Raw genomic sequence first — 144,179 nt, 5'->3', positions numbered from 1 at the left:
CACAAAAATTTTAGAAATATATATGAAGTTCAGTTTAAAAATCGGGCTTCTCATCTTTTTTTTTTTTGTAAGGTTATAGTGTAATGAAAATGAAATTTAAGGAGTAGTAGAGGAGTAATAGAGGACTTTAAAAGGAAATAAGAGAAAAAGAAAAATAGAAAATAGAAGAGAAAAAGAAAAAAAATTTTTTTCCTAATTAAAAAAATCATAAAAATCTATGAAAATGAAAGTTAAGGAGTAATGGGGGAGTAATAGGGAATTTTAAAGGAAAATAAAAGAGAAAAAAGAGGGAATAAAACCTTTTTTTTCTTACTTAAAAAAAAAGGAAAAAAAAGTAAAAATATATCTAGGAATCTCTCTGGAGCTGTTGCGCTCAGTGTGAGTTCGGTTCAGTTTCAGATAGCTCCTCATTCCAGCTTACACTTCTCGACATCTACAGGGCGCTTCCTGTGTAGTCGGTGTTACCTACAGGGATTTTAATCTGTTGCACCGGTCCCTTATGAAGCGGTTCCCTTTGTTTATTTGGCTTCTGTCTGCCGGTCTCTTCAGTGCCTAATTTCCGCCCTGGCACAGGCGGGCAGAGGTGGACTCTTATTCAGGTTGCTAGTTCCGTCGCGCTGCAGGGAGGGGCTGGCGCTGCTTTCCCGTCTACACTGCTCAGGCTCCCGGCTGCTCTATATGGAGCGTGCCCTGCGCTGCGTGCGGTTCCAGCCCTTGGGTGATCCACAAAAGCGCGGGCTCGGCTGCGCCTGCTTTTTGTGCCTTCCCCGTCAGAGCGGCTCAGACCGCCAGGAGCTTGACGGGCGCTCTCTCCCTGGGTGCGGCGGGTCTTCTGCCCTGAACGATCCCAGCCCCAGTCCCCGCCCGCGCAGGTCGGGTGCCTGCGCCCTGTGTCTCGCCGGGACCCTCCCGGCGGATGTCGACCATCCAGAACATCGGGAGGTCTTTTATTAGAAGGTGGAGGCCTGTTTGCAGTGTGGTAGGGGATGTGGTCCTTGGGGCCGAGCCTGCCCTTTCCCCTCCCCTCTGCCTCCTGCCTGCGGCGGGGCTGGGCCGGTCAGCAGCCTGCGAGCTCTTCTCTGAACTTGCTTGGTCCCTTTGTTCTGTGAACGGCCGGCGGTGTGTTCCGGCCGGTTAATTTTCTCTCTCTCTTTTGCTCTCCCACAGTTTAAGTTGGTAACTCACAAAAGCTCCCTCCGATTGTCCTCAGGGCACTCAGGCCTGGTCCTTACCCTAAGCAATGCCGCCCGCTCCTCTCCGTTCTGCCCCCACTTGCTGGTGGCGGATGCGGGCGTCTGGGGTACTTTTCCGCTGGGAGTAGCTTTTAGGCATGTAATGTGTGGGTTTTATTTATTATTTCCCTCCCAGTCAGGTTGCCCTCCAAGATTCAAACACTTCCCCTAGACCCGCCAGTGCGAGGGTTTCCAGGTGTCTGGAAACGTCCTCTATTAAGACTCCCTTCCCGGGACGGATCTCCGTCCTTAGCTCTTTTATCTCTCTTTTTATCTTTTATATTTTGTCCTACCTCCTTTCGAAGACAATGTTGCTTTTCTGGGCGCCTGATGACCTCAGCTAGAGATCAGAAGTTGTTTTGTGAAGTTTGCTCTGCATTCAGTTATTCCTTTGAAGAATTTCTAGGAGAGAAAGTGGTCTCCCCGTCCTACTCCTCCGCCATCTTGGCTCCTCCCTCATTAGACCACAAATGAATTCTAATATATATCCTGGGACAGGCAGGTAGCTTTTGAAGTTCTCTTATCAGAATTAACACCCCAAAGATGGCTACATGACACTTCAAATATCCTTATCAAAAATTTCACTTGGTTTTTTAATTCCTATAAGGAATGTTAGCAATATTTCTGAACAGGTAAATTGAGTGATGGAACAAGACTTTTGGTTAACTAGGAAGTAGAAGCACCATTAGTTTTGCATGACTGAGAGTACAACTCTAGCAAGCTGTGGGGTCAGACTCCAATGTAGTGCCTGTTACTTGTGGAAAATGGATCCCTAAAGCCTCAAGAGTCAATTGCAGGACTCTTCTTGTACCTGCTGGCTAGTCAACATTTGTAGCTCTGGTAGAATTAGGTCTGAGTCCTCACCTGGTGTGGAAGTTGTAAAAGATATATGCCACTACCCTCTTGTGTGCACTAGAACTACTGATAGTCATCCCAAGAGCCTGGCAGTTGCTGAGTGTCCAGATTAGTGGGTCAGTTCAAAACATCTTGATTTCTCCTAAAATAGCTCCTGCAGCCCTATATTTCCAAAATAAATAAAAGACAGGGATATATGTAGTTACATAGACAATGAAATAATCAACAAGGACATAAAAGAAATATGCAGTTACAGGAGGTACCAAATGCAGAGAAATGGACACGTTGTTTTAGGTTCCAGAAAATAGCCTTCCATTCAAGGGAAGACACTAGTCCCTTTGTATACAACTTGCCTGGCCTCTATTCCTCCCAGACGGTCCTTGGCTGCTTTTTTCTAAGTCCTGTGAGTCATCTTTTCCCCTACCTCATAAGAGATGCTGATTCATCACTCAAACTGCTCTCCATTCCACTGAGAGTATCAGAGATCCATTCTGTGCCAGAAACATATTCTGGGCACTGTGGTGACTCAGTGGGATGAACTGGACAGGCTCCTTGCCCAGGGGATGTTTTGCTGTAACTAAGCTCTCTGCTCTACTCCCATTCACTCTTCTGGTTTGGGACCTGAGGTACAACAAGCTTTACCCGCAGTAAAGTGGCAGAACTGTGAGACTGGCGAGTAATGAGGTGGAGAAAATGTATGTCACCAGAATTCTCTTGGGGAGAGCTCTCCGTCTGATTAGAAGAAATACTTTGTAATGACATTTGGGGTGGAAGGTGGAGTCCCAAAGGCCTTATCCATCAAGGAAAGATGTCTGCTAAACTGCTTTGCATGAGACAAGGAGAGGGATTGTTTTGCTCCTAAGAGAGGCAGAGAACAGGCGGGCAGACCAGGGGGAGGGCAGGGAGGTGGAGGGTAGGGTGTGCAACCGCAGTGCAATAGCAGAGAGATGTCTGCCACACGATGGAACCCTTTGTGGGATGAGCAGATCTTTGGTAAATACACTAAATGAACAGGATGTTTAGCATGTGTAGTTATCTTATTGAGTTTGGTATCTATACTGATGCTGAACACTGCCTCTGGGGATTTTAGTTTCAGAAACCCAGACATTCCTTTTTTGCTTCAGGCAGTCTGGTTCTGTCTGTCTCTGTCTAGCTCTCTCTCACAAGACAGACAGACAGACAGACAGACACAAACACACACATGGTTTTACCTTTCCCCGAAGTGATACCCTTCTCTACAGGTGGGTAAAAGGAAGATTATTCTATCACACGACAGTCTGAATATACCAGCGGGCGTGGAGACATGGGCATGGTACCCAGGGCTTGGGCAGCCACAAGTCAGAGGATGATTAGACAGTAGAAATCAATGACTTATAAAGACTGGAGGACAAGGCCACAGGGATTTTTCAAAATCCAGGCAAACAATCACCACTCGGGTGTCTGTGGGATTTGAGTGTGAGGAGCAAAAACGGTTAAACATTTCCTCAGATTGAGATGTGCCATGCCCAGTGTTAGAGATTTCATAGAGGTTGAGACACTCCCCACCTCTCTCCTCCTCCTTTAGGTCCAGTAGCAAAACTATAGTGTTAGGAAGCTCAGAAGAATCTGGCAGGGTAGGGAAGGCTTCCACAGGAGGTGGTTCTTGCTGTCAGCTTTGGGGGATAGGCAAGAGGAAAGGCCTTCCAGGTGGAGGGGTTGGCTAGTGCGAAGGGCTGAGACCTGAGAGTCAGGGGGACTGAGGCAGGAGATGCGGTTCTCTGAGATTAAAGATTTTGCCTGGAAAGGACAGAAGCCTGAAACAGACCCTCACCTCACGGCCCTTGGAAAGAATCAACACTGCTGACACCTTGCTTTCAGGCTTCTAGCTTCCAGAACTGTGAGAAAATTAATTTCTGGGTTTTTTTTTGTTTTTTTTTAGTTTACAAGATTTTAATTTACAAATTAAAAAGCTACATGTTTTATAAAAATATGGAACGCTTCACGAATTTGCGTGTCATCCTTGCGCAGGGGCCATGCTAATCTTCTCTGTATTGTTCCAATTTTAGTATATGTACTGCCGAAGCGAGCACTAATTTCTGTTTTTTAAGTCACTCTGGCTGTGACACTTCGCTATGGCAGCCTTAGCAAACTAATATAGTGGGTTTGAATTCCAGCTCAGCTACATCTCAGCTATGCAACCTTGAGTGAGTTATATAATCTCTCTCAATCTTATCTGTGAAACAAAGATGTAATCAAAGCTATGCTGTGAAAAATGATCCATACAACCTGTTCAGTTTAGTACCTAGCCTGAAATCACTTCTCAATAAATGCTAGCTCCCATTATTATTTTGGTAATTATTATATGTTTCTAGGTAGTATTTTAGCTTCATGATATAGTGTTAGTGTAATGAAACTTTTTATTGCTGTCTAGTTGCTAAATTGTATCCAATTCTTTTGTGATCCCATGGACTGTAGCCTGCTAGGTTTCTCTGTCCTTGGGATTTCCCAGGCAAGAATACTGGAGTGGATTGCCATCCCTCCTCCAGGGGATCTTCCTGACCCAGGGATCAGACCCGAGTCTCCTTCCTTGGCAGGCAGATTCTTTACCACTGAGCCACCAGGGAAGCCTGTAATGAAACTTAAATGGCTCTAATTTTTCTTTTTTTTAAATGATTTCCTCTTCACCTCAGTCATAATCAAGAATGTAGTCAGGTACAACATAGTCCAATAAAAATTTTTAAAAAAGAACATAGGCGGCTTCCCTGGTGGCCTAGTAGTGGTTAGGGTCCTGGACTTTCACTACTGTGGCCCAGGTTCAGTCCTTGGCCAGGGAACTGGGATTCCTGCAAGCCGCAGCTGGATTTCCTAAGATCACATGTCAGGTTGCGTCCTCCTTCACTTTGGACCTCACCCTGATTCTTTTTCAAGCTGAAAAACTAAAGCTTCCTTACAAGCAGAACACATGCCCAGATCCAAAATGTACTTCCTGCTCAAACAGATTTCATGCGCCTCCTGGTCGTGCCCTGAAGGAACCCTACTTCTCTGTTGGGTTTTGTTGCTGTTTTGTTTTATATTTTTACCATTTTATTGTGTATACTCAAAAAGGAGACAAAGTAGCTTGAAACCCTCAGGTGTCCATCATGAACTCATGACCAAGCCCGCCCATCCACTCTTAACCCCTGTGTTCTTTTCAGAGAATATTCCAAACATTATATAATTTTACCATTAATGTTTTGATTATGTATCTTTAAAAGATATGAACTTTAAAAATATATATTTTTATTTATTTATTTGGTTCTGCCAAGTCTTCCTTGGGGCATGTAGGATCTAGTTCCTGATCAGAGATCAAACCCAGGTCCCCTGCATTGAGAGTGTGGTGTCTTATCCACTGGACCACCAGGGAAGTTCCAAAAGATATGAACTTTTGAGGGACTTTCCTGGAGGTCTAGTGGTTAAGACTTTGCTTCCATTGCAGGTGACTCAGGTTCACTCCCTGATCAGGGAATTAAGATTCCACATGCCTTGTGTCATGGCCAAAAAACCAAAAAAGACATGAACTTTAAAAAATTTAAAGTAATACCATTATTACATAACTTAAATAATTAACAATGTAATGTCATTCAAACGTCATAATTTTCAGTTAGCATTCAAATTTCCTTCCTTATAAGTTCATCATTTAAAAAATTGTTTGAATGAAGATGAATATCAATCATCCTTATTGTTTAAATAAAAACCACACATTGCAATTAATTAATACAGCTGACCTATGAAAAGATGTGTTTGAACTAAGCAGGCCCATGGTCAAGCAGATATTTCAATAATAAGTACTGCAATACAACATAATCTGAGGTTGGTTGAATTTGCAGATGCAGAGCAGCAGATACAGAGGAACCACAGATAAGGAGGGCTGACTGTGTGGGTTTTTGACTCTGCAACTGTTGGCGCCCCTAACCCCTAATGCTCACTTTGGTCAAGGGTCAACTGCATACCTTTTAAATTTCTCTTAGTCTATAGGGTTCTCTTTATTTGTTGAAACATGGTTGTTTGTTCTGTGGATTTCCTGCAGTCTGGATCTTGCAATCTCTACTGTGGTGGCATTTACCATATTGCGCCATCCTCTGCATTTCTCATAAACTGGTAGTTAAAACTAGAGTCTTGATCAAACCCAGGTTCAATTTTTTTAGCCAACCTATTTCATAAATTTGCTTCCCTGATAGCTCAGTTAGTAAAGAATCCATCTGCAATGTGGGAGACCCTGGTTTGATACCTGGGTTAGGAAGATTCTCTGGAGAAGGGATAGGCTACCTACTTCAGTATTCCTGGGCTTCCCTGTTGGCTCAGCTGGTAAAGAATCCGCCTGCAGTGTGGCAGACCTGGGTTTGATCCCTGGGTTGGGAAGATCCCCTGAAGAAGGGAAAGGCTACTACCCACTTCTGGCCTGGAGAATTCCATGAACTGTACAGTCCATGGGTCACAAAGAGTCCGACACAACTGAGCGACTTTCACTTTCTTTCATAAACTGGGTTGTGTTCTTCCACCAGGAGGCATATAATGTCTGATTGTCTCCCCTCCTGCTGTTTTCCATCCCTTCTTGACTTCTTTTCTTTTTTCTTTTCCATATCTCATCTTTCTGCTTTCTGACAGAGAACCTGGAGATTGGGAGTCCAGGCGAGGGGTTTGCCAGCCTTTTTGCCCCCATCTGGAGGCATTGCCCTGCCTTATACCCTTGCTTCCTGTCAATTCTGTCAGTACAGCTTTCCATTTCTGCAGGACGTCATGGTGCTGCTAAAGATATTCTCAGGGCTATTTGGGGAAAAAACATGCTAGGGAAACTTCAGAGGATGATACTGAGCTTCTTTTGTTCTTCCACATGAGGGAGGGCCAAGTTTGAGCCCTGCTTAACTTGCTAGTGATCCAGATGGCAAACTGCTGTCAGGCAGGGGATGGACTGTTAGAGGTGGGGAAGTAGTTGAAGTACTTTCTCCCTGACCCATGCAGAGTAGGAATCTAATTTCCAAATACACTCGATGCCCAAAGTTCAAATTTAATGTTTGAAGCCTGAAGTCCAACCACAGTTGAACCTGATAGGAATGTTCCAGATTCCCAGATCTTGGTCAACAAAGGACTGCCATATAGAAGGATTTGCTCGATCATTTATTGCCCACATGAATATGCAATGCTTGCCCCAGTTCCAGGCTATTTTGTGTCTAGAGAAAAGTTTTATCAGTTATCACAGCCAGCCTTTCTACAAAATAATCTTTCATTAGATTCAGCGACACTTACAGAGTACCTGTTTTTATTTGACCTCAATTTCTTCATCAGTTAATCTTACCTTCTGTTGATAACCTATCTCATTGGTCCACCTCTGAGTTCATATGTGGTTGGAACGGGATAGTTTGAGAAACTGGCTAGTTCCTATCTCACATGCCTGTAGCTCCCTGCTTCTCTTCTGAAGGTTTTCTCCTATTTCTCCAGCAATTACCAGACTGTGCAGGGCACTGTGGAAATGCTAGTTATTTAAGGCTTCCAGAAGCAACCCTCAACACTGAGAGATGAGAATCAATGGATAAATACCTCAGCATCCCCCTCACCTTCAGAGGGAGAATTCTGAGATGTATTCTATGTGATTCTTCAGAGTGTTCCCAGCAATATTGGTCCACAGTGGGCTTTCCTGCTCCTCGGGGCACCTTTTATTAACTTCTCTCCCTCTCCAGTCTACTTTCTTCACTGTTTCACGTGAACTTCCTGGGATTACTTCCCCAGTGAGCCATCCCTTCCCAATGTCTAGTGTCAAGGGCTGCTTTGAGGGGAACAGAAACTAAGACAGGGAATCCATGTGTAAACTACCTTGAAATCCTTTGGAACATGCAAGTATGAATAACTAAATACATAAAACATGGAGAATTATGTGCTGAGTAGTTTTCAGTTATTGATAGCCTCATTTTTCAGATAGTAAAACTGAGAATAAATCATTAAAAGAATTGCCCAAGAGAATTCTCTGGCAGTCCAGTGGTTGGGAATCAGTGCTTTTACTGTGGGGGCTCCAGGTTTGATCCCTGGTCAGGGAACTAATATCCCACAAACTGCGGCATGGGGCAAAAAAAAAAAAAAAAGAAGAAAGAAAGAAAAGAATTGCCCAAGATCATATAACTGGTATGAACTGAGATGCAAATTAATCACTGCCATCAGTATTGTCTTGCCTCTTGTTCTCCATTTTGTTTTGGGTGAAATCTTTTCTCTGACAGTTAGTAGGTTTCTGTTTTTTTTCTAATTGTTCTGTTTGCTTATCTATATTTTGAATGGGAGAATTTCCTGCCAGTTGAACTTTAAGTTGTAAGTGAAAAGGCCCATCTTGATGCGGTCTCCTAGCAACAATTTATGAAACACTTCAAAGCAATTATTCTTCTCAAACACGTTTCCAAACGTTGAAGCATGTTCATTCACTTCGATCATTAAACTCCCCAAGAACATTCACTGTGCAGCACACAGTTCTGGTAATTATAAGCTCGTCAACAGGTTGCTTAGTGAGCTGAGAGCGAATGGACCTGTTTCCCGCAGGAGCTGAGCACTCTGCTTCCAGCCAGGCAGGGCAGGGCAGATCCACTTTTCTCCAAAGAAATCTTATTTGACTTGTGGGGCGGGGGTAGGAGGAAGAATATTTAAACCCCAAATAGCCATCTGTAAAACATTGGGCCCCTGACGATACACACAGGTTTAGAGAGGATTTGAATACCTAAGGCCCACGTCTGCTAAACTAGCAGCTTTCGGCTCCTCCTCCTCTGACCCTCCCATTTGCCCAGCTTTGATTTGAACAATCAAAGTCAGGCAGAAGACCCATTTCCTCCCCTGGTGCCTCAAAAATGCAGTCCTGCCCTAAATTAGCTGCAGGCCCTTCAGGTTGTGCTTCTTTCTTCTTTTTTGAAGAATTCTTTTTTTGTTGTTTTTATCTTTTAAATGTTTTAGTATACTTGTCTGGGAGGGAATCTCGATTGTTAGTGATCACTCTGAGGAATAGCAAACAGGAGTGCCAACTTGGCAATTTAGAAAGTTGTGAGTCTGGCTGTGGTTGTGCAGGCATTAGGCCTGACTCCACGCCCCTGGTGAGGATGTCACAACTAGGTCAGTGCCTTGGGTAAAATAAGTGCCCCTGGGAAATTTTAGACCTGAGGAAGAGGGGAGGATTACATTTCCTGCTAATCTGTGCAATAGCTTCTAAACATTTTAGATTTACAGGAGTGCTCCTGTGTACCCTGCTTACCTTTTATTTTTTTCCTGAAAGTCTTTTATTACTTTTTCCCTGCTTACCTTTTATCTAGCTTCACCTAATGCTAACATCTTACACAACTGTGGTACACTTGTCAAAAGTAAGCATCTGTTGTATTTTAGGTGTCCTTGTGGAGGGAAATTGTGTGAACCCCAAGCTGGTGAAGCTGAATGTGAGCACAAGCACACACACATGCACATATATACACATCTACACCTATCATACATACATGCACACAACAGAGATATACTCACAAAATATACATGTACACTTGTTATACATACAAACACAATTTATGCACACAAAGCCCACATACAGATACACATAGCACATGTAGACACACAAAACACACGTGTACACATACATACAACATACAGAGAGATATACAGGTACATGTACCATACATCCAGATACACACACATGCTGTGTAGAATTTGGGGCTCATACTATAATGTGGGGCTTCTGAGATTGTTTTCTGATGGAACTTGAGTTTGTGGGTGGAGCAGAAAGGTGCTGAGAGACAATTAAGGAACATTGGTGATGAATCAGGGCAAGTGGGCAAGACTGAGCCTCTTGACCTGGATATAGTTATTTCTCTGTGGAGATGAGGCTGGCGTCTCTCCTAGCAGTATTTGGGGTTGAAAAATCTGACCCACCCAGCAGTTTGAGGGAGCCTCATTCAGACAAGCTTCCGACATGCGCTGTTCAAGCCCCTTCTCCAGGCAGGGCTGGTCACATGTGGCCGGCCTTCTTGTGTTGTGTTAGTCGCTCAGTTGTGTCCGACTCTTTGTGACCCCATGGACGGTGGCCCTCTAGGCTCCTCTGTCCCTGGAATTCTCCAGGCAAGAGTATTGCCTAGAGAGTCTAAGTCCCGAGGTGAGGATGGGAGTGAAAAATGTGAAATGTCTCCATCCCCAGACTTTAGGGTGAAGGTCTGGATGGAGAATAACTGAATTATGGGAGAAGGTAGAGGTTGAAATCTTCCCCAAGCTTACTGTAAGAGGCTAACAGTCCTGAGGTGAGAATCATTCACTGAGATGTAGAGACAGGTGGGCTTTGGGGACGTAGGGAGGTAGGAAAAGCAAGGAAGAGTGGGCCACAAGTGTATAACGGTACATTGGACAAATCCCAGGGACAGCGGTCTAACTTTGCCTGGATTTGTGCTGGTTTATGTGGGTGGAGGGGTAACTTAAAGGCAGTAGAGCCATAAAAGATCCTAAGAGGTTAGTGAGTATATTAATTATCTATTACAGTGTAACAAACTACCCCCAACATTTAATGGATTAAATAGCAATAAGGATTTTTTGTTTTATTCCTCAAAGTATCCAAGGGTCAGGGATTTAGGAGAGGCTGGCTTAGCTGGGTAGTTCTGGCACCAGGTGATTCATGAAATCACAGTCACGATGTCGGCCAGGGGAATTCCCTGGCGGTCCAGTGGTTTAGACTTGGCACTTTCACTGCAGTGGGTTTGGGTTCAGTCCCTGGCCGGGGAACTAAGATCCCACAAGCTTTGTGTGGTATGGCCAAAAATGAGAGAAAGGAAAATATAATGGCCATGACCGCAGTCTTATGAGAGCTTGACTAGGTAGCTTCCAAGGTAGCTTATACACACAAAAGGCATGTTGATGCTGGCTGTTGGCAGGAGGTGTCAGATCCTCACCATGTGGGTCTCCCCGTTTGGTTCCTTGAGAGTCCTCATGGCCTGGTGGCTAGCTTCCCCCAGAGCAAGTGATCCAAGAAAGCAAGACAGAAGTCTCAGGGTCTGTTGTGCCTAGGCTTGGAAGCCGCCCTCTCATGTCTGCTTGTGCAGACGATCACACACATCAGCCCTGTGCTGAGGGGACTTTCCAAAGGCGTGACTATCAGGAGGCCATCTTGGGATAGCTGACTTTCACAGTGGTTGTTTTATCTCTATGATAAATTTATTCAAGTTTCATAAAGCATAGTTTGATTAGACCTTGAAAGCAAGTGCGTGGAGTTGGTGAGGCCAAAGTTAGGTGTTCCTGGTAAGATGGAGTTTGAGAGGAAACCTGAAGGAAATGTAAGAATGACAGAGAGAGCGGGGGATGAGATCAGAGGAGTGTGTGGGGGGAAGAGCTGTTATGGGGAGATGGATCACAGCAGGGCTTGGGTATTTCATCCTTTCCACAGTGTCAGGAGCCTTGCCTGAGTCCTTCTTCTCCTTTCTCTCTCACCTGTGGAGTTCAGGTGACATTCAAGATTTGGAGGAGTTGTGTGGGAAGGAGGTCAGGAAGTGTGAAACAGAAGTGGAGGACCTCGGACTTCCCTGGTGGTGCATGGTTAAGACTCAGTGCTTCCACTGCTGGGGGCAGGGATTCACTCCCATGTATGTGCAATATGGTGGGGCCAAAAAATAAATTAGCTAATGAAATAGAAATAAGTAAATAAGCAAAAGGACTTGCTATTTGAAAAAACAAAAGGAATGATTTATTGTAAAAAAAATAAATAAATAAAATATGGAGGACCAGGTAGAGTTAAATAATAGAAGTCATTATGTAGGAATTGCTGTGTGCACCACTTGTGGTGTTTGTGCATGTGTGTGTGTGAGAGAGACAGAGACACAAAAAAGTTTCAAAAGTCTAATGATACGAATCGGTAACAGCTGCAATGTTATTCTTTTCCTTTAAAAAGTTATTTTAACAAATTCTCACTTTACAATTTTTTCCAGATTATCCAAGTAATATGTGTTCATTGCAAAAAGATCAGGGAAAGAGAGATAAGTATAAAAAGATAAGGCAAGAATCACCACAATACCATCACCCAGAAGCAACACTATTTTTGACATTTTCTTGGTACATTTTATTTTTGTGTACATTTTATTCCTGAACTTGAGATCATATTTTCTCTGTAATTTTGTATACAGTTTCTCATAACATTTAACTAAGGTAATTTAAAAACCCCTAATAAGTATTATTTTTAAAGATGGATATATATACATATTTAATTTCCTCTTTTGTTATATGTACTCTAAATGCTCTAGAATTGTATTAAGAAGAAAGAAAAAAATTCTCCAATGTGTCACTTCCTAAGTCACACTTGATGGTATAATTTATGTTTTTCAGACATTTTTTCTATATATTTTTAAGTGTACATAGATAAGGTTTATAGATATTTAAAATGTTCTGTAATTTATTTTACTTCACTATCACTATCATTAACATTTTCCATAGGCAGTGAATACCACCTCATCTTTTAAAAATATTTCATTATTTTTTCTGATTATGAAATAATAATAAATGCTTTTAAATGTATTTTTATGAGTGTGTAATATTTGATTACATAGACTTCATCATTTATTTAAAAGGTACTTTGTCATTTCCATTATTTTGTTATTATGAACAATCTTGTGAGACTTATCTTGGTAATTTCCTCTGTATTTCTGATTATTTTCTTTGGCTCAACTCCAGGGGTTAGAATTTTCATGTTAGACTTTAATAATATGTGATATGCATTCTTATTTGCTTCCCAATTACAATTTAATGAATTATAAAAGCAGTAATGTCTCATTCATTTTTTCTTAAAAATATTTATTTAAAAAAATATTTATTAAAAAATATTTAGTGAACAAACCACATTGTAACAAAAATTTTAAATTATTAAATATGACTAAAAATCACAATAATACCTCTACCACAAAAAAATCAACTTTATTTTTCTATATTCACATTTCTCATATAGTAACGTATATACTTTTAGACCTGGGAAAAGTCTAAAAAGGACTTGGCAAATTTCTTTGAGAAGCATAAGATAGCGGAATTTTAGGCTTTGTATGCCACACAGTTTCTGTTAAAATGACTCAACTTTGCCATTGCATCATGAAAGCAGCTGCAGACAATACATAAATGAATAAACACTGCTTTTTTTCAATAAAACTTTTATTTACAAGACAGGTGGCCAGCTTGTGTTTATTGACCCCTGTTTTATATATGGCTGCTTTTATAATTTAGATGAAACTATTTATTCAGTCATTCATGAACCAGCCTTCTAACTTTCTGAAGCTGTTTTGTATGTTTAATTATTTATTTTTCCCTTATGGTTAGTTTCCTCCAATCTTTTTAACCATGCTAGAATTAGTGGAGCTGAAGCTCCCACAATGATTTGTTTTTAGTAATGCAGTCAACTCAATGCATTTCCAATTTTGAAAATAGAGTATACCTTTACAAAGGGCTTCAGTATGATTCTTAAAAGAAAAATACTCATCTGTAACCCCACACCATAGCAAATAGCTGTGATATTTTTCTATCTTGGTCTGTGGGCTTACTTTTGGGTGATTACACTAATAGATAAGGTGACATAGCAAGAGTTCAGTTCAGTTCAGTTCAGTCACTCAGTCATGTCCGACTCTTTGTGACCCCATGAACTGCGGCACACCAGGCCTCCCTGTCCATCACCAACTCCCAGAGTCTACCCAAACTCATGTCCATTGAGTCGGTGATACCATCTAACCATCTCATCCTCTGTCGTCCCCTTCTCCTCCTGCCTTCAATCTTTCCCAACATCACAGTCTTTTCAAATGAGTCAACTCTTCACATCAGGTGGTCAAAATATTGGAGTTTCAGCTTCAACATCAGTCCTTCCAATGAACACCCAGGACTGACTTCCTTTAGGATGGACTGGTTGGACCTCCTTGCAGTCCAAGGGACTCTAAAGAGTCTTCTCCAACACTACATTTCAAAAGCATCAACTCTTTGGCACTCAGCTTTCTTTATAGTCCAACTCTCACATCCATACATGACCACTGGAAAAACCATAGCCTTGACTAGATGAACTTTTGTTGACAAAGTAATGTCTCTGCTTTTTAATATGCTGTCTAGGTTGGTCATAACTTTCCTTCCAAGGAGTAAGCGTCTTTTAATTTCATGGCTGCAATCACCATCTGCAGCAAGAGTAATTTTGAAAAAAAAGATCACCTCTAGTTCCATTAGTTCAACAGATATATTTCCAATTATGCAGTACAAATGTACTGCAATTATGCACTTATCTTTTAAAAATATTCTTTACATTTACTATAATGAACACACACACACACACACACACACACACACACACACACACATATATATACATTTTTTTTTTTTTTGACCACACAGGATGTGGGACCTTAGTTCCCTGACCAGAGATTGAACCTGTGCCCCTTGCAGTGGAAGCAGAGAGTTTTAACCACTGGACAGCTAGGAAGTCCCATGAACACATATCCTAAGTCATGTAAGTTTGTCCACAGTTTTGATCTTCTAAAGGAATTTCAAGCTGCTATTACTCTTTTCAGAGCAGCTCCCTCTCCATTATTCTGAGGCAGCTTAATCCAACCTCATTTTAAAAATTTATATATTGTCACTTTATACTTTAAAAAAGCTTAAATGTACAGCAAAGTTGAAAGAATAGTGTAATAAATAAGTACATACTCACTAGCTAGATTCAGCAACTGACAATATCTTACACATACACACACAAGACTTCCCTGGTGGCTCAGATGGTAAAGCGTCTGCCTACAAAGTGGGAGACCTGGGTTCAATCCTTGGGTTGGTAAGATTTCCTAGAGAAGGAAATGGCGCCCCACTCCAGTATTCTTGCCTGGAAAATCCCATGGACAGAGGATCCTGGCAGGCTACAGTCCACGGGGTCGCAAACAGTATGAGTGACTGAATGACTTCACTTTAACTTTTTTTTTTCTTTTTTTTTAATTTAACTTTCTTTGTTAACGTGCCTTTTGGTCTCTCTTAGTCTGGAAGAGAGTACCCTTACCTTTTGCACCATGGTATTGATTTTTTAAAATTTAATTTAAAAAATAATTGTATTTGGCTTTGACTGTGCTGGATCTTCATTGCAGTGTGCAGGTCTTAGCTGCGGCATGTGACCTCTAGTTCCCTGACCAGGGATTGAGCCCAGCCCCCTGTACTAGGAGTGTGGAGTCCTAACCACTGGACTACCAGGGAAGTCCTGACATTGACTTTTTAAAGTGATAAGCATAATTGTCTTTATTCCACAGTCTGATTGTTGGTCAGATTGTTTTTTTTATGATGTCCTCTAAATTGTTTATCACCTGGACTTCCCATACACTGTACACTAATTCTAAAAGTGAAATAGATGGAGGTTAAACCTAAAATGATAAAAAATATTTCACCATTTACACCTATCAAGTTTGATTCATTAGACATCCTCTTATATATGTTATATAATATATATCCTCTTATATATGAATATATGTTCTGTGTGTCATGGTGGACAATATCTTCTTTGGAATCAGAGAGGTTTTACAGCTAGAGACCTTGGGAAAGTTATTTCATTTATTTGAGCCTCAGTCTCCCCATTTGTGAAAACAGGAGTGACAGAAACTTCACAAATGTTTGCTTCCTTCCCCCAGCCTACAGGTTCTTCAGGATCTCATAAAGCACCACCAAAATAGATATCTAAAGGCACATTTGAAGAGCTCACGTTTCCTAAGTAAGACAGCAGCGGCAAGACAGCAATCATTTCTGTGGAGACAGTATCATCATAATGCAATATTAGCTACTGTGATCTTCTATCATTTCCCTCCTGGAGAGTTATGACTGTGGCATTGAGGATTTAAGACTTACAGCCCGAACACTACTTACTACAAATCTCTCACAAAGCTGCTGCAATAAATCTCATAGAGGAAAGTCATTGCATAAAAAATCCCCAACTCCAGGGAGCTGGCCATTTATTTTCCTAGAAAAGAAGGGCTTGACGAGAGACACTCCATGCTCCTTTAACTCCATGGAACAGAACCCAACAAAGCATTCATCATGGGAAGCTGAGTGATGGGCCCAGTGAGACCAGCTGGGGAAGGAAGATGGAAAGAGAAGTGCCCCCACCCAAGGCCTGCTCAGGGATTTCTTCTTAGCCTGGCACCTGACTCTGTGTAGAATCATCACGACTCAAAGTGTAGTTCCTGAAGACAAATTGCCTTCAAAGGTGTTGCTACTAAGTAAGTGGTCTTAACCTGTGATCTACTCCACAGATTCATTTAGTCTTCACAGTGTTTAAACATGTTTCTTATTTAGTTCACTAATATTTAGAAATGGGAAATTTCACAGAAAAAGATAAAACCTAGATTTCTGGCTCCTCTAAAGAAATAGAAATATCTGACAACTGTGGGTCACAGTCTTGCCTCCTTTGGACAGTGTGTGCATTCTCCCATTTTCCACACTGCTTTTGGTTCTACCTTTTACCTGTCATGTAGGTTATGGAGTTTGCAATGCTCATAATAATCCATCGCCTGGGAGTCCATTTGCTCACCCTCTACTCCCACCTTTGTCTTTGTATTAGAAGTGTGAAACGGATTTCCCTGGTGGCTCAGTGGTAAAGACTCTGTCTACCAATGCAAGGAGATATGCAAGGTTTATGCAAGATATCCAAGAATGCAAGGTTTGATCCCTGATCCGGGAGGGTCCCACAGGCCATGGAGCAATTAAGCCTGTGTGCCACACTATTGAGCCTGTGTTCTAGAGCCTGTGCTCCCCAAGAAGAGAAGCCACTGAAATGAAAAGTCCACGAACTACTACTAGAGAGTAGCCCCTGGCAACTAGAAAGTAGCCCTCGCTTGGCACAACCAGGAAAAGCCCTTGCAGCAATGAAGATCCAGCACAGCTAAGGAAAAAAAAAGGTATAAACCTAATGCACACAGTGCGATTATAGAGTGATAGTGACAAATAGATTCAAAGGATTAGATCTGAAAGACAGAGTGTCTGAAGAACTATGGGTGGAGGTTCATGATGTTGTACAGGAGGCAGTGATCAAGATCATCTCCAAGAAAAAGAAATGCAAAAAAGGCAAAATGGAGTCTGAGGAGGCCTTACAAATAGCCTTGAAAAGAAGAGAAGGGAAAGGCAAAGGAGGATAGGAAAGATATTTCCATTTGAATGCAGAGCTCCAAAGAATAGCAAGGAGAGATAAGAAAGCCTTTCTCAGTGATCAACACAAAGAAATAGAGGAAAACAATGGAATAGGAAAGGCTAGAAATCTCTTCAAGAAAATTAGAGGTACCAAGGGAACATGGGCACAATAAAGGACAGGAATGGTATGGACCTAACAGAAGCTGAAGATATTAAGAAGAGGTGGCAAGAATACACAGAAGAGCTCTACAAAAAAGATCTTCATGACCCAGATAACCACAATGGTGTGATCAATCACCCAGAGCCAGACATCCTGGAATGCTAAGTCAAGTGGGACTTAGGAAGGATCACTATGAACAAAGCTAGTAGAAGTGAGGGAAATCCAGCTGAGCTATTTCAAATCCTAAAAGATGATGCTGTGAAAGTGCTGCACTCAATATGCCAGAAAATTTGGAAAATTCAGCAATGGCCCAGGACTGGAAAAGGTCAGTTTTCATTCCAATCCCAAAGAAAGGCAATGCCAAAGAATGTTCAAATTACCGCACAATTGCACTCATCTCACAAGATAGCAAAGTAATGCTCAAAATCCTCCAAACCAGGCATCAGCAATACGTGAACTCACAAAGCTGGATTTAGAGAAGGCAGAGGAACCAGAGATCAAATTGCCAACATCCATAGGGTCACCGAAAAAAGCAAGAGAGTTCCAGAAAAACATCTACTTTTGCTTTACTGACTACGCCAAAGCCTTTGACTGTGTAGATCACAACAAACTGTGAAAAATCCCTCAAGAGATGTGAATACCAGACCACCATACCTGCCTCTTGAGAAATCTGTATGCAGGTCAAGAAGCAACAGTTACAACTGGACATGGAACAATAGACTAGTTCCAAATTGGGAAAGGAATATGTCAAGGCAGTATATTGTCACCCTGTTTATTTAACTTATATGCAGAGTACATCATGCGAAATGCCAGGCTGGATGAAGCACAAACTGGAATCAAGATTGCCAGGAGAAATATCAATAGCCTCAGATATGCGGATGATACCACCCTTCTGGCAGAAAGTGAAGAAGAGTTAGAGTTTCTTGATGAAAGTGAAAGAGGAGAGTGAAAAAGCTGGCTTAAAAACTCAACATTCAGAAAACAAAGATCATGGCATCTGGTCCCATCATTTCATGGCAAATAGATGGGGAAATAATGGAAACAGTGACAGACTTCATTTTTTTGGGCCCCAAAATCACTGCAGATGGTGACTGCAGCCATGAAATTAAAAGATGCTTTCTCCTTGGAAGAAAAGCTGTGACCAACCTAGACAGCATACTGAAGAGCAGAGACGTTATTTTGCTGACAAAGGTCCATCTAGTCAAGACTATGGTTTTTCCAGTAGTCTTGTATGGATGTGAAAGTTGGGTTATAAAGAAAGTTGAGCACCAAAGAGTTGATGCTTTTGAAATGTGGTGTTGGAGAAGACTCTTGAGAGTCCCTTGGACTGCAATATCAAACCACTCAATCCTAAAGAAAATCAGTCCTGAATATTCATTGTAAGGACTGATGCTAAAGCTGAAACTCCAATACTTTGGCCACCTAATGCGAAGAACTAACTCCTTGGAAAAAGACCCTGATGCTGGGAAAGATTGAAGGCAGGAGGAGAAGGGGATGACAGAGAATGAGATGGTTGGATGGCATCACCGACTCGATGGACATGAATTTGAGCAAGCTCTGGGAGTTGATGTGGACAGGGAAGCCTGGTGTGCTGTAGTCTATGGGGTCACAAAGAGTCGGACACGACTGAGCAACTGAACTGAACTGAACTGAATGCACACACATTAAAAAATACAACTGACTGATCCCTCTCAAACAATGACTTCATATACATTCAGGAGATATTTCTAGCAGGACAGGGAGGTGATTTGGTGTAAAGCAGAAAGTACTTGGCTTTGCGTAAGGAGAGATGTCAGCTCAAACCCCATCTCTCCCTTCAGTTCAGTTCAGTCGCTCAGTCGTGTCCAACTCTTTGCAACCCCATAAATCGCAGAACGCCAGGCCTCCCTGTTCATCACCAACTCCCAGAGTTTACTCAAACCCATGTCCATCGAGTTGGTGATGCCATCCAACCATTTCATCCTCTGTCATCCCCTTCTCCTCCTGCCCCCAATCCCTCCCAGCATCAGTGTCTTTTCCAATGAGTCAACTCTGCGCATGAGGGGATATTTCCCAACTTGCTAAGTTCCTCTTGAAACTTTGCTCAAAATATGCTCATAGTCAAAGGGCTGTAATAGGATCTTTCACTTCGGGTGAGGACTAAGTATAGTAATGGATATAAAATGCTGACACCTTGGACATGCCACCCTCTCCCAGCTTCTGTGACTCAGGCTGTCTTGTTTCACTCTTTTTATGACTTCTTTGATTCATTTCTTTCTGTCTCCTTTGAAGGCATCCCTTCCCTGAACACTCCATAGATGGCAGGGTTCTTCAAGGTTCTATCGTTGACCCCTTCCTCCCTGCAAGATCCTGAAACAGAACACGACCTTGTGTGGACTCATGAATGCAAATCCTTTCCATGTCCCCCATTTTCTTGTTTGCAGAAAATAGACTTCATTCAGCCCCCTGAACCTTTCCTGGATTTCAAAGGGCAGATTCAAACAGTTGCTAATCAGGGAAGGGAGGGAATACAGACACAAGGGAGGAGCAGTCAAGAAACATTAGTGTAGCTGTGGGCAGGGTTCTGGTCCCTCCTCATGGAATATATATGACAATGTCTATGAGCTCTTCTGCAGAACTAAGGCCCCCACTCAGGTGGAGGTTGGCAATTTCAGGCTGAGCACAAGATTCTTGGAACATTGCCCTGTTACGTCACCATCAACCAATCAGAAGAAAGTCATACTCCTTGCAGCCCTCATCCTAAGTTTTGTCTATGAAAACTTTTACCCCCAAACTATTGGGGAGTTTGGGGTTTTTAAGCATACGTCACCCATTCCTTTTGCTTGACCGTACAATAAACCTTTCTCTACCCCAAACTCCCATGGTTTGCTTTGTTTGGCCTCACTGTGCATTGGGTACGTAAACTTTGCCCTTCCTTCAGTTTAGTTTCTCTTGGCTCAGATGGTAAAGAATACGCCAGCAAAGCAGGAGGCCTGGTTTGATCCCTGGGTTGGGAAGAGGGCATGGCAATCCACTCTAGTATTCCTGCCTGGAGAAGCCCCATGAACAGAGGAGCCTGGCAGGCTACAGTCCATGTGGTTGTAAAGAGTCAGACAAGACTGAACGACTAAGAACATAGACACACAAACTGTTAAGTAGATCATAGCACAATATGACTTTCTGTTTTGCTTTATTTCACTTATCATTATGGGACTACCCATAAGCAATGTAGGAGTCCCACCCAGGTACAATCCCTGGGTTGGGAAAATCCCCTGGAGAAGGGACTGGGTTGGATGACATCACTGACTCAATGGACGTGAGTTTGAGCAAATTGTGGGAAATCGTGAAGGACAGGGAAGTCTGGCATGCTGCAGTTCACAGGGTCGCAAAGAGTTGGACACGACTTAGTGACTGAACAACAACAACATCATTACATAAACTTTTCTTTGTTGCAATACAGTCTTCAAGATAAACATTTAAGTGGAAGCACAGTATTCTATTGCATGAATCATTCCTTTAGTAATGAATATTTAGGTTGTTCTAATTTTGAAAGTCAAATCCTGAAAGATGATGCTGTGAAAGTGCTGCACTCAATATGCCAGCAAATTTGGAAAACTCAGCAGTGGCCACAGGACTGGAAAAGGTCAGTTTTCATTCCAATCCCTAAGAAAGGCAATCCCAAAGAATGCTCAAACTACTGCACAATTGCACTCATCTCACACGCTAGTAAAGTAATGCTCAAAATTCTCCAAGCCAGGCTTCAGCAATACATGAACCGTGAACTTCCAGATGTTCAAGCTGGTTTTAGAGAAGGCAGAGGAACCAGAGATCAAACTGCCAACATCCGCTGGATCATCGAAAAGGCAAGGAAGTTCCAGAAAAACATCTATTTCTGCTTTATTGACTATGCCAAAATCTTTGACTGTGTTGATCACAATAAACTGTGGAAAATTCTGAAGGAGATGGCAATACCAGACCACCTGACCTGCCTCTTGAGAAACCTGTATGCAGGTCAGGAAGCAACAGTTAGAACTGGACATGGAACAACAGACTGGTTCTCAATAGGAAAAGGAGTACATCAAGGGTATATTGCTACCCTGCTTATTTAACGTACATGCAGAGTGCATCGTGAGAAACGCTGGGCTGGAAGAAGCACAAGCTGGAATCAAGACTGCCGGGAGAAATATTAAGAACCTCAGATATGCAGACGACACCACCCTTATGGCAGAAAATGAAGATGAACTAAAAAGCCTCTTGATGAAAGTGAAAGAGGAGAGTGAAAAAGTTGGCTTAAAGCTTAACATTCAGAAAACTAAGATCATGGCATCTGGTCCCATTTCTTCATGGGAAATAGATGGGGAGACAGTGGAAACAGTGTCAGACTTTAATTTTTTGGGCTCCAAAATCACTGCAGATGGTGATTGTAGCCATGAAATTAAAAGACGCTTACCCTTGGAAGGAAAGTTATGACCATCCTAGATAGCATATTAAAAAGCAGAGACATTACTTTGCCAACAAAGGCCCGTCTAGTCAAGGCTATGGTTTTTCCAGTGGTCATGTATGGATGTGAAATTTGGACTGTGAAGAAAGCTGAGCACTGAAGAATTGATGCTTTTGAACTGTGGTGTTGGAGAAGACTCTTGAGAGTCCCTTGGACTGCAAGGAGGTCCAACCAGTCCATCCTAAAGGAAGTCAGTCCTGAGTGTTCATTGGAAGGACTGATGCTGAAGCTGAAACTCCAGTACTTTGGCCACCTCATGCGAAGAGCTGACTCATTGGAAAAGACCCTGATGCTGGGAGGGTTTGGGGGCAGGAGGAGAAGGGGATGACAAAGGATGAGATGGCTGGATGGCATCACCGACTCAATGGACATGGGTTTGAGTAAATTCCGGGAGTTGGTGATGGACAGGGAGGCCTGGCGTGCAGTGATTCATGGGGTCACAAAGAGTCGGATACGACTGAGCGACTGAACTGAACTGAATTTTGAAAGGCAAGAATACCAAGGATGCTTTCTTTTACCTGGCATTTTCCTGTTTTGGGATTATTTCTCAGCTTGGAAAAAAGAATCACTAAGGAGTAGTCTCAAGTGGGGTTAGACCACAGAAGAAAAGTCCTACAATCAGGAGGGTTTTTTTTGTTTTTGTTTTTTCTTCTTTTTGAGACTTACGAACAATTTAGTGTGCAATTGAACACAGTCTCAACTATCTGGCCATAGGAAGTGAAACTTTGATCTAAAGTCAGATTCCAGGAACACACAGGAGAGTTTGTAAACCTAGTAAAATCCTAGTTCAGCTATTCTCTTAGTCTTTTCACAAACATCATGAATCCTGTTCTTTTCTTTTCCTTGATCGAAGTGGCTGCAACATGAGAGAGTTCACTAGCCAAGTTTATGACTCCAGTGGAAATGGCCTGGCTTCCTGGGTTAAGCCTTCTAGCCAGTCATTCCCACTGTCACCTCTGATCCATAATTGTGAAATCAATAAACTTCTGACCTACAGAACTGTGAGCTAACAAGTGGGTGTTGCTTTAAGCTATTGAGTTTGAGTTAATTTGTTACACAGCAATAGAAAATGTATACACCTACTTTCCTCTTTCATTACTCAGGAAAATACTTTGTTATTGTTCAGTCACTATCCCATGGACTGCAGCACACCAGGCTCCTCTGTCCTCCACTGTTTCCCAGAGTTTGCTCAAACTCATGTCCATTGAGTAGATGATGCTATCTAAACATCTCATCTTCGGCTGCCCCCTTCTCCTTTTGCCTTCAATCTTTCCCAGCATCAGGGTCTGTTCCAAGAGTTGGCTCTTTGCATCAGGTGACCTAAGTATTGGAGCTTCAGTTTCAGCAGCAGTCTTTCCAGTGAATATTCAGGATTGATCTGCTTTAGGATTGACTGGTTTGATCTCCTTGCTGTCCAAGGACTCTCAAGAGTCTTCTCTAACACCACAGTTCAAAAGCATCAGTTCTTCAGCACTCAGTCTTCTTTATGGCCCAGCTCTCACATCTGTACATGACTACTGGAAAAGCTACAGCTTTGACTATTTGGACCTTTGTCGGCAAAGTGATGTCTCTACTTTTTAATACACTGTCTAGGTTTGTCATAGCTTTCTTTCCAAGAAGCAAGCATCTTTTAATTTCATGGCTGCTGTTACCATCTGCAGTGATTTTGGAGCCCAAGAAAATAAAATCTGTAACTGCTTCCATTTTCCCCCCTTCTATTTGCTGTGAAGTAACAGGACCAGGTGCCATGATCTTCGTTATTTGAATGTTGAGTTTTAAGCCAGCTTTTTCACTCTTCTCTTCCACTCTCATCAAGAGATTCTTTAGTTCCTCTTCACTTTCTGTCATTAGACAGAAGAGCCATACAAAAAAGGGACCCAAATAACCATGATGATGTGGTCAAGTCACCTAGAGCTGGACCTTCAGGAGTGTGCAATCAAGTGGGCCTTAGGAAGCATTCTATGAACAAAGCTAGTGGAGGTGACAGAATTCTAGCTGAGCTATTTAAAATCCTAAAAGATGGATGCTGTTAAAGTGTTGCACTCAATATATCAGAAAAATTAGAAGACTCAGCAGTGGCCACAGGGCTGAAAAAGGTCAGTTTTCTTTCCAATCCCAAAGAAGCGCAAATGCCAAAGAATGTTCAAACTACTGCACAACTGCGCTCATTTCATAGGCTAGCAAGGTTATGCTCAAAATCCTTCAAGTTAGGCTTCAGCAGGACATGATCCGAGAACGTCAGGTGTACAAGCTGTGTTTCAAAGAGGCAGAGGAGCCAGTGATCAAATTGCCAAAACATTTGTAGGATCATTGAGAAGGCAAGGGAATTCCAGAAAAACATCTCTTTCTGCTTCATTGACTATGCTAAAGCTTTTGATTGTGTGGATCACAAAAAACAGTGGAAAATTCTTAGAGTTGGGAGTACCAGACCACCTTACCTATCTCCCAAGAAACCTGTACACGCGTCAAGAAGCAACAGTTAGAATTAGACATGGAACAACTGACTGATTCAAAATTGGGAAAGGAATATGACAAGGCTGTATATTGTCACCCTGCTTATTTAACTTCTATGCATCATGTGAAATGCTGGGCTGGATGAGTCACAAGCTGGAATCAATATTGCCAGGAGAAATATCAACAACCTCAGATATGCAGATGCTGAAACTACTATAAGACCCACTACTTAGCAGGGCTTTCTCCTGGGGGGAAAAAAAAAAAAACAAACTTCTCCAGAACAGAGCACCCATACTGCCCTCTGGTGTAGATCTCAGATAAAACAGGCATATATAAGTACAACTTCTCTCTGAGAAAGAATGTTTTCCTGATTATGATTAATAAAGCCGTGGAAACACTGGGGCCAACCTAGCATAGGAACGTTCACTTTATAGAGTAAAGCAGATCCAACTGAATAGCTCCGCCACATCCAAAGTTCCATAATGAAAAACCCAGTGCACACAATAACATATTAACAGGATAACGGAAAGGGGCAGCTTATCAAAGGCTCACATCTTCCCCCTGCCCAGTCTGTGGTCCAGAGAGGCATGCCTGGGCGCACTCCAACTCTACCCAGCAGTCTGCTCCCTGGAACTCCAGACCCAAGGATGCTGTTTGATACCTCCCTCCTTCCCCCCATCCAAATAAAAGCTCTTGAAGAAAAAGGCTGGCTTTCTCCCTGGTTAATCACCTTCCAAATCCTCTCAGGCTTATTCTAAGTGAGGACAGCTCCCTTCCCCCACACTCCACTCAGACTGGGCTCTTCTCTGTAATCCAGGCAAGTTCAAGCATATTTGACCTTAGTAGACCAAGAATCTCAGGGACCAGGAGGGCACTACAGCTGTATCTCGGGAACTGCTGAGGTTTCATTTATTCAGCTTTGTGCTGGGTGGTCATATGAAAAACCCAGTCTCTATGCACCAGTGCCGAATCGAATGTCAGAGACAGAGTTTTGGGTGAAGTAGAAAAGAATAGCTTTATTGCTTTGCCAGGCAAAGGGGGATACAGTTGGCTCCTGCCCTTGAAACTGTGTGGTAGGTTTGGTTGAGGAGTTTTATACTAATAGTTCAAGGGCAGAGCTGCTAATAGGGATCAGGGTGTGTGCAAGGCCTGCACTGCTTTAATCCAGCCTCAGGTGGTCTCCTAAATGAGCTTCTCTGGTTCCTTTAATCTGGCCTCAGGTAGTCTCCTGATGAGCTTCTTAAGGTTATCAAGCTGTGACCTTCTCTGGAATGAAGTTCGGAGTTTCCATTTGTTGTGGGTCTCAGTCCTGTAAAGAAGCTCGGAGATACTATGTATATCCCTTGAGGTGGAACCAGAATACTGCCCCAGGTCCGCATTGTTGTCTCTTGGCTGCTCCTCCCAAATCTCTGCATCCCCTCCCTTCCCTGATTAGCAACTGGCTGAAAGGTTTCCGTGCCCAGGAGCCCCACAGTATCCTGCTCCGTTTCTGCGAGCCCTGCACCTAGCATTGTTAACGAGGATTTCAAGAAGGTGCAAAGGCGATATGCTTCTGGGCCAATGAAAGTGCACTTCTGCTCCAGATTCACTGAAGTGCATTTTAATAGACTCTAAAGTCAAGGTAGAGGAAACCAGGTTCTTTTGTATTTCAACCTCATAACCATTTTGGGAGGTAGATACTGTTATCTTTTTATAGATGAGGCTTGAAATGTTAAGTGACTTATCGAAGGTCACAGTCGGATAAGCTGTGGAATTGAGATTCAATCTGATTTTTAAAAAAAAAATCTGTATGTGGTGTTATGATTTATTTTAAAATAAACTTTTAATTTTAGCATAACTTTAGATTTACAGAAAGACTGTGAAGATAATACAGAGTTCCCATATACCCCACATCCAATTTCTCCTGTAATTAATATCATACATTAGTATGATGTAAGGTACAGTTCGGGCGAGGCAGAAAAGGAAAGACAACAGAAGTAGGTTACCTTTATTCAGGCAAGGAGGGGTGACAGTCGGCCTAACACCAGGCTGAGTGCTGAGAGGGATCAGGGAGGCTTCATACTTATAGGGAGATTTGTGGAAGCGATAAGGGAAGTGTTAATCAGGCAGGATATTTTGAGTATTCTTTTGTTGAGATGACATTTGTAGTTGGGCAGGGGGTGATAAGTCTTCTGGACAGGTGTAGGGGGTGGAAGGTTTCTGGACAGGGGTTGATAAGTCCCAGATAGATGCAACCAGCCTGGAGCATCAGGGTGGAACTAAAGTTCTGTTCTGTTTCCTCCGAAGTTAGATGATTCAGCAAGGGGCCTTTGAGACTGTTGTTCTCTTTTCTAGGCCCAAAAGACTCCTTCATATGATACATTTGTCACTATTAATAAACCAGTAATGGTACATTGTTAAGAACTAGAGTCTATGGTTCGTCCAGATTTCCTCAGTCTTTCCCTGATGACTTTTCACCTTTTTCAGGGTCCCATCCAGGATACTACAGTACTTTTAATTTTGTTGTTCAGTTGCTCACTCATGTCGACTCTTTGTGACCCCATGAACTGCAGCGCACCAAGCTTCTCTGTCCTTCACCACCTCCCAGAGCTTGCTCAAACTCATGTCTATGGAGTCAGTGATGCCATCCAACCATCTCATCCTCTGTCATCCCCTTTCCCTCCTGCCTTCAATTTTAATAGGTCTACTTAAGATTGTCTTGATTGTGGCAGTTTGTCAGACTTTATCACTTATAAGTGGAACCAAAAAATTAAACAAATAAATAAATATAACAAAACATAAGCAGACTCAGATACAGAGAACAAACTAGTAGTTGCCAATGGGGAATGGTGGGGAGAGACAAGACAAATGTAGAGAGACAAGACAAGGGGTACGAACTATTATGTATAAAATAAATAAACTACGAGGATATGTTGTACAGCACAGGGAATATAACCAATATTTTGTAACTTTAAATGGAGTATAATCTGTAAAAATTTTGAGTCACTATGTTGTATACCTGAAACTAATATAATATTGTAACTCAATTATATATTAATTAAAGAATTGAAAACATGACTCTTAAAAATATGGAATAAATATATGTCAAAGATTTTATTTAACTTGTTCATTAGTGAGGGAGCCAGTAAGATCGTAAAACTGGTTTTAAAGAGTAATTTCCCTGGTGGTACAGTGGCTAAGACTCTGTGTTCCCCATGCAGGGGGCCCAGGCCAGGGAACTTGATTTCACATGCTGCAACTAAGAGTTCACATGCTGAAACGAAAAGATCTCGAATGGCGCAACTAAGCCCCGATGCAGACAAATAAACGAATATTGAGAAAAAAAAGAGTATTTGAGGAACGAGATAATTGTAGACAATTGTAAAAAGGAACATCAAAATAAGATCACTGGATTAGATACAAAACTGATTTAGTGCCCTATAGGGCAGCAAAAACTATAACAGTTGAGGTTATCATATCTACCAGTCAGAAATCATTTGCATCTCTGCTAGCCACAAATCTACAAGTCAACTGCAAAGTTGCCAAGTCTGAGCCTTAATTAATAGTAAATAGAAAAGTTATAGAATGATGCCTTCTCATGAGAAATTAAATAATTGTTGGATGGGTCTGCTAAACAGTATTCAGTATGACATTGAAAGGACAGGTGCACTTAAACTTACTCATTAACTTATGCTTTGGTTAATTTTTTTTAACAATTATCCATTGTCGTCTCCTGTGGAACTGTAGGAAACTGCAGGAAAGTATCTTTGCCAGCCTAGGTGGGCCTAGTGACCTCCCCACAGAATCCACTCTGGTTTCGCTCAGGAAACAGAAGGTCCTCCCTGGTGGAGAATTAGCCTCCAGTCTAGGGAGAAGAAGATTGCAAAGGGAGGCCAGAAACAGCCATGGGGGCTTAACACTTATTTTCTTCTCACAGCACCATTTCCTGGCACTGTTGGCCACAAACTATTAAATCTGACCAATTCATAGCAACACACCTTTCTTGATTATGGGGAGACAATGAGGCTTGGCAAAGTGGACAGCAGTGGATTTCACTCCAGAAAGTAAAACACCCTACACAGCTTCCAAATTTTAACACCACATAATAGTACTAATTTTTCTTTAATGCCTTTTAGATTGAGTGCTGAGGGCAGGACTTTACTTTCTTCACAGCCTCTGGCTTTGAGCCACGATAGTGCAGGTGCTCTGTAAAAGGCAGCTGTGTGAAGGAGAAGATACTACAATTTGGGGGTTTTGTAAAAAAGTGGGATCACACAGGAGAAAGTGTTTTGAGACGCCTGCACCAAAGGCTTGTTATTTACGAGGCCTAGCTGTGAGGGGGTGTCTTGAGGACACAATAATCCCAAAGAAGTACTTTCTAAAAACACAAGAATGCTTTTTTTTTTTTTTTTTTAATGCAACCCAGATGGCAATACCAAATAATAATAATTATGATTTTTTTTTAGAGATCCTAGGCCTGACTTTAGATTATAAATTGGCTTGTTATCAGGAAAAAAATACTTATTGAAACACAGCCATGATCAATGGCTCCACATAAGCCTGTTGCAAAAATCAGGCAGCTATTTGTACATGTGGGATTTGGTACATAGCTTCTCAACAGAGATAATTTTGTTCCAGGATGAGCACCAGGGACAGGAAATTGGACAGGGGTCCTGGTCTGATCATCTGGAAAATAGGGCTAATTGGGATGCCTCCCTCGGAGGTTTGCTTTATTAAGGTTTGATTGGGAGCTCAGAAAGCATTGAATCAAAGACTCTTCAGCACTGTGCCCAGCCTTATTATTTAAATATAAAACCTCTGTTTTTCAAGTCTCTGTTTTTCTGTGACATTAAGGCTTTCCTAGGAACTTATCTGCATTCAACTCACTGCGCCTCTACTTCATTCTTCAGAAGCATCTTAAATATTATTTAGCATATACTTATTATAGTATATACTTATTATAGCATATACTTATTTAGCATATACTTTAGGATATACTTAAATATTATTTACCATGTTATTTAGAATATACTGCCTTTGTCCAACACTCCTTTCCCTGAGACTCAACTCATTCTAGTAGGTTTGTTTTGTCTGTCATTAAAATACTGACTTCCTCCAGCTGCTAGTACCTCTTTCTTGGTCCTTTAATTGTGCTCCTCAACCAAGAGTCAGCAGCTGGACTTGATGGTCAGAGCTCTCATGGAGAAAAGAAGTTTTCTCTGGGTTCCAGCCTTATGTGATGTGCGCATTCCTGGCTCAGAGGGGCTCCGTGTTGGTCTGCACTCCAGGTGAGAGCGAGGTTTTCATTAGAAGGACAAAAGCCACCACCTCAGGCTCCCACCTGTGAAGCATGGTGGAGTGGCAGAAGGTAGGGATGCTGTTGCAACTGGGGGGCAGGGGACAATCCTAGAGTCTGACAATGATAATAAGAGCTGTCAACAGCTACTGGATTTAGAAAATGGTTATCAATTGTTATTATTAGTACATTGGCTCCATTCTGCATTAATTTGTCTCCAGGAACATAACCAGCACAAGCATTCAGGGCTTCTTATGGTCCACCAGGGGATTTCGGGTCAGTCTCAGTAAAAGGTGCCTTTTGGGGAGATGTCTCCCGAAGGACTTGGACAATGAGTCTCTTCTCTGGTCCTCTCCAGGGTCAGTCTCCATACTGATTGCCTGCTCTATCCTTGACTATCAATATCTGACTATCTATCATCGCCTAATTTTATTGCTGAGTCAGACAATCTGTTTTAATTGCCCATTTCCACCTCCAACTCTGCCTCTGTCTCGCAGGAGGGAAAAATCTCTCTCTTCGGGCTTGGTGCCTGCTCATCTCCCTGGATCAGATGCCCAGGGTGGCAATGCAGGCCACCCAGAGCAGCTGTCCCCGGCCTTTTTTGGCACCAGCGACCAATTGCATGGAAGACGATTTTTCCACGGACCTGGGGTTGGACCGATGGTTTCGGAATGATTTACATGCATTACATTTATTGTGTGCACTTTATTTCTCATCTAATGCTGCCAATGATCTGACAGGAGTTTGGGGACTCCTGACCTAGAGGATCTCTTACAACTCCTGAGCCCCCAGGTTCTCCATTTTCCGGGGCTGTACTGGGGAAGATGCAGGTCTTGTTCATATGCTGAGCCTCTCCCCCTAGCTTCCTGTCCACCTTCAAAGGGTTCTCTTCTAGATGCTGGCCAGTGCTGGGCCCAACTCCCTTTTTTTTTCTGTCCCTCCAGACTCATTCTTCCTTATGGTCCTCCCTGTCCTGGGAGGTGGGCCTGTTTGGACCCCATCAAATGGTTCCTTTGATTCCTGGCTTCCAGCTGGTCCAGCGGTGAGATGTCTGGGCAGGAGACCTGGGCAGGTCAGAACATTTATTCCCCTGGTGCTCTCCTTGTGGGATTCCTCAGGTTCTCTCTGATGGAAGGTCAGAGCACCTCCCAAGGGCGCCCTCTCCTCATGGCTCTGAGTTCTGCTAAGCATTCCCTCCCTCAACACTAGGTATGTGATAGATTAAATTATTGGCCTGAATTCTTTGTCCTTCTTGGTAGCCACACTTTTTGCCCAGATGTGACTTTGCAGCTACTCTCATAAAGGAGAGGTGGGGGGGGGGGGGGGCGGGGGCGGGGTATATATTTCTCCTTGCCCTTGGGCTTGGGTCTGTGACTCACTCTGGTCAATGGAATGTGAATGAAAGCAATTGTTTACAGCAGTTTCAAGCCCAGGCCTTTAGAAGCATCATGTGTCTCTGTAATGCCTTTTTGTGCCTCTGCCAGCTCCGTGAGAAGAGCTTCCCCTGGGCGCTGCTGCCTTCCTCAGCCTGGGCCCTAGAACGAACCTGTGTGGAGCAGCCCAGACCTTTGTCTGCAGAGGAGTCAAGCCCAGCTGGACACCAGCTTGAGGCAGAGCTCCCAGCTGAGCCAGCTGACCTCCAGTAGACCCACAGCCTGGGAGAAGCGCATGCTTCTTGCTGCATTCCACCGAGATTGTGTGATAAAGGGTAGCAACACCCTACTGCTACCAGCACCAGGGTTCTGTTCTTACACCACAAACACTCCCTGTATTAAGCCCTTGGGGAGCCACCCTAATTTGAGTGTCATCTGCTTCCTGTAGTGACACCCAGTGAATGACATAGGCACCAGCCCAGCTCTTCCCTAACATTATATCACATTGCCAGCAAAGCTCAAAATACGACATTTGATACCAGCTGCCCTTCTTCTGTTTCCCATTTGCTACTCAATATTCAACTGAAAGCCTGTTCTTAGAAGCTAATAGTGACATTTTATTCTTTTTTATGTATTGTTAAAATTTTCAGTTTTTTATCTGGAAAAATGTTGGAACATATAGACAAGTAGAGATATTATTAAGAACCTCCAGGTACTCATGACCCACCTTTAACAATGATTGACCTCTTGTCAATCTTATTTAATCTCTTGTTTAATAAGTCTCCTGTTTATTTTCTAAACCTAATGACCCTTCAATTTCAAGAGGGAATCGTAGCTCTAATCTTTTTTTTAAAAAATTAATCTTTATTGGCATATAGTTGCCCTACAATGTTGGTCAGTTCCTACTGTTCAGCAAAGTGAATCAGTTATACACAGACATATAACCACTGTTTTTCGGATTTCCTTCCCATTTAGATCACCACAGAGCCCTGAGTAGCGTTCTCTGAGCTCTACAGTAGGTTCTCACTCATTTTCTATTTTATGCACAGCATCCCACCCACACCGCGCTCCCTGCCCCCCACCTCCTTAGCGCTAATCTTCTGTGATTTCTGTGCAACAGTCGCTACTGTGGCTCACCCTTCTTTTCTCTGCCCTTGCTATCTGTCTCCTGAGTTTCCTTTAATCTTCTGTGTCTGTTCTCAGTTTCCTCTTTTTGATTTCTGACTTGGCTCAAAAATGTTGGGATTCCCAAGTGACTTGTCCTATTCCCTCACCTAGTTTCCCTCTCTCTCTGTGCTCTCTTCCTGGGGGAGGGTCTCCTGCACACTCATGGCTTAATCTGTGAGCCTGTTCTGTGTTTCTGGGCTCTACTTTCTGTCGGTCCACTAAGTGTCTTCACTTGGATGTTGTATGTACTTCTTCACAAACCAAACTCAGCAACATCTCAAACCTTCTTCTCCACCTCTTCTGGGTTTCCCATCCCTGTTTGGGCCTTCTGTAGCGCCCTGTCACATAACTAGATTTGTGACTCCTTTCTTGGACACAGACCTGACCAACGTGTTCCTCTGAGCGCTAGCATCATTATTCTAAATCACATCATGCTAACACCATCCCAACTTGGAAATCTTCTATGGAAGATACTGTATCTGTATCTTCTGATACTGATTCAGATACTGTATCTGATACTGTATCTTCTATGGAAGATACTCAGAATAGACTGTAAACATTTTGGTGTGATATTGAAGCCTCTCCACCCTCTCCTTCTGATCTCAGTTTCCATAACCTGTCCTCCAAACATATGGGCCTGCTTGTTTTCCCACAATGCACCACAGACTTTCATGTGGCCTGGGTTCATGCTCATCACTCTCTTATTTTTTAAGGTTAAAAAACAATGTGGCTCTGTTTCTCAAATGCTAATTTCAAAGTGACCCCTTTCCGTCATTCTTGAATCACCCTTGCTCTTCTGAGATTCTTGCTGACATTTGAATTTGCTCTTCCTGCCAAAGGAAACAGTCAACACAATATTTTGTTTTTTCAGCAGACTCATTACGGACTGATTTACCAAAGGGACCGATTTTCTTTTCAAAATGGACCGATTTACCATGGCAGTGAGATACTGTCTCCATAGAAATACTGGCCGTGTAAAGTTTCTGACTCTCCATAGGACTTTGATTCCTGCCCCCCAAAGGAGGAATGGTGTGCTACTCATCTCTTTAAGTATCCCCAGTGCCTGGCATACAGGAAATGGTAAGTGTTTGAATTGCAGCTAAGTTAGCATTGGGATGAGGAAGTAAGATCTGGAGAGGGCACACATGTTGACAGCCAATTGCAGAGAAAGCTGCCAAACACATAATCTATGAGCTGAGAGGCTGGGGTCACGCCATTCCCTGCAGTGAGGGCCTCTAGGCCTGTCAGATGTCAATTGCATTTGCAAAGCTAGGAGTTCAGGTGGGAGGTTGGATTTTTCTTCATTAAACTTGTCATTCCCCAAGGTGGGGCTCTGACAGGCACCCAGTGAGATATCAAGCTGAGACAGCTGTTGCCAAACCTGGCGGAGGCATTTCAGACAGCTGCCTCAGACTTCATGGGCAACATCCTTTTCTTCTTAAAGGACATCAAAACACTTAACAAATAAATAGGGTTGCAAAGAGTCAGACACAACTGAAGTGACTTAGCAGACACACATGCATGATGGAGACAGAATTGTATCTGAGTCAGATCACATGGATTTGAGTCTTAACTCTGATGTCAGTTTTGTAACTAAAGAAATTATATCACCCCTCGGAGCCTCATTCTCCTTACTCATAACACTGGTTGCTGTGAAGACTGAATGAGATAGTGTATATGTACATGTTTTATAAGTTGTTGGTCACTGTTCAAATATGAGATAAAATTAGAATTAAAATTATGTTTAGTCTTCATATCATGCACACACAATAAATATAGAATGGTTAAATTGATACATATTTGCTCACTGTGTATTATATGTCCAGCTCACTGCTTGGAACTGTGATAAACACAGTTTATATAAGTCAATTTTCTGACTTTAAGAAATTTTTAATCTAGTTGGGAGAAGAGACCAGTTTATTTCTCCCCTTGTTTCTACACAGGGGAAGGCATTTCTACTCTACAACCAAGGGAGACCATTTCTATTTCTTTTCTCATTCTTCCTAAGAGAGGGAGAGTAACCTACAATGTTGGTAAGCTTGGGCAAAGGTACTAAGTGTGGTGGTTCAGCAATTTTTCCCCTTCTCCCTTCTTAACTAGTAGATTACTGGGAATTCATATTGTCTTTACTCTTTGCCATCGTGTAATGTTTTAGGTGGTATAGACTGGGTGAGAGCAGGGCTTGTCCAGATTTCTTTGTCATTGAATGGGTAGGTTAAGTTCTGGGGGAGAGTGTTAGAAAGTACATTGTACCTTGGCATGTAATACCAGTTCTTAGCCTTGATTCCATCCTAAAGTATGTTTCTTTATTTAAAACCTTGACATTTAACTCTCCTTCCAATTGTAGGGAAGCACCAGCCACTCCCACTTAGGGTTTGAACCTATCCCAGGATCTAACTACCTCTCCAGGTTTAGATTATTTATTTACTTGCTTTATTATTTTGGGTTGTGATGAGTCTTTGTTGCTGTGCGTGAGCTTTCTCTGGTTGCAGACAGCAGGGGCTACTCTCTAGTTGTGGTGTGCGTGCTTCTCATTGCAGTGGCTTTTCTTATTGTGAGCACGGGCTCTAGGACACGTGGACTCAGTAGTTGTGGGACACGGGCTTAGTTGCTCCATGGCATGTGAAATCTTCTCAGATCAAGGATTGAACCCGTGTCCCCTGCACTGGCAGGCTGATTCCTATCCACTGTACCACCAGGTAAGTTCCTAGATTTTTTAAATTAGTCCAAATGCCTTAGGAAATCTGGACATCTTTCCAGGTGGGCTTGCCACTCCAAGTCCTGCAGAACAGTTCAGAATATCCTCTAAATCTGATTCTTTTCTGCATGACTCAGCAACGTGAATTGATAGGGTGCTTCTCTATCTTGGGCTTCAAACACTGTTAGGTGTGGTTTTCTTTCTGTTTACCCTACTTGGGGTTTATTGAGAGTCTTGGATCTGTCACTTAATGTTTTTCACCAAATTTGGGAAGTTTATGGTCATCATCTTTCAGTATTTTTCTCTGTCCTGTATCAGTATCAGTCACGGTTCCAGCAGAGAAACAGACAGTAGGATCTATAGTAAGATATGTGGTCAAAAGGATATGAGTGTGTAAAACATTTTTATTGCAAGGAATATTGCCTTCCACGACTGTGGGAGCTAATGAGGCAAGTCTGAGAATTAGAGGACAGGCTGTCAGGAAGGGCAGACTGGGGCTTCTGGGGCAGGAACTGATGCTGAAGTCCACAGACAAAATCTCTCTCCCCCCCACCAGGGGATCCTCAGCTCTGTTCTTAAAACTTTTTAACTGATTGGCTAAGACTCACCAAGATGACTCAGGAAAATGTCCTTTATGTAAAGTCAACTGATTATAGATGGTAATCACATCTAAAAATACCTTCACAGCAATGCTAGATTAGTGTTTCATTGAATATAGTGCTTCATTTCATGGGTATAGTTTTTAATAGTCCAATATTATTAATATTAATACCAAGTTTCTTTAAAATATTTAAAAGTATCATAAGGAGATCCAACCAGTCGATCATAAAGGAAATCAGTCCTGAATATTCTTTGGAAGGACTGATGCTGAAGCTGAAACTCCAATACTTTGGCCACCTGATCCGAAGAACTGACTCATTGGAAAAGACCCTGATGCTGGGAAAGATTGAAGGCTGGAGGAGAAGGGGATGACAGAGGATGAGATGGTTGGATGGCATCACCAACTCAATGGACATGAGTTTGGGTAAACTCTGGGAGTTGGTGATGGACAGGGAAGCCTGGTATGCTGCAGTCCATGGGGTGGCAAAGGGTCAGATACTACTGAGTGACTGAACTGAGCTGAACTGAATATATACAATTCGAAATATAAATACAGTTTAAAGAATGACAAGGAAATAAACACAGTCACTATCTGGTTTGAAATAGAAGATTAGTCATTTGAAGCACTATGAGTCTTTTTTTTCAGGTGCATCCTTTTCCTACCATATGGAAAGTTTAAAATATGCAGAACAATACTATATGTTTTTATGTAAAAGTATAAAAACATATATATAATGATAAATACCAACTGAAGATAGCAGTTATCTCTGGAAGGAAAGAGAATGGGATTGGATAGGGATATGAGGATTTCTAACCTATCTGTAATGTTTCATTTTTAAAAAATGATGTCAAGCAAATGGGGCAAAATGTAAAGATCTGGCTGTGTTTGCTACATTATTCTCAGAGAGCATAAAGGCAAAATCGCACAAGGAGTTGAGTGCACAAGTTCTAGAACCAAACAGGTTTAGATTAATTTGTGCCTGCTTAAGTTATTAACTGTAGAAGTTGTGTAAATGACTTAGCCTCCTTGCAACTCAGTTTTTCTTATCAATAAAATGGAGATTATAATAATACTTATATTTACTTTATAGTATTGTTGTGAGCATGACATTAACTAGTTTACGGAAAACACTGAAACAGTGTCTGGCATATAATGAGCAGGCAATAAATGTTAATTAGCAGCAGTAGGAAATTTTACAAGTTTCATAAACTTCTCTTAAAAAACTGCAAACACACACACACACACACACACACACACACACACACACACACAGACCCAAATTCCTAAGCTACAGAATCACAGTCATTTATTTGAAACTCTTGGGGAAGACATTTCATATTTTAGAACTTTTTGTTATTTATTGTGTCACAGCACTAGTAGGGTCTGGGACAACATGTCCTCATCAAACATTATTTCTGCAATAAAAGTTATGAATATTCATTAAGTCAGATACATAAAGACTGAAAAGCTTCATGTTGGTTCAGGTCAGGTTTTACCACCAAAGGATTTTGCTGCCAACTTTCCAAAAACTTTCAGCTTTCAGAGTGTTTTGGAATCTAGACCTGCATTTAAAAGGATCATGGACCTTTACTGTACTTCATCCACCTTATGAGTACCAGTTTGTTCTTAAAAAGAATGAGGCAGCTGGGCATATTGAAATGATGAGGTAAGGTATATGTTAAGTAACAATACCATATATGTTTGAGTATTTGGCAGTTGGCCAAATAATATATATTATATAATTCCTGTTACATTTATAGAAAGAGACTTCCACATTTTCTTTTTACATATATAGGATAAGTGCATTGAAAGGAGACAAAGTCAGGTCAGCTGCTTGCCTCTGAAAAGCCAACATTTGAGAGGCAAGATTGTTTGAAAGAAAAGTTTGCTTTATTTTGGAGGCCAGCAACCGGGGGAGAGGGTGAACTCATGTCTGAAGGCTGACTCCCCACTGACAATCAGCGGGACAGAGTTTTAAAGGCGAGTTTCAGGGGCGCAGAGGTGGAGGGAGCAGTCTGCGTGCAGAATAGCATAGTCAGTTCTGACAGTCACCTTGAAATTAGTCATGCGGTGGTCTGATCAGCATCATCTTGATTATTTTAAGCATAGCTAATCTTTAGTTTCAAAGTCAGTTTGTTCTCATTTCTTTGAGATCAGTTCTCAGAGTTGTGCAAGATGGAGCAACTTATGTCATGGCTACAGTCTGGTCATCATGCATTGGGTTGACCAAAATGTTTGTTTGGATTTTCCCATAACACCTTATGAGGAAACTCAAGCAAACTTTTTGGCCTACTTAATTTCCAATTTTGGTATCTACAAAACAGCTCAAAGGACATGGGTTAGAATATCATCTATAGCCGTTGAGAAGGAATAAAAGGTCCTTGACTTTGCTTAATGACTAAACTATTATTATTTTGTCCCATTTGATTTCTTTCCCTTCGTTTCTGCATTTTATCATTTCTCGGATTAAATTTATTCTTTAAAGTTTTTCTACAGACAAAAGGCAGGTGGAGGACATGGGGGCTGGGGGGAGGGGAAGGACCATATTGTCCTGGTCAGTTTCACTGCCAAATTTGTCACCTCTGGAGAGGAAAGTGGAGGAGGTGAGAGGGGGGCTACCACATTTCCCTCTGCACACATCTGAATTTTTTGGGGTCTTTTGTGAAAAGGTACTAACCTACATTTGAGTAGTAAAAATGAGAGAAAAAACTGTGGAAAAGTAAACTAAAGGAGTATTGTGGTCAACTTGAGAAGTTTTTATTTAAATAAATGAATGTAAAAGCAGTGGCTGTTTTTGAGCAGATTAGTAACAGCAAGCTCAGTAGAGAAGTAACTATAAGGTTAGGATCTAAGTATGGAAAAGAGAAATACCCAGGATCAGTTTGTGAAACTTTTCCACTTGGGTTCCACACCAGGCTCAGAATAATAATACTCTGGATTACTGCCCCCAATGTTTGTAGTTCATGAAGAACCCAAGAGGTGATCTGTGATAACAAAAGAAATGGTCTTTTTAGCCTCTTTTTAGCCTCTATCAGAGACCTATAAGGCTTCTTGTCACAGAAAGTGAGCGAAGAGAGAATTTCATTAAACAGTTGGCCAGCAAGGTCATGTGGTGCTTCCACTTTTGCTTCTATCCAACAAATTCTCCAAACAGCAGCCAGAGCAATCTCTGAAAATTCACAAACTTTGCTGTAGTGCAGCTTCAGTGGTTTTCCTAGGATCTTTCAAAGTAGAGCTGGTGAGGAAGAGTCCTAGGTTCCTTTCTGGTTGTAAGCCTACTACAGCTCCCTAGGGTCGTATTTCCCTTCCATCCCCTTGCTTGGAGAAGTCAGCTTGAGATATTCTGATAAAGGAAGAGTACCAGGGATGAAAGACAGAGAGAAGGAAGACTAACAGTATTGAAGCCCTGAAATCCAGTCTCACTTTGAAACCTGGTATGCCATAGCTCTTTTTGAATTTGGTTATGTTTTTGCCCATGCTAGTTTGAATTGGATTTCTGTCTCTTGAAGCCCCAAAGATCCTGAGTAATAACCTCCCATTCAGTGTTGAGTTTCATAGAGCATCTAACTGGGGCTCAATGTTTTTTTACTGTTTTCTTTTTTTTTTTTGCTTGTTCAGTAAGTTTATTATTGTCTTTATCTGAAAAATCTTGATAGAAGATTGTGGTCTGGTTTATTAACTCTTGGTGGCCCATTTGAGCACTAAGGAAGCTTGCCTTCTTCTGAGCTACCTGATCTTTCTTCTGGGCAAGCGACATTTTGGGCTGATTCCACCTCTTCTTTTTAGCTTCTTTCCTAGGCTTCTCATACACTGGATTCTCTTGTATTGCAGCATGAGCTTTTTTTTTTTAAAAAAAAAAAAAAAACTCCATCATGTATGGAGTTATGTTGTTCTTTAAGAATGGAGAGAATTGTTTCTTATAAGCATCCTCATCTTCTTCAGTCGGGTAACACATGTAATCTGCAGCATTCTGCCCCATGATGTGCTTTGGGTGTACCTCAGCACTGAATTCTTTGCTTTCTGAATCATAGCTAGGGAACCGTTTGGTACTGTGAGGGATAGACAAACCTTCATTGACAGCTCCCTTCAGGGCCCCAGAAACTTTATTCCCAGTAGTAGTCCTGGCAAGTCCTGCATCAAAGTAACAGGTGAAGGCACCAGGTTGACCATCAATGCTTTCCACATTGTATTCATCTCCAGTCACCTTGACTTGGTCTTCATAGATTTTGTCCATTCCAAACCTATTCAGAAGCCTGCATGCCAGTACAACGTGCCACAGCATAATCTGTGAGGCCAACCGTCACCCATACTTTGGGAGTTCGTGAGCATAAGCTACACAAATGATCACGTCTCCTTCTATACGGGCATAAGCAGTCTGACAATTGATACCTCTGTTCATTACACGAACGATCATTCTATATTTGGTGTGCTGTACTTATTTTTATCTTGGATTACCAGTTGTTTCCGAGCATAGTAGTCAGTTTTGCCCTCTTGCTGTCTTCTGAACTTCACGTGGTATGTCTTGAAGTAAGTCTTGTTCTCAAGAACTTTAACAAACCCCATCCTGCAGAACAGAGTTCGGACACTGCGGCTTGCCACAGATTTGCAGGGCCAGTACCGTTCTGGCTGGGGGTGGGGTGGGGTGGGGTGGGGCGGGAAGCTCAATTTGAATTGTTCTTCGGGTGAGGTTTATGAGAATTTATGGAATATAAAGTCCTTATGTCTGCCTTATACAAACACAGAATTCTACATAGTTGAAGGGGGAAGTAGTCAGAGGTGACTCAAAGAGTCATGACATTTATATCCTAAAATACATCTTGTTACTGTGGTAGTCATTAGGGCAGATTACCATTATCCCAGTTCCTCTTTGAGTCATCACCCCCCATGACATTGGGTGTAGCAATAAGATTTGCTTTGACAAATGCAGCACAAATGGGAGTGACATGGGACAGTTCTAGACGGAATCTTCAAGAGGTTACATGAAGTTTACATGTTCCCATCTCACTACTCTGGAGATGATGGAAGCACATGTTGAGATGAAACTTCTATCAACTGAGTGAATGATTATGGTGGGCTGAGACCTCCTGCCAGCCCACTTGTGATCACGTGGATGAGAAATAAATATTTGTTAAGTCACTGAAATTTGGGGGTTGTTATCGCCATAAAACCTATCCTATCCTGACTGATACAGTCATTCAAAAAGTTGAGTAATATAATTCTGGAAGACTTTGACTTTGGACTTGAGAATCTATAATGAACATAATTATGGGGAGAGTGGAAGTAAAGATCTCAACTGATATCTAGAAGACATCACAGCTTACATGAGATTTTGTAGACCTTGTGTTACATTTTTGATAGTCTGCTAATGATTCCTCTCAAATCTATTTTAAAGCTCTAGATAAAGGTTTTATTTTGCTGTTTTTCCAAAATCTGTTATTGTTGGTGACCTCTGATCCTTATTAAACATTTTTAATTAATTCCTCAAGTACAATTCAATCTAGGTACACTCAAAACAGAAGCCATTTGATTTTTATAAACAGAAACCTTCTAGCCCCCAAAATTCCATTTTTATTCATGTGGTTTGCTATATTTTTGTTCAGTTTTTGTTCTAATCTCATGTTTAGGAAAATTCTTGTTTGGGTCTCCAGGATAGAATTTTATATGCGGAGCAAATGGGCTTTAGGGATATCTACAACATCATTTGTTGGAGGTAATGTATACAAAGGATATTGCCAATGGATTTGAGGTGACTTATCCTTACTGAGATTAAGGGGAAGATTTGCAATCATAACCTACAGTGCATTTATAGCTCTTACATCTTATATATGTAAAATCACTACATAAGGTCACGTATGAAAATTAGATTTCTCTATTTTTTGCAGTTGTACTAATTCAAACTGAGATTCTTCTTTTTCCCCAAATTTCATATATGGATTTTGGTATTTATCTCATTTATCATTGCTTGTATAGGAGAAGATATGAATACTTAAGTACTATCTTGATGCCAAGATGTTGGGAGCACCTAGATCCACCTGGATACTTTTTGATACTTGGGAGCAGATGTTAACAATTGTCACAAGATACCAAGAGCCCACAAGAAGGTGAAATGATCAGATGAGACCCTCGAAAAGTAGTGTCTCCAGCCTGAAGATGAAGTTCAAATTTGTAGATGATTCAATGTGTGTAGTGTACATGTATATGTACATCTTTAATTTAGAGATGGGTTTAATCAGTCACACTGTCAACCACATGATACTAAGGGCTATGACAAAGTTGACAAAATTCTTATGACTCTGTGAGTCAGATTGCTTTTGGTCTCTTTAATCATCTAGGGAACCCAGGGAGGCCACAGCTAGGAAGAGGAAAGGAAATTGCAGGGGGGTAGCCCACTGATCATTGTGCAGAATGCTTTTGTGCAGAAATCTGGCAAGAATAATGTTATTGACCTTCCATTGGTCTGTCACTCTAAGTATCATGAGTTTAATACAGACACTACATTATTGCTGATTCTACAAAACCTGCATGCTAATATCCCTAAAGAATTCAGAATTGATAGAAATAGCCCTACATCCTAATGAATCTCAAACTGTAGATAAATATGGATGCCTGCCCTCCCAGAAGAGGAGGGTAAGTGTTCTCCTGGGTGCTGATGATATGGCATTAATGTCATGGCAATAAAAAACGCCTCAGTAATTGGCTCTGAATAATAAACCATTGTCAGTACTTTTGATGTAGAGTATTTCAAGTTAATGTTACTCTCATTAGTAGATATTTCCCCAAATTTCTTTAAATAAATAACAAAACAAAAACAATAATTATAATAAAACTGGACCCATGTTCATATAAACAGTTCAGTCATTTAATTTTCTTGGGGCTAGTTCATTCAGTCAAATCCACTGGGAAGTCACATGATTCAGGGATATATTATTGAGAGTTTTTAATAAGCCTTGGGGTGACTGTTAACATCTGCTTTGGATATTTTCTATTTCAAAACAATCTCAACCATGCTTTGTGGGACATAATTTTGTGTGGCAGGATCCAGGCCACTTCCTGAAGAAAAAATAATTTTGCTAGTAGATTCATTTCTGTGGGAAAGGGGTAACTTTTGAATCCGATGGAAATCCTGCCTAGATACCTCGATTTTTTAAAATAAGGCAAGGACATTACTACCTGTACCAAGTATTGTCTCACACAGTGCTATGCTGGAGATGGTTCTCTCTGGTTTGTGAGACTGTACACATCTCTTCCCACAGCCATGGTCGGTGGTGTGAAGTCGGTAGCTTGAAATTGGTCAGAGCAAGAGTATTAACACCAGTGGTTCTTTGAGTGATTTTGCCCCTTGGGGACACCTGGCAATCTCTAGACATTGTTGTCACAACTTGGGGATTGCTACTGACATCTAGTGGGTAGAAGCCAGGGATGCTGTTCAATATCCTAAAATGCTAAAGACAGCCCCTACCCTTACCCTCTCTTGCAGCCAACAAAGTATCTGTGTGTTCAGTCGGTAGGTCATGTCCGACTCTTTGCGCCCCCATGGACTGTAGCCCACCAGGCTCCTCTGTTTATGGAGTTTTCCAGGCAAGAATACTGGTGCCTGTGCTAAGTCACTTCAGTCGTGTTTGACTCTTTGTGACCCTATGGTCTGTAGCCTGCCAGGCTCCACTGTCAATGGGATTTTCCAGTGTTTCAAGAATACTGGAGTGGGTTGTTATTCCCTCCTCCAGGAGATCTTCCCAACCCAGGGATCGAACCTGAGCCTCTTGTGTTTCCTGCACTGGCAGATGGATTCTTTACCATTGTGTCACCTGGGAATTATCTAGCACAAAATGTCAACAGTGCTGAAGCTGAGGAACTGTAATTTATACCATGGGAATTAGAAAACTTTACAAGTGTGGGTTTTTTTTTTTTTTTGAATGTCAGTTTATCAGCCACCAACCCCTCAAATTAATTCTTATGCCCTCATTACTGTACAATTTCTAATTCCTATCAGAAGTTGGCTACGAGAAGTGATATTCTTGGGAAGACTGAAAGCTGTGTTCTCCCCAGGGTAATCATATAGAGCACAAGTTGGCAATCTTTTTTTCTGTAAATGGCAGATAGTAAATATTTTAGGCTTTGTAGACCATATGGTCTCTGTTGCAAATACTTACCTCAACCATTATAGTGTAAAAGCATTTATCAGTTCAGTTTGTCCAACTCTTTGCGAACCCATGAATCGCAGCACGCCAGGCCTCCCTGTCGATCACCAACTCCTGGAGTTTACCCAAACTCATGTTCATTGAGTTGGTGATGACATCCAACCATCTCATCCTCTGTCCTCCCCTTCTCCTCCTGCCCTCCATCTTTCCCAACATCAGTGTCTTTTCAAATGGAAATTGAATGAGGATGGTTGTGCTCTAATAAAAATATTTACAAGTCTGGTCACAAAGTTTGCTGACCTCTGACTTAGATTATTAGTTTAGCCCCACTTTAGAACTGCCTTCACTGAGGCTTTGGTACCTTCAGCTTTTACTATTAATAACTTATAAGATACAACCACATTCTGTTTGCTGCAACATTTGACACCAAAGGAAAAAAAAAGACATTGAGAACACTTTCCACTGGGTCATTATATACTTGATTCTTAAGGTTCCAAAGGATAAATTTCTTAAAATGCTTGGCTTCCCATTGAGCAACTAATTATGCTTACCTTTTTTCCTGATTTACTTTGTATACTCAGTTCAGTTGCTCAGTCATGTCCGACTCTTTGCGACCCCATGGATCGCAGCACTCCAGGCCTCCCTGTCCATCACCAGCTCCCGGAGTTTACTCAAACTTATGCCCAACGAGTCGGTGATGCCATCCAGCCATCCCATCCTCTGTCGGCCCTTCTCCCCCTGCCCCCAATCCCTCCCAGCATCAGGGTCTTTTCCAATAAGTCAACTCTTTGCACGAGGTGGACAAAGTACTGGAGTTTCAGCTTCAGCATCAGTCCTTCCAATGCACACCCAGGACTGATCTCCTTTAGGATGGACTGGTAGGATCTCCTTGCAGTCCAAGGGACTCTCAAGAGTCTTCTCCAACACCATAATTCAAGAGCATCAATTTTTCGGCGCTCAGCTTTCTTCACAGTCCAACTGTCACATCCATACATGACCACCGGAAAAACCATAGCCTTGGCCAGATGGACCTTTGCTGGCAAAGTAATGTCCCTGCTTTTTAATATGCTATCTAGGTTGGTCATAACTTTCCTTCCAAGGAGTAAGCGACTTTTAATTTCTTGGCTGCAATCACCATCTGCAGTGATTTTGGAGCCCCCCAAAATAAAGTCTGACACTGTTTCCACTGTCTCCCCATCTATTTCCCAAGAGGTGATGGGACCAGATGCCGTGATCTTAGTTTTCTGAATGTTAAGCTTTAAGTCAATTTTTTCACTCTCCTCTTTCACTTTCATCAAGAGACTTTTTAGTTCATGTTCACTTCCTGCCATAAGGGTGGTGTCATCTGCATATCTGAGGTTATTGATATTTCTCCCGGCAATCTTGATTCCAGCTTGTGCTTCTTTCAGCCCAGCATTTCTCATGATGTACTCTGCATATAAGTTAAATAAGCAGGGTGAAAATATACAGCCTTGACGTACTCCTTTTCCTATTTGGAACTAGCCTGTTTTCCATGTCCGGTTCTAACTGTTGCTTCCTGACCTGCATACAGGTTTCTCAAGAAGCAGGTCAGGTGGTCTGGTATTCCCATCTCCTTCAGAATTTTCCACAGTTTATTGTGATCTACACAGTCGAAGGCTTTGCCGTAGTCAATAAAGCAGAAATAGATGCTTTTCTGGAACTCTCTTGCTTTTTCGATGATCCAGAGTGCGGGGAGCGGCTTGAAAGAGCTGACTCTGGGAGCTGCCTTGATTATCAAGGGTTCCTTCAAGGACATAGCTCTCTGTCCCGCCACCCCTCTGAATTTACTATCCAAAGTTAAACAGAACACTAATAAGCCTTGAATGCACACAAGATGCAGACAGATAGCCTTTTTACGATTACCCCTAATATAAATCAGGATGCCATTCCTGTGCTCTGGCGCCTAGTGAGAGTTCTAATTATTGTTATCTTAAGATGATGTACATGGGGAAGAATTTTCTTTGGGATGCCTCCTTCTTGGTTTAAGTATAAATGAAGCTTAGAGAAATAAAGGAGCATCGTTGACTGCAGCGATCCTCTCGACCCCACCTGTCCTGTGTCTTTATTTCTTAGCCTAAAGGAACGCGTCGTGTTGCTCGCTGAAATCTCCCAGCTGGTCAGGCACCAGCTGATATTGGCAATTTGATCTCTGGTTCTTCTGCCTTTTCTAAAACCAGCTTGAACATCTGGAAGTTCACAGTTCATGTATTGCTGAAGCCTGGCTTGGAGAATTTTGAGCATTACTTTGCTAGCGTGTGAGATGAGTGCAATTGTGCAGTAGTTTGAGCATTCCTTCGGATTGCCTATACTAGGATGCTCAAAAGTATCTGTCTTCATGGGGGAAATCTAGATCAGTGCTCCAAAAATTTCATGTACATGCAAGTCATCTGGGAATCCTGTTGGAAGATTCTGATCCAGCAGGTCTGGGGTAGGGCCTGAGAGTCTGCATTTCTGAAGAGTTTCCGGGAGATATTGACACTGTTGGTCTTGGGACCACAATGTTAGCAGTAAGGTCGTGGAATATCATAGTATTTTGGTAACAAATTCTTCCCAGAAGATTCTTACCATGGAATTTATCTCAACTACATTTCTCCTTTTGCGTTTTGGCTGCTTTAATTTATAATTTGAAATTTTATTTTTGGAAGTGGTGAGATGGGGCATAGAAATAAATCTAATACGAATAACTTTGGATGCACATTTTTGTTTTTACAAGTTTAGCCTGATACTACTCAGTTGTACAATGAATCCATACATAACAAACAAGAAGATTAATTTTACGTTACTTCTTCAGGACAGGGATTTTTTTTTAAAGTTTTCAAATTTGGGATCTTCAGTTTTGCAGCTGGGCAACATATTCCTGTCTACTTCACTTGAAACATGTGAAAGCTCAGAAAAGTCCCTCCCTAGCTTTTGCTGATCCTCTGGGCCAAGACGGTTCTTAAAAGCTGATTGTTTTGCCCACGAAAAGTTTCTGTACAGGATCGAGTTCCTTATTAAATGCTACTGCTATAAGATCGATGGCCTTCCGCAAAAGGACCTAGACAGACAACCAAATGGCAGGAGAACCTGAGGCCCTCTGAAGAATCATTGAGATTCTGTTACCTGGTCGGAAACTCTATGGTCCAGAGCGCGGGCCAGAGCGGCCACATTGCTACTGGCTCCGCCCCCAGCTCCCGGGCGACCCGCCTCGCAGTGACGAACCCGGCGCCTCTTCAGTGGGCGAAGCTCAGCTGCGGGAAAGCTTCTCAGAGAAAGCGTTTACACTCGTGTACTGAATGCCCCTTTAAAACATACGTCCCTTCAGTTCTCACTTGGGAATGAATAGGAGTTTTCGTGTCAGCGTCTTGTATGAGCAGGAAGATTTGTAAGTGAAAGTTATCCCATTTCATGAGGAGATTATAGACTAATATTTCCACGTCTCCTTCCTAATGTGGAACCTCAGGATGAAAATGGCCGATTTCAGCCTGTCTTTTTCAGCCTTCTGCTGTTGCCCCTCGAAGCCCTAGGCAACTGGCAGGAGGTAGCAAAGGGACCAGTGGACCCTGTTGACTGTCAGAGGCTGGGCCTTTGGACTCCGCGTGATGTCTGTCAGCCCCAGACTGAACAGCTTCCTTGGCTGTGAGGTATTTGCTATGTCTCCTGAAGTTTGGGCGAAGCAGAGAAGACGACGGTGCACCAAAAGCTGTGGGACACCATGCTCTGGCCTCCAGGTGGTGGAGGGCTGCTCTCTGTTCTCAAGAGACTGGCTAAGCAAGTATGTTAAATTTCCTTTGTCACTAGGTGGCAGAATATAATTAAGATGTCTTTTTTTTTTTTTTTTTTTTCCCTTTCTCATAGCGTTGAAAGGTGTTTTTAGTTCCTTCTTAATGACCTGTTTCATTACTTTGCAGTATTTGCTAATGCCAGTTAGGGTTGAAGGAATGAAATAAAATTTCTTCTGCAAACATTTCCTGTACTTAGGAAGGAATTTAGTATTTCATTTAATTGGTTTGTGTCTTAAAGGGAAGTATCCTTATAAAGTGCATTCCCTTCCTAAAGTCTATCATTTGGACAATCCAGGCTTCTTGTTTTACAAATAATTATTATTTTTTTTTAATTTAATTTTACTTAAAGAATGATTTTATTTATTTATTTGCTTTTGTGCTAGGGTCTTCATTGCTGCACGGGCTTTTCTTTGGTTTCGGAGCACCAACTCTAGGCATGTGGGCTTTAATAGTTGCGGCAGGTGGATTCAGTAGTTGCGGCTCCCAGGCTCTAGAACACAGGCTCAATAGTTGTGGTTCAGAGGCTTAGTTGCTCCACGTCATGTGGAATCTTCCTGGACCAGGAATGGAACCTGCCTCTCCTGCACTGGCAGGTGGATTCTTCACCACTGAGTCACCAGGGAAGCCCTTGTTATTTTTGTGAAACTGCAGACATTGTTTCACGTCACTTCCACCTATTCCAAGTGCCTGCATCTAAAATAAGGACTAGTGGGAATTCTTTTTGTGGTCCAGTGGTTAGGACTTTGTATTTTCCTTGCCAGGACCCAGGTTCAGTCTCTGGTGGGGGTACTAAGATCCTGCAAGCCAAGTGGCTTGGAGGAAAAAAAAAAAGTGCAGTTTCGATGATTAACACAATCAAGTAATTAAATATTCCTGTGGAGCATAGTTTCAGGATACGCACAGTTATCCACAGAAGCCCAGTTTTGCAGGGGTGGGAGTGGTCTGACTGCTGTCTGTGAAATTTGGGATTTATTCTGCTGGGGAGAATACATCCTTGACTCAATTCCTGAATCTTCATTCAACCCTCAGATGAATGTATACAAAGAGGTTTTTTTGTTTTTGTTTGTTTTGTTTTATCAGAGTATATAATTGCTTTACACTGCTTTGTCAGTTTCTGCTGTAGAGCAAATGAATCAGCCACACGTATACAGTTGTCCTCTCTTTTTTGGATTTCCTTTCCATTTAGGTCACCACAGAGCACCGAGTTCCCTGTACTGTATGCAAAGAGTTTAAATGAACAGAAAGCAACAGACCAAATGTGTGGTCGGCATATACAAATTGAGAATCTTTCACATGTCCTCTGCCCTCTTTTCAGTTATCGTCAGGCCAGAGAGTCTTCAGCTGAATCTCTTGTGGCTGAAAGTACTCGCTTCTAGGCCTCAGTCTTGTGCTCCGTTCTCTGCTCTTCCAGGGTTGGTTTCTCCCTTCGTCTCTTTCTCAGTTGGAAGTTCACCTTCTGCATTTACCCTTGATTAGCACTGGCCCAAAGTATCCCTTTTACCCCTTTGCCTTAGTTGGGTTGGCTATACCTTTTCTGCAAGGGTTGCTGTATTTTCCTCTCGCCTCACTTCCTCTTCAGATTTTCCATTTTTACATGGAGGCCCCCGTTGATTCTCCTTTCCAGAGTGCTAATACCACAAAGTTGACTGGTCGGCCTGTCCTCTTTCTTCTCTTTTTCTTACTTTCACTTCCCCATGAGCTGGATATATGCCACACATCAGGGACTGCACTATGTATTGGGGCTATCAGAATGGAAGAAATAGAGTCTTGCCTTAGAAGATCTCAGAGCTTGGCGGGGTCCAGGTGACCAGGGTAATGGAGCATAGATGAGGGCAGTGCAACATGGTATGTATCAGAAAAAATGTAGGCACAGGTGATACAGGAGCATGGAAGAGGGGTGGGCTTACTGTGTTTGGAACAAGGTCTGAAAAGGTTTGCTCAGGTGAGCATTTTCTTTCTGTTTTTGTATTTTAATTTTGGTTCAGGTTATACATTCATATAGTTCAAATATATATGCATGTATTTTAAAATAAATCAGTATATATACATGTATGTATATGTATATATATCTCCTCTAACCCCTGTTACTCTTCTGTCCAGTCCCATGCTATCCAAAAGTAACTATGGCTATTAGTTTCTTGTGTGTCCTTTCAGAATTTTGAATGTATATACAAGCAAGCATAGTTTTTTTCTTTCTCCCTTTTTTTACACCAAAGGTAGAATATTATACTTACTTGTCTGAACTTTGGCTTTTAAAATTAATATTCTTGTTTAGTGGTTAATAAAGTGAACTCTGGAATCAGAATGCCAACATTCAAATCCCCATTGTATAATTTACTAGCTGTGTGAACTTGGCAAATTTCTTAATGTTTCATTGCTTTAGTTTATACATCTATATCTGAGGTTTTCAAAATCTGGCAAATTTATCATATACTAAACTTTATCATAAACTTTAAGCACATACATATGCAACTTTATCATATACTACATCTCATATGGCCATTTTGTTTTGTTCTATTGGTCTATTCATGTACCAGTGACATAGTGTTTTAACTTTTGAAGTTTTACATTATGTTTATGATTTAGTGGAGCTAGTCTCTACTTGACAATTGAAGGATGACTGGAATCCCCCAGGCAGAGATAATGACAGCAGCAATGATGACTAACAGGACAAACTCTTACCACTACCACCAATGTTTTTACTTTATGCCTACTGTGTGCAAGTAGGCACATTCCTAATTTTACTCTGCTTTTTTTTTTACTATACTGTTTTCCCTTTGCTCTGAATTTTTTTACTTATTTTAAACTAATTTAGTTGATCATAGGTTACTTTTTAAAAACCACTTTCAATCCTTTTGGAAACAAGGAGAGACCATAGTAGAAAAAGATCCAGGAGCTGTATTAGGTGCTTTGTATAAGTCCCTAATTCTCAAAACAACCCTACAAGGTAGATATTATTATCCTCTTTTTACAGTTGAAGACACTGACACGTGGAGAGGTCAAGTAATTTTCTCAAGTTTATATAGCAAATAAATGTAGATTCAGAATTCATACCAGGATTTGTTGGTGTTATAGTCTGTGGTTCTTGGTGCTTCTTAAGCCATGCTGTATGGGGTGCTTTATTAGGGTCCTTAAGAGAATAGCAGAAAGAATAGCCGAGAAAGAAACTAGACCCATAATAGGGAACAGTTTTATACATTTTCCTAAGGGCTAATATACATATATAACTACAGACTATGTAGTACTACAGACTATGTAAAATGATCACTACCATGTGATTTTGGTGTTAACCCATTAATTCACCAAACATAAATAGAGTCTACCATGTCGGGCCCTGTACTAGGTACTGGGGGTACAGTGGCAAGTGGGATCTGGTTTCTGGCCCTTACCTCTTCCTGTGGGAGTTAGCTAACAGGTCTTCCTGGTCTGGACCCTTGACATCCATTGCACTCTGAGGAGTATCTAATCTGTCTCTTCATCCTATGCTGGTTTATGCCTGACTTTTTTGCTTCAAAGCTGATAATTCGTTTATGATTAACTAGTTTCAGCTTCTTGGAGTGTTGTTTTAAAGATTATGGGGCTGTATCTGTAATCAGTGGCAGAGTGCAGTGACTAATTAGTTCTGTTTGCGATGGGGGCAGGAGGGAGAACGAAGGCTAACAAGCCATGTATTTTTCTTACCTGAACTAGTCCAGAACGATTCATTTTTCTCTGCAGTTGTTATAAATGACACCAACTGTATTTTATTGCTTGAATTCACCATTTCTCAAACTGCTGCATAATCTCTTTTCCTCCTGGGAAGTCCTGGAGTAAAGAAATTCATTTAACTTGATTGAGACATAGTTTCTCAAACATATTTTTTTGTAAAGGAATATTGTATCTTCTTCATTGCTAATCGCACAATCCATACCAGTGCTGGGTGTATCACTTTGTCCTTGTCCACTATCACTGCCAGTGAGTACCTTTGATTTCCTGATGTTATTGTAGTGACTTCTGTTGGGAAGGAAAAGTCCTGGATTGAATGTTACTGCATTCTATGGAAACCCTTTATTCAATATTTTCTTCTTCTATCTTGCTATCTAAAATTCCTCTTGCTGCCATACTGGAAATGGTCACTGGTTGTTTGTCTGCAGTTTTATTGTTTAACTTTTTCAACACCACACACAAATGAGTCCTCACATTTCTGAGGTAGTTCTATTCATTCTGGTGTTGGTTGAGTGTGTTAGTCACTCAGTCATGTCCGACTCTTTGCCACCCCATGGATTGTAGCTGGTCAGGCTTCTCTGTCCGTGGAATTCTCCACACAAGACTACTAGAGTGGGTGCAATTTCCTTCTCCAGGAGATCTTCCTGACCCAGAGATCGAACCCAGTCTCCCACGTTACAGGCAGATTCTTTACCATCTGAGCCACTAGGGACACCCATGTTTGTTGGTTGAAAGTCACACTAATTAATGGAAAACTTCCTCTAAGAAGTTAACCCTCAAATGGATGTTGCCTTATGAGAAATGCATTTGAATTGCTGAACAGGTTTCTCTCTATCCACTTGTGGTTACCTCTCTGGCCAGGAAGGGTAAGGAGATGGTGGCAGTTGTGCTATAGAATGGTATTGTTGTGCAAAGAGTATTGCTTTTGGAGTCACTCACTATGTAAAGTTCTGGTAACATTGCTTCGTTGCTATGTAAACGTAAGCCAATCACTTAAACGCTGAATGTCAGTTGACTTAATTATAAATGATGATTATAATAATAATTCTGATCTTCCTTCTTTAGGGAGTTGTTGAGAGGACTAAATGGGATGATATATAGAAAGTAATTTTGCAAAAATAAGTTGTTATTATTAGATGTCTGGGTTTACATTTTCCCTGCTGGTTTTCCTACTGCTCTTGTGTTAACCAGATGCATTATGTGAAATATAGTCTTTCTTGTGGTGTTTCCAGGTGTGCTTTACATGAAAAACTCATGGATGAAACTCCTGATGTAAATACAACTTAGTTTTGGTGGTAGAGTTCGTTTTGTTTTTTCTTCACCACTTCCTTTGTTCATCATTATTTATAAATTTTAAACATAGTGTTGACCCTAATTCATAAATTATGCCACAGCATTAATGACTTTTAGCAAGTCTGTGGAAAGAAAGAATAAAGAGATGTGCTTCTGTCCTACAAAACTTTAAAAAACTTTTAGTTGAATAAATGCTTCAAAAAGCTGAGTTTCTGGAAGAAATGAGAATATAAGAACAGAAAGGTAGAGTGTTAGAATGGAATTATTTGTTTGGCAAAAGGTTAAGGTTCTATACTCTGTGCCTTAACATAGGTGAAAATATGAAGAGTTATGAGGAGGAATACCATTGCACACTTGGAGAAGGAAATGGCAACCCACTCCAGTATTCTTGTCTGGAGAATTCCGTGGACAGAGGAGCCTGGTGGGCTACAGTCCATGGGGCGGTAAAGAATCGGACATGTCTGGGTGACTAACACAGACACACAGACACACACACACGCACACCCCATTGCACATTATAGGGCTTTTTGCCATCTCACTGGCTGTGTGTCACTCACTCCTTTTTTTCCCCCCTGTCATTTTCTCTTTCCTTTCTGGAACAAGTATCACATTCTTTCACTAGTGACCTGCAGAATGTTTACACTCAGACCCCCTCCTAAGAAGGTCTTGTTGCTCAACTCCAGCGAGTGGGTCAGCAGACAGCTGCCCACTGTCGGCAGGGTCTGCTCCAGCAGCAGGACGACACCTTACCTGAGGCCACATCCTTCCCAGGGTGACCCACATCCAGTGACTGAGTGGGGTATAAGGCTGTGCTGTTTCGGCCTCATGTGAGACACTAATGGCCAGCATTCACTCCAGAGCGCCCGGTCTGGTTAGCTGGGGCTTTGCTGGGCCTGCATCACAGTTCAGGTTCTTCCTCCGCCAAGTTCAGCTTCTTCCTCCTTCCTTTCACAGATATTGATCCCTAACAGTTACCTTAAAAATTGTTTAGTTTTGTTGATGTATAATTTATGTATTGTAATAGTCACTCTTTAAAAGTGTCCTACTCAGTGGTTTTTAATATATTTACAAAGTTGTGCAACTATTGTTACTATCTAATTACAGAACATTTTCATGATCCTCAAAAGAAACTCCATACATGTTAGCAGTCATTCCATATTACCTCCTTTCCCAGCCTCTGGCAACTCTTTGTACTTTCTGCCTATATAGATTTATCTGTTATAGATTTTTTTCATATAAATGGAATCATATAATATATGGCCTTTTGTGACTGGCTTCTTTTCACTTAGCATAATGGTTTCAAGGTTATCTGTGTTATACCATATATCAGTACTTTATTCCTTTTTATGGGTGAATAATATTCCACAATGTAGTTTGTAGATCTACTATGATTTATTCATCAATTGATCTACATTGGTTTGTCCTAATAAATATCTTGGGTCTCAAACTCTGTATCAGCATCTATTTCTGAAGAGCATAACCCACAAACTACCCTCAGTTGGGACCCCTAGAACCTCAACTTCTGCACCAGTGAGGGTCATCAAGAAATTCTTCCAGTAAAGGTGCATGCATGCCAAGTCATTTCAGTCATGTCTGACTCTTTGTGATCCTATCTACTATAGCCCGCCAGGCTCCTCTGTCCATGGGATCTCCAGGCAAGAATACTGAAGTGGGTTGCCATGCCCTCCTCCATGGTATCTTCCCAACCCAGGGATCAAACCTGCATCTCTTATGTCTCCTGCATTGGCAAATGGGTTCTTTACTACTAACGCCACCTGGAAAGCCATCCCAATAAGGGTGGTTCTTCCCAAAGAAAAATTTTAGCACGAGATACCAAGATAGTTAAAAGTTCTCCATCTTATTATAATAAGTACTGTAGGCCAAGTTGTTGGCTACTTAACCTTAGAGTAGGTGTTTTTGGAGAAGAGGTTAAATGTAGTTGCAATCTGGTGAAAAAAGGAAAAGATAGAAGGGTCAGGTGAGAAGTGGGGCCAGCAGAACCAGTAGGGGCCACATTGTGAATGGCATTTATGCCATGATCAGATATTTGGACCCTGCCTATAGTAGTGGACTCTCATGGGAGGCAAGAGAGGTGAGGTCAGGTATGCCCTCCCTTCATTTGTGGATTATGAATGGTAGGCAGCTCATCTATCTTAAAAGGCATTGTGAGTTGGCCAAAATCTGAGCAGGGGAAGTTGCTGGAGTTTAAGAGATGAATTGTAGGTTGAAGAAGGAGTTAGAAGGACTGTCGCATTCTGGGGAAGATGCACATGAGACTCCAGGAAAAGTGGAAAAGGAGCGTGGAAAGAGAGACAGTGTGGCATATTGGAAAGAATATGGACTTGAAGTCTGATACACCTGGATTTTTATTCCTCTTTCATCCTTTATTAGCTCTGTGGGTTTTGACAGGTTACCTAACTTCATCTTTTAGAGGAGGCTAATAATCCCTACCTCTGAGCATTTTGTTGTGAATTTGAAGTGATGTAGCCTATATAAGATAACCAGCTCTTCTAAACTCACTTGCCCTGTCCTCATAACCCGGCAAGGTGTGAGAGGCAGGACTCAGGATGGAGGTGAAAAGTCCAGTCACCATGTAACCAGGGGCAGAAGATAGTGATGGTTAAGAGACCTGAGGACCAAGGAGTAGGAAGTAGAAATGAGAGGAGACCCAGACCCCAGGGAATTGTAGGGCTGGATCCAGGCAGAGGCACATCTGCAAGGACAACATTTCTCTGGAGCTTTGTCCCTTTTAAAGGTTCAGAACAACCTCTCCCTGACCCACCAGCTCAGACCTCTCTGCAACTTCAAATGGTGGCTGCTGGGGCCCATTTGGATGGGGGATCTTGCCACAACCTCACAATTTTAGACCTCTTATAGCTGGGTGAAGTGAGGTCAAAGGCTGCATTTGGCAGGTGCAACTGCCTGGTGCTAAAGAGTTTCTATCAGCTATCTCCTTCCTTTCTTGCTTTCCTTTTCTCAAACTCTCTTTTACTGATACATCTCTTGATTTTTAAAATAGTTATTTTGCATCTGCTAATTTTCACTTCCAAGTGATATATGGTTGGGATCTGTGACCTCTGAAGCTCCTTGCTATCCCGTGATGCTGGGACTGAAAATCAGGCAGAGTTCAGCAGCTGCTTACTGAGCTGTCTTGGACACTTGCCATCTCAGAAGTTAATCTCATCCATCTCAGAGTCTGTCACTTAGCTGCATGGAGATACTGCCAGCCTCTGAAAACACTACAATGGTACAGAAAACTGTGTATTTGACCCCTTGGGGAATCACTCATCTTCTGTGTGGAGACAGTGCCAAGCTCTAGAAACCCGAAAGTGCTTCAAAACTTGTGTATTTGATGTGTTAGAGTTTACTCACTGGCACTTCAGATTCAAGGGTATAGAGATAATTGAGTATGTAATAAGGAGCTGGCGTCTCTTTCCATCAAGTACTTTCTTTCATTGATGCTTAACCAGAAATTATGAGTATGTGGTTGCCTTGTGTTCACTTACTTGGTTAACATTTGCCGGGTGCCTCTGAATACCCTGAAATTTATGAAATTCTGATTTTTTTTTTTGGTGGACTGAAGATGGTATAATATTAGTGATTTTGCATGATTTGACCTAACACATGACAGGAACTATGCCAGAAGCTGGAGATAAAAAGAGGTGAAGCACAAATTTTGGCCAGATGGAGCTTACAGAGTCCAGGAAGGAGGTGGACACAATAGTTGCAGCACAAGTGACACAGGTTCTATTACAGAGGTATACAAAGGGCAGTGTGTGTTATACCCCAAAGGGAAAGAGTAAAGGAAATCCTTTGAATAGGCTCCTGGGCTTCGGTATAGGGACTAAGTTTTTTTGGTGAAATTTCAAAATTGACCAGCCTTGCTAGGAATGCACAGTGTGGTGGCTTTGTACTATTTAACTTAAGGTCTAACCACTATAATAAATCCTATTCTGTATCACTCATCCTCACACTGCTTCTCTGATCATCCCCTGACTAATGTACCGCGTAAGTCTCAGTTCACCATGTATTTGATTGATTACTGTTCTTTATTTGGTGTTCATTTAAGTAGCAAAGAATAATGTGTTTGCAAATGTCTGCATCTATGAAGATGAAGACCTATGAAGATTCCCCTTGGGTTGAATCAGGCTAACTGCCACATCCTAGCTCCCTACTCAGCAAGTCATGTCTTCAGCTCCTGCATTATGTTAAATTCAAAGCAGTGCCATCTACAGATCTCCTCATAGGATCTAGGTACTGTTTTAAGAGCTTTGCTTACATTAATTCACGAGCTCAATCTGAGGTAGGTTCAAGGGTTATCCCACTGTATGGCTTAAGAAACTGAGGCACAAAGTAATTAAGTAACCAGTACTCCATATGGTTTCTGAATGAAAGAGAAACTGCTTACAACATCTCATTTTTCCAGCTTTTCATTTGGAAATAGAGATCCTGATCTGCATTCCTTTAACTGCTGGCTCTCTCCTCTGCTTTCCCCCATCAGAGACTGAGTTCCCTAAACCAGACACAGGACTCTGAGTGTTCAAAGGTTCCCAGATAGAAAAGCTTAAACCTGAATGCATCCCTTGGGGAGGGTCTTCCTGGACCTGCTGTCTTAGCTAGCACTTTAGGAGTCCAGCTGCTGCCAGAAGAGGTCAGGGGGAGGGAGCGGTTCTAGCTTTTAGAAAATAAAACATAATTTAGTAGCTGAGCCTTGAGAAGAGAGAGAACAGGGAAGATACAGGGCTAAGCAATCTTATGTTCAAGGGCTTCCATGGTCTCTCTCCAGTTTGCCTTCCAGATTATGTCCACCCCTGGCCCCCAGAAACAACAAGTGACTCCTGGTGAATGAATGAACATGTTGCTGTCTTCTGTGCCTCTGTTTGCTGTGCTCTCTGCTGACTCACTCCTACTGACTTCAAGACTGAGCTAAAAGTCCCACTCTGAGATACCTTCCTTTAGGCTAGTTCGTCCCAGTTAAGATGCCCCTGAGACAAGGTTTCACTTGGAGACTTTGCTGAATTGCATATCTTAATTCAGTAGGTTTGAGGTGGGACCTAGACTGCATTTCTAGTAAGTTCTGGGAAATAGAGATCTGTGGACCACATATTGGTCTGTGGACCACATTTTGAGTAGCAAAGCTCTAGATCTCGTTGTTGTTGTTGTTGTTGTTGTTGTTGTTTTGGTGGGGGGACTTAAGTCTGTAAAGGTTATAAGGGAAACAAGATGTTTTGCAATGACTCAAGCTAATTTGGCATTGGTAAATTGTTCTGGTAGATATGTAGGCTGGCCGATGTCCTGGTTTGCCTAGCATTCTGGGGTTTCCTGGGACATGGGACTTTCAATGTCCTGGACAAAATAGATTTTCATACCTCTAATAGTTTCAGGTGGGTGGGACTATAAATCATCTTCCTTACAACCTCTACACCAGCTGAGGTCTTTGATAAAATTCTGCTAAAGTTACAAATGTTTATTAGCCAGACAGTAAAAGAACAGTCCTGTAACTCACTCTTGAGGCTTTGGGGGGCCATTCTCTGCCTTTGACACTGTAAACAGCACTAGCCTGATCTGTTCCCTTTAAGGTGAACTTAAGTATTTTATAGTGATGGAGCTGGCCAACTTTGGAGTAGGGTTCAAGTGACTGTCCTCTATGGAAAGACACACAGGACAAAAGGAACACTAGACCTCAGGCACAAAACCCAAAAAGACTGCTTGGTTGAATTTGTATATTTTATTCAAGCACAAGCAATATGCTTAATTCTGCACCCAGTGAGGAGCCCCGAGGGTTTTAGAGCTTCTTCAAGGGTGTTAGGTTCAGCCAGGGAATCAACTCTGTGCCTCTCTCAGACTTAATTAGATAAAGGTTTTGTTGGTCTCTTTTTGATATTTTGCCTGGAAGGTGAGTGAAAGTTCATCTCAAGAAAGGACTACCATTCAAAGCTATTTTATTCCACATTGCAGTATAGCCCAGATAAATCCCCCTTGAGATTCCTGTATTCTTGTTCAACATCAGGAAGAAAGAGGGGCAAAAATTGGTTTCTCTGGGCTCTGAGGAGCACACAAAATAGCAAGACCCCTCCCAGGGTTCAGAGAAGCCAAATCGCGTGGGGTCCAAGGGCTGCTTTGAAGCTGCTTCAAGCTTTTTTTCCTGAAGATCTCTTTCTGATTGAGCCTTAGTCTCTTAAAAACATTTAGAAGAATCACTTCTATTTGTATTCCTGGAAAAAAGGATAGCGAGGGAGAAAAACTATATCTTTGCCTCTAGGCCTTTCAGAAGAAACCAGCTGGGGGGACAGGAGGCTGGGCTGCTGAGATGGAAGTTCTGTGAACAGAGTTTTCAGAGCAAGTACTAGCGTTAGTGAAGCTTTCATCCTCCCTGTGGATTTGTATGCCAACCTCTAATACCCATTCAGCAAAGCAACTTCACCTTTCACCTACTTTCTTTGTTTTTCAGCTGTTTGGTGTATGGTCTGTGTGCACATATGAGCAATTCTTGATGATATTGTTTACTTATACCGTTTTTTCCTCAACAGAGAAAGAAAAGACATCCTCAGTGAGGATGTAAAAGTTAGGATACTAAGGGGGTATGAGTATGTTATTGTAGGAAGTGACCCCAAGGGGATCCAGATTATGGCCCGCAATTGGATGGCAGCCTTGACTTCACACAAAGATCCTTCATTTTGTAGATGATGAAACTGAAACTTGCAGAGGGGAAATAGCTTACGTTGAGGCTGGCAAATAAGTGGATCTGAAAGGTTTTTTTAATGCTCAGAATTCATGGAGTCTCAGGGTTGAAAGGAATCTTAATTTCATCAGCAACCTCAAGTAGATGCCTGAATTCTGGTGTCTAAGTCCTTGTAAAGTAGCCCTGTGGCCAGGGCTGGCCTCACTGAGTAATGGGGTGATCACTACTGTTACAAAAGTGGGCTTTCTTTTGATAACTTCTTTGGGTTATAGGATATTTTAACTAGGACCATGTTTTGAACTCTCTTTCTGAATACATTAATTTCAGTTAGAATTATATCAGTATTGATGAATTTTCATTGAGAAGGTATTTCTTGGAGCAAACTTCATTTAACTTTGATCAGCTCATTGTAGGACACCTAAAAACCTTTCATTTTCACAAGGGATGAAGCCTCTCCTAAATATAACTCTATTATTTGGGACAGAATATCTTATAACTAAGTGTTCTATAGAACAAATTTAGGAAAATGTTGATCTGAGCTGTGGAATGAAATTCTAAAAAAGATACATGTAAATCTCAGGTTTTTGAATCAAATAATATTTTAAATATAATAGAGGAATTTACCACTGAAAAGCAACCAGTGGAAAACATATTGATAAGTGAGAAGAACCGTATTTGTATAGCATATATCAATTTTAATTAATACATACTATAAATAATTTGGAAGCATGTATATAAATGTCTTAATGCTTATTTTGTACATGAAGTTTTGGGAGACTTTCGTTTTTTATTTTGCTTGTCTATATTTTCTAAATTTCTATATTGAATAGAACCCTAACAACAAAAAGTCTCAAAATATCCATTGATAAATTCTTTAGAAAAACGAAGGATGCTTTTTGTAGGGAGAATAAGCATTATCCCCTCTTTTATCTTCTTTGTAGTTCAGGGAGAGTCTCATCTTCTGTGAGAGATACATAGCTAAACTATTGTTTTCCTTCTTTTTAAAAAATTTATTTATTTGTTTAATTTTAATTTTTTTTTTTTTTATGTGCTGGGACTTTGCTATTGCACAAACTTTCTTTAGTGGTGGAGAGTGGGAGCTACTCTCTAGTTGTGGTGTGAGGGCTTCTCTTGTGGCAGGGCACATGCTCTAGGGTGCATGGGCTTCAGTAGTTGCAGCCTGTGGGCTCTAGGGCTCCAGTTTAGTAGTTGTGGTGCATAGGCTTAGTTGCGCTGTGGCATGTAGGATCTTCCTGGACCAGGGATCAAACTGGTGTCCCTTGCATTGCAAGGCAGATTCTTAACCACTGGACCACCAGGAAAGCCCCTTCCTTCTTTTTCTGTCAAACACCTACCATGATCCCTGCCTGCATACCAAGTCTAATCTCCTCTGCCTTATTGTTAAGACCTTGTATAATCTCTTAAGTTCACCTAGTTTGGTCCCATTTTTTAAATTTAAATTTTTATTTTATATTGCAGTATAGTTGACTTACAATGTTGCATTAGTTTCAGGTATACAACTGATTCAGTTATACACATACAGATATCCATTCTTTTTTCAGATTCTTTTCCCATGTGGGTATTAATAGAATACTGAGGAGAGTTTCCTATGCTATACTGTAGGTCCTTGTTGATGATCTATTTTATATGTAGGAATGTATATATGTTATTCTCAAACTTCTACTTTATCCCTCCCATCAACATTTCCCTTTTATTAACCATAAATTTGCTTTCAAAGTCTGTAAGTCTGTCTCTATTTTGCAGATACATTCATTTTTTTTTTTTTTTTAGATTCTACATATAAGTGATACCATATGATATTTGTCTTTGTCTGATTTACTTAGTATGATAATCTCTAGGTCCATCCATGTTGTTGCAGATGGCATTATGGTCCCATTCTTTTCTTTTTTTTTTTTTTTGCTTGTTTGATAAGTTTATTATTGTCTTTACCTGAAAAATCCTGATAGAAGATTGTGGCTTGGTTTATTAATTCGTGGGCTTCTCTTGTGGTTCAACTGGTAAAGAATCCGCCTGCAATGCGGGAGACCTGGGTTCGATCCCTGGGTTGGGAAGATCCCCTGGAGAAGGGAAAGGCTACCCACTTCAGTATTCTGGCCTGGAGAATTCCATGGACTATACAATCCATGGGGTCACAAAGAGTTGGACATGACTGAGCGACTTTCACTTTCACTTTATTAACTCCCAGCAGCCCATTACTGAGTTCTAAGGAAGCTTGCCTTCTTCTGAGCTACCTGATCTTTCTTCTGGGCAAGTGACATTTTGGGCTGATTCCACCTCTTCTTTTTAACTTCTTTCTTAGGCTTCTTCTCATACACTGGATTCTCTCATATTGCAGCATGCACTTTTTTATACATATCCTCCATCATGTATGGAATTATGTTATTCTTTATGAATGGAGAGAATTGTTTCCTGTAAACATCCTCATCTTCTTCAATCAGGTAACACATGTAATCTGCAGCATTCTGCCCCATTATGTGCTTTGGGTATACCTCAGCACTGAATTCTTTGTTTTCTGAATCATAACTAGGGAACCGTTTGGTATTATGAGGGATAGACAAACCTTCATTGACAGCTCCCTTCAGGGCCCCAGAAACTATTCTCGGTAGTAGTCCTGCCAAGTCCTGCATCAAAGTAACAGGTGAAGGCACCAGGTTGACCATCAACACTTTTCACATTGTATTCATCTCCAGTCACCTCGACTTGGCCTTTGTAAATTTTGTCCATACCAAACCTATTCAGAAGCCTGCAGGCCAGTGGCAGGCCAGTACAATGTACTACAGCATAATTTGTCAGGCCAACCTTCACACCATACTTCGGGAGTTCATGAGCATAAACTGCACAAACTGTTATATGTCCTTCTCTATGGGCATAAGCAGTCTGACAAATGATATCTCTGTTTGTTACATGAACGATCATTCTCTATTTGGATGTGTGGTGCTTATTTTTGTCTTGGATTACCAATCGTTTCTGAGCGTAGTAGTCAGTTTTGCCCTCCTGCTGTCTTCTGAATTTTACTTGGTATCTCTTGAAGTTGGCCGTGTTCTGGACAACTTAACAAACCCCATCCTGTGGAACAGAACCCCGACTCTGCAGCTTGCCACAGAGCTCTATGGTCCCATTCTTATAAGACTCACCCCTGTCGAGTTCATTTCTTGTCTACGGGCCTCTGGACCTAAGCTCTTTTCTGCTTTATTGTCATTATTTTTTCCAGATTGGAATGTCCTTTCTATCTCTCTAAATTCTAGCCATTTGTTCTATAAGACCCCACACTGACTTTTCCCTTTTCTGACTTCCGGTGGCAACGTTCACAGATTCATTATGCTTTTCTGGGCTCAGCCCTTGATGCTGGGTGGCAGTGGCTAATTATCTTGCTGGTTGGAGGGTCTGAATACTTTGAAGACATACCGATAGTGAAGCAACAGCCAAGAATGATGCAGTGAGTTGGAATCCAGAGAAACAGACCAAAGTAGACCTCAGTTGGAGTGGCTGAGAAACACTAGAGCAAGTAGAGGGGCATGCAGTGTGGATGAGCATAGACTGACTCTCTTATTCCAGTTGAGAGAATCCCAAAGAAGGGCTCTGGTTATCTCTCCTGGGGTCAAGTGCTTCATCCCTAACTAACCAAATGTGTTGGGGAAGACAAGGCCAAGTAGGAATTTGCCATGTGGATAGGGGTGGGGTGAATAGTTCCTATGAGGAGGGGTTTTGGCCAAACATGGATGGCCTATGGATGGCTAATATATTAAAATCACAGCAGTGACAGTGTCCACTGGTAATGTTCAGTATAGGCGTGTGGGTCGGTATGCTGGAAATCAGGAAGGAAGGACTATGGTGTAGCATACCACCCTTCCTATTCTTAGAACAGAGTCAACAAGTCTTTATTGAGACTTACTCCCTGGGGACTTGATAATTGTTGGACTAGCCTTTAACTCTGTACACTGTCATTTTTTTTCTTTTCTGTTCCATTAACCCTAGGACCTGCAGCTCCATTTAGACACCCAATAGCCTTGACATTTCTCTGCTCTGCAAGGAACCACTGACAACTTGCGCTGTTATCTTGGTCTTAATGACTGCTAAGTCACTTCAGTTCCCAGAGGGATATTGTGAAATCATCAACAGTGTCAGGCCACTGGCAGCCTTAAGCTCTGGATGGAATGTTTCCAGGAAGAAATGTGAGTGAGAAAAGGAGCTGGACACTTCCTTTTAGAGGAAGAGGATTAGCTCATCCTGGGAAGGTCAGCCGGATGGTGGCAGAGAGTATAGAAGTATTAGCATTAAATGCTTAACTCTGGACCGGTCTTCCCCAGCACTAGGGGGCACCAAAGTCAGCAACTTCCTGATTCTGAAGGCTGGTAGCATGTCAGCTGTTAGGAAATAAGGTGAGGGACAAATCTGTGAGGTAGGGAAGGTGGCATGGAATGAAGACCCTGACATGTCCAGGTCCCCTTGGTCCATCTCTGCTTGCTCTGTTCTGGATTCTGTTGGTTGATCTGGGCTCTCCAACTGCCTACCTGCCACCATACCCCTATTTCTTATAGCTGCTGGGTTTTTGACCCACTACTTCTTTCAGAATTTATGCCTTTGCTTCACTGGTCTGGCATGTGGATATTTGTTGAACTCTGCAGTGCTCCTTTGAACCTTGTCTTTTTGTGGCATATTATGGTTTATCCAGGGAACCCAAGGCGGCCAAAAAAAGCTCCACATCCCACATCCTGGCACCTGGCTCTGAGCTTACCAGTACAGCTTCCAGATTTACTGGGTGGAGTTTCTTTCTTTGCTGGGCTCCACAGTGCAAAGGACTTAATCCAGACTGTATTAGCATTGCCTGTCAACTCATGGCTGCGTCCCCTCTAGCCCAAGTCAGACGCATCTCTGTACCCTCGGCTTCTGTCACAGAGCCTGGCACAGAGTGGCATTAACCATGACTGTGAAGTGATTGGAAAATGCTCACTGCCACCTCTGAGTGTGGCCTGGACTTTTCTCTGAAAATATGACTCTGAGTGCTTTTCCCTGTCTGTCTGTCCTTAGGTTCAGATGCAACTAATCACCACACTCTTTCCTCTTCTCCTTTTTCACCTACTCTCTTTGCTTTTCCTACCAGTCTATCTGAGAGAGAGTGCAGTGTAGTGGTTAAGAACATAGATCCTAAATAGGATTTTCCGGTTTTAAATCCTGGTTTTATTACTTATAAGCTGTGCAACCACTGGCAAGTTACTTTGCCTGTCTGTACCTCAGTTTCTTCCACTGTCAAGTGGGAATAATAGAAATAATAAGAATAGGACCAACCTCACAGGGCTCTTGGGAATATTAAATGTGTTACTATGAACAACGTACTTGGAATAGGATTTGGTACCCAGCAGGCATTCTAGATGTGTCAGCTATTGTTACTGTTCTCTACCTTCACTGCTTAACTGAGTAGAGGTCATCTGACTTTGTTCCCTCTTGACTTCTTTGTACTCAGTCTCATTCTCTGGTCCACTTAGCTGAATATTTACAAATATTTACCGATTTCTAATAAGCTAACACTGAGCTGTAGCCCAGGAGATATCTAGACTCATTCCTTTTAAGTAGCTTCACCTCCTCTACTCATGGTTCTTTCCTCAGGTCAAGTCCTGATTCAGACCTTGGTCTTTTAATGGTTGATTGTGGGGGCTGTGAAAAAGTAAGGTTTATCTCTGCTGCTAGACCAAAATTTGACAAAGTTTTTTTGTAATGGGCTGGACAGTAAATTTTTTTTTTTTTTATGGAAGTATAGTTGATTTACAGTGTTGTGTTATTAATAGTTTCTGGTATATGGCAAAGTGATTCAGAAACATTTATGTGTATGTATATATGTATTTTTCATATTCTTTTCCATTATAATTTGTTATAAGATATTGAATATAATTTTCTGTGCTATGCTTATTGTTTATTTTATGTACAGTGGTGTGTATCTGTTAATTTCAGTCTCCTAATTTATCCCTTCCTCCCTTTCCCCTTTGGTAACCATAAACTTGTCTGTGAGTCTGTTTCTGGTTTGTAAATAAGTATCACTTTTTTAAAGATTCCATATATAAGTGGTATCATTTGATATTTGCCTTTCTTTGTCTGACAATTCACTTAGTATGATAATCTCTAATTCCATTTATTAATATGTTTATGTGTGTGTGTGTATCACATCTTCTTTATCCATTCATCTGTTGATGGACATTTAGGTTTCTTCCATGTCTTGGCTGTAGTGCTACAGTGATTGTTGGGGTGCATGGATCTTTTTGAATTAGGGAATTAGAGTTTTCTCTGGATACGTGCCCAGGAGTGGAATTTCTAGGTCATATGGTAATTCTAAATTTTTAAAGCAACCTCCATACTGTTTTCCATAGCAGCTGCACGAATTTACATTCCTACCAACAGTGTGGGAGGGTTTCCTTTTCTCTGTACCCTTTCTAACATTTATTATGGTCATCCTTCTGACTGGTGTGAGGTGCCTCATTGCAGTTTTGATGTGCATTTCTCTAATAATTAGCAATGATGAGTGTCTTTTTATGTTCCTGTTGGCTGTCTCTATGTCTTCTTTGGAGAATTGTCTGTGTAGGTCTTCTGCCCAGTTTTTGATTGCGTTGTTTGTTTTTTTTGGTATTGAAGTGTATGAGCAGTTTGTATGTTTTAGAAATTAAGCCCTTGTTGCTTGCATTTTTGCAAATGTTTTCTCCAGTTTCTCCTGTTTGCAAATAAATTCTCCAGTCTTTAGGTTGTCTTTTCATTTTGTTTATGGTTTCCTTTGGTGTGAAAAAGTTTATAAGTTTGGTTAGACCCCATTTGTTTATTTTTGCTTTTATTTCTATTATTTTGGGAGACTGACCTAAGAAAGCATAAATGCGGTTCATGCCAGAGAATGTTTCGTCTATCTTCTTTTCTAGGAGTTTTATGGTATCATGTCTTATATTTAAGTGTTTAAACTATTTTGAGTTTATTTTTGTGTATTGTGTGAGGGTGTGTTCTAACTTCAATGATTTACATGAAACTGTCCAGCTTTTCCAACACCACTTGCTGAAGACTGTTTTTTCTGCATTTTATATTCTTGCCTCCTTTGTTGAAGATTAATTGACCATAGGTGGGTGGGCTTATTTCTGGGCTCTTTATTCTGTTCCATTGATCCATATGCCTGTTTTTGTGCTAATACCACAATGTTTTGATTAGCTTTTTAGTATTGTCTGGAGTGTTATGCCTCCAGCTTTGTAAACATTTTAGGCTTTGCAGGCCACACAGGGTCTCTGTCCTGTCTCCTCCTCTTCATCTTCCTTCTTCTTTACAACCCTTTAAAACTGCAAAAACCACCCCTAACTTGAAGGCTGTATTAAATGAGTTTACATTTGATCATCAGTAAGTCCCGTGAGGGCAGGAACAATCTGTCTCATTACCCTGATGGTCTAATGCTACCCGGGCACTTGATAGGCCTTTGATTCGTACTTGTTGAATAAATGAATAAACAATAAATGAGTTCAGACAAGCCTCTGGCTTCCAAATTTAAGAGACAGTATTTCTGTGTAAGCTGTACAGTGAACAGGAGAACCCCAGGGAAGCGTTCTATTAAGTTGACTCCTTGCTCTGTCTGCAGTTGTCAAAGGGTACAGGTGCCTTCCACGGAGTCTGCCTTAGCCCAAGTACCTACCTGCAATTCCACTGCTGTCTTCTAGTTGAGAACCGGGCCTCCCTGCAGCCTCAGTTCCATACTAGCAGTATGCTGGTAAATATTTAACAACCAGCTACCCAAAAAACAAGCAAACAATCCCTGATTTATAGTATTTGCCAATTTCCATGGTGTCAATACTTCCACCATGGCCAATTTCATGCTATAAAATGAAGCCACTAAACTTGAAGCTGGAAAGAGAGATGCCATTAAACCGTACTCCCTGCCCTGCTCACCTCTGCAGTCCTAAGAACCATATGCCTACTTGGAGAGTAATTGAAAGAAACGTTAGCTCTCACAATCTCTGCCTTTAGGATTGGGCTCTTCTCTGTGTTTTGGTGGATGGGTACCATTATCTTGCCTTCCCAGACTTCCTGGATTTTGGCCTTGCCTGCTTTGATCCCCAGGCCCTGAGTGCTCATTGACCTCCTGACTCCCTGTTTCTTGCAGAACACAGATGGCCGGACTCTTCCTGATCCACCCTAGCTTCCTGGCTGTCAGGTTGCTGACGTGTTTCTGAGCACAGAGACCCAGCCACTCTACCTCCTGCAGGGCCTTCTGGTTTCCAGGCTGTGATCTGCTTTGACCACTCACTTCCAATTCTCACAGCACACCTCTCTTGACTGCTGGGAGGTTAACTCTCATCCTGCTGATTGGGAACTCAGTCCCCAGCTCAATTCTTCTTGCTCTGTCTTGGCTTCTGTTTAATTAGTACCATCTGTCTCTAAATCTGTATATAATTTTCACCTTTATTGATTCACACAAAAATAATTACTGGGTGCATTTTTTGTGTACCATGCTGTGTCTAGGCACCCAGGATACCTCAGTGAACAAAACAGGTAGGATTCTCTGTCCTTGGGGGCCTTATAATAAAGCGTGAGGAAGCTCATACTAAGCAACAGGAGTGATAAATCATATATTACAAAAGAAGGTGGTAAGTAGGATGGAAAAAGTAAGTAGGGAAAGATGGGTTGACAGTGCTGATAAGAGGCACATGGTTAGAGTGGCCTCTTTGAGAAGGTAACACTCAAGTAAAGCCTTACAACACATACTATGTGTTCTATACGCCCATACACAACATCTACTCATCATCAACTCCTGGTCATACAGGTACATGGCTCACTTTGGCCTGAAAATTTCCAGGATTTGTTTCTCACAGAGGGACTATTTCCTGTAAGAGAGAAGGAGAAAGTATTGTGATTATATGCTTGGGCTTTGGTATATGATTTTGAATCCCTGCTCTCTGGTCAATGAGGGCAGCTATTGAGGTTTACATAATCTATTGAACAATGAGTTTCTTGAGGGAAGGGACTGGATCTCTCTTGCTCACCCTATAGCCCCCATACCTAGTAGAATCTGAACTCTGTCAGTGTTGCTTATTAGTCCTTTTGTCCTGGGAAAATTCCTTTCTGAGATTTCAATTCCTCATATGTAAAACTGGGATGTTAATAATGATAATACAAGTATCCACCTCATACGGTTGCTGTATGAGTTAAATCCAGCTGCATGTTGCTGGAACAGTGGCTGGGCAGCGCTGGAGCAACTTTGAGGGGATACCCCGCGTCCAAGGTCAGAGAGGCCACAGCAAGATGGTAGGAGAGGCAAATTCACGTTTAGAATCAATCCCCATTCCTCCTAGAGACTCTCAGAGGGCTCAAACAAACCTTGTGTGCACCAGGACCCAGAGACTCCACAGAGACTGATGCAAAACTGTGTTTGAGTGTCTCCTGTGGAGGTTCGGATGAGCAGTGGACGGCTGCAGGAGCAGGGGCTCTGGGTGCAGTAGACCTGGGTATGGCATAAGCCCTCTTAGAGGAGGTCACCATTAACCCCACCATAGAGCTGCCAGAACTTACACAGGACTTGGAAATAGACTCTTGGAGGGCACGAACAGAACTTTGTGTGCACCAGGACCCAGGAGAAAGGAGCAGTGACCCCACAAGAGACTGACCCAGGCTTACCCGGAAGTGTCCAGGAGTCTCTAGTGAAGGTGTGGGTCGATGGTGGCCTGCTGCAGGGTTGGTGGCCCTGAGGGTAGCAGTACATGCATGGGACCTTTTGAAGGAGGTCACCATATTCTTCATTACCTCCACCATAGTTTGGCCCCAGGTAAATAACAAGGAGGGAACATAACTCCACCCATCAACAGAAAGTTGGGTTAAAGATTTACTGAGCATGGCCCTGCTCATCAGAACAAGACCAAGTTTTCCCCTCAGACAGTCTCTCCCATCAGGAAGCTTCCAAAAGCCTCTTATCCTTCTCCATCAGAGGGCAGACAGACTGAAAACCACAATCACAGAAAACTAACCAAACTGATCACATGGACCACAGCCTTGTCTAACTCAATGAAACTATGAGCCATGCTGTGTAGGGCCTCCCAAGATAGATGGGTCATGGTGGAGAGCTGACAAAATGTGGTGCACTGGAGAAGTGAATGGCAAACCATTTCAGTATTCTTGCCTTGAGAACCCCATGAACAGTATGAAAAGGCAAAAAGATAGGAGGGCATTGAAGGATGAACTCCCCAGGTCAGTAGGTGCCCAATATGCTACTGGAGATCAGTGGAGAAGTAACTCCAGAAAGAATGAGGAGACGGAGCCAAAAGCAAAAACAACACACATTGGTGGATGAGACTGGTGATAGAAGCAAAGTCCAGTGTTGTAAAGAGCAATATTGCATAGGAACCTGGAATCTTAGGTTCATGAATCAAGGCAAACTAGAAGTGGTCAAACAGGAGATGGCAAGAGTGAACATCAACATTTTAGGAGTCAGCAAACTAAAATGGATTGGAATGGATGAATTTAACTTAGATGACTATTATATCTATTACTGTGGGCAAGAATCCCTTAGAAGAAATGGAGTAGCCATCTTAGTCAACAAAAGAGTCCGAAATGCAGTACTTGGATGCAATCCCCAAAACGACAGAATGATCTCTGTTCATTTCCAAGGCAAAGCATTCAATATCATGGTATCCAAGTCTGTGCCCCGACCAGTAATGCTGAAGAAGCTGAAGTTGAATGGTTCTATGAAGACCTACAAGACCTTCTAGAACTAACACCCAAAAAAGATATCCTTTTCATTATAGGGGACTGGAATGCAAAAGTAGGAAGTCAAGAAACACCTGGAGTAACAGGCAAATTTGGTCTTGGAGTACAGAATGAAGCAGGGCAAAGGCTAGTAGAGTTTTGCCAAGAGAACGTACTGGTAATAGCAAACACCCTCTTCCAACAACACAAGAGAAGACTCTACACATGGACATCACCAGTGTAGATGGTCAATACCAAAATCAGATTGATTATATTCTTTTCAGCCAAAGACGGAGAAGCTTTATACAGTCAGCAAAAACAAGACAGGGAGCTGACTGTGGCTCAGATCATGAACTCCTTATTGCCAAATTCAGAGTTAAATTTAAGAAAGTAGGGAAAACCACTATACCATTCAGGTATGACCTAAATCAAATCCCTTACAATTATACAGTGGAAATGAGAAATAGATTCAAGGGATTAGATCTGACAGACAGAGTGCCTGAAGAACTATGGATGGAGGTTCATGACATTGTACAGGAGACAGGGATCAAGACCATCCCCAAGAAAAATAAATGCAAAAACCCACATGGCTCTCTGAGGAGGCCTTATGAATAGCTGTGAAAAGAAGAGAAACTAAAAGCAAAGGAGAAAAGGAAAGATATACCCATTTGAATGCAGAGTTCCAAAGAATAGCAAGGAGAGATAAGAAAGCCTTCCTCAGTGACCAGTGCAAAGAAATAGAGGGAAACAATAGAATGGGAAAGACTAGAGATCTCTTCAAGAAAATTAGAGATACCAAGGGAACATTTCATGCAAAGATGGGCTCAATAAAGGCCAGAAATGGTAGGAACCTAACAGAAGCAGAAGATATTCAGAAGAAGTGGTAAGAACACATAGAAGAACTATACAAAAAAGATCTTCACGACCCAGATAATCATGATGGTGTGATCACTCACCTAGAGCCAGACATCTTGGAATGCGAAGTCAAATAGACCTTAGGAAGCATCACTATGGACAAAACTAGTGGAGGTGATGGAATTCCAGTTGAGCTATTTCAAATCCTGAAAGATGATGCTGTGAAAGTGCTGCACTCAATATGTCAGCAAATTTGGAAAACTTAGCAGTGGCCACAGGACTGGAAAAGGTCAGTTTTCATTCCAATCCCACAGAAAGGCAATGACAAAGAATGCTCAAACTACCCGCACAATTGCACTCATCTCACACGCTAGCAAAGTAATGCTCAAAATTCTCCAAGGCAGGCTTCAACAGTACGTGAACCATGAACTTCCAGATGTTTAAGCTGGATTTAGAGAAGGCAGAGGAACCAGAGATCAAATTGACAACATCTGTTGGATCATTGAAAAAGCAAGAGAGTTCCAGAAAAACATCTATTTCTGCTTTATTGACTAAGGCAAAGCCTTTGACCATGTGGATCACCACAAGCTGTGGAAAATTCTTCAAGAGATGGGCATACCAGACCACCTGACCTGCCGCCTGAGAAATCGGTATGCAAGTCAGGAAGCAAAAGTTAGAACTGGACATGGAGCACCAGACTGGTTCCAAATTGAGAAGGAGTATGTCAAGGCTGTATATTGTCACCCTGCTTATTTAACTTATATGCAGAGTACATCATGAGAAATGCTGAGCTGGATGAAGCATAGGCTGGAAGATTTCCAGGAGAAATACCAATAACCTCAGATATTCCGGTGACACTACCGTGATGGCAGAAAGCAGAGAAGAACTAAAGAGCCTTTTGATGAAAGTGAAAGAGGAGAGTAAAAAAGTTGGCTTAAAACTCAGCATTCAGAAAACTAAGATCATGGCATCTGGTCCCATCACTTCATGGCAGATAGATGGGGAAACATTGGAAACAGTGACAGACTTTATTTTTTTGGGCCCCCAAATCACTGCAGATGGTGACTGCAGCCATGAAATTAAAAGACACTTGCACCTTGGAAGAAAATTTTGACTAACCTGAGACAGCATGTTAAAAGACAGAGGCATTTCTTTGCCAACAAAGGTCCATCTAGTCAAAGCTATGGTTTTTCCAATAGTCAGGTATGGATGTGAGAGTTGGACTATAAAGAAAGTTGATCGCCGAAGAAATGATGCTTTTGAACTGTGGTGTTGGAGAAGACTCTTGAGAGTTCCTTGGACTGCAAGAAGATCCAACCAGTCCATCCTAAAGGAGATCAGTCCTGAGTGTTCATTGGAAGGACTGATGTTGAAGCTGAAACTCCAATACTTTGGCCACCTCATTCGAAGAGCTGACTCATTAGGAAACACCCTGATGCTGGGAAAGATTGAGGGCAGGAGGAGAAGGGGATGACAGAGGATGATATGGCTGGATGGCATCGCTGACTCAGTGGACATGAGTTTGAGTAAACTCTGGGAGTTTGTGCCGCAGTCCATGGGGTTGCAAAGAGTCGGACATGACTGAGCCCCTGAACTGACTGACTGATGAGTTAAATTGTAACAATTTATAATATGCGTAGAGCACTTGGCACAGAGCCTAGTACACAGAGAGTGCTTACTAAAGTGGTCACTTAGAAGTGGTCACTGTTGTTAGAGTCACCATACAGAATTAATGTTCTCCAGTTGAAGAGGTGTTATTATGGAAATATTCCTTGCTTCCCTAATAACTTGGTCCCATTGCCAAGCCGATACAGTGCTCGTTATAACCTGACGAAGTATGTGGTGAATGGTGGATGGGGGTACGAGGAGCCTTGGGAGGGGGAAAGAGCTCAGGTGGAAGGACGGAGGTGGTCCCTGGAGCACTGTGGCCAGGCCCGAGGCCATTGTATAAACAGACTGTCAATCAGTCAGAACAGAGAAGTGGAACAGCAGTGACTAGATGAATACACAGAGCAAGGGGGTTAATGGAGTTGAGATTAAACTGTTAGCTGAGATGAAAGAGAGTAATTTTCCTGAGGGGATGGGCATCAGTGGTGGGGTCTGGAAATAAGACGTTGACCGTGTGTCCTATACCTGGGTCTTTCTTCCTCTGAAAGTGTTCTTTCAGACCCAGTTCCTTAGCTTTCCCAGCAGCCTGCAGTATCTGCTGAACCGACTCTCTTGTCTCTGATTGCTCCCGTCTGGTCTCTGTTTGTCTCTCATAAAGCCGGCAGTCTGGATGAGGACCCCTGCTGTCTCTGTGGGCACAGCCAGGGGCGCCACTTGCTAACTCTTAGGAATGTAACCACCACTGCAGTTGTTCACAGGGAGTGTAGACACTCCTTAACACTATGTCACAGAAGGCAGCATCCTGACCAAACAGACCTAAGCAGAAGAGGCTTCTCTTCCTAGTAGATGCCTGGCTGGAAACAGATGCTTTATGGAAGTCAGTTGCCATCCAGAGAGTCAGCAACATTTGTTTAGAAGCCGCTGCACGTCTGTCCCTGTGATGAGGGAGACAGTATTGCAATGCAGAAAAGATAATGAACCTCATCAGAATCTCTGATTACTTCCTGAGGATTGATTCTGAGAAGTGCCTTTAAGGGTAAAAACACTTTTAAGGCTCTTGACGCATATTGCTATATTGCTTTCCAAAAAGGACAGACAAATTCACATGCCCTTTTATTGCATTTGATTGTGCCCATTTTATCATGTCTTTGCCAGAACTGAGTATTATTAAAAATTTTAAAATATATGTAACAGAGAGGCAAAGTGGCATTTCTTTGATTGAATCTTTATTCTTTTATTAACAGGGGTGTGAACATTTTGAAATGTTTCTTTGCTATATAGGAGATAATATTTGGGATCATCTCCATGGTAGGTCTGGAGGAATAGTGACTAGATTTTTTTTTTTTTTTACTGAATTTTATTTATGTTACTTATTTTTAAATACCCATACAGTAAAATTTACTTTTGTTGTTGTGTAGTTTTGTGATTTTAACGCGTACACAGAGTTATGTAACTACTAAGACAATCAGAATTTAGACAGTTTTCTCCCTCCATAGGGAATCTATGCTGCCTCTTTGTAGTAAAACCCTCTACCAACTCTTAGTTCCTGACACCTACTGATCTATTCTATGCACTTTATTTTACTTTCCCCAGAATGATATTACAGTGTATTTAATAGAGCAAGATTTTAAAAACTTAAGTCCAACTTAATATTTTTACTTTGTATACTGTTCTTTGTTGTCCTAAGAATTCTTTGCTTAACACAAGGTCACAAATATTTTCTGCTAAAAGTTTTCTAACTTTACGTTTTACATTTATGTCTATAATCCATTTTGTTAAATTTTGTACCAAGTGTGAGATGTTCGTCAATATTCATATTTTTGTAGTATATTGATGGCCATTTGATCTGGCACCATTGCTCACAAATCTAACCTTTTCCTTTTTAATTGCCTTTGTATCTCTTTCAAAAATCCATTGGCCATATGTGCTTTTTTTTTCTCCTGGCCCCTCTGTTCTGTCTTATTGATCTATCTTATATTCATTAGCATCTGGTCTTGATTATGGTAGGTTCCTATATTTTTGTCTCTTCCAGAATGACATACAAATGGAATCTTATAGTATTATAAAATTTGTCTGGCTTGTGTCACTTAGAATAAAGAATGTGTGTGAGATTCACCCAAGTTGTGTATGTCAGCCTTTCGTTTGTTTTTATTGTTCAGCAGTATTTCATTGTATGGATGTACTAGAGACTATTCATCCAATTGCTGTTCGTTTTTAGAGTTTGTTTATTCAATTCCTTTTCCTTTTTAAGAATCAACTTGTAAATAGCTGTAAAACTTGATTAGGATAATGTTGGGATTTCCTAATGTAAGTCTAGAAATAAATTTGGGGAGAATTGATATCTTAACATATTGAATCTTCCAATCTATGAATATGGTATATCTTCATGTATTTAACCTTTTGAAAATTTATTTCATCAGTGTTTTATAGTTTATAGCTGACATCTAAGTATTTCATGTTTTGGAATTGCCAGGGGTACTGTTTCTAAAATTTTAAATTCAGTTTCAAGTTGTTATTGCTAGTATAAAGAAATACAATTAATTATTTGTGTACTGATTTATTTCTGATGTTGCCCTCTTGTAAGCCACCTGCTGTGTAAAGAAGTCCAGTCTATTCTGGTGGAGAGAGATCCTAGAACACAGGAGACCATGTGACAAAGAACTGAGGTTTCCCATCCTACAGCCAGTCACCACTGCCAGCTGTGTGAGTGAAGCCATTTTCAGTATTCCTGGCTTCAACAGTATGTGAATGGAGAACTTCCAGATGTACAAGCTGGATTTAGAAAAGGCAGAGGAATCAGAGATCAAACTACCAATATCTGTTGGATCATAGCAAAAGCAAGAGAATTCCAGTAAAACATCTACTTCTGCTTCACTGGCTATGAAAAAGTTAAAGCCTTTGACTGTGTGAATCACAACAAACTGGAAAATTCTTAAAGAGATGGGAATACCAGACTGCTTACCTGCCTCCTAAGAAACCTGTATGCGGGTTAAGAAGCAACAGTTAGAACTGGACATGGAACAATGGACTGGTTCACTACTGCGAGAGGAGTATATCAAGGCTCCTTATTTAACTTATATACAGATTACATCATGCAAAATGCCAGGCTGGATGAATCACAGGCTGGAATCAAGATTGTCAGGAGAAATATCAACAACCTCAGATATGCAGATGACACCACTTTAATGGCAGACGTTGAAGAGGAACTAAAGAACCTCTTGATGAGGTTAAAAGAAGAGAGTGAAAAAGCTGGTTTAAAATTCAACATTCGAAAAACTAAGATCATGGCATCTGGCCCCATCACTTCATGGCAAATGGGGGAAAAGTGGGAACAGTGACAGGCTTTATTTTCTTGGGCTCTAAAATCGCTGCAGACTGTGTCTGCAGTCATGATATTAAAAGACCCTTGCTCCTTGGAAGGAAAGCTATGACAAACCTAGACAACATGTTGAAAAGCAGAGATATCACTTTGCCGACAAAGGTCCATATAGTCAAAGCTAAGGGTTTTCCAGTAGTCATGTATGGATGTGAGAGTTGAACCATAAAGAAGGCTAAATGTTGAAGAATTGGTGCTTTTGAATAGTGGTGCTGGAGAAGACTCTTGAGAGTCCCTTAGACAACAAGGAGATCAAACCAGTCAATCCTAATGGAAATCAACCCCATAAATTCATTGGAAGGGCTGATGCTGAAGCTGAAGCTCTAAGACTTTGGTCACCCGATGAGAAGAACTGACTCACTGGAAAAGACCTTGATGCTTGGAAAGATTGTGGGCAGATGGATAAGGGGATGAAAGAGGATGAGATGGCTGGATGGCATCACTGATTGTATGGACATGAGTTTGAGCAAACTCTAGGAGATGGTGAAGGGCAGGGGAGTGTGGCATGCTGCAGCTTATGGGGTTGCAAAAAGTCAGACATGACTTAATAAGTGAACAACAACAGTTGTTGTTGTTCCTGTTCCTGTTGTTAACCCTGCTCCTAACTGATATAGCCTTCTAGCCAACACTGCATGGGTTGAAGAACTGCCCATCTGCGACTAGCCAGCCCATAGAATTGTGAGAAATAATACATCTCTGTGGTTTCAAATCACTAAGTTTTGGGGCATTTTTTAATAGTGTCCTAGATGTGGAGCTTAACAGCAGTTCACTTACCTAGCTCTTGGTTCCATGGCCTGGCCATGAGTCTTCCTAAATCTCCTTGTTGCCAGTCAGACTGAAGCCTGTGTCTCTAGAAATAGCAGCTGGCTGACAAGTCACAGTTCTCCCTCTAGCCTACACACTCCACAGTGGTGCAGTCCAAATAGTCTGTATTTTTGCTTGAACTCAAGTTGGTCACTGTGAGGCCTCTGCCAGCCTTGCTGTGTTGACCCTTACTGCTGACTGCTTGCTCACTTGGCTGATGACACACCTGTCTGCCTGGCTCTCCCTGGCTCCCCACAATGTCCTCTCTCTGGCCTGATTGAAAGCCCCAGGAATTCCATTTGCGGTGCCTCCTTTCCACCTCCTGATGTGAGATTCTTTCTCTGTGGGACCAGTTTCATGCTGCTACAAGTGGATCAGTATTCCTCAGGCCTGAAACCCCAACTCTAGTTCCAAGAATTGGCAACTGTTTAAACCTGACCTAGAACTTCCAAGTGGTTGGATTTTATTACTTGTTCAGTAAAAAGACTTGGAACCCTGGAGATGTTAATTAGTTTAAAAAAGTAAGTCAGGGCAAACACTTCCTGGCCTGTTCTTACTAGCTGTTCAATCTGGGATGAGTTCTCAAGCTCATGTAAACCACATTTTCTTCACTCATAAACTAGGGATAATAATACATGATAAGATACTATATGTGCATTGCTGAGCAATGTGCCTGGCATACAGCAACTGGTTAACAGTGGTAGTTATCATAATTTGTATTGAAAGTGAGTGATAAAAGGAGTCAGCAGCAAAAGGTTCAGAGAGACTGAGTGGCTTACCCAGGGTTACTACATCTCAATGTTGAATAAAGACTGGCACACTAGTTTTCCAGCCTTTAATCTCATACCTTTCCCACTGTGCCATGGTTTTTTTGGCTTAGGAGGCCCTGGAGAGAAAAAGGGGAAAAGGAAGAAACTATCAACTACTAAGTGTCTACTCTGTTTTTGCTTTTATATATATCGTGCCATTTTATCCCCATAATAACTTTTAAGTTATTATCTCTGCTTTAGACATGAAGACACCAATGCTTAGAAAAATTAAATTCCTGCCTAAAAATCCCATGGGTGACAGACTAGGGGTTGCAACTCATGCCCGTCTGACTCCAAAACCAGCCCACACTCCTCCACCATCTCATGCCCTTTCTGGGTCAGGCTGGGGAGGGGAAGAGTTTCTGCAGCGCCTGGCACTGCCCTGGCTGTGTTTCTTCTCAGTCCTCAGATGCAGTCGCTGGTCTGCACGCAAGAGCCTTTCATCCTTCCTTCCACACAATCCTTTTAACTGAAACCAAGTGACCAAAGCTTAACTGTAATTCTGCAGAACTGGCGGTGAGAGGCCTGGTGGGGGCTTGGGCTGCTCACCCTGAACGTGATGTGCACAGAGAGTGAGGCTGACATTGTTTAGCTCTCTGCTCAGCAGTGTCCAGCCAAACCTCCTGGTCTAAATTGAGCCCTTAATCGTTTTCCTGGCGTTTGCTCAGACAGGATTTTATTTTCTAGTAATAAAAGCGCCTACATTGTAGGAAAAAAACCAACAAAAACTGATCTGCCTCTTTTTTAGCTTTTGTGAATGCTTCACCACCTGTCCATTCCCCCTCTTGTTTTCACGCCTGGAGCAGAGCCAGATTGTTTTGTGCCCACTGTCAAGTTTGGGGGAGCTCTGCGTGGGCAGAGAAATGCACTCACATTGACTGCTTCTGCTCATTACCTAGGGCCTCACACCTCCTGGGTTGAGAGGGTTGACTTCTGAGTCTGCAGGCTTGACTTCTGGGTCTGCAGGTGGTGCAGGGGAGATGGTTCTGAGGAAAGAGGAACAAAGTGAGTCACTACGGGCCTCCCACCTTAGTAGTTCTTGATGGCTCACACTTGGTTAGTTCAGTCTTTCCCTTAAGAATTTTCAGTGACTCTCCAGTGCCTGCAGAATGAACTGCACACTTTCTAATATGATATTCAGACTTACATTCTCAGCCTCTTCTTTCTCTCTTTCTTTTTGGTAAAAAATAAGATAAAATACAATACGGATACCTAAGAAAGTAAAATTGAAATTCACCAGAATCTTCTCCACTATAACCAGTGTTAAAATATTGGCAAGTATCCTTCCAGACTTGTGTGAATATATATTGTTGTTGTTCAGTCTCCCAGTTGTGTCCGACTCTTTGCAACCCCATGGCCTGCAGCATGCCAGGCCTCCCTGTCCCTACCATCTCCTGGAGTTTGCCCAAGTTCATGTTCATTGCATCAGTGATACTGTCCAGCCATCTCATCCTCTGACGCTGTCTTCTTCTGCCCTCCATCTTTCCCAGCAACAGGGAATTTTCCAGTGAGTCATCTGCTTGCATCAGATGATCAAAATACTGGAGCTTCAGCTTCAGCATCAGCCCTTCCAGTAAATATTCAGAGTTGATCTCTGTTAAGATTGATAGGTTTGATCTCCTTGCTGTCCAGGGGATTTTTAGGAGTCTTCTCCAGCTCCACAGTTCAAAGGCATCAATTCTTTGGTGCTCTGCCTTCTTTAGGGTTCAGCTGTCACAACCGTGTGTGACCACTGGTAAACCATAGCCTTAACTATACAGACCTTTGTTGACAGAGTAATGTCTCTGCTTTTTAACACACTGTCTAGGTTTGTCATCATGAATTTCATTGTCATTTGTGTTTATATATATATATGTGTGTGTGTTTATATATATATATATATATATATATATATATATACATCTATCTATATATTTAAGATTTTGAGGCCTTTTCAGGTTCAATTTACCTTTCTAACATTCAATTCAGTTCAGTTCAGTCACTCAGTCATGTCCGACTCTTTGCAACCCTATGAACCGCAGCAGGCCAGGCCTCCCTGTCCATCACCAACTGCTGGAGTCTGCCCAAACCCATGTCCATTGAGTCGGTGATGCCATTCAACCATCTCATCATCTGTCGTCCCCTTCTCCTCCTGCCCTCAATCTTTCCCAGCATCGGGGTCTTTTCAAATGAGTCAGCTCTTTGCATCAGGTGGCCAAAGTATTGGAGTTTCAGCTTCACCATCAGTCCTTCCAATGAACACCCAGGACTGATCTCCTTTAGGATGGACTGGTTGGATCTCCTTGCAGTCCAAGGGATTCTCAAGAGTCTTCTCCAACACCACAGCTCAAAAGCATCAATTCTTCAGCGCTCAGCTTTCCTTATAGTCCAACTCTCATATCCATCTTTTGACAACTCCCACAATACACTAACATTATCTAGACTGAATTCACCTTCTGTAAATGTCATGCACTTTCATGTTTCTAAGACTTTGTTTCTGACAATCTGTCTGCCCAAATACTCTTTATACTCTTTTGCCTGGCATATACTAAGCTCTAACAAAGATGGCTACTACACTTTCTTTCTTGCCTGGTAAGCTCCTACTTACTATTTAAAATTCTGCTGAAATGACCCCCCTCCCCTGCCCCTTTATAAAACTACACTCTCTCCCAAGTGCATACTTGTCCACTCACTAGTTAGTCACTCACTGTCCATTTTGGGACCTGCTGCCTCCCACCCCGACCTATTCTAACACTAAGTTCTTCCAAGGCAATCAGGGGCCATGTCTCCTTTACTCTGAACCATGACTGGCACCCAATATGAGCTGGGGAAATGGGCATCAGCTCTGTCAGAGGCAGCAATCTGCTGTGAAGCTGAGCTGAGGTGAAGTTGGGCTGGTCAGGGTGGCCTGTGAGTTGCCGCTTGGGCAGAGATCCCAGATTGCTAAGTAGACCCCTTTTCTTTATTCCTCCCTGTCTGGCAAGAGCCAACCTTCAACCTCAGAGAGCACTGTAGTACCAGCGAACTGTCTTGGCTGACCTTGAATGAATTATTTACTCTCTTCTTGCTGAGTGAATGCAGTTGTCTGTGTGATGTGTCCAGTTCTGGGTATGTCTAAGGTGCCTCTCAAGGTGCTTGGACTTAATGATAGTGGGCTGCAGGGAGAGAGAAGAACCCAGCATTCCTACCCATGGCCAGATTGCTTGCTCTGTCTTTAGAGGGGGCACATTTTGTTCTCTCTGGCTCATCTTTGCCCCCAGCTCCCTGCATTGCCCTCCCACCCCCATCTTCACTTACAAAGGAAATTTTACATTTTCTTGCTGGTGTAGTCCTTGCTCCTCTCTCCTTCTTTGCCACACACCGTGCAGCTCCTATGTCATAATCTTACACACTTTCTACCTGGTTTTCCTTCTTCTTCCAGACTCAAAACACTGATAGGAACCAGGGAAAATGGTTTACTGGATGCTGTAGCTTATTTGAGCAGCCTTTGTTGAAAGCATGAATTAGGTGCTTTCCAACGCCTTGGATCACTTTTGGGTGGTCATCCTCAAGAGAAGGGGTTTCTAGTCTTCCTGGGTTTCACACTTCCGTTTCCAAATTCCCTGAGAGAAAACAAATGAAGCAATAGAAGTGACTGGAAACAGTGTCTAATGCTACCTGAACTCACATGGTGTCAAACAGTCAGTCTGACTTAATAATAAATTTCTTGAGTTTCTCCAGGCCTTATCAACTTGTGGGTGTCAATGTTGGGATCTTATTAGGGGCAATGACCTATATTTTGCTTTCTCTTGCTCTTGCGACTTTGTTCCCTAGAAAAACTTCACAGTTGCTCACAAGTACCCCTCTCACTCTTCCTCTCATACGAGTATTGGCAGTGTTTCTAGATCACTTGGCAGCTGAGGGGATAGGGTGCGGTGGGTGCCTTATGTGCTCTTGTCTGTATTAAGAACACTTTCTCCTCATGTGGAAACTCTTCAGGTGACTAAATAGTACTGATTGGAGTTTTCCTGTGCTGGGAAGAGCACTCCCCCTTTCACTTCTCTCTACCTATACCCCCAAACTCGCACTCTGCCACATTTTACACCTTAGTTTGTCACTAGGCCCTAATGCGGTGATGTCCCTTTCTGGAAACAACCCCCTCAGGTCCTGCAGGAAGGCCCTCTGTCTGCTGAGTTCTGATTGTCGCCATGGGGTCAGCCAGACACAGATGTCTGAAGCATCTCACTCATCTTTGTTCTTTTTCTGGCTTGTGAATCAAACCACTTCCTACTCTTCACGTGAAGTGACTCCCAGACACCCTATGTACTAGTTCTTCAAACACACCACCCAGGGCTGAAACCAGTTTAGGCTCATGTTGGGACCTCATTAAAATTAATGTTTTTCCAGTTCTTTGCAATTTACAAAACTCTTTCACATACATTTTTTCACTTAATCCTTAAAACAGCATTTTGAAGTGTGTGTTGTCTTTATTATCACTTTATGGGGAGTAAAATTGAAGTTCACATAGGTTAGGGGATGTGGATATGGCTACTAGTTTTTTTAATTGAAGTATAGTTGATTTATAATGTTTGATAATTTCTGGTATACAGCAAAGTGATTCAGTTATACATATACATGTTGTTGTTTAGTCGCCCAGTCATGTCTGACTCTTTGTAACCCCATGGATTGCAGCACAACAGGCTTCTCTGTCTCTCACCATCTCCTGAAGTTTGCCCAAGTTCATGTCCATTGCATCGGTGATGTCATCCAGCCATCTCATCCTCTGACACCGTCTTCTCCTGCCTTCAATCTTTCCCAGCATCAGGGACTTTTCCAATGAGTTAGCTGTTTGCATCATATGACCAAAATATTGGAGTTTCAGTGTCAGCATCAGTCCTTCCAACGAGTATTCAGCGGTGGTGTCCCTTAAGATTGACTGATTTGATCTCTTGCTGTCCAAGGTACTCTCAGGAGTCTTCTCTAGCACCATAGTTCAAAGGCATCAATTCTTTGGTGCTCTGCCTTCTTTATGGTCCATCTCTCACAACTGTATGTGACCACTGGGAAGACCATAGCCTTGACTATATGGACCTTTATTGGCAGACTAATGTTTCTGCTTTTCAGCACACTGTCTACGTTTGTCATCACTTTCCTGCCAGTAAGCAAGTGTCTTCTGATTTCATGGCTGCAGTCACCATCCACAGTGATTTTAGAGCTCAAGAAGAGGAAATCTATCATTACTTCCACCTTCTCCCCCTCTATTTGCCAGGAAATAATGGGGCTGGATTCCATGATCTTAGTTTTTTTAATATTGTGTTTTAAGCCGGCTTTTTCACTATCCTCCTTCACCCTTACCAAGAAGATCTTTAGTTCCTCTTCGATTTCTGCTATCAGAGTGATATCATCCACATATATGAGGTTGTTGATGTTTCTCCCTCTTATCTTGATTCCAGCTTGTAACTCATCCAGCATTTCTCATGATGTGCTCAGCATAGAGATTAAACAAACAGGGTGACAGCAGGCAGCCCTGTCGTGTCTGTACATGTACATATAGTTACATAGATATACTCACATGTATATACATGAATACATAGATGTACATACCCAAACATATATATTGTTTTTCATATTACTTTCCATTTCAGTTTTTTACAGAATACTGAATATAGTTCCCTGTGCTGTACAGTAGGACCTTATTGTTTATTTTATATATAGTAGTTTGTATCTGCTAATCCCAAACTCCTAACTATCCCTCCCTCACCCCTTTAATCCTCTGCTCGCCATAAGTTTGTTTTCTGACATGGGTACTTATTTAGTAAATGACAGAGCTAAGAATTGTCAGTTCTTGCTATTCAGAATCCTAGGTTCCCTCTGTTAGAGGACCACAATGGCCAACATTTAGATAGTGGAGGGGGATGTGGAGAAAGTCAAAATGCCTGTAACTTCAGACCTGGAGTTAGATGCAGCTGGTACCAACCAGAGGTGATTGAAAGATCTGGTAGAGTAATGACTAGAATTGTGTTGTCCAGGTCGTAATAGCTGTGGTCTTTCCTCAGGAAGTTTATGAGACTTTTCTGTTGTGTTGGCTGGTCTTCTTATTTAATCTGTGCTCCAAGTATTTGGCTAAGATTTATCATATAGTTGTTTTTGTGAGTCTCTTATTATGGCTTGCTCTACTTGAGGATACTTGAGGGCAAACACAACGTTTTTGGCATCTTTGCATACTCCAAATCAAGAGCTGTGAATGTAGTAGGTGCTATAATATCTGTTGTTGGGATGTTCTAGAATGACTGATTATTTCTTAATGTTACCCTCTTGGATTTCCAAGTGGATAATTCAACTGTAGCCATTTCTTCCCCACTAGCACCTCTAACAGAGGGTGAGCATGGTGCATGATCAAGCAAAATTACTCAAACCTATTGGTCTCTTGCCTCAATTTTTCGAAGTGCTTAAGTTGCCCAGCTATTCCCTTTTGGGCCCATTGATACACTTTACTGTCAGTTGCCCTCTCTTTCTGCCCCCACTCTTCATTTCTGAGTGCAGACCAATTCCGGTAGGAATTAGATCAACAACCTCAGTGCCATTGGAAGGACTTGCTGGTCAGTCATCTGACTGATCTTGGGTTTGGTCTAGTGACACCTTTTCCCAAGTGACATTTGTTCTCTTTCCTGTTCACTGTTGATCTAAGCCATAGATCTGGCTTATACCAATCATTAGTTTTCCTGCTCAAAGGCACTGTTCCCTTTTAGGACTTGACAGTGGCCCTGGACTCAGCATAGGACTGCGTCCTGATGTTCTATGTGGTACTTCTTCCTGGGACAAGAACCTGGATCTTTATACCAGTCTGTTGTTGCCCATGGACAATTTACCTGGAAATCACTTCCCACCTGTCTATCTGCCTGACTGGGGAGGGCAGACAGGATGCTAGAATTCCTCACCATTCTGCTCTACCCATTTGATTGGAAGAGTTGCCTCAATCATGCTTGGGCTTGCTATGTCCTTTGGCTATTGTGCCTCATCCATCTGGCTGCTACTCTTGTATTTATCTTTGCAGCTGGGCCTATTCCTCCTGCTAAAGATCTGACTGTATACTTCCAGGGTCAGAATTTCACTTTGTCTTCTCTGCCTGCTCTGCATGGCTGTGAGATGCCCGTAGTGTCCTGTGCAAAAACAGAAGCGCCATTTGGTTTCATTTTATTGTGTTCTTTAAGAGGTCTGGTGTGAAGGAAAGTTTGAAACTAACTGGATAAATTAAGGGTTAATGTTTGGGATGGTTTTTATTGATTAATTCTGTCTCATTATTGCCATTTTTTTTTGACCCACCTTCAGTCAGATACTAAATATTCCTTCCTAGTGTTACTGAACTTGGGTTCGGCTGCTTGCTGCTTGAATCAATACTCATGAAACAAGTGCTGGTAGGGATAGAAAGGTTGCTTTAATCAGAAGACCAGCTATCTAAAGAGAAGGTAGACTCATGTCCCAGAAACAACTCTGAAGATTCTGCTCAGCCATGAAAGTTTTTAAAGGGAAAAAGGGGGTGTAATCTCAATTAATCATTGAGGTAGGTGGTCAGATTTGTTGCCATCTCCCACTGGGTATGGGCTCGTTGTCTCCTTATAATCTATCTTTAGATGCTGTCTGGTTCAGTTTGCTCTTGAGAAGGAGAAGCTGAGGAAAAGTTCTAGGCATCAATTAATTACTTATTCTTCATTCCTATTTCTTTGATCTAATGAAAGAAACAACAGGTTATGCAAGGCACTGTGTGATCAAAAGATTTGAAAAGTGTGCTTAGGTCAGAGGTTAGTTAAAATATAGCTTTGTTAAAGTGATAAGACAAAAGGCTTTCCTGCGGAGAGCTGCTTCTTGTCATAGAGCTGTCTTCACTAAGCTGCTCACAAATCCCTAATGTGCTCTTTAAGGGGCTCCATCATTCCACCATGGGATTATGAGTGGAGGTCTATCTTCTGTAATTTCTTCATGTTGACATAGGACACCATATTCTCAGAGTGGAATATGTTGACCTGGGTCTGTGGCATCTCTTTGGTAACAATTTTAGTTGTCTGCTTACATATACAGGCAGAACAAGCTACAATTATTTTGATACCCACAGAGATACAGATGATTATCAGCATTAGTGTTAATCCCATTCTCTTGAGGCCAGTTCTTGGAATTATGCTATCCATAGGTTCAGTATTGCTCAAGATGGAGTAGCTTATGCCATGGCTGTTGTGTGAAAGTCGCTCAGTCATGGCTGACTTTTTGCGACCCCATGGACTATACAGTCTGTGGAATTCTCTAGGCCAGAATACTGGAGTGGGTAGCCTTTCTCTTCTCCAGGAGATCTTTCCAACCCAGGTCTCCCGCACTGTAGGCAGATTCTTTACCAGCTGAGCCACAAGGGAGCCCGCATAAAAATGTGCATCAGACACTAAAATATTTGGTGACTCTGTCACGATGATCATTAACTGAGTTGCTCTTTAATGACTCTGGAAGGCTTGGGAGACTTCAGTTTTTTTCTATGAACAAGAGGTAGGGGACATTGAAGGGCCTTTGTACTTGGGGGGTGGGGGAGCTGCATGTTTCTGCTCAGTTTCACTAGGAAACTACTATAGAAAAAAGACAGTGAAAAAACCGGCTTAAAACTTAATATTCAAAAACTAAGATCATGGCATCTGGTCCCATCATTTCATGGCAAATAGATGGGGGAAAAGTGGAAACAGTGGCAGATTTTATATTCTTGGGCTCCAGAATCCCTCTGGATGGTGACTAGCCACAAAATTTAAACATTCTTGCTCCTTGGAAGAAAAGCTGTGACAAACCTGTGTATGTGTCAGTTGCTCAGTCATGTCCGACTCTTTGTGACCCCATGGACTGTAGCCTGCTAGGCTCCTCTGTCCATGGAATTCTCCAGGCAAGAATACTGGAGTGAGTTGCCATTCCTTTCTCCAGGACAACGTGTTAAAAAGCAGAGGCATCACTTTGTTGACAAAGGTTCATATAGTCAAAGCTGTGGTTTTTCCAGTAATCATATACAGATGTAAGAGTTGAACCATAAGGAAGGCTGAGTGCTGAAGAATTGATGCTTTTGAATTGTGGTGCTGGAGAAGACTCTTGAGAGTCCCTTGGACTGCAAGGAGATCAAACTAGTCAACCGGAAAGGAAATCAACCCCGAATATTCATTGTAAGGACGGATGTAGGAGCTGAAGCTCCAATACTTTGGCCACCTGATGCAAAAAACTGACTCATTGGAAAAGACTCTGATGCTGGAAAAGACTGGAGGGCAGGAAGGAGAAGGGGGAGCAGAGGATGAGATTGTTGGATAGTATCACCAACCCAATGGACTTGAATTTGAGCAAACTCTGGGAAATCCCTATAGTTCATGGGATTTCAGAGTTGGTCACAACTTAGTGACTAAACAACAAGAAACTCAGATATATCAGATATATGTCAGATACATCCCAGCCACAAGGGTCCAGGTTCCTTTTGGGTGTCATACTTCACTGGGTTGGATGTCCTACAGAGTCTGGAAAAATAATTGGCAATCACCATTTGCAGACTCTTTTAACATAATTGTAAAAGATTTCTTAAAATAGCAGTAAGTTTCATTAGTACCTTTTAAAGAAGAGTGATATGCACTGGCTCAAATAAATTAATGTTCCCACCTAGAGAAATAGGTGAGAGGATGCACAGTGAAGAGAAGTATGCAAGAATCATGTTACAGTTCAATCATAGATCAGATCAGGACCTCACTCTTTAGGGAAAAAGAAAACATCAGGTTTGACAGACACAATTAAATATTATAGCCTTGTAAGGAGGCTTGGGGACTGGAGAGCTCTAGACTTCCAAAAGTCACCTTCATTCTATGAGATATCTCCATTTGGTTTTCTAAGATGTTTCAAATTTACCTTGTCCCTAACTGAACTTCTGATTATCACTGCTGCCCCCTCCCCTCCCACTTCTCATGCCTCTTTTACAACCTGCTTCACTCAAAGTAACTTCACTTTAGTGCATGGCAGCTCTGTCCTTTCAGTTGTTCATATCCCAAACCTTGAACTCATTCTTGACTCTCTTTCTTTAACACTTTATACCCAGCCTCTCAGAAATTCTGAGTTCCAGTTTCAAAATAAATTGATAATATGACCATTTTACACCATCTCTTATTTCCCTGGTCATAGTGATCATTGTTTTCTGCTTGAGGTACAGAAATAGCCTTCTATTGGTCTCTTTGAGTCTACCAAGGCTCCCTTTTCTTCTCCCCTACTTCATTCTCTACACAGGCTTTGGTTTCAACCATGACTCCTGATATCTGCTATGGCTCCTCAGTTTACCCAGAGAAAAACTCAAAGTCCTCATCATGGCCTCCAAGGGCTTCAGGCCCTCAGTTACTTCTGACCTCATCTCCCGTTACTTTATCCTTTTTTTACTGCCTTCTGGCCATGCTGACCTTGCTGTTGGACATGTTTTTGCCTCAGCCTTTTTGCTAGATGTTCCTTCTTCTTGAATAGTCTTCCCCCAGAAATATGATACCTTCTTCTTCTTTTTTTTTTTGGCTGCACTGTGCAGCCTGTGGGATCTTAGTTCCCCAACTAGAGATTGAACCCATTCCCCCCTGCAGTGGAAGCATGGAGTCTTAACTACTGGACTGCCAGGAAAGTCCCAATCTGATATCTTCTTGACCAGCTTCCTTTCATTCTTTGATTCTTTTCTTAAATGTTACCTTCTCGATGAGGCCTACTGGGACTAACCTTTTAAATAGTGCTCTCTGCAATGCTGTCTATTCTAATTTTTTTTAGTCTATTCTCCTTCTTTCTTCATACTACCCGTCACCTTCTAACATACTGTAGTAATTTGCTTAGTATGTCTACTGTTTATGGAAGTGCTTTTAGCACAGAGTCTTTCCCAGAACAGATTCTCAACAAAGGTTAGTTCTTGCATTGTCAGAGATGTTGTTTAAAAAATCTTTTAATTTAGGTTTGCTTTACAAAATATAGAACTTTCTTAAACATTGTCTTTTTTTTTAAATTGAAGTGAGAGTCACATAATAAAAAAAGTTAATCATTTTACAATGAACAATTCAATGGCAGTTAATACATCCACAGTGTTGTGCAGCATCTATTTTTGGCCATACTTATATGTATATATATTGTGTGTGTGCACTCAGTCATGTCCAACTCTTTGCTACTTCCAAAATATATTTGAATCAGTGGTATCTTTAGATATGGTCTTCCAGCAATTTCTTTTGCCCTTCAAATTTAAAGACAAAAAAAAAAAAGAAAGAAAAAATGAAACCACAGTGACAACGGAGATTTTCTGATCTCTTAACTATTTTTCAAGAGGGAAATCTCAAACCAGACAGCATAGATATAGAGTTAAAAATAAATCCCTCTATGGTTATAGGCCTTAGAAAAACAAACTAAGTTTCTGTGAAGTTCAGTGGTTTTGTTAATTGCTTCAAGATGTTGGGTGTTTTAAAGTATGTTGTAAAAGCCTGATACGATGACAAAACAGAACTCATTAGCTAGGACTTCCCTGCTGGAATTTTACTTAAAAATGTGAAAGTTCATGACAAGGCAGGCTTCTCTGATGGTCTGGTGGTTGAGAATCTGCCTGTTGGTGCAGGGATCACCAGTTTGATCTCTGGTCTGGGAAGTTCCCATATACTGTGGAGTGACTAAGCCCCATGCACCACAACTACTGAGTCAGTGCTATAGAGCCCGTGAGTCACGATTACTGAGCCCCTGGCTGCAACTACTGAAGTCCATGCACTTACAGTCTGTGTTCTGCAACAAGAGAAGCCAATGCAATGAGAAGCCCACATACCTCAAGGAAGAGTAGCCCCCACTCACCACAACTAGAGAAAGCCTGAGTGCAGCAATGAAGACCCAGCACAACCCAAAATAAATCAATAAATAAATCTTAAAAAAAAGTTCATAGTTAGACAATTTAAACACATTACATCAGAAAAGGGGAAAATAGAGATAATATTGATACACCTCTGCTTTATTGAGCTAGATCTGGGAACCACACATCTCATTCCCTTCATTCTCTCCTTTGTCCCTTTAGAGTGCTATAAAGTGAATTCAAGAAAATTCCTAGAAGGATACACAAGAAATTGCTAACAGTTTTGCCTCTGCAGAGGGGCTCTGAAGGTGGTAGGAGGAAGACGTATTTTATAATTGCATAATATACCTTGGTGTACTGTTTGAATTTTTACCCTAGGCATGTATTACGGTTTCAGTAAAATAAAAAATAACAGCAGCAAAAAACTAATATTTCCCCAAGTACCACATAGTTCTGGGCATTTATTAATCAGGACTCTTTAGGATGATGGAAGCCCATTTAAGTAGGCCTCCACAGATAAGGGGGGTGGTTTATTGGCTCACAGGCAGAGATGGAGTAGTTCACAGAATTTAAGGAAAAACTGTAATAATCAGGGCCTCAGGGATTAGAACTAAGGCCTCTATAAACCCCAGAATTTTTATCCTGCTCTCCTTATCATCTCTACTTGCATTTTTTGCATGTTGGTATCATTCTTTCCTACTTTTCCATATAAACATGACTGCTGATAGTCGTAGTTTAGGAATCTGAGAGAAAAGAAAAAAAAATACCTTTCTTCCAGAGTTTCTAGTTCACTCTAGATGAAAGACTTTGACTGGCTTTACTGTACCTTGAACCCCTGCGATTGTCAAGGGAGTTGCCTTACCTGGATCATCTACTCAGCACATGGTCAGGGTAGTAGAATTTCTTAACAGAAGGACCATATGAAAGCTTCCTGAGGGGGAAAATAAGTTACCACAGCCTCCTACAGTCTACCCCTTGACTGCTCAGTCTAACACAAACTTTCCTTTCATAGGCTAGTATTTTAAAAATGTTCTAGGCCAAAATAACACAGCCATCATTCAGATCTCTAAAATGTACTCACCCCCTCCCCAAATCTGTAGTCTTTACAAGCTGCTTTAATGCCAAGTCCAAGTCTCTGGGAGATCTTCCTTTTTCTCAGGTGACTTTGAATGCTGCTTCTCTTGGTTCAGAACCCACGTCTAATTGAGGTGTTAACACCCACAATGAAAAGCAACTATTTAGGAAAGAGAAAAAAGGAAACACAATATGCAACAGTAATTTTTCTATGATAAATATTACCTCCTACTGATCAAGGATAGCAAAGATTCACCTCTGTGGAAAAGGAATGAGTTTCTTCCACACAAAATACGGCAACTTCAGGTTCTCCCAACTAGAAGGAATCTTTCCAAAGTGAAGTATAGAAGACCCTTGAAGATTACAGAGTTTGGTGGAGGTGACCCTTCAGTGGAAAATCTGCATATTATTTATAGTTGGTCTTCCATATCCTCATTTCTCTACATTTGTGTTTTTGGGTTTGTGGGTTCAACCAACCAAGGACTGTGTAGTGCTATAGTAATTGCTACTGAAAAAAATCTGTGTATAAGTGGACCCATTTAGTTCAAACCTGTTGTTCAAGAGTCAGCTCTATTTACGCAGGGCCTAGAGGCCAAGTTTTCAAGGTCCCCCGGTCCTTCAAATAGCCCCATTTCAATACCTACAAGTACCCAGTCTTTTTCAATAAGGACATTTTTGTTAGTGGAACTTAAATAATTATCTGCAGGCAGAAAAAGACTTTGTAATAAGATTATATGTTATATATATTTATTTACTTAATGCTTAATTTCTGTTAAAATAGAAACCCAGACTTTCTTTTTGTTACAGTTTTGAATTAGAAAGTATCACAACTCATTTCTGAGTGGTGGACACCCTCCTCCAAGTTGTGTATGTATGTGTGTGTGTGTATATATATATATATATATATATACACATATATATATTCATTCCTCTCTAGGAAATAGGTAATATTAGGCAATGTTAAGCAATAATACTAGGCATTATTATTATTATTATTTTATTTTTTTTCATTTATTTTTATTAGTTGGAGGCTAATTACTTTACAATATTGTAGTGGTTTTTGCCATACATTGACATGAATCAGCCATGGAGTTACATGTGTTCCCCATCCTGAACCCCCCTCCCACCTCCCTCCCCATCCCATCCCTCTGGGTCATCCCAGTGCACCAGCCCTGAGCACTTGTCTTATGCATCCAACCTGGACTGGTGATCTGTTTCACACTTGATAATATACATGTTTCGATGCTGTTCTCTCAGATCATCCCACCCTTGCCTTCTCCCATAGAGTCCAAGAGTCTGTTCTAACATCTGTGTCTCTTTTTCTGTCTTGCATATAGGGTTATCGTTACCATCTTTCTAAATACCATATGTATGCGTTAGTATACTGTATTGGTGTTTATCTCTCTGGCTTACTTCACTCTGTATAATGGGCTCCAGTTTCATCCATCTCATTAGAACTGATTCAAATGAATTCTTTTTAACAGCTGAGTAATATTCCATGGTGTATATGTACCACAGCTTTCTTATCCATTCATCTGCTGATGGGCATCTAGGTTGCTTCCATGTCCTGGCTATTATAAACAGTGCTGCGAAGAACATTGGGGTGCACATGTCTCTTTCAGATCTGGTTTCCTCAGTGTGTATGCCCAGGAGTGGGATTCCTGGGTCATATGGCAGTTCTATTTCCAGTTTTTTAAGGAATCTCCACACTCTTCTCCATAGTGGCTGTACTAGTTTGCATTCCCACCAACAGTGTAAGAGGGTTCCCTTTTCTCCACACCCTCTCCAGCATTTATTGCTTGTAGACTTTTGGATTGCAGCCATCCTGACTGGCATGTAATGGTACCTCATTGTGGTTTTGATTTGCATTTCTCTGATAATGAGTGATGTTGAGCATCTTTTCATGTGTTTGTTAGCCATCTGTATGTCTTCTTTGGAGAAATGTCTAGATCTTTGGCCCATTTTTTGATTGGGTCATTTATTTTTCTGGAATTGAGCTGCAGGAGTTGCTTGTATATTTTGAGATTAACCCTTTGTCTCTTTCTTCGTTTGCTATTATTTTCTCCCATTCTGAAGGCTGTCTTTCACCTTGCTTATAGTTTCCTTTGTTGTGCAAAAGCTTTTAAGTTTAATTAGGTCCCATTTGTTTATTTTTGCTTTTATTTCCAATATTCTGGGAGGTGGGTCATAGAGGATCTTGCTGTGATTTATGACGGAGAGTGTTTTGCCTATGTTCTCCTCTAGGAGTTTTATAGTTTCTGGTCTTACATTTAGATCTTTAATCTATTTTGAGTTTATTTTTGTGTATGGTGTTAGAAAGTGTTCTAGTTTCATTCTTTTACAAGTGGTTGACCAGTTTTCCCAGCACCACTTGTTAAAGAGGTTGTCTTTTTTCCATTGTATATTCTTTAGGCAATATTATTTTGTAGATTATTGTTTCAAAAGTGCTTTCATGCTCTTGAGAAAGGTGGGGAGGATGATGTTTGTTATTGATTTCTTACCTTTCCTATCCTGCTTTGATTTTTCACTGGCTGTAAAAGTTCTTTCTGATGTTCTTGAGTCTAGTCATTAAGAACTTTAGTGAGGAGGACGGGGAAAGAAATAAAACTTCAGGTGTGAAGAATGAAAGGTATGTGGTGAGAAAGTTAGAAGGGCCATTGACTCAAAGTCAAAAAAGTAATTCATGAGTAGTTGGGAAGACTTCTGTGATTGGCCTTGTCTTCATTGCCTTGGAGTCTTATTGGATCAGAAACATTGCCAGCTGACTATGAGGTTTTCATTAGGGTTGAAAATCTTCATTACCTGTTCTGAAGATCAAGTGTTCACTCTTCATGAGCCCTTTTTATATTTTACATCAGAGACCTCAAAAATGTTCCTTCTAGCAGAAGCAAAGCCCAACTTACCAGCTTATACTGTCTACTTCTGCCACTAGGTAGCTACTCCTTATGGTGTTCCTACTAAAATTATGAGACTAAAGGGAACCCCTAGACCCTCAGAGAAATGATGGGAAGGAGTTTCTACACCAGACCCCCAAGCTGGGGTGGTAATAAGTTGATATTTTCCTCAGTCTATTTTAAGTCAGGCAACTTGGAGCTGAATTTTTTTCTTTCCTCTTTCTAATGATACTTTGCTTAAGGTTGCATGGAAGCTTAAGGGAAAAGTTTAACTAGCTGATTCCCCATTGTATATCTCAGAGTTTTATCTCCTCTGCTACTGTGGAGTGTGGTGATGGAAAGGGAGGAAAGTGTCATCGTTCTTATACAACAATCTTTCTTAATTTCTTCTGAGTGTTTATTTTTCATATCTCCTCTTCCTGGAACCAAATTATTGTCAGTTAGGGACTATTTGGTTTCAAGGAAGAGCACTCAAATTAGCTCACGTAGAATGTTTATTGTGTGGTTACAACATCTCATGTTCTAGACAGTGAGGCAATGCTATGGATGTTTATGGAGAAGAAATGAAGTATAGTTTGACCTTAGAGCATCTGAAAAAGGGAAATAGAGAGTAAGGACATAAATCTGTCCTTTTTAAGAGACTCTTTGGTCTCTGTAATCTATTTCTGTCCACTCTGATCTCTCTGCAGAGCATGCATTTTTCCTTATTCATGGTATCTTTGAACCTATAGTTTCAACTTGGTTCAGTGTCTTATAATGGAGGAAAGGTAGTTATCCAAAAGGAAACTGGAATGCTACTAAGAAGGGAGAATGAATTATGGGCTAAAAAATGAAAACTTTCCATGATAATAACCAATATAATCAAACCAATTCAAGTTGATTGAATAGTTTTCCGTGTTTAAAGTGAAAGTTACCATGCCACCAAGCCCAGGTACATGGCTCTATTCCTGAAACTGGAATGTATCTAGCAATTGTTTGCTGACTAGTTGACCAAATGAATGAATGATTAGAGGTGAAACTAGATCCGTGTCTGATTTATTGTGATTCATCTTTGTAATATTCAAATAGCACCTCATATGCTAGGAGTTTTTGTACATGGTAGTTGCTCAGTAAGTATAATATTAACAGAGTAAATTTCACTTCCTTTCTTCTGAGTAGTTCACACTTTTAAATGACAGAGTCATTGTGTAGTACAGTGGTCTCCAAAGTAGATTGCACTGGGGTGTGAAAGAATCATGACTTCTTTGTGTGTTTACCTGAAAAATAAGGAATATTAAATAATATAACATAGGAACTGACACTGGTGCATTCACATACGTCAAATGTCAACTGCGGTTCACGAAGTGCTCTGAGGAGGAGCGACATGGGAGGCTTAACCAAGTTATTTTCTCATAGGTGTTAGCTTTCAGCATACTTTCATTACAGTGGATCCATGAACACCATGGGTTTTAACTGTGGTGGGTCCACTTGTACATGAATTTTCTTCACTAAATATGTACTCTAATACCCATGTACTCATGATCCATGGTTGGTTGAATTTTCAATGCAAAACTATGGATATACAGAGGGCCTATTATAAAGTTATACGTGGATTTTTGACTGCATGGGAGTCAATACCCCAACCTTTGTATTGTTCAGGAGTCAGCTGTTTATGTGTGCAGCTTATGCGTGCCTATGTAGATTGTGAAAGTAGTACAATTATATTTTTAATTAAAGTAACTCTCACAGAGTGGATAAAAGGCTTAAAAAGGTGTCTGGAAAGAAACTGAATTGAAGATAATACCTATGATGGCAAAATAAGGAAACAGTGAGAAAATAGTCAAGTAAACTCTTCTGCTCCTGTTATGAGTTCTTTGTTAGTAATGTTAAGAGATAAAACAAATAATTATCTAGTCAGATCTGACAAGAAGTAGTAAAGAAAATTAGAAAATTTTCTGGAGCCTCTTTGTACCGTGGGTTTAAATCTAATACTGTTACCAGTAGGCATTGACCCAAAATGAGCATTGTGCTTGACTTTTATCCATGAAGCTGTCAGTATTATCATGACATTTAGAAACAGCATCCAGAACACGAAGGTCAGATTTCTACACCTTTTTTTTAACAGTGATGTTGTAGTCAGGCAATACTCAAATTCACTTAGCATAGTTTTACTGCCTTTACAGTTTTTGCTTAAGAACAGAAGTTAAAAAGCATACATGGTAAAAGTTGCCTGAAATAATAAACAAAAATGTGTTCCTTTGTTGGCAAATATCACTGGAAGACGCCTAGAAAACGCTGCTGAAGATCTGAGGAAACTATCATTATAAGAAGAAATTTGACAGTGTAAAAAGTTTGTGATATGGCTGGATGAAAGTACAGATGTTTCTAACTTGTCCTAGTTTATGATATTTGCTAGATTCTGTTTCAATAATGAAATACATTAAAAACTATTTTTTCTCTGTCTCCACTGAGAAAAAGATAGAAGGCATATATTAATTATACATATATTAATGACTTCTTTAATAAAAAAGAAGGGGTAAAGCTAGAGGGACAGAACCACAGGAGAAATTTAGTCATGGCATCATCCATCGGCAGCTATTGCAGCAAAGAACTCAGAACCATAGTGCTTTAAATTCCAGGAATGTAGGTGTGGTGAATCTTGTGAAACAGAGCTTTTAATAGTAAAACTTTTATAATGATCTATAGCAGGAGTTGGCGAGTGTTTTCTATAAAGAAGAAGATAGTCAATGTTTGCAGGCCAGTGTTTGCAGGTCTCTGCCACAACTATTCAAGTCTGGCTTTGTAGGGTGACTGCATTGTTGTTCAGTTGCTAAGCCATGTTCTACTCTTTACAACACCGTGGCCTGCAGCACACCAGGCTTCCCTGTCCCTCACTCTCTCCAGAGTTTGCTCAAACTCATGTCCACTGAGTCAGTGATGTTATTTAATCATCTCATCCTGTACCGCCCCCTCTTCTCTTGCCCTCAGTCTTTCCCAGCTTCAGGGTCTTTTCTAAAGAGTCAGCTCTTCGCATCAGGTGGCCAAAGTACCAGAGCTTCAACTTCTGCATCAGTCCTTCCAATGAATATTCAGGGTTGATTTCCTTTAGGATTGACTGGTTTGATCTGCTTGCTGTTCAAGGGACTGTCAAGAATCTTCCAGCACCACAATTCAAAAAGCAGCCATATTATACAGCCTATTATACAGAGTGAAGTAAGCCAGAAAGAAAAACACCAAAAGCAGTATACTAACGCATATATGTGGAATTTAGAAAGATGGTAACGATAACCCTGTATGCAAGACAGCAAAAGAGACACAGGTGTATAGAACAGTCTTTTGGACTCTGTGGGAGAGGGTGAGGGTGGGATGATTTAGGAGAATGGCATTGAAACATGTATATTATCATATGTGAAACGAATCACCAGTCCAGGTTCGATGCATGAGACAAGGTGCTCGGGGCTGGTGCACTGGGATGACCTGGAGGGATGAGATGGGGAGGGAGGTGGGAGGGGGGTTCAGGATGGGGAACACATGTACACCCATGGAGGATTCAAGTCAATGTATGGCGAAACCCATACAATATTGTAACGTAATTAGCCCCCAATTAAAATAAATAAATTAAAAAAAAAGCAGCCATAGACAATATAGAAATGAATGCTTGTGACTGTGTTTCAAAATAAAATTGTATTTATAAAAATAGGAGCAGGCTGGATCTGATACAAGGACTGTAGTTTGCTGACTCCTGCTTTGTTATGAGCAAGGAATAGCCATGAACATAGAGATTCACTGTTTATCTTGTATCAAAGCACTTTAAAAGGTTGTTGAAGTTATAAAGAAAAACTCTGATTTATTTACCTTTTTCTGTGATGACAGGTAGTTGTTGGTATTGTGTAACCCAGCAGATAAATTAAAAGGAAAATAGGCACAGATTAAATAGCTTGCCTCTTCTTGGTAAAAGTGACATTTAATAATGAGAAACAAACTACGTCAAAAAAGAAACCCAGAGGGCATTTTAAAAAATAGTTCTTGGGGAGTGTTTCTGTTATTATTATATTGTTCAATTATAGAAATTATATGTTTGTCACCTACATATCTAATAAACTTGGAAACAGAATTTTCCAATATGTTTAATAATCTCCCAAAGAGCCTTAGTGTGTTTTAAATATGTTTATTGAAGATGTATTCAGTTCCTTCTAATTTGTTTGCAGGAATAAATTTTTGGCATCAAGAATGATGGGGAAAAAAGGAATGGTGGAAATTGATTAGCTGAACTTAAACAATAATCTCTGTATAAATAGTGACTAGAACTGAAAAATGAGTGTTATGACTTAATAAGTGTAGTCAGTGAGAGACTTCTATTTAGTTCTATTCCACTCAAAGTTCTTTTCCCAGCTATGACAAACATTACGATTAAGTGTTGATATAAACTGAACGTAGATGCAAGCCCTCAAACTGCCCTGACACAAAACATTAAACCAAGATTCTAAAAACAATAGCAAAGCATATTCAAATGCATTGCTTACAGTTTTTTGTTCTAGAAATTAAAAGGTTATTTAAAGGTATTTTTCATACTGTACTGGATTCTTTAATGTTTATCTTATTTAAGTTTTGACATATAAAGTAGCACATATATATCACATAAATAAATACATGTGTATTCAAGTATATATACTAACATTAAAAAAATTTATAGTATGATATATGATCTAAAAAGTCCAGAGGCCGTTGTGTTGGTAGGGAGGCAGTGCAGCATAGAAAAACAGTCATAGACAGTGCCACACAGATCAGCTGTGATTAATAATGGTAATTACCATTTAATAAATCACTCCTAGAGCTAGGCATCATGTCAGGTGCACTGTAGAAATCATTGCATTATATCCTGTTCAAAATCATATGTGGGAAGCGTGACACGGCTGCTTCTCCTTTTGTTTCTACCAAACACATTTCCCAAGATACTTGGCAGGCTGGGTCTTCTGCTTATAAGTGAGGGTCTTGGGCCTCAGGTTCTTTTCAACTCTAAAATTGCTAGTTGAGTTCTAGTCTCCCAGGTGCTAAAAATCATTAAAAGGTATTTCTGTGGCATCCACTGAACAAAAGTAAAACAATCTGTAAAATCACCCTTTCAGTTCAGTTCAGTCACTCAATCATGTCTGACTCTGTGACCCCATGGACTGCAGCACGCCAGGCCTCCTTGTCTGTCACCAACTCCTGGAGTTTACTCAAACTCAAGTCCATTGAGCTGGTGATGCCATCCAACCATCTCATTCTCTGTTGTCCCCTTCTCCTCCCACCTTCAATCTTTCCCAGCATCAGGGTCTTTTTCAATGAGTCAGTTCACATCAGGTGGCCTAAGTATTGAAGTTTCAGCTTCAGCATCAGTCCCTTCAATGAATATTCAGGACTGATCTCCTTTAGGATGGACTGGTTGGATCTCCTTGGAGTCCAAGGGACTCTCAAGAGTCTTCTCCAACGCCACAGTTCAACAACATCAATTCTTTGGCGATCAGTTTTCTTTATGGTCCAAATCTCACATCCATACAGGATTACTGGAAAAACCATAGCTTTGACTAGATAGACCTTTATTGGCAAAGTAATGTCTCTGCTTTTTACTATGCTGTCTATGTTGGTCATAACTTTTCTTCCAAGGAGCAAGTATCTCTTAATTTCATGGCTGCAGTCACCATCTGCAGTGATTTTGGAGCCCCCCAAAATAAAGTCTCTCACTATTTCCATTGTTTCCCCATCTATTTGTCATGAAGTGATGGGACCAGATGTCATGATCTTAGTTTTCTGAATGTTGAGTTTCAATCTAACTTTTTCACTCTTCTTTTTCACTTTCATCAAGAAGCTCATTAGTTCTTCTTTGCTTTCTGCCATAAGGGTGGTGTTATCTGCGTATCTGAGGTTATTGATATTTCTTCTGGCAGTCTTGATTCCAGCTTGTGCTTCATCCAGCCCAGTGTTTCTCATGGTGTACTCTGCATATAAGTCACCCTTTAACGTATAATTATAGTCAACTCTCAATTCAGTGAGGGTTTTAGCAGGTAAGGATGGAATGGCAGCTTCAGAAAAATCTACCGCCACAGTTTAAACAATACTGTAGTCAACTGTTATCTAGAGATGATTAAATGTAATGTTGGCTGGACCTTGGACAGTTTCATTTTCCTCGTGGGGCTGGGCTTTCAGATGGGCCAGAGTAAGTCCGTTCTAGGAAATCTCAGAAGGCAACTGGTCCCCTCTCATCTTGCCTTTTTTTTTTTTTTTTAACCAAGTAAAGCTTTTTATTTATTATTTATTTATTTAATTTATTTTTATTAGTTGGAGGCTAAGTACTTTACAATATTTTTTTTTCACATTTTATTTTATTTTTTTTCATTTATTTTTATTAGTTGGAGGCTAATTACTTTACAATATTGAAGTGGGTTTTGTCATACATTGACATGAATCAGCCATGGAGTTACATGTATTCCCCATCCTGATCCCCCCTCGCACCTCCCTCTCCACCCGATTCCTCTGGGTCTTCCCAGTGCACCAGGCCCGAGCACTTGTCTCATGCATCCAACCTGGACTGGTGATCTGTTTCACTATAGTTAATATACATGAAACATCCCACCCTCACCTTTTCCCACAGAGTCCAAAAGTCTGTTCTGTACATCTGTGTCTCTTTTTCTGTTTTGCATATAGGGTTATCATTACCATCTTTCTAAATTCCATATATATGTGTTAGTATACTGTATTGGTGTTTATCTTTCTGGCTTACTTCACTCTGTATAATGGGCTCCAGTTTCATCCATCTCATTAGAACTGATTCAAATGAATTCTTTTTAATGACTGAATAATATTCCATGGTGTATATGTACCACAGCTTTCTTATCCATTCATCTGCTGATGGGCATCTAGGTTGCTTCCATGTCCTGGCTGTTATAAACAGTGCTGTGATGAACATTGGGGTGCACGTGTCTCTTTCAGATCTGGTTTCCTCGGTGTGTATGCCCAGAAGTGGTATTGCTGGGTCATATGGCATTTCTATTTCCAGTTTTTAAAGAAATCTCCACACTGTTTTCCATAACTGGCTGTACTAGTTTGCATTCCCACCAACAGTGTAAGAGGGTTCCCTTTTCTCCACACCCTCTCCAGCATTTATTGCTTGTAGACTTTTGGATAGCAGCCATCCTGACTGGCGTGTAATGGTACCTCATTGTGGTTTTGATTTGCATTTCTCTGATAATGAGTGATGTGGAGCATCTTTTCATGTGTTTGTTAGCCATCTGTATGTCTTCTTTGGAGAAATGTCTGTTTAGTTCTTTGGCCCATTTTTTGATTGGGTCATTTATTTTTCTGGAATTGAGCTGCAGGAGTTGCTTGTATATTTTTGAGATTAATCCTTTGTCTGTTGCTTCGTTTGCTATTATTTTCTCCCAATCTGAAGGCTGTCTTTTCACCTTGCTTATAGTTTCCTTTGTTGTGCAAAAGCTTTTAATTTTCATTAGGTCCCATTTGTTTATTTTTGCTTTTATTTCCAATATTCTGAGAGGTGGGTCATAGAGGATCCTGCTGTGATTTATGTCGGAGAGTGTTTTGCCTATGTTCTCCTCTAGGAGTTTTATAGTTTCTGGTCTTACATTTAGATCTTTAATCCATTTTGAGTTTATTTTTGTGTATAGTGTTAGAAAGTGTTCTAGTTTCATTCTTTTACAAGTGGTTGACCAGTTTTCCCAGCACCACTTGTTAAAGAGGTTGTCTTTTTTCCATTGTATATCCTTGCCTCCTTTGTTGAAGATAAGGTGTCCATAGGGTCGTGAAAAATATGGAACACTTCACAAATTTGCGTGTCATCCTTGCGCAGGGGCCGTGCTAATCTTCTCTGTATCATTCCAATTTTAGTATATGTGCTGCCGAAGCGAGCACTCATCTTGCTTCTTGTTGGAGTAGAAGCAGGTAATGCAAACTCATTGTTTGCTGACTAGTTACTAACCCTGCAGTCTGGGAAGGCCTGCCACTCTCAGAGCTCTGCTGCACTTTGACCATGATTGTTCTACCCGGATAATACAATGTGTACTGGGCATTGCCATTTCACAGGTGAGAAAATGGGCTACTTTCTCAATGACAGAAAATGATGTCAGAATTGGGATTGGAGCCCAGGTGTGGCTGATTTTAAAGCCTCTATGTCTTTCACTGCTTCTCTACTGATTATCTTGTGGGGTTTAGTCCTACTGGGACAGACATTTTGGACCAAGATTCTTTCTTTTTTACTCTCAAAACATGTTATGTTGGCAGATGCCAGTCCTGCCTATTCCAAATGATACCCTTTGCTTCTTTCCTGTGACTTTGCTGAGAATCATAAGGGATGTTGAAAATTATCCATTCCAATGCTCTCATTTTGTAATGAACAAAATTAATACCCAGAAAGATAAAATAACTTACCCATGTCCCCATCATAATTAGTGACGGCTATAAACCTGCTCTGTTCAAACTTTTGAACTCCTCACATTTTGGGAAAACAGATGCCAGAATATAAATATGCGTGATTCAGCTAAAGTTTTCAAACATCTATAGTTGAGCAACAGAGTTATAATTTTCTTTAAAAAAATAGGCCAAATCATGGTTTCCATCAAACTTGTTTGTGAAATCTACTTGGGGTGGCCCTTACAGACTACCAACCTTGGATTTGTTCTTATTCTTGTTTCCTTCGACTTAAAAAGATGAGCCATGTGATTCCCAAGAGTGGGGAAGCTTTTCTGATGTTTTCAATAAAGCAGTGTGTAGAGTTGGAACTCTTCTATTTTAGAATTTTTTTCCTGGTCATGAGGCAGTTAGTAACCATCACTAAACTCTTTCCTATTTCCATCTGAGGTTGAATTTCTAAAAAACTCTGATTAGTTTTTTTTTTTAGCTTGCACCTGAGCCTGTGGAGTTACACAAAGCCTTTAACTTGCCCTTTCTTCTTGCTATAAATAGTGACTGAATTTACTAAATAGCAGCTAAAAGCAGAAAAATTTTTCATTCTCATTCATTCATTCAAACAATTACAGAATATATTGAGCACTTACCAGGAGCCAGGTCCTGTGCTCACTGTCATCCTTGAAAAAACATTCATGGTCTAGTAGAGGAGATATAAACATAAAGAAATATGGTATTTGCAGTGATGCATGATGATTGTTGTCACAGAAGTGTGTGGCACTGGGAAGCATCTCTTTGCCCAGAGGAAGTGGGGAAGACATTGGAGGAAGTGATATTTGATCTGGGCATTAAAAGATGGCTAGGATTTCATCAAGTGGTATAGAAGGGAAGCTTATTTCAGAAGAAAGAATAACACAAAGATAGACAGTAGTGGATTTCCATTGAGTAATACATTTTTGGTGGTTGATAATGTGAATATGAATGACTGGTATTTCAAAATATTGAAGTCTATGAAGACTGATTTCAAGTTTTTTAAAATCCACTTAAAAATTAATTTTTAAAGGTAAGCTGTAATTATTGTTGGTGTTACTGGCTACCCTTGTGCTTCACTGTGTTATGTGCTTTAAAAAATATTTAATCTTCACACTATTCTATGATGTAGCTACTTAGGAGGAAATTGAGCCACAGGGAGCATGCTTTTCCAAGGTCAGAAGGCTGGTAAGAAGCCTACTAAGAGTTTTACTCTTCACTTGCTCTCAATAAAATTTTAATATTTAACCAAAATGATAGTCTCTACTATGAAGTGTAAAACATTTATAAAAGACCTTTAAGAATGATTTATTATATGGACTTTAAGGTATCACATAAGAGAATTTAAAAAGAGTTCATCATGTCCAAGGCTTTGAGAACGAATCACCCAGAGAGGTTAGATGACATGTCCATTACATGGCAAGTTGGGGTAGCAACTGGTCCTCGGCTTCCTTAGACACTGCTCTGGTCCTTTGACACTGGGTGCCAGGTGTGCACCTGGTAGACACAAAAATGAATAAGACATAGTGCTTGCAGAGAAGTTCAATAACTTGTCCAAAACTCATGGAACCCACGGAGAAGGCAATGGCACCCCACTCCAGTACCCTTGCCTGGAAAATCCCATGGGTGGAGGAGCCTGGTAGGCTGCAGTCCATGGGGTCGCTAAGAGTTGGACACAACTGAGCGACTTCACTTTCACTTTTCACTTTCATGCATTGGAGAAGGAAATGGCAACCCACTCCAGTGTTCTTGCCTGTAGAATCCCAGGGACGGGGGAGCCTGGTGGGCTGCCATCTATGGGGTCGCACAGAGTCGGACACAACTGAAGTGACTTAGCAGCAGCAGCAGCATAGAACCCAGGCAGTCTGGCTTCAGAGCTTTGCTCTTATGGAGGAATGGAGATGGGAATGGAATGAGTAGCCTCATTTTAATTCTGCTCTAAGACCTGCTAAAGAAGTTTCTTAAATATATTTAGTGCCTCAGTGTCCCCATTTGTAGTCATATTTGCCTAACATGTCATAATTTATAAAGTAAATGAGTAAGTTTGACTTAGATGGTACTTCGCAACAACCCCAAGAGGTACAGGGGAAGATTTTGTTATGCTTATTGTACAGATTAGGAACCAGGCTCAGAGAGGCTAAAGGAGTTGTTCAGCTTCATGCAGCTCTATGCAGAGATGGGATTAGAACCCACAGAAGAGTAATCACTGTCCCTAAAATGCTTATCATATAGACTGTGGCAAATTTGTGTCCGCAAATGGAAAGCAGAATGTTTTCTAAGAGGTTCCAGGCAAGGTGTCTAAATGTTCAGAGGAGAATTAAGTTATGTCCTGTTGGCTTTCTGTTAGAGAGGCATATGAACTGGGTTATATATATAAGAAAGATATGGACAGGCATTCCAGGGTAAGCATGAATGGAGACCTAGTGTGTGAGTTTTTTTCATCCTTCACTCCAGACGGCTGGTTCATTCATCACTAAATTTGAAGTCTCAGATTGTCCAGGCCCATCTGAAAAAGAGGCAGGTAGCTTGGCTGCTTTCCTTAGAACTGAAATCAGCTTCTATGATGTTCTCTGGATTCCCATGATACTCCTGAAGCCATGGCCTGTAGCTTTATTTTCTGCTGTCATGGTTATCTGACCATCCCATTAGACCACTGGCACCCCAGTCTAACATTCAGAAAACTAAGATCATGGCATCCGGTCCCATCACTTCATGGCATATAGATGGGGAAACAGTGGAAACAGTGGCTGACTTTATTTTTCTGCGCTCCAAAATCGCTGCAGATGATGACTGCAGCCATGAAATTAAGAGACACTTACTCCTTGGAAGGAAAGTTATGACCAACCTAGACAGCATATTAAAAAGCAGAGACATTACTTTGCCAACAAAGATCCATCGAGTCAAGGCTGTGGTTTTTCCAGTGGTCATGTATGGATGTGAGAGTTGGACTATAAAGAAAGCTGAGCACTGAAGAATTGATGCTTTTGAACTGTGGTGTTGGAGAAGACTCTTGAGAGTCCCTTGGACTGCAAGGAGGTCCAACCAGTCCATCCTAAAGGAGATCAGTCCTGGGTGTTCATTGGAAGGACTGATGTTGAAGCTGAAACTCCAATACTTTGGCCACCTGATGCGAAGAGCTGACTCACTGGAAAAGACCCTGATGCTGGGAAAGATTGAAGGTGGGAGGAGAAGGGGACGACAGAGGATGAGATGGTTGGATGGCATCACCGACTCAATGGACATGGGTTTGGGTGGACTCCGGGAGTTGGTGATGGACAGGGAGGCCTGGCATGCTGTGGTTCATGGGGTAGCAAAGAGTCGGACACAACTGAGTGACTGAACTGAACTGAATTGAACCCCAGTCTAACATCTGTGGCCTTTCTCTTCTGTGGGTGATATTTCCTGTCCTCAGCATTGGATACCATCCATTGTCCACTTGGTTGACCCTATACAGTTAATTACTAAGGCAGCTCTGAGCTCTAGCCTACTTTCCAGTCCTGTCCTCTTCTTAAGATGCCTCAAGGACCTGATCTCATCTGCCTGAGATCTTGACAGAAGAAGGAAATTCAGAATTGCCAGTGTATTGGATGTACTTTATGAACTGTATAAACTTTCTAAGAGTGGAGATATCTTTTTTATAAAAAAAATATTTGTTTTTTGCTGTGCTGGGTCTTCACTGCTGTGAGTGGGCTCTGTAGCTGTGATGAGTAAAATAATCTATTTCTCTTTGTAATTTTATTCTTGTTGCTGAGTGTGGGCTCAATTGTAGCTCACAGGCTTAGTTGCCTTGTGGCATGTGGGATCTTCCCAGACGAGTGATCAAAACCATGTCCAATGCAGGAGGATTCCAAACTCACTGGACGACCAGGAAAGTCCAGAAATATGTATTTTAAAAAAATTAATTAATTTATTTGGCTGCACTGAGTCTTAGTTGTGGCATGTAGCATCTTCAGTTACAGCATGCAAACTCTTAGTTGTGGCATATGGGATCTAGAGCCCGTGCTCTGCAACAAGAGAAGCCCGTGGTCCACAATTACTGGGGTAATTTTTTTCCTTAAATGTTTGGTAGAATTTGCCAGTGAACCCATACAGGCTTGGTGCTTTATTATGGGAGGTTATTAATTACTGATTTAATTTTTAAAAGCAACATGGGCCTGTTTAGTTTATCTGTTTCTTCTTGTGTGAGTTTTGCAAGTTGCATCTTTCAAGAATTCAGTTCATTTAATCTAGTCTATCAAGTTTGTGCGCATAGAGTTTTCTACATATAGTATTTATTATCCTTTTAATGTTCAGAAGTTTGGTAGTGATGACATCCCTTTTATATCTAGTACTAATAATTTGTGTACTCTCTTTTTTTCCCGTAGTTAGCCTAGTTAGAGATTCATTGATTTTCTTGATTCTTTCAAAGAACCAACTTTTGGTTGCATTGGTTTTCTCCTTTGATTTCCTGTTTTAAGTTTCATTGATTTCTGCTTTAGTTGTCATTATTTCTTTCCTTCTGCTTATTTTAGATTTAATTTGCTTTTCTTTTTCTAGTTTCCTGAGGTAGAAACTTAGATTATTGATTTTAGATCACCCTTCTTTTTTTAATGTGTGCATTCAATACTATACATTTCTCTGCAAGTGCTGCTTTTCACTGTATCCTAAGCATTTTGATAAGCTGTGTTTTCATCTTCATTTTCATTTAGTTCAAAATATTTTAAAATTTCTCTCTTGAGATTTCTTATTTGATTCATGTGTTATTTAGAAATGTGTTTTTTGTTTTGTGTGGCATGTGAGATATTTGTTCCCCTTCCAGGGATCAAACCAGTGACCCCTGCATTCAAAGTGGGGAGTCTTAACCACTGGACCACCAGGAAAGTCCCAGAAGCATGTTTTTTTTTTTCCCCCAAAATCTCCACGTATTTTGAAAAATTCCAGTTATCTTTCTTTTGTTAATTTCTAGTTTAATTCCATTGTCATCTAAGAGCAGATATTGTATGATTTCTATTCTTTTAAATACTGTTTTCTGGCCTAGCATGTGTTTTATTTTGGTGAATGTTCCATGTGAGCTTGAGGAAGAATGTTTATTCTACTGTTATCAGATGAAGTAGTCTATGGATGTCAATTATATTCAATCCACTGATAATGCTGTTGAGGTCAACTCTGTCTGGGTTGATTATCTGCCTGCTGAACCTGTGGATTTCTGGTAGAGGGCTGTTAAAACCTCCAACTATGAAAATGGGATACTCTATTTCTCTTTGATACTAGTTTTTCCAGGACTCTAGCTTGATCTTGACCAAAATACTTCAGTGTTACCCCACTGCCTTTAGAATAAAGACAAAATTTCTTAACCTGGTTTATAAGGCCTTTCATGTTCTTTCATTAATAGCCAAATGTGGAGAGTTTAATAAATATTTATTGAATAAATATATATATGAAAGCATCCAAATAGCAAGGAGAAATAGAGACTGGTCTTTGCTTACCTGTAAGAGATGCTTACAGTTCATCTCTTAACCGTGTTTACCTCTACTTCACCTGCTATATTCTAGCAATATTCTTCTGATTTCTTAAGATCTCTGTACTTGATGTTATCCTCACATATGCCATTTTCTCTTCCCCCAGCACCAACACACACACACACACACACACACACACACACACAGAGGCATAAATAACCTTCATTTGTTCTTCAGGACTCGCCTTAAAAGACATTTCCTCTGGGAAACTTTTCCATCCTTTTAGAGTTGGTGGTTCTCATTTCCTGTATTTCTCATTTATAACAGTTAGCCTTTTGTGTTCTAGTTATTGTTTGTTTTCCCTGTCAGACTAAAAATACACAAACATATACTTAAAAAACCTTTTTTTAAAGTTAATAAATAATGAAACTTCTAAACAGAGAATGGAAACAGAGAACAAAGGCTGTCCCACTCCTGTAGACAGGATGTCCCAGTTGAATAGAAAGTAAGGTGGAGCTGAGCCCTGATCTGGAGCCCCCGACTAGAGAGGGATATTTAAATGTGTCATATCAGGTAGCTCCTCTACAATGACTTAACCCCTTCTGGGAATGCAAAGAGAGGGGCTGTCACACTGTGATAGGCTACTTGCCTTTGAGGACCCTAATACAGTAACCCTTCAATGTCTAGCAGTCCAGGATTTGGCTGAAGGAGATGGACTCTTGTCTCTTTACTTTGCGCAACCTTTGAGGGTCTGAGAGTGGAACAGCCTTTTGAGGGTCGTGGAGCACTGAAAAGACTCCCACAGTTTTGTAATGGCATTGATCAAGGAAGCATCAGTAGCCACTGAAATGCGTCTCTGAAGAATAGATGGCTTCCAGTGAAGGAACAGACAAAAGAAATTTCTTGAAGCTAAATTATTTATGTTCATTGCTTTTCTTTTTGAATTGAAAGACATTCTATTGGAAAGAGCTTCTCAAAGACTGAGAGGAGAATTTTTAAGAAAAGGAGTTAAGAAGGTAACTGTGGCTTGGAAGAATAGATTCCAGCTGTCACTCTTATACCCCTTTTAGAGGAGGTGGCACTTCCCCGACTATGGCATTTCTCTTTGGCTATTCTGATCTCACCTTCTTGCTCTGCCCTTCTTCAGAGCCACAGAAATTATAGTAGTGGTCTGCTTTTCCTTGTTTCTGTTCTTAAAGTTCTCAGAGCTCAGTGCATCTCTTCTTGAATTGTCTTAGAACTATGAAACCTCATTTTAAGCAAAATGCATATTCCTAAAAAAATTGTGGATAAATTAAGATAATTTTGAAAAATAATCAGGAAAACTTGCTGTTTGCAAACTGAAAATTATTTGTAACAATTATGCCCTGATGTATCTGTCTTATGAAGTGGAGTGAAAGTCGCTCAGTCGTGTTTGACTCTTGTCCATGGAATTCTCCAGGCCAGAATACTAGAGTGGGTAGCCTTTCTCTTTCCAGGGGATTCTCCCAACCCAGGGGTCTAACCCAGGTCTCCTGCATTGCAGGCGGATTCTTTACCAGCTGAGCCACAAGGGAGGCCCATTTGTCTTATAATTTCAGTTTTTAAATGTATGGCTTGTTTAAAACTAAAAATGTAATTTCCACAATTTCCAGCATTACTCCCTTAACACAGGATGGATTCTCACTTGAAGAGATCTTAACTAAGAGGTAGCAGGTTCTCTGATAGTAACAACTCAACATGCTTTCCTGAACATCCTGTCTTTGGACCCCATCATACCCCTGTAGATAAGAAGGGACATAAGATGCAGAGAATAAAGTGATGAGTCTTTGACTTTGAAGTACTATAAGAGAGATTTATGTGATTTTTTTTCATTTTAGAAACAATATGATTTGAATTAATTTCTTTCTTGTCTGGCTTAGGGGACCTGCTCTCTGAGGGTACACAAGGTTAGTACTGGGCCTTGGCTCTTATTTATTCCTGTATTTTTGGGAGAAATAATTTTGTTCACAACCTTGAAGTCAAATCTGAGCCTTTGTTGTCATTTTGGGCAAATTACTTAAAGATGAAGAGAAGGAGAAGAAAAGGATGAAGAGGAGGAGAAGAAAAATGTCATTAATTGTGTACCTGTTATATGGCCAGAAGTGAATTGTCCATTATCTCATTTAATTCTCTTCCATGAGACAGATATTATTTTCATTTTACTTTAATTATAAAAAGTAACTCAAGGTCATGGCAGCTTTTTTTTTTTTTTTTAAGAAAACAGAAAAAGTGACAGTTAAAGTTCCTATCTACCCCAAACCCACTATAACCACAATCATTATTTTCTTGGATTGCCTTCCAGAAATATTATGTTCTTAAATGTTTTTAGAGAGTGTATTAGGGAAAGAGAAGTGATTGAAGTGTTAAAATTGCTGGAGTTGTGTGGACAAACTTGTATAAGGAATCCAGGGGCCTTTAGGGAGGGAAAGGACTCAGAACTTTTCTTATCTAAGAGCCAAAGTTATTGAAATTAATGATTGACAGGGAGTGCCTTGAGACTCCAAGGATAAAATCTCCATCAGGAGAGAAAGAGATGGACTATTGGGCTGAAGGTGTTAAGTAATGATGGATCCAGGTCTACATGCTAGATATCTTTCTTTGTCCTTTCTCATCCTGAGCTAAACTCTAGAAACCTGACTTGTATAGCCTAAGAAAATACACCGATGGGGACTTCCAGTAGTTAAGATGACCACTTCCAGTGGTCCAGTAGTTAAGACTCCATGCTTTCATTCCAGAGTGCACAGGTTCAATCCCTGGTCAGGGAACTAAGATCCCATATACCTATTAAGTGTGCCCAAAAATAGAATATTAAAGAATAGAATAAAACCAATAGACTTCCTTGACTTCCACCTTCTGCTTGATTCTGGTCAATGAAAGCAGGAAATCAGAGGGAGGTCATGGGAAGGAGGTCTTCATGTTTATTCCTCTGGCTCATTTTCTAAAATGTTACCTAGGTCTGTCTACACCACTAGACTGAAGTACACAGTTCATCTTAAGATGGCCTTCTCCTTATGACTGTGTTCAGTTTCTGCTAACTGCTCCATTCTCTCACTCTTAAGGACAACATTCCACTGTGGTTGCTAGATTGGGATTACCCCACTATTCCCTGTGGGTGCTCTATAGCCACTCTTCGTAAATAGTCCTTTATTTTTTCTAATTTGAAAATACTATATTTTTTAGTTGGGACCCTGCTTGATACAGTTAATTTGGCAGTGGATGCTAGTACCTATTACAACTGAGTCATCCTGTTGTAGTCATCCTGGCAGGCTTATGTCCTGGAGAAGGGGTTGGAGAAACTGTCTGAATAATCTTGTTGTCATGGAGCAATCTTGTTCAAGTATAATGCAGAGAGGAGTCATCCTCCCTTGCCTTTAGAGGAACAGTGTCTTCTGGGAGGGAATTTCCACTAGCGGTGCTGGCAGCAATCAGAAGCAGAAGCTTGGTCCCAGTCATGGGCTTCGCATGTGCCAGGCAACAGTGGTCTATACAGGGATCCCAGCCCAGCCCTCTGCGATGACCTGGAGAGGTGAGATGGGGGTGTGAGGGAGGGAGGCGCACAAGGGAGGGACTGTGATATATATACTTATGGCTGATTTGCACTGTTGTGTGACAGAAACCAGCACAGCTTTGTAAAGCAATTATCCTCCAATTAAAAATGTAAAAAGCCCCAAAAGTATGGAGAATAGATTAGCGGTTGCAAAAGGTTAAGGACACACAGGAGAAGTAGCTGTAGTTATTAAAAGACAACATGTCTGATCTTTTTGGTGATGGAACTGTACAAATAAAATTGATGAAGTCTGAAAAAGATTGATAGAGTATATGGCTGTCAAAATTCTAATTGTAATATAGTACTATGTTTGGGGGAAATGAGTAAAGTTATGTGGGATATTTCTGTATTATTTCTTACAACTGCATGGGAACCTACAATGATCCCAATGTAAAAGTTTAATTTTAAAATGTATGATTTGGCATAAGAGAATCAGAAGCTGGTTAAGTCTCTGAGAAATGATTTTTTAAAATTCATAAGAAGGACACCATTTAATAATCCTGTATTTTCATAGCTAAATTGGAAGCAGAATTATAAGAAGTATTTTTATGAAAAATTGCTCTATTGGTCAACTGTGCATTAAAGGAAAAAAATAGAAATGTGAATATAAATGGAAATGGCATGTTTCTTATCTTCTTTGGGAATAGTGTTAAATTTGCTTCTTAAAAATATAGCAAGCAGTTTTATTAGTAAAAAATATGTACTCAACTATCTATTGCTGCATATCAAATTTCCCGCAAACAGAGTAGCTTGAAAACAACAGCCGTTTTGTTATCTCTCATTGTTCTGGGCTCAGTAAGAAAGTTCTCGCTGTGGTCTGTCATGCAGTAGCAGTCAGATGGTGGTTGGAGCTAGAGTCATCTGGAGGCTTGAGTGAGTTGTTCATCCAAATAGCTTCTTCATTCTCTGTTGGGCAAGTTGGTGCTCGCTATTGATCTAGAGTCATCCTAGAGTTCTCCATCAGAAGTTTGGTTTTCTCCCCACACTCACATGTGCTTCAGTCGTGTCCAATTCTTTTGACCCCATGGACTGGAGCCCACCAGACTCATCTGTCCATGGGATTCTCCAGGCAAGAATACTGGAGTGGGTTGCTATTTCCTTCTCCAGGGGATCTTCCCGACCAAGGGATTGAACCCTCATCTCTTGGGTCTCTTGCATTGGCCAGCAGGTTCTTAAAAACCAGTGACACCTGGGAAGATATATTCACATGGGTAGCTTGGAATTCCTCATAGTATGGTTGTCCCAGAGTAGTTCGAATTCTAACACGAAGACTGACTTTTCCCAGAACACATTTTCCAAGGGAGTTAGAAGCTGCATCAATTTTTATTCAGCCATGGAAGACACGCAGCATCACTTTGGCCATATCAATTGGTCAAAAGCTAGTTCCAGGTTGGCCCAGATTTAAGGGAAGAGAATGAATATACTGTGGTTGATCCCTGGGGGTAGTCTTTTAGGACTATCTCCCATAAACTCCAGGGATAGTTATTCTGGCGCCAGTGTTGACAGCAGAAAGGATTAGAGATATCTCTTTGGAATGCCAAGGTTTCTGTTACAGACAAGGCTATAGCCTTGAGAGCAAACAGAACTAGCTTTTCATTTCATATGTATGCAGGCTGGGGGTCCCTTTGGAAAATCAGGAAAGGTACTGGACTGGGAGTCTTGCAAACTGGGGACTTAAGTGGTCTACTTCAGGGCATATAGTATTCTGGAAGCAAAATATCTCGGTTTCATATAAATGAAGAACCTGAAGTTCAGAGAGATTAAATAAACAGTAGTGTCAAGATTCAGACCTAGGTTTGACTGCTGCCCCAAATTCTATGCCAGGGGTATAGAACTCAAACTGTCTATAGGGGCCAGACAAGTTCAATAAATGCATCAAGCTAGAGTAAGACAACTGGCAAGAAGCAGCTCATATTGTAGCCAAGCTGAACACCTGCATAAAATAAATTACCCTTTTACCTACAAAACCAAACTAACCAGTCAAACAAAACTCAGCCCGAGGGCAGTGGCGTAGGTGGTGTAAATGATGGCTGTGGACAATTGAGATGTGTTTGTGCCTTTTCTTCCAAAGAATGGGATTAGAATTTGCAGACTGGTGTTTTTCATCATCTGCCTGTAGAATTGGACATAAAGATACAAGTACTCTGTGAAAAGCCTTTTCCCACACTCCTACCCAAGGGCTGTCAGTTAGATTTTACCACGATGTCCCCAAATACATTATTTCATTTAATCTGCACATACCCTTGGAAAGCAAGTATGATTATCTTCATTTCACAAATAAGGAACTGATTGCAGATAAGTTACGCAACTTATACAAGATCATAAGGTATTAGGACCAGAATTCAAAGCCAGGTCTACATGATCCAAAATCCCTGGATAGAGAGGAATTTTTCTTCTATTATAATGCCATCTTCATTGCTTAACCTTTCTCCTTTATGTGCAAAATCAGGATAATAATACCTGTTTTGCCTACTTGAAAACGTGATTGTGAAAATTAAATAAAAATGAATATTAAAATGTATGTCATTTGTAAAGTGCTTAACACAAGCATGCAGTTGTGTTAATTTGTTTAACAGAAATGTATTGAGGATTTACTATGGGTCAAGCACTCATGCTGGAATACTGCAGTGCTAACTCATAACAGATGAAAGATCCTACATTTGTGAAGTTTACATTCTCTTGAAGCATCTGTACAAAAAACTAGATAAATATGTAAGTTACATATGGCAGTTTGAAAAAGTGATAAATGCTAAAGAGAAAAATCAAGTAAGAAGGAAGATCAGGAGGGCTGAGGGGTAGGTTCCCTCATAAATAATGCGGTCAGGGAAGTCCTCTCAATCAGGACAAGAAAGACCTCACATCTTCTTGGCTGAGGGGTAGCAAAGTGCAGCACATTGGTCAAATCTGCCTGTGGCCTGTCCTCATAAGGCACACAAACTAAGAATTTTTAAAGACATTTTAAAAAGGATTATAAAATAGCAAAGAGGAATATGTGCCTGAAAAGTTTAAAATATTTACTGTCTGGTTGTTTACAGAAAAAGTTTGCAGATTTGATCCATTTTTCATCCCACTACTGTGGCAACTAGCTTTGCACAGGTTTAACCTGACAACATCGGGCCTCAGCTACATTGAGCATCCCTTGATTTCTGCCTCCTCCCACCCCTCATTCTCCACAGAAAGCTGTCTGACCCTCACACTTGTGTAGCCTGGAGATGTGAAGTCCTTAGCACACATGGGGAGTGACAGTGGGGAGTGGGAGCTGATAGATAAATACCTCCCCACATTCCTCTCAGGCAATTGCTCTCATCTGTGTCAATTCTATATGCCTCCCCAGAAGGTACTGGTAGGATTAAACTCTGCTCCTTAAAGTAGTGACCAACTTTGGCTTTTCCTTTCTCTGTTTCTTTCCCTTTAGATTCTCTCCCTTGCTTCCTAACAGCTCTTGTCTCAGGCTCTGCTTTTGAGTGGAAACCCAGTCTAAGACTAGTGTCAAGAGTGGCCCCAGGAAGCTGGCTTGCATGCTGAGACTCTGGAACTGGGTTATGGTTAACCTTCTGTGTGAAGTGATGAACCACAGGAATGTTTTGAGCAGAGAAGTAACCTGATCCGACTACTATTTAAAAACAATCATTCTAGCTGTTGTATTGACAACGGACCTTAGGGAAGATGTTTGCCCTGGTGGTGATGATCACAATGAAGGTGGTGCAGAATAGTTGCATTCAGAATATAACTTGAGTCAGTTAGATTTGCTGATATTTGGATGTAAATTGGGCTTGCCAGGTGGCACTAGTGGTAAAGAACCCACCTGCCAATGCAGGAGATATAAGAGACTCAGGTTCCATCCCTGGGTCAGGAAGATCCCCTGGAGGAGGGCATGGCAACCCACTCCAGTATTCTTGCTTGGGGAATGCTATGGACAGAGGGGTCTGGTGGTCTACAGTCTATTGGGTAGCAAAGAGTCGGACACGACTAAGGCAACTTAGCATGCACAGATGTAAATTATTAGAGAGAGGCATCAGAATAACTGTTTGGCCTGATCAACTTGAAAGATTGAGTCATTAATTGTGATAGGAAATACTATGGGAAAAACAGGTTTAGAGAATCAGTGTGATGTATCATTTTTCTTTTTTTATTATTCATTCTTTCAATTTGTCAAATATTAAATGGGCAGCTACTCTATACCAGGAACTGTGCTCGGCTCTGGGAATTAAATGGCGAGCAACAAAAATACAGCTCAATCCTCCTAAGTACTCAAAGTCTAGCAAATTTGGTGTTTATAATTTAGTGTGATAAATGCTTTGGTGATTAGATGAAGAGTCCTAAGATCAGAATGAAGGAAGAGGAGGAGAATGGAGGGAGGAGGAGAATGGAAGGAGGAAGAGAACAAGGATGAGGACAAAGAAAAATTTCCTTGATATTGAGCTTCTGCTCTGCACCTGGCTCTGTGAGCTGCTTTATCCTGTTTAGTCTCACTTACTCCTCTCTATGCCTCCGCGACATAGATGTCGGAAGGAGCAGTGGTGGGGCTCAATGGGATTCATTACTCAAGTTCTGTAAGAGGCATGTCTTGATTCTATAAATGAAGAAAATACCTAGGCTTGTGTCAGAAACCTAGTGTAAATCTTTGTGATACAGGCAAGGTGAGGCCTTTTGAAGTCTTTTTTCTTGATTTAAACCCAAATCTTAGGATGCCACCCTCCTGTAGCCAGCTATATCACAGGAAATCACAGAAAGGAGTACACGGTGGCTGTGCCTCCTTCCTTATGGGAGAAGCCTCTGCTCGTCTGATTGCTCTTATCCCTAGGGAAGGAGGTACAGGAGCAGGTGAGCTACCAGTCTGCATGACCTTCAAACCCACCCAGATACTGTATATAATTTAGATGAGTGTTTGGTCTTCTTGGGAGAAGAGGGAGACAAGTGGGCAGAAGAGTGGAGAATTTCTTTTCCTCCTGCAGGTAGGATTCAGTTTAGTTCAGTTCAGTCAGTTTTGTCTGTCTCTTTGTGACCCCATGGACTGCAGCGTGCCAAGCTTCCCTGTCCATCACCAGCTCCCAGAGCTTGCTCAAACTCATGTCCATTGAGTTGATAATGCCACCCAACCGTCTCATCCTGTCGTCCCCTTCTCCCGTCTTCAGTCTTTCCCAGCATCAGGGTCTTTTCCAATGAGTCAGTTCTTCTCATCAGGTGACCAAAGTACTGAGTTTCAGCTTTAGCATCAGTCCTTCCAATGAATATTCAGGACTTCTTTCCTTTAGGATGGACTGCTTGGATCTCCTTGCAGTTCAAGGGACTCTCAAGAATCTTCTCCAACACCACAGTTTAAAAGCACCAATTCTTTGGCGCTCAGCTTTCTTTATGGTCCAAAAATGTAGGATTACTTCCTTTTTATAGATGAGAAGTTTAGTAACTGGTTCAAGCTCAGTGAGTAGCAGAGCCTATGTCCAACCTAGATCTGTCTGATTTTTTTTGACTCTGCAGAAACAGTGTCTGTGGCCTTTGAAAAGAGAACCTATAGTCAAGTGGAGAAAAAAATGTGGCATATTAGAAGCTGCTTTAAAAAGTCTAGAGGGCACAGGAGTTCTTAAGGGACTAGAGAGTACCAGGACAAATGAAATTTATGGGACATGTGACTGAACATGCCATGAAAATACTGGGCTTGCCAGATTTCAGTTCTTTCTGAGAATAGTTTAGATCAAGAAAACAAGCTGAGATTGGCTAATTGTTACCCAGATTTCTGACCCTGCTGAAATGTCTCTCATGTAATTCTCCCTGGATTTCATCCTACCATGCTCGTGTTTCTTTCAATAATTAAAAAAATATGAAAATGACAATTTGACTATAAAAACAATCCATGTTCATTGTAACAAACAATAAAATTAAAAATTTATAGAGAATATTTTTAAACACTATCCATAATCCCCCAACTCAGGAGATATCACAGTGAATTTGTCAGTACACATCCTCCCGGATTTCAAAACTGCATCTGTGTTTCCAAGTGTAACATCATGTCCTTTCCCTCACTTGTTAATATATTCCAAATTTGGTGTAACTGAGGAAAGTCTTGAACAATGTAACTCCAGGAAGATAATGAATCAGATCTACCTTGGGGGAGCCTTTTTTCACCTTTTTCTCTGTTACCTGTCAGGTCCAGGGTAGCCTCCAGGGGTATCCTGAGAGTGGAGAATGAAGGCTCCAGACTTGTTGACAAGTTGGAAAACAGTTGAATAGAGAAGAGATGCCAACTCTGAAATCTCCAGGCCTGTAGACTCTGTTTCATTTAAAATATAGGACTTGAAACCCACTTTAAAGTTTTGATTATTGTTCAGGCCTTCATGTGTATTCTCAATGCACTAAAGCAAGAGTCAGCAAGCTTTTTCTGTTAAGGGCCAGATAGTAAAATATTTTAGGCCTTCTGGATAATACTTTCTTTCTACTCAACTCTGCCACATTAGCAGAAAAACAGCCATAGATATGTAAATGGTAGGCATGACAGTATTCTTATAAAACTTTATTTATAAAAATAAATGGGAAGCTGGATTTGGCTGGAGGACTATAGTTTACTAATCCTTGCCTAGCTAAGGAAGAACATTTAAAAAGAAATTATAGCATTTCTCTTCATCACCAAAGGCAGGAGCACTGGGCCTACACATACACACACACACAGACATTCAGCACATTCACTCACACATTTCAGTTTTTAAAATTGTGGTAAGTATACATAAGATTTACCATTTAAATGAGTTTTAAGTGTACAGTTCAATTGTACTAAGTACATTCACATTATTGTGCAACCATCATTACCATTTATCTTCAGAACTTTTTTTGTTTTGCAAAACTGAAACTCTGGACTCAGAGTTAAATAATACCTCATCACTCTTTTTTTTTTTTTTTTTTTTTGGGCCCTCCCTCATCACTCTTTACCCTCAGTCCCTGGCAACTAACATTTTACTTTCTGTCTTTGTGAATTTGACTACGATAGGTCTCTCATATGAGTAGAATTTTACATTATTTGTCCTTTTTTGACTAGCTTGTTTCACTTGGAAAACCTACTTGGGAAAGTACAGTTGCAGGACAAACAAAATTAAAACAGGTCACACTGTGACCCACAGTGAAAGGGAAGCTCCTAGTTAACTCCGTCACAGTAAATGATCTGAGTTTGTCTTTTTTGTTTTTTGTTTTTTTAACACTGATTAACTTGGCAGGCTAAACTAGTGTATCTATCAGTGGATGATTGATATTTACAAATAGTCCCCTTTGCTGGACATTTAGGTTATTCCCAATGTTTTGCTGTTACAAACAGTGCTTCAATAAGCATCTTTGTACATAATCCTTTTCTGCACATCAAATCAATTTTTAGTGGTGGCTGAATGATTGTATCTTCAGCAGTAGCTTTGTTGTGACCGTGGATTGTTTGACTCCAGAAAAGTTGTGGATTCAAGATGACTACTGCTAAAAACATTGCTTGACTGGTCTTCAAGAGAACTGCCAAGAGCTAGACAAGACATCCAGACTTTAGCCCTACAGGTTTTTTTTTTTTCAGGGCAGAGATCAAGGTTGGTGGTGGAGGACAGGAAATCAGGAAGGATATTAGAGCAAGACTGACCAGGAAGAAAGTCCCTGGGCTTAAGCCCAAGCTGATAAATTGAGCCTGTTTACTGTGGATGGCATTGAGGGTGAAGGAGACGTGGGGATAGAGTTCTCTGAAGAGTAGTTACATAAGCCAGAGGGACTCCCCCTAGCTTAATGGATCCTTGGTTTGTTGGATTTACAGGAACCTTGGAGGAAGAAAGTAATCATATGGTTCTATTCCATACTGTGGAACTGGCTGTGTTAGAACTATTCAGCCATATCCAATTGTCTCCACTTTCTAGGCATATGGAAGGATATGTTTTCTTATCTCTTGCAAGTCATCAGGGCCATGTGACTAGTTCTAGCCAGTGGACCACAAACAGAAGTACTGTGTCATTTCCAGGAGGAGATGGTGAAAAACCCAAGCTTTAGCCTCCTACCATCTTAGAATTCCTGAAGATGTTGTGCTGTGATGGTGACATTACAGTATAGAATCTCTTTTAACTTGGGTCCTTGGCTGACTTTGTGGAGTACTCATTCCCATGTATTGGGATGAGAAATAAATTTTAAGTTGTTGAAATTTTAGCACTGTTGCCTATTCTGTTCTGACTGTCCCTGTGCAAAGTCTAAGGGCAGAGTTGGAATCTAACGCTAAGTCTCTGTAACCTTAAAACCTGTATTAGTATTCCTAAATCATGCAAGTCTCTGGTTGGTGTGATTTGGGGAACACAGTGGTTTGGAGGCTAGGACACCAGATCTTGGATCTAGGAATATGACTAATCCTGAAACTCATAAGATTGAGGGAAGGAGAACACAGGCTTCTGATCATACCTCCTGCTGCTGTTAGAAGTAGGAACTGATTTGGAATGCTGACCCCACAAGCAGAGGCATCAGTAGATTCAGTGTTAGATAGATGAGTAAAGCAAAGGGAGGAAAAATAGAGGAGGATGTGGGTTGGTGATGCTCCTTGTTACCACTGAAATCAAATAATCTCATTTCCAGAATGACAGTGCAGATTCATTTAAATTTACCTCAGACTTCCATCCTAGCTTACATTGCTATATGTGGGCAGGCAAGGCATCAGAAGTCACAGGTATCTTAGAGTCAAAAGTTATTAATCTGGCACATGATAGAGTTACAGCTCACTGAGAATTAGCTTTCTTTTGGATTTAGTCACCTTGTCTTTATGTCTTGAAGTCTCAGCATAAAATGATCCCTCCCAGGCTTAGGCTTTAGGTGGGTCCTGGGTGATAGGTCCCTGTATTCTGTGAAATCTATGGAGAGCTTCTCAGTTCTGACTGGGTCCATCAGGCCAAATTCACTGACAGTTTTTAGTCTCTCCTAAGCTCCTAGGGACTAGAAAAAGGAAGAATGTTGTGGAGGATTTCCTTTTATTTTATCTTTTATATGAGAGCTTGGGATATAACCCAGAACTCCAGGAGGAGAGACACAGTATACTATCAGGGTCCCCGACGGGAAAGAAGAAACACAAAAATCATTTTTTTTTTAAAGTTCCATTTTATCACCTCAACCATAGGCATGAGATTGCAGCAAAGATTAGGTGACATACCTTTAGAATAGTGCCTGGCAGGCAATGCGAGCTAGATGAGTATTCATTCACTTTCTTTCTACTATATCCTCAAACCATTTGTGTGTGTGTATGTTCAGATATTGTAATCGAAGTGTACTAAACAGGACCATCTCATCCCTGAGCAATGCACCATCAAGAGATCAACACCTACAGGATTATACAAGCCATTGACACAATGCATGACTCCATCAAACATAATCTGCCCGTGGGGCTCAATCTCTGAATTGGGTTCTTTTGATTGCAACACATAGAAACTCAGTCAGGTTAGTCCAAGAAATGTCTGTGGGGCAAAGGGGAAACAATCTCATGGAAATCCAAGAACAACAGGCAAAACAAGTCAACCTACATGACACAGGAGGTGGACAGTGGACCAGTGCCTCTAAGGATCTCAGCAGCGGACTTTAAGGATCTTCTCTAAAGTGTTCCCCTGAGAAATGCCGCACATATTATCTCTTGGGTCTGCTTCTTGTATCTGCCCATTTCACTCCTTGCTAAAAACTGACTTCTTCTCTGTACACTCTGTGGTTTTCTCTACCTTGTGGTTTTTGCTGTCTTCTGACTTGGTTCGTCTATCACTAATTGTAGCATCTCCAGCTTCTCTCAGACTTGTGACCCTCAGTTTTCTGTATACTGCCCAATATATTGGGCCTATTTCTTTTTTTTTTCAAAGCTGTTTTCTAAGTGCTAGATGTGTAGTGTTCAGGTCACAGGTGAGCTTTGTTTAGCTGTGGAAAAATCCAGCTAAGTTTCTCTGGCATGTGGGATCTTCCTGGGTAAGGGATCGAACTTGAGTGTCCTGCATTGTCAGGCAGATTCTTTACCACTGAGCCACCAGAGAAACCCCAGGCCTATTTCTCAACTTAAATTCTTAAGGATTTAAATATATTCTATATTTAATTCTATCAAGAGTAGAATTGAGTTGGTCCAGTCTTCCCTATATGGCAGATCTTTCTCCTGGGTCACATAATAAGCCTCTGTCTGCCTTGGGGTTAGGTGTTCATGCTCGTATGGCAGGAGAGAGGATTTGAGGGTTTGAAGGAAGCCAGGTGGCTGCATGGTGGAATTTAGCGTAGAGGTGCTTAGATTTGAGGGCTGCAGAAAAACAGTTTCCTGTAGAAATGGCTATGAATATGGCAGACATACCTTGATTGGTATGTGTAATAGAGATTTGTTGAATTTTGAATTTTTCATTATCTAGTTTAGAGATAGTCTTATCCAAATCCTGTAGTTTACATATGAGGACCAGAAACTCAAAGGGGTACAGTGATTTGCCAAGGATTGCATTCTAAGTAGTAGAGTAGAAATTAGAATTTGACCCAGTGTGTTTTCTAGTATATTAAGTATAAATGTTTTTTAAAAATTTGTGATGACCTAGTACGTGTGAGGTACTGGAACAAACCAAAGGAACATCCTTGCCCTTGGGGGCTTATATTCTAGACGGGGAAGAAAGATAGTAAATCCAATCATGAAAAACAAGTAAATAATATAGTGTGTTAGAAAGTGACAAGTGTTATAGCAAAAAAAGAGTTAGGAGGATTAGGAATGCTGGGGGTGGAGAGCTATAATTTAAAATAGGGAGTTCATGCTTCACTGTATTCCTGAAACTAACACAACATTGTAAATCAGCTATGTGTGTGTTGGTCGCCCAGTTGTGTCTGACTCTTTGCCACCCCGTGGCCTGTAGCTTGCCAGGCTCCTCTGTCCTTGGAATTCTCCAGGTGTGAATACTGGAGTGGGTTGCTAGTTCCTTCTCCAGGGGATCTTCCTGACCCAGGGATTGAACTCAGGTCGTCTGCATTGTGGGCAGATTCTTTACCATCTGAGTGACCAGGGAATAAAAATTAAAAAACTTAAGGTGCTTAATGTAGGCCTCAATGGGATCATAAGAGAGAGCAAGTTCCTGAGAAATAAGGCTATGTATATTCCTTCCTCTTCCCCTGGCTTAATGCCTTGACTGTACTGAGTATGGAGTAACTGTTTATTGAACGGAACACTTGTAGAAATGTCCTGAAGGTTAAGGAGGACAATAAAAGTCTCTTAAGTTTATCTTCTTTTTTGGTATCTTCCTGAGTCACTTCATTTCAGCAGCACGCTTCATGAAGCCCCCTCATTACCATATAAGTCATTGCAGAAATGTGCCATTTCAGTATTCCTGGGACTTTTAGACTCATGAAATGCCTTGTAAGCACTCTTAATACAAAGTTGTGGAGAGAGCTTTAATTAACAGAGAAAACACAACCTAAGCATTAAATACAACGTGACTCAAAGTTCCACAAAATCCCATTCCCTTGGAGGCATTGGAACAGTGGGGAGGCTCTTTGTCAGTGGTGTGCTGGTAAACGTCTGACAACCAGCTCTCTAGGGCTGGGAGGAAATTATGATTTGTAGGCTTGCCCATTTCTGTGGTGTAAATACTCTATGGTTGGTTTAAAGTTTAGTTAAAAACTGCTATCACTGAACATGGGCTTGGGAAAAGAGGAGCAGTAGTACAGTATGATATAGTATTTCTTTCATACAGATAGCACGGATGTAAGCAACCTTAAGAGCACATCCAAATACAGTAAAATAATTAGGAAGTGATGAGTTTTGAGTATTTATTATTATTGCTTTTAAAATAATTAGCTTAACTGAAAGTTCACATCATTTTAAATAATGTTTAACGACCGGTTAGCAAAAGTTCTGGAAACTTAACGATGATGTGAGCTGATACATGGCAGCCCCAGTGTACCATTGATCCCAGGTCCTTTTGCACGCCATTTCCTTGACAAGGACCAGCTCACTCCTTGAATTCTTGGGGTTCAAATGTAAAGACACCTCACTGCTCACATCTCCCACGGCTGCCATCTGTGCCTTCTGCCACATGACAGAAGTAAGTGGGGTTTTGTGAAGTCTTAGGAAAGTGCCCTTTTCTAGGTCAGAGCTACCTGGACTGGGCACATGCTTTTATTCTTCAGTGGACTTTGATGTCTTCCATCCCCATATTCTTCACCTCACGTTGCTCATGCCCCCTGTACTGTGTTCCGCTGCTGAGCTCTGGGCTGTCGGATTTCAGCGTTGAGCAGGCATTTGTGGAGTGCACGTTGTGAGCTCACTCCCCTCCTTCTTGTGTTGCTGGGTGTCCGGCCCTGGGCCCTGATCCCATTCTCTCATGGGGTCCTCACAGCAACCCAACTAGACAGGTCTTGGGTGTGTGTGTGCTCAGTCGTGTTTGACTCCTTGTGGCCCCATGGACTGTAGCTCGCCAGGCTCCTCTGTCCATGAAATTTCCCACGCAAGAACACTGGAGTGGGTTGTCATTTCCTACTCCAGGGGATCTTCCCGACCCAGGGATTGAACCCAAGTGTCTTGTGTCTTCTGCATTGGCAGGTGGATTCTTTACCACCAGCACTCCTTGGGAAGTGGTAAGATGGGTCTTAGTATTTCGATATTGCAGATGAGGGCACTGTGGCCTAGCGGGAGGAAGTGACTTGCCCATAGTCCAGAAGTCACATCTTCAGTGAGACATTGCCTTTGACGTGGAATATGCAGACAAACACCTGTCACCCCTGGCTGTGGCTGGTTGTGGACTCATTTTGCTCAATTTAGGGGGACTCAGATGTCTTTTCTGGTGTGCTCTACCACAGAATCCCAGCAGGGGGACATTTGGGAAGAAGGATAGAGCTATATTTGGGTCAGGTCTGCTTCCTGAGAATGTCCATGACCCCATCACATTCACTCACACACACTCGTGGCTGCCAGAGCTGGATCCTGGCTCCTGAAGGGGCAAAGCCATAGGGAGGCCAGCTCGGCTCGTCCCGGTGCTGGCACTGATAGCAGTCTGGGTGCCGTTCAGCTGAGCAGCAGATGTGTCCTCTGGCAGCTTTCTTGAGGGGAAACCAGTTTTAGCTACAAAGCAAATGTTGAAGACCAAGCAGGAAGAGGAGGTGAGGGTTGTAGGGCCATAAAGATTAATTTCCCAGAAAACCTGTATTCAAGTCAAAGTGCTCCTACTTATTAGCTTTGTAGCCTTGGGCTTAAAACTCTGCGAAGTTTCCTCTTCTGTAGAATGCAGGGGAAGGGTGAAGTATGATAGAGGCTGCCGTCTGCATGTAAGGTGTCGGGCTCTCTACATGTAAGGTGCTGCAGTCAGCACGCGCTCATTACTGTACAAGACAGCCCCGTGCCAGACTCATGGTCAGTATGCAACAAATGACAGCTATTATTCTATTAATCCTCATAACCGTCCTGTGATTAGTAACAGAAAGAATAATTGTTGCTAGCATTTCCCGTGTACTTTCTATGTAGACAGCCATTGTTTTAACTTATTATCTTATTTAACTTTCCCGACTACCCCATGAGATTGGTTCTATTTTTAACTGCATTTGGCAAATGAGAAAAATTGGAGCACAGTTAAGTTAAATATATTGCCAAAGACACATAGCTAGAAAGTGACATGCGTTCTTTTATTGTCCCTACTTTACAAAGTTGGTCACTGTGGCACGGAGGGGTTGCGTGGCATGCTGAAGGTCAGACTCAGCGGAACTCTTCTCCGTGTTGCTAGGCAGGTGAAATGACACGACAGAATGAAGACTGCCTCTTTGAACTGTTGTTCTGTCTGCTTCAGACAGGGGTGAATTAAGTTCACGCGTTCTGTTTTTTCTGGTCTAGGTACAGCAGCTGGCCAGAGACACTGGGGCCTTTAGGAAGTCCTGTTTGGACTTGGGGGATTATATAGACGGGTGCTGACAGCCAGTTTGGTATGTAGGCCCTGGACTTTCCACCCCCTTGGGACAGTCCAGGAGTCACAGCTTATCTGACTTCAGAGCTGCTGCCAGCTGGAAGCCTCCAGAAGGAAGCTGACTGACACCTGGCCATGATCACATGCAGCTAGGTTACCAGCAGTCACCCTGTGGGTCTCTTCTAACCACAGCGATCATCGCCAGAGCCTGAGCCCTCACTGGTGCCCAGGACAGTAGGCAGCTGGGCAGAGGGAGGGATACCTGAGGCCCCAGTGGGGTGGAGAGAATCGGGGTGTCAGGGGGACTCTCTTAGCTCCCTTTTCTTGCTGGTGCTCCCCACATACCCCCTCTGTCACCTGGGAACCTTCCGTCTTCCCAGGAGGTGCCCACTTCCCAGGATGGAGTGGGGACGACAGTTAGGTTTTTGCGGAAGGGTCCCAGAACCCCAGAACTGAGATGCTCCTTGAGAGCAGGTTGGTGCCACATGCCTCTAGGATTGTCTCCTTACGACATTGAGAGCCTTCTGGGCAGGAGCAGCTCAGGGTCCCCCTTTGCTGAGTCAGCACAGGGCCAGGGATGGTGTTGGGGACAGTCATGTTTCCTGAGGGAAGACCTCTTGCGGTTATTGGGTTGGAACTTGATGTTGTGGGCGGAGGTGGTGGTGGCAGTGGCAGCATGGTGTGTGTGTGTGTGTGTGTGTGTGTGTGTGTGTGTGTGTGTGTATGTGTGTGTGTGTGTGTGCGTGTGTAAGGAGTTTTAGGGGAAGGGGAATAGAGCCAACCTATTCTGGAAAGGGGCAAAGGTGCCAGTCTGGTTGTCCTATTTAGCAAGCATGTATACTGCTGGTGTGGCAGGAAGGCTTTGGATACAGCTGAACATGGCCTTGACTGCTTGCTCCCTCTTGTATGGTGTGGATGAGATGGTGGTCATGCACACCCTTTCTCTGAGCCTCTTCATCCCTAAAGGAAAGGCATCTGTCCTCGGTGTGTGGACTGTCCTGGGTAGAAAGAGTGAGAGCCTTCCTGTCTGTCCCACTGTGAGTATCTTTTACCAAATGAGGGAGCAAGGAGGCAGGGGAACAAGGATACTGGTTCAGTGTCTCTGTTGAGACTGGCATTTGCAGCTCCTTAATCCTCTCTGCCTGGAAATCCCTGGGGGCAGCAGAGTTTCTGCCAGGAGATGAGGTACAGAGGAGGCTCAGCTTCCTGAAGTGGAGTCCTCACCAAGCTCTGCTGGAGGTTTGAGCTATTCATTTACTGATGGGCATGTAAAGTCCTGCAAAGAGCACCAGATTGGAGGACAAGATTTGGGATTCTGGCTATGTCATCTGTCGAACTGCACCAGCGGGTGGGGACAAGTTTCACTGTTCAGGCATCTGAAGGAAGTTCTACCTGGATGCTGCCTTGTTGCTCCACCTTTGAGTCTCTAGTTGTTACTTGTCCTCCTCCCATGACGCCCTCTTTAAGACCTTCTTTTGTCTCCTCCTCCAGACACTCTTCCTTCTCCCTGCACGACAGTCCCCAGACCTTGTCTCTCATATCTTGAAGACTCTGCACTGCAGGCTGCAGCTGGATGTGAAGAGAGGTTTCCTCTGCCCAGTCTTCTGAAAAGACCAAGGGAGAAGCTTGGGTGGGTGACAGGCTGGGCTTCCTGAGGATGGGCTCAGTGGGAGGGTGAGAACTAGACTTCAATTTGGTGTCCCTCTATCAGTAATGACCAAGCCCTCTTTCTTTGTGAATAATCTTAAGGCAATGTCTGTATAAGAATTATTATCTTATGAAGATCATACAGTCCAGTTATAACATGAAATTCCTCTAATTAAAGTTATTTGATCCTATGTATGAAATATTAATCTTGACATTATTGTGCTAGTTATATATTCTCCTCCTCTCAGGGCCTATTTTCACTGCAAAGGGACTATGAGTCAATGAAGATGAATCAAAACTTCCAGAAAACCTGTTTCGTTATGACCCCTAGATCCTCCCAGAGAGAAACTGGTAGTGGGTAGAGATACTGTTCATATAGCTGCCACAAATAGTTCCCTTCATCCCCATGCCACACCTCCCCTTATAGGATTTTATGCTTTACAGAATCACCGTCATATGCATTATGTGAAATCCTTAAAACGCAAGTCTAGAGTAAGTAGTCCCCTCCATTACTAAGTTATAGGAAATCTAAGACTCAGAGGGGTGACTGAGCTGTCTGTGGTCACACAGATATGAAGCAACTTAAGAGTTTCTTAAATTGCCTTCTATGCCCTCTTCCCTCTGCTCAGCTGCTTCAGCCTACAATCTCTGTGGGGGAGGCCACACCCTACCCACCACCAGCAAGGAAAGAAAGTGCTCAAAAGATACCCAGTTGCAGCTGGTGCAGAGCTGGCAGGAATGGGAGAGGGGAGCAAATGTCCTCCAGGCTGGGAGTCCAAGTCATCATGGGCAGCATGGGGAAACTGGAGGGAATCAATCTAACAGCTGCCTTCAAACCTGTGTGGCTGTTTCTGTGCCCCTCCTCCCAGTGGATGGCCGTACCATTCACCAGCTGCCCCGCTGGAAACCTGCTGTGATTCTGATCCTCGAATCCTCACATCCTTTTGACTCTTTGCCCAGTCAGTCACCAGTCTGTGTCCTGTCTCCATCTTCCGTGGCTCTCCTGCAGCTCCCTCATCGCCATCTCCATGGCTAGCACTCTGGCACTGTGTCTCCCTTCCCCAGTCCATGGGCACTCTGCCTGCAGGCTCTCTCCCCTCCTCCCAACTATCTATCCTCAATGAGATCTTTGCAGTGAATTTTAGAAAGAAAGAAAAAAAAAAGGCAAATCTATCTGTGTTATCCTTTAAAATCCTTCACTGGCTCGACATTGCTTTCTGAATGCAATGAAAACCCATTAGCTGGAGCATTAAATTTCTTATGCTGGCCCCTGCTTACCTCTCTAGCTTCACCTCCCCATATGCATGTTTTGCTCTATCATATGCTGAATTTGCTAAGCTCCATGGATTCTGTCATCTCCCTTCTTGCCCTGCTTACTCCTATTCCCCCTTCAGTCGTCATCTTCTCCGAAAAGCCTTCCTCTCAACACCTCCACTGAGACTGGCCCCTCCTCAGTACCCCTTCGTGTTTATCCCCACAGGAGGGAGGGACTGAGAGAAGCTGGGAAGGTGGTTGAGAGTCTCCTGTAGTGAAGTGCCCAAAAGGGGTTTTAAATAGAGAGGTCACACATTTATCACCCAGTTTGTTTGTGCATTTTGAAGTGAGGAAAGCCACGTCAACGTCCTCTCCCTTCCCTCTCAATGGTCAGTAAAGTGTATCAGTATTCAGGAATGTTTGTGTGAGTGGGTTTGCGTGTGTGCCTGTGGGGAGGGCAACACTGGGGGAAAGGACTTTGAAGATGAATACCTGGGTCAACCTGGAGACCACAGATGTGCAATAAGATTCAGGGGAGACCTTGGAATGTTGGGAGGCCCTAGGAAGCCACAGAATCTCAAGGAGTCCTTTGAGCTGCCTGAGGGCATTACTGGGAATTTTGAGGCTAACAATTGGAGATTTGAGACTAACAACTATCCCTGATATCTGAATTAATTGGAAAGGAAAGCAAGTCTCCAAGGGAGCTGTGGAAGTAAGAATAAGATGCACTTTTGTGTCTTAGTAATTTAGCTGCTAGGGAAGAAGCTGGGGTGGGGGTGCACAGTTAGGAGAGCTGGACCCTCATCTTCTATACACTTGTGGCTCCTTCCCCCACATCATTCGGGTCTCTGCTCATATGTACCCCTCAGAGAGGCCTTCTCTGACCAGCAGAATGCAGTTTATATAAAAAGAGTAGTTTGAGAAGTCAAATTTTGAAAACCTCTATCTTAAAACTAGAATATTCTGAAAAGCATCATATTATTATCTGTTGACCTATCAATCATCTATCTCTAATGGGTCATTTGATTCAAGTAAAACCAAACCTGAGGCCTCCCAGGTTGCGCTAGTGGTAAAGGGCCTGCCTGCATATCCTGTGAGAAATAGGATTTGCTAAATCCTTTAAGTTGGAGGAGTGACATGATCAGACTTGTGTTTCACATATGTTGCTCTTGGAGCAATGTGAGGAATTAGACTAGGGGTGGGGAGACCTGTTAGATGACTGTCCAGATAAGAATTAGTGAGATCCTAAACCAGGGCCGAGGGGATGGAGATAGGGATCCGACACTAGAGAGAGTTCAAAGGTAAAATGTGTAAGACTTAAGACAGGAGGGACCAGGTGGCAAGGAGATTTCTTGCTTGAGTAACTGGGTGAGTGGTGGCACTCCCACATAACATCTCCTTTTCCCTTACTTCTTCCTGATAACATCAGGATGATGATTAAACTAATTTCATTCTTTAAAAGGGTAGCCATCCTTAAGTTAAATCCTTACCTGCTTTGGCAAATTCTCTGCCTTTTAGGTCCATACCAATCCAAGGGGAAGACCAGAAACTTCTCTTCTCAGCCTCCTTTGTAACCAGGATCTCCACATAGGAATCCAACTCTACTAGCTTGAGAAGCTAGGATTTTTTTGGAGTCTGGTGACATGAAGAGGTGGGGTGCCACAAAATCCACTTTGGTGATGGTGGTCTCTGGTGGATGCAGTTCCTGGAGGGGTCAGAGGCAGAGGTGTTAGAAATGACCCTCAAGCCCTGCCTTTTCCTTGAGGTGAGCTTGTGTCTGCCCAGCGGTTCAACAGTTATGTTTCCTCCAGGTAACTCTGTGGTATGATTGGGTATTATTCCTGGAGACATAACCTTCAGTCCTCTCAGGCATTTTATGAGTTTCCTAATAGCCTTTCATAAATCTCTTTTCTGCTTAAATTAGGTCAAATGGTTTTGTTTGCAGTTAGAATCCCTGAGTGATCTATTTCTCTCTGGTAGTTTGGCTGCAAGCAACAGAAACCTTCTCCTCCTGATTAAAATAAGTAACTAGTTACCTCAAAGTAAAAGTTACATGTTGGCAGCCCAATCATTATTACAGATATTTAGTAAACCTTTACTGTGTGCTGGCCACTCTTGTAAAGTGCTTTACACAAGTACTTCATTTACTTCTTGTATAAATTATCTTGGGCTTTCCTGGTGGCTTAGCAGCAAAGAATCCGCCCGCAATTCAAGAGACACAGGGGATCTGGGTTCGATCCCTGGGTCAGGAAGATCCCCTGGAGAGAGCATGGCAACCCACTCCAATATTCTTGCCTGGAGAATCTCATGGCAGGCTGCAGCCCATAGGGTCCCTAAGAGTCAAACTTGACTGAAGTGACTAAGTACGCCACATGCACAAATTTCTTAATTTTACCAAGGAGGAACAGAAGCTGAAATATCCCAGTATCACACAGCTAGTGAGGGTTAGAGCGGCCACTTGAACCCTGGCAGTCTCATCCCAAATCTGACGCTCATAACCACCCTAAACTATCTTGGAGCTCATCGTATATGCAGCCTTATAGTTCATCTAGTCCAAATTGTATCTCATACCTGATTCCTTTGTTGTACCCCCAAACAAATGGAGAATGATTAACTCTCACTAAGGGAAACGGGGGCATCCCTGGTGGCTCGGTGGGAAAGAATCTGCCTGCCAATGCAGGAGATGCAAGTTTGATCCCCGGTCTGGGAAGATCCCCCGGAGAAGGAAATGGTAACCCACTCCAGTATTTTTGCCTAGGAAATCCATGGACAGAGGAGGCTGACAGGTTACAGTCCATCAGGCCTTAGAGAGTTGGATGTAGCGAACCAACAACAACAAGGAAAGTGCGCGTATGGAACTGTATTAAGAGGGTGGGGTCTTTGAGAGCTGATTAAATCACAAGAGGAGAGCCCTTGTGAGTGGAATTAATGCCCTTAGAGACCCTGGAGACATTCCCTGCCCCTTCTTCCATGCAAGGTAACAGTGAGAAGACAGCCATCCGTGAACCATGAAGCAGACCCTCACCACACCTGCATCTGCTAGTGCCTTGATCTTAGACTTCCCATCCTCCAGAACTATGAGAAAGATAAATGTTGTTTAAGGAAAAAAAAAAAAAAGATTAAATGGAGCAAGAAGACATCCTTGAAATCCCCCCATTTCCAAGAATCAGGTACCAGGCCGTACTGGTTAGAATGTGTTTGGCTGCAAACAACATAAGCCCCAATAAGTGTCTTAAATCTTACAGAGATTTGTCATGTCGTTTATCAAGAAGACAGGATGTAAACAATTTCAAGCCTGGTTAAGTCGCTCCATGTTATCCTAGATCCAGGCTAAGATCTAAGCCTGGATCTTGTATCTTTCTATTTTGGAATATCCTCTCCTGGACAGAACCTGTCAGGCTATAGTTCATGGGGTCACAAAGAGTTGGACCTGACTAAGCAACTGAGCACACACATTCTGCATCCACAGAGGACTGGATTTTTAGCTTCAGATTAACAAAATGGCTGTCCTAGATAACTGCAGACATTGTGTTTTTTCAAGACTGCTTTCAACATGGGAGGTTGGGTGTTAACAGCAAAAAGGGGTCTCCTTTCCAAAATGGTACTCACTTCTAAAAGTCTGACTGGCAGCCATACCTATGTTTTGGGTCTTCTGTAATCCAGTCACTGACAAATAGAAACGAGAATACCATGAATGGCTTAGATGATTCATCGCCTGGAGAAGGGTTAGTCCTTCCTTCCCTGAGTACTTTGCTGCCTGCCTAACACCTAAACAAAATCTGGGTTCTGATGTAAGGAAGAGGATACATGGGCGCTCGGCTGTTGGGTAGGCAATAGAGAGGGTCTACCACAGTAGACTGTGGCGTCAGGACACACTGGGCTTCTGGTCTCAGCTGATTTATTTATTTGCTTAATAAATACATATTTTTAATTAGCGTCGAGTACTGTGTGATCTTTGGACCTGCCCATTACTTGCTGTGTGTTTTAACAAGTCATTTGACCTCTCTGGGCTTCAGCTTCCTTCTCCCTAAAATGAAATGGCCAAAATAGATGATTTTGAGGTCTTGCCTCATATTCCATTCATATCTCTTTTGTCTTTTATAACAGGTTTACATTAAGAACTATAATTTTTGATTTAGGCTAGTTTTGCCAATGGACAGTTGATACCTTATTACCACTTAAAAGCTATGTTTTCAAGGTGGGGTTCCCATATTCTTGGGGTATGAGTGGTGAGTCAGTGGGTCTGATAAGCCATAGGATAAGCATGGTGCATCTTCGAGTTTTGCCCAAAGATTTGAAGGAAAGCCTTTGAAATTTTTGTTTTCTACTGTATAATTGTGAGCCTATTATGGAATATGGTGCAAAATTCTCAGACTTGGACAATGGCCACATCTCTTTTGGGGATATGTGTTTAATCTTCACTGTAGCTGTGGGTCTTTAGATAGAAAACCTTGTGTGTAGCAATGACTAACATTTTCTGAATTCAGAAAGTGACAGGTTATTTGCATATCACTTGGGTTTGCTCTCTTTAGAGTTCCTCAGCCTCAACACATAGACATTTTGAGCCAAAAAATTCTTTGTGGGGGAATTTGTGGGGTGCTATTTGTGCATTGTAGGATGTTTAGCAGCATCTATGGTCTCTACCCACCAGATGCTAGTAATGGTCCCCTATGTGTGACTACCAAGAATGTCTCCAGGCATTGCAAAATGTTTCTAGGGGGTTGGGAGAATGGCTCCAGTTGAGAATCAATGATGTTGATGGATTAATATTTGAATTCTTAACTCTGCTTGTTATTTGGGATTAGTAGTTCTATGACTTTGGACAAGATGCCTGATTTCTATAAACTTCAGCTCCTTTATCTGTCAAATAGGGCCAGTTTGTAAGATTGTTTGTCTACATTAAATGAGTTCACAGGTATTGAGTTTAGTACAGTACATAGTCTTAATGGCCTTCCACTAATTTTAGTTTTCTTCTTCCCTTTGGTTTTCTGGAGATACAGAACTTTCCAATTGAAAGCAATCTTAGAAGTCATCCCACCAAAATTCTTCACTTTATAAATTAAGAGACTGAAGTCCATAGAGAAAATCTGTCTCCTCAACCCCGAATCTATCTTATACTCAACTAATGTAAAAGAGACATACTGAGGTGAAACTGTACTGAGCAGATGAGGCTCTTTCCTGTCAAGGTTGATTTGCAAGATTCTTGTCCCTGTAGATTTCCTCATGATGTATTACCTCTGAGAGAATTCCAAAGCACTAAATTCTACTTGTGACTCAGACTAAGTTCAAATGTTTGGTTTCAGGGACTATCAATTGTCTCTTTGGAAGCACTTGTCCTGTGCTCTTTGAATGTTGGGGGATGTTAAGCATTGAAACAAAACATATGAAATATGAGAGTTAATATTTGAACCAGTCAAAGTTTAAAAAAAATTTATAATCATCAAGAAAACTTAACAGCTGTTCAAGAAACAGAGCAGAAGAAAGAATCAGAAAGATAAATGGATTACTCCAGTTTTGCTTTCTTCTCTGTCAAAGGCAAGGCTATTCTGACAAAAAAGACTGGGACAAACTGATAAAAGGTATGGAATTCCCTGAAAGGGGAGACATGGGGATAAAGGCTGTCCTAAAAGAATTTGTCTTCTGGACTAAGCAAATCACTTCACAAGCTGTTGCGAGATTTGCTGGTGAGATCAAACAGCCACTGTCAATAATCTGAGGGCCTCATAGAAAATGAGAGTCATCCAGAAGGACTAAGGATGGGCAAGTGTCTTGATTTTCAGGAAATACAATTAATTTTCCCACTTCACCCCCACTGACTATGAATTCATGAGTTTGGCACCAGTCTTAGGCAAAGTTCCATAAAAGATTATTCTATTACTGGCTGATGAGTGCCCATAAGCTAAGCAGCAATGCCTCTAAGCCGGTAGCATTTCAGTAGAACAGGTCATGCTAAAGTAATCTAATTTCCTTTTCTGATTAGGGTGATTAGAATGGCTGAGCAGGGTTGTGAGGTAAGCATAGAATATCCAGATGACAGCAAGGCATGTCTCTTGTGATATCATTAAAGGCAAAATGAGGGAAGATGGGCAGATATACAGATAATCATGTGGTGGCTGCATAATTGTCTCCAGTGAATAACAATTAGTGAATGAATTGTGATAAGAAAACAGATCCCCAGTGGCTACTGTGGGGCATTGGCCCTGGGCCTGGGCTTGAACACACTTTATTAGCATATTAACCAGATCAAACCATGATCTGTTCTCTGTTCATGATCATCCTCTGTTCTCTGGGAGATCTGCTTGGCCCTTAGGTCTTAATGTAATGAAAGATATGGGTAGCCATGGTTTGTGCCAAGTGACCCCGAGTTCCAGGGTATAGCTTATTGAACTCATTGCTCTTGGGATATGTGCTCCATGGTATTGATCCTTGTAGATCTGGCCCATCACTACCTCCCTAGTTTCATTTTTGCTACTCCTTCTCCGTGCTCCCAAGGTTTAGCCATACCAACCTGTAGTTACCTATATACGCCATGTTGTTTTATGTCCCCTTTATTTTGTACATTTTCCTGTATCAAACATGAGTGTCTTTCTTTCTTTCCTACTTCTTCATCTGCCTGACAAGATTCAGTTCAAGACTCTATTCAAGACTCAGTTAAACCTGGCTTTCCTCTGTACAGCCTTTCCTTTCATTCCCACCTCTTTCTGGCACCATTCCTAATAAATTCTTCCTCATCTGAATTTTTGTACTTGTACCTACCGCTGTTTAATAATCATCACTCTATATAAAAAACCTACCTACTTATCCATCTCCTCTGCCCTCTGTTCTCTACCCCTACCAATTACCCTACCCCAGTTCTCTACCCCTACCAAAACACTTTCAGGTCATTGAGGACAGGGACTAGATCCTACCAAAGCCTGGTATTTAACAGAGGCACTCAGTAAAGGAATTAATGAATAAAAAATCAGTGAGTGAATAAATAGCTTGCATGAAAACTGTTATTCTGGCTCTCTGTTACTGAGGTTCAGCCTGCTGAGAATCACAGTCACATTTTTATATATCCTGGGTACTTAGATGAAGCTTTCTAAAGGATTTTATAAAAATAAACGGGATTCCTTTCCTATTGCCGCCTGCTACCTCAATAAGGGCTTGTAAATGCATTGAAACAGCAACAGAACTGTTTATCAGGGTACACAGAAACCACACTGCCACAACCTTACAGAGTTTCCCAGGGCTGTTAGTGCCTCAGTTCACTGGAGAGCTCACAGCAAAAGCCCAGTTTTTCAAGGCTCCCCTCTGTACCCAAGAAAGCACATCTATGCCACCTAGATATCATGAGGCATTTTTAGAAGTGCTATCTGTACTTTTCAAAAGGGAGTTGAGCCTTACTCATCTTATCTTTTTTCTAGACTCAGAAAGTATGTACCATTTTATTTAAATGCAACCAAATCAGGGAGGCATAAACAATAATTCAGCCTTCCTGGTACTTTAGGAAGAGTCTAATTATTATGGGAAGATCTGGGCCTTTTAAAAAAATGCTCCACAGAGCATAATGAAAGAATTAAAATTCAAATGGGGGCACCAAATGCAAGTCAGCAGGCATTTATATCTGTGCCAATTATTCAGTTCTAAATAGCTAGACCAGGCAGCATTTGTTGCAGGTTGGCCCAGTTGCTTAACTGGAAGACTGGCAGCCTGGCTTGCTACCAATATCCCTGAGTCCATTCTGGTCCCTGTATAATGAGAGTTGGCATTTAGTGCCCTCCAAAATGCAAGGGATGATACTTCACTCATGATACTTCACACTCAGAGTCAGGACTGGCCTCACAGATAAATCCCTGCCAAGCCAAAGTGCAAAAAGCCTGAGGTTTCAAAACAGGCAGACCAGGGTGTGAAATCTGCAGTGAGATCACAGTGTCTGAAGGAAACTCAGACCTAATTCAGATGCCCCTTTAAAGGGTTGAGTTGGCTAGTGCTTATTAATAATGTCATATATTTAAGTAGAAGTTTCCACCATGGCCTCCATGATCTCATATGCCATGGCTAGGAAGCTCTACAGCAGTTGGATCCTGCTTTGCATTTGAGAAATGAGGGCTAGAGGGCTCAATAGAGTGTGAAGATAAAGAGAAACTTAACATGTTTGTGGCTGTTTCTACAGGGGAAGTGTCATGGGCGAAGATCCCCATAGATATCAGGATGGGGCATGCCTTTAATCTGCTGTGGTTCAAGCTCCCCACTTTTGGAGACAAGAAGACACTGGATCACACTCATTGCTCTTCTCTGCTTGTCATTTTAGGTCTAGTGGCTTGAAAAGACATCTGCAGGACCTAGAGAAGGTAAGACTGGGCTCAGAGAGAGAAAAAAATGTGTTGAACACCTGCTTTTAGCCTCTTTAAAATAACAGGAGGATATGAAGTAATTAGGGCTTCGTGGGACCCACTTTCAAAAAAGAGTAGGGCAGAGATGAAATCAGATCCCTGACTCACACTGTGATGGTTAATTTTATGTGTCAACTTGGCTGGGTCATGGTACTCAGATGTTTGGTAAACCACCAGTCTAGATGTCTCTTTAAAGGTATTTTTTAGATAAGATTAACATTTATGTCAATAGATCTGAAGTAAAGCAGATTACAGATGCTCTTTGATTTAGAATGATTCAATTTAATGATTTTTTGACTATAATGGTGCAAAAGCAATATTCATTAGAAACCATGCATAGAACTTTTTGAATTTTGATCTTTTCTCTGGCTAGTAATATGCAGTAGGGTACTCTCTTGAGATGCTGGGCAGGGCAGGGAGTCTCCCAGCTCCCAGTTAGCCATGCAGTCACAAGGATAAATAACCGATATATTTATATCCACTCTGTACCCAGACAACTATTCTGTTTTTCACTTTCATATAGTATTCAATAAACTACACGAGATATTCAACACTTCACTGTAAAATAAGCTTTATGTTAGATGATTCTGCCCAACTATTGGCTAATGTAAGTGTTCTGAGCATGTTTGAGGTAGGCTAGGCTAAGCTATGATGTGTGGTAGGCTGGGTGTATTAAATGCATTTTTCACAACATGTTTTCAATTTATGATGTGTTTATTGAAAAGTCATCCCGTTGTAAGTCAAGGAAGATATGTACCCTCCATAAAGTGGGTGGACCTTATCTTATCAGTTGATGGCCTCAGGGGAAAAAAAACAGAGGTTGTTTGACAAAGAGGGAATTTGGCCAGCAGGGAGTTTTGGGACTCAAACTGCAATATCAACTCTTCTGTGAATCTCCAAGTGCTGATCTTCTCTGCAGATTTCGGACTTGCAAACCTCTACAATCACATAAGCGAATTTCTTAAAACTTTCTTTCTTTTTCTCTGCACACATATAAACACACACACCCTAATTGTTCTGGAGAAGACTAACACATATACAGTACACTAGAGGAAATTCAGTTGAATTAAAAAATTAAATGTAAACAAGCAAAAAGATAAAAGTACTAGAAGGAAATATTGATACATATTTTGGCAGAGGTGGGAGGGAGTGAAGGCCTTTGTGAAGAATGCACACCACTGGCAGAAACCATAAAGAGAAAGATGGATAGATTTGACTAGGAAAAGTGTATATCTTCTAATTTTCCAAAAGTACCATAAGCATATAAAAAGGTAAATGATAAACAGGGAAAAATTCACAATGTATGTTTCAAACTAAATTTATATTTAATTAAATTTATATTTAATACAAAAAAAACTTATCTAAAGGAATAAAATAAACTGACTATCCTAATAGAAAAGTGGGCAAGAAAATGCAAGTCACAAACAAAAACAAGTGATCAATAAACATAGAAACATATTCAATATCAAAGAAATGCAAATACAAATAAAATGTAATTTTTGCCTATTAGGCCATCAAAAGCTTAAAAGTATGCTTATGTGCAGTGTTGGCAATAATGCAGCAAAGGGGACCACTATTGGTGGAATATAAATTAGTATACCTTATCTTAGACTTCCCTAGATTTCCGTGTCTAAGATCAACAACAGACAAATGTACAGACATATATGGAAGTATGGTAATCTCTGCACTACTTATAATAGCATACTGTTGAAAACAACCTAAATGTCCATCAATATGGTCTTTTAGTTAAATAAATTATGACAAATTCACATACTAAAAATGGACTTATTTATTTTTTTATTTATAACTGTAAAGTTATATTCATTTCTTGAGGCAGATGCCCATTATTATTAAATGAAAATGAGAGTTACAAAAGAATATGTACAGTACAATCCCAGTTTTGCAAAATATTTATTCCATATGTATATAAATCAACAGTCTTGAACAGAAGAAAGACTGGAAAAAAATGTATCAAAGTGTTGACAGTAGTAGGTGAAGGATTATGGATAACTTAAATTTCTGTTTGAGTGTATGGTGGAAAATGGAGGATGTTATCTACAATTTTCTACTATAACTGTATATTACTTGTATACTAAGAAAAAGGTTGTTGTTATTATTTTATAGCACAATATGTATGAGGTGGAAGAGATGACAAAGTTGGGGGGAGCAAGTAGAATTAGGAGCTAAAAATCAGAGGAAACAATTTCCAGAACTTTGTAAGATCTCAAAAACTGCTGTCCTAGTCTCAGATTTATTTTTGTCATTCTTCTGTTTCCCTGACTTGATTTGCAGTATACTTATGAAGAGGGGGCTTTTTGTGGGAAAGCAGAGAATGGGGGAGGCAAAGGAGACCGCGTCTTGTTCATAACCTATCTGATGGGGATGAGAGTGGGAGTCAGCACTAGAGAGGGATCATGCAGCCTGTGAAGAGAATAGGGAGCAGTCAGTCCCTAGGGTCACAAGGAGACAGGGGTAGAATGGCCTGTCTGAAAGAAGCAAGCAAGGTCTACCTATCAGGAGTTTGGGGGCAGATACATATGGGGTAGACCCATCCCAAATATTTGCTGGTCTCACAGCAAGAGGTCCATAGACATACTTCCAGATGTGCATTAAAGTGTGAAAACCACTCCATACTATATTCACAAAAATCCAGCAGCCCTGCATGTATATCACAAGGAGAAAATTAAAGAATTCTTCTCTGGAGAAACTGTTTTCAGGTGGAAAGCTTGTATATTCTGGCACCCCCTTTGAAGAAAGCCAGCTTTCCCAACAGTCAAGCCCAGCATTTAACAAGACTTACCCCTGCAAACACAGCCTCCATCAGCATTTTAGTTCCCCATGATTAACCATGAATGGACAATCAAGAATCATGAAATATTTAAGGAATACTTGCAACATTAAAAAGAGAAGCCAAACCAAGTACAGGGGGAAAAAGACCATATATGCAGCAATACTACAAAGTTTAGAATTAAAATTCTCTAAAAGAGAAGAGAAGATACTGCTTTTCTTAAACAAAAGCTGTGATTTTTTTAAAAAGTACAGAGATAAAACAGAATATATAGAAGTAAAAAATACGGTACCTGAAAGTTTTAGGGATTCCCATGACTACCCACACATCCAGTGCTTCTGTAGAAGCACTTAGACTCCAAGATGACTGTAATCATGTCCATTATTTATTACAGAAGAGGATGCATAGCAGGATCATAAAGGGGGAGGCACATCAGGCAGATTCTGAAGTTGCCCAGCACAGGTTTCCGAAGTTTTTCCTCTGGGCAGCGTAGAGTTGCTGCACAGAATATGCTTTGGCTTTCAACAGTGAAATATAGAAACCCATGCAGCGTTTTTGCCAGATAAGCCATCTTAAGACTCGCAGTTCACAGTTTTTAAGGCTGATCATTTAAGTACTCTCTGCCTGTGGAACTAGCCACAATTACTGAAGTTCCTGAATGTCAGAAGAAAAGCAGGTGTTCATCCTGAATCACATTGTTTGCACAAACACTCTAGTCAGGCTAATAGAACAGAATTCAGTGCCCCAGGCACTTAAAACACTTTAACACTTTTATCACTTAATAGCAGGGAGTACATACCAGAGACCAAGTTGCCAGGAGCCATCTTTAAAACCTCCTAGAGACGGCACAACCAGACCTGCTGTGTGTGTTAGCTCTCTCCTGCAGAGTGAAACTGAAGATTCAATAGGGAATAAAAAAAAAGAGAGAGACAAAATTGAAAAAAAAAAACTTTTTTGAGAATAGGATGGGAAAAAAGATAAATAACTAGAAAATACAAAAATCATAAAACTAGGGAATCATCTAGAAATTTGATATCTAAGATGAGCAAACAGAAGAAAATAGAAATTTTATTCCATAATATAATAGAAGAAAGATCTCCAGACCTGAAAAACCAGAGTTTTCAGATTAAAAGAGTCCATTACCAACACAACCCAGTAGAGGCCCATGAGGAACAGATTGTGGGTTTTACTAGTGTCTGGGACCTCCAACTATACCAAGCTGGCACCATTTGCTCTTCAATAATTCATTAACATTTTAGGTGGCTTCTTTTTACCGGTTTATCTTGTGACTAGTATTTTTCCCCTTCTTTGCCAAAAGCAAATGTTTATGTGTCTTATTTCTCTTTGAAAGAATTTGTTTGAAATTTGTGTTACTCAGTTGCCTTGTGACCTGAGCTCTTCAATATACTCAAAAAATTATCATTTCTAAAAGATTTTTAAAAGGATGGGAAATCTGTTTGTATTTTTTTTTAGCTTAAATTATTAAGGAAATGTTCATTTCTCAGCTCTTCATTTGGCTTCTAAGCTCTCTATTTTTTGACTAACCATTGGTGTGTAAGCTGTTCATGGGGTGCGATCTGCCTCTTTTTGGTCAACACCATTTGGAGACCAATAATACTCATCTAACAGAGGCTTGAAGACCAAAGACCTCAGGGTTCTTCTGTGAAGACTTTAAAAAGGAGTGTCAGGCTGAATGTAGATATATTTCCTCTCTTCTTAAGGAATTATAATTTCTCTCTCTTGTTTTAGCATTCAAGTGGTTTTATAGCTTATTAGTAAATAGAAGTTATTAAGATATTTCTGACTCAAGACATTTTCTAGTAGTCTAGAGAGCAAGAAAATCTTAAGTAAATTAATCATATTTTACAATTTTATTCCTAAAATTTATTAAGATATAGTGGATTTCTATGAGCCTCTGTTACAAATATAAAATAAAATATTTTTTCTTGGAAAAAGCACATAATGTAAAATTAAAATGAACTGTTTTTTAACATGAAGCATATGTGCAACCTTTGTAGAGTCCCTTCTCCTCTTTGGACCTTCAATTATAAAATGAGGTTCTAGGACTAAATTTCTGAGGTTTCATTTGTTTTTTTTTTAGCAGCTTTATTATGATGTACTTCACATGCTATATAATTCTTCTCCTTAAAGTGTACAATTGGGGTGTAGTACATTGTTAATTTTTTTAGTTGTGGTTAAAAAATGCAAAGTCACTCAGTCCTATACAGCTCTTTGCAACCCCATGGACTGTAGCCTACCAGGCTCCTCTGTCCATGGAATTCTCCAGGCAAGAATACTGGAGCTGGTAGCCGTTCCCTTCTCCAGGGGATCTTTCTGACCCAGGGATTGAATCTGGGTCTCCTACACTGCAGACAGGTTCTTTACCATCTGCACCACCAGGGAAGCCCCTAAAACAAAACATGATGTAAAATATATATGTGAAAAAATATAAAACACAAAATTTTTCTTTTAACCATTTTTAACAATGTAAGTGTATATAATTCAGTGACATTAATTGCATCCACACTGTTGTGCAACCATCATAACTATTTCAAAAACTTTTTTTTTTTTTATTCTCAAACAGATAATTCTGTTCTAGATAAAACTCTTCTAAGACCCTCAAACCCGAACTGGAAAAAGACTAATTTCAATTCCCAATCCCAATGTTATTAGGTCTGTTATGTGCTATTACACATTTATATACACTCTGAGTATTTTCTAAGCCCCATCACAGGCACATTAATGGCTCTAAAGAAAGTCAGAGCAAAAGGGGAGAATGACATGTCGGTTTTAGTTGGATCTTGTAATTGTGAGACACCAGAGAGTCTTCATACTCCCATCAGCAGGTTTCAGTTAACTTTCAAATTAAGCCAGATGGCTTTCAAAAAATATCCACTACCAATTGGTGAATTTTGGAGCTTTTGGATGCTGTATCCACACGTTCTCTTAAGGAAGTGACTGGAAAACTGTTATGGACACCCCTGCTGAGAGAGGTTCCACATGTCCCTGGATATTCCTTCAGGGTTTGTGCGTTGTTCATAGCACAAGAACTGGCTGAAATTTATTTCCTGGTCCTGAGAATTTTTATCCTTATTTGTTATCCTTATACATTGCAGTACCTTCTTTGGATTGTTGCTGGATTAATATCTCCATAAGATCAGGCAAATAAAACTAGAGAAGTTGCATCTGTTTGCATATTGACCACATAAATTAAACTTGCTGTCCTGGTGGAATGGAGCAGAACCCTGTGGTCCTTGCCGCCCATGCCTTCAGCCTACCTTTGGTCTGTGAAAAAACTTTAGCCATAGGTTTAATCAGAGAAATGAGAAAATACAGAAGCAAAGGAAAACCAAATAATAAGTCAAAGAAGACCAAATAATAATAATATAGTCTTAAGCATGGACTTTCCTGATAGCTCAGTTGGTAAAGAATCCACCTGCAATGCAGGAGACCCCAGTTCGATTCCTGGATCAGGAAGATCCTCTGCAGAAGGGATAGACTACCCATTCCAGTATTCTTGGGCTTCCCTTGTGGCTCAGCTGGTAAGGAATCAACCTGCAATGTGGGAGACCTGGGTTCAATCTCTGGGTTTTGAAGAGTCCCCTGGAGAAGGGGAAGCTACCCACTCCAGTATTCTGGCCTGGAGAATTCCATGGAGTATATAGTCCGTGGGTTCGCAAAGAGTCTGACACGACTGAGCAACTTGCACTTTCACCTTCACTTTCAAGCATAGTCAAGGACATTTAGTTCCTCCTCAAGGGCTACAGGTAATATTCTGAGCCATTTCCTGTAAGCTGTCTTATAGATGCTGAAACCCGCACCAGGTGGAAGAAGTTAACTACATGATGACCAGACTGTAGCCATGACATTGTTGTTCAGTTGCCCAGTTGTGTCTGACTCTTTGCAACCCCACGCACTGCAGCATGCCAAGTCTCCCTGTCCCTCACTGTCTCCCAAAGTTTACCCAAGTTCATGTCCACTGCACTGGTGATGCTATCCAACCATCTCATCCTCTGATGCCTTCTTCTCCTTCTACCCTCAATCTTTTCCAGCATCAGGGACTTTTCCACTGATTTGGTTGTTCACATCAGATGGCCAAGATATTGGAATTTCACCGTCAGCATCAGTCCTTCCAATGTGTATTCACAGTTGATTTCCCTTAAGATTGGGTGGTTTGATCTGCTTGCTGTCAAGAATTTGCCTCAGAGTGATGGAAACAAACTAACCCTGAAACTGAGGACTAACTGCACCTAAAAACAATAAGACAGGACTGATCAGATCACCACATGACAATTTTAAGACAACTGTCAGAGCTGACGATGCTGTCTCTGAATGGGGCACCACCCTTCCTCCCCAACCCCCCACCCCCACCAATGGCGCACTGCTGGCATACAAAATAAAGCGAACTTCCCCTTTCCCCCAGCTTGCCTCTTTGTTGGGTTTTGAGAGATGAGCAGCTGGACCCCACTTTTGGTTACACTTGGAGTTGCCATCTTTTTCCTTCATTGTTCTTTCTAAAGTCTTTCAGGGAAGTTGTTCCATCCATTATTATCCAGAAGTTGCACCAGTGCATAGAAGGCTTAGGAAAGTGAGTTTCAGCTGCCTTAAAATAATGTGAAGTGTCTTTTTAGACAGTAAATTCTCCACTACTGGGTATTCAAGTAAATGTTGGATCATTAGGTATCAAAGATATGGAAGACTGTTCCTGGATGCTATAGGACATTGAGAAAGATGATTAACAAGATTCCTTCAAATTCTGAAATTCTAAGACATTGTGGGTAGCATTGCATAGTGGTAAAGAACTTGGACTTAATCATACAGACCTGGGTTCAAATTCTGGATCCTTTACTTACTTAGTATGTAGCTTTAAGCAAATTGTTTAACCTATTTTTATACTATCTCCATCAGTAAAATGAATATAATCATAAGATTAAATAAATTAATGCAGGGGAATGCTTACAACAAGTGCCTGGCAGTTTAATGCATACTTAGTAAATATTAAGCATTATTGTGATTTTTATAAAAATAGTAAAAACCACAATTTTTAAAAAATGAGTTAAAAGTTCTGTGTTTATAACCTAGCCCTGCTTCTCAATATCCATATGACTCTGGGCAAATCACTTCATGTGTTTGGGCCCTGGCTTCCTAATCATAGATGTTTAGATATACTTTCTTTTAAGACTTCTAAATGGTCTTTCTTTCAATCAAAGGGTCTTTCTTTCTTTCTAATCAAAAGAATTATGATGATTTTTATGGGCTAGTAATTTCTTATGGACATTAAAACACAGCAGTACATGAACCAAGAACTTCCAGATGTACAAGCTGGATTTAGAAAAGGCAGAGGAACCAGATATCAGATTGCCAACAGATGCTAGATCATAGAAAAGGCAAGGGAATTCCAAAAGAAATCTACTTCTACTTCAATGACTATGCTAAAGACTTGGACTGTGTGGATCACAGCAAACTGTGGAATATTCTTAAAGAGATGGGAATACCAGACCACCTTACCCACTTCCTGAGAAAGCTGTATGCAGGACAAAAAGCAACAGTTAGAACTGGACATGGAACAACAGACTGGTTCAAAATTGGGAAAGGGGTACGTCAAGGCTGTATATTGTCACCCTGCTTATTTAACTTATATGCAGAGTACATCATGAGAAATGCTGGGCTGGAAGAAGCACAAGCTGGAATCAAGATTGCCAGGAGAAATATCAATAACCTCAGATATGCAGATGACACTACCCTTATGGCAGAAAGTGAAGAAGAACTAAAGAGCCTCTTGATGAAAGGGAAAGAGGAGAGTGAAAAAGCTGGCTTAAAGCTCAACATTCAGAAAACTAAGATCTTGGCATCTGGTCCCATCACTTCATGGAAA

At 41.2% G+C, this 144,179-nt stretch overlaps 2 non-coding genes and 2 pseudogenes across 2 annotated transcripts; all 4 read right to left on the bottom strand.

Annotated features, from left to right (window-relative positions):
• Positions 1-4,049: 4,049 nt before the first annotated feature.
• On the bottom strand, positions 4,050-4,156 carry LOC136143959 (U6 spliceosomal RNA). Its single transcript, XR_010658448.1, has one exon. It is a non-coding gene; the product is annotated as a U6 spliceosomal RNA (small nuclear RNA).
• A 34,957-nt stretch (positions 4,157-39,113) lies between these two features.
• Positions 39,114-39,975, bottom strand: LOC136176793 (large ribosomal subunit protein uL18 pseudogene; annotated as a pseudogene).
• Positions 39,976-61,228: 21,253 nt separating this feature from the next.
• Positions 61,229-126,876, bottom strand: LOC136176330 (large ribosomal subunit protein uL18-like; annotated as a pseudogene).
• Positions 100,729-100,835, bottom strand: LOC136143962 (U6 spliceosomal RNA). The gene has a single exon (XR_010658451.1). It is a non-coding gene; the product is annotated as a U6 spliceosomal RNA (small nuclear RNA).
• Positions 126,877-144,179: the final 17,303 nt, after the last annotated feature.

The sequence above is a fragment of the Muntiacus reevesi genome, chromosome 10, assembly GCF_963930625.1.
Source record: "Muntiacus reevesi chromosome 10, mMunRee1.1, whole genome shotgun sequence".
Taxonomy (NCBI): domain Eukaryota; kingdom Metazoa; phylum Chordata; class Mammalia; order Artiodactyla; family Cervidae; genus Muntiacus; species Muntiacus reevesi.
This window is presented reverse-complemented; position numbering and strand designations above follow the sequence as displayed.